This window comes from Channa argus, chromosome 4, assembly GCF_033026475.1.
Source record: "Channa argus isolate prfri chromosome 4, Channa argus male v1.0, whole genome shotgun sequence".
NCBI classification, from domain to species: domain Eukaryota; kingdom Metazoa; phylum Chordata; class Actinopteri; order Anabantiformes; family Channidae; genus Channa; species Channa argus.
Genome location: NC_090200.1, coordinates 2,479,544 through 2,618,714, shown reverse-complemented (window position 1 = coordinate 2,618,714; position 139,171 = coordinate 2,479,544). Strand labels below are relative to the sequence as shown.

The following is a 139,171-nucleotide window of genomic DNA, read 5'->3' as shown; positions in this document are numbered from 1 at the left end:
CAGCACGTCGCCCAGCTTCTTGTAAAAACAAAAGGTAGAAGTGTGAGTCGACTACCTTCCAGATACAAAGGAAGTCAGGTAACAACAACTTCTCCGAACATTTAGTAAACAACAGTAACCTTCAGTGTATGCGAGCAAATTTGACTGGTTTAGATTAAAACTGTCAAACTTTTGTCGACTGTTGTTCCATGAATGTTTTCAAACCGTATGAATAGTGTGAAACTGGATTCTTTTACTTTTCGGAGCAGAATTACTGATCTATTCGATACATGAGCAGCAGTTTGTAGTTTCTGTAGTTATCTGTAAAAAAAAAAAAAAAAAAAAAAGTAATTCCACCATTTAAATCACTACAGTGTGTGAATGTAAAACTGTTAAACTACTAGTGAAGTGATCTGAAGTTCAATGCTTCTCAACACTGGCTACACATCAGGCAGTTTGTGCGTTGGGTTAGTGGGAGAAGTTGAGACTTTTAGTGTGAGCACACGACTATTTCCTTGATGTTTGGTTCATGTTGGAAAGACACTTGTTGATGATGAGCCTGAGCTTCAGCATGAGGAAACGTAGACAGTGGGCTTCAGCTCACACTCGTTTTCCTCCCGCTGCATTGCAAACAGCCTGTCACTGGTATCACAGACCAAAATCAATCAGTCAATCAATCAGTCAAACAGCCCAAACAAGCAGCAACCACAGCCCAGAGTGGAGGGAGGTGTGCAGGGGGTCTCAGTCGGTGTAGCAGCTCTGATGAGGAGGAATATGTAACAAGATGCCTCTGAGTCGCCGTGTCCCTGGTAGATCAGGAGGAGCCTCAGTCTGTGGATGAGGCTGAGGGCGGTGTCATCCCTGCTCTACTCCCACAAACTCCCCAGGCCTCAGAATAATGAGCAGAACAGGACGGGGACGACCCACAGGCTGCTCATGTGTAACCCCAGTCGCCGTGAATGTAGAAAACAAATATTAACGAAGGCTGTGCAGCTACAGCAGCAGTTGGGCTTTAGGGACGGCAACAACGGCGCGGACTGAAATGTGTCAAGACGATGGATGAAGGGTCACAACTTGGTGGAATAATTATTTTTTTAAAGCAAATATGTAGTAAAACACATCACAGAATAGCAGCAGTAGAATTAAAAGTGAACAGAGAACATTGAGTGAACATTAGCTGAGTGTCCCTGTCACTAAGGGGAACGTGTCACCTCCCAACGTCTGCATCTTCACTTCACTGTTTAGCTCAGTGCTGCTGCTGGTTCGGCCTTTAACTTGAAACGCTGCAGATGTTTCTAAACTACCGCGAAAGCCACTTATTAGGTGGTTTCTCCTTTTGAGGACTTTCATCTGTATCTTTGTAGTGTAGCATCGGTACTTTGACCTGTGTACGGCGTCAGAATCGTTTCTGTGATATCGTTGGCTTTACTGATCAGAGTGTGATGGTTGGTTTTATGATGAAGAAATGAAGAAAAGAGTTTCCTGTCGTCTGACCTCAGTACTGAAAAAAAAAATACAAAGTGATTTAAAATTAGGTCTTTGAGCAAAACTCTGTGCTGCCGAGATGCTGTGTGTGTTCTGCAGACAGATTTTCCTTCGGGGATCAGTGAAGTTTTACATGACTGTGACACAGATAAATAATATACAGGAGCTGAGAGGCTGGGAGCTGATGAGCTGCTGCAGTGTGTTTGTGTGTGCGTCCACTAATTAGCATGTCATTTGGGGGTGTGTGTGTGTGTGTGTGTTGTGTCCTCGGCCCCTCTGGGACCACAACTGGAGCAAATGCAGCGCGGCGTCTTCGTGCTCGGGGGCTTCTTTTCTTGTGCGAGGAAGGCGGCGGTCCGGACACTTGGTGAATAATTAAATTAGCAGCGAGGAGCAGAAAAGGTGCTGGTTTATTCCGCTCTGTGAGCCCACCTGGACTAAAACGACTGAGCTCCAGCTCTAATGCTGCCACATCAGTGTGGACAAAATCAGCCTCGTATCACGAGGTTCAAGTTTCTAGTAACACAAACCATCTTTAGGTGCAGTTAACTTCCAATGAGGGCAACCGTTGTCTAACCTCAGCTATGTGATCACTAGTCAACTAGCAGAAAATATCCACATTGTCTGGATGGAGCTTTTCCAAGGTTCAGCTTTGTTAGTTTTCTCACAGTAAACTGAATCTCTTCAGGTTTTCACTTATGTGTCTGTTGGCCAAGACATTTGAAGGTTTTGGCCTCAGGAACAAGTGGTTTTGATGTTTTAGAACCTGAATGATTTATTAATGTGGTCACCAGTAGCTGAACAGTGACCTGTGCTGCGTTGTGTTAGTGGGTTTAAGGTGAGACAGTGAAAAATGATGTGTTCAAAGAATCTGGGAAGTTTCACCGTGTATTTATGTTTTAATAGCAGTGCTGGGAGAATAATGTTGCCTTCGCTTCCCCTGTGTTTGTAGCAAAGGTGATGCGTTCACTGACTGCTTTGTGCTGTTTGAAGTGGTGCATTTACCTATTGAATTCAGACTGAGCAGTGATGTGTTCACTTGCAGCAGGATTCCCACGTTTAGTTTCTTGCTGCAACATTTACACTGAAGGGGTAAAAAAATGACCTTGTTGTTTTGTCACCTGGAGGAAAAGCTTCAGGTCAGGTGAAAATCAGAGCGTGGTCGAGTTGCTGTGGTCTCACATGGACCATGACAAATGTGCTCTTCCTTAGTGTGTGTTGGGGGGAGGGCTGTGGAGTCCTTGGGGACGTCCACTGGGAAGTGGGTCAACCGATTGGCAGGCCAGCTTGTTGGCATGGAGTGTAAACACACACCTTGGTGCCTCTGGCTGTAATTGCAACAATGAAAATCACACACAAGCTAATAATCAGCAGCTCATTGGCTCAGACAGAAAACTGTTTCCTTATCACTGACAGTGATTATTGGTCAATAAACTAGACCTGATCTCAGACTAGTACTTTACACGAGTGCAGTTCTTGTTGTTTGAGCTGCTGCACAGGTACCAAAGAGGGGCACTGGGTGGTTCACGTCTTAATGCAGATACCAGCGGCCCGATAGCTCAATGGGTAGCGCAGCAGGATGGGATGCAGAAGTCCGCAGGATCAAATCCCATCCAAATCAAATTAAATAGTTACATGTGCTCAGTGACTAAATGTGGTTCTAGGAGCATCAGAACAGCCTGGGCTTCTTACACTAGTCCTCTGTTTTACCTGTAATGTTATTTTTTTGCTTATGTCACAGTGAATTTTCAAACTATCACTATCACTGTATTAAGAATTTGTCATGATATGGTTTCATGCTGCTTGTGTTAAAATATGTGACATTGACAAAGAGGGTTGTGTGCTCACACACGACTCACAGAAAGTTTCGGATCTTTGACTTTTGGGTGAAAGGTAAAAAGTTCGTGTTACAGTGATATTATATCATAAAAGCATTTAAGCAGTTAAGAAGCAGCGTGCGACGGTTATTTCTACAAGTCAAACAATGTGTCGAGACAAACGCTAACAACAGTGGTGAGTGAACCACAACAAACAATGTCCCGAGATGTCAAAATGTGAACAGCATGTTATGCAAAGGTCGAGTATCCCACACCGTTGGTGAGTAGTGTAACCCTTCATCCTGCAGTTTGACTTGATTACGTCCCACAGAGAAGGGGACAGTGCTCATCTATTTGCAGAGGCAGAGCGCCCTCTTGTGGCCCGAGACAAACACAACACTAGGATCCCGGCCTGGAGAGAGTTCCCACCTTCTCAGGTGGGTGAAGTCAAGCTGCTTCATTTAAAATGATCTACTGCTGATTTGTGTGACAGTGTAGAACTTGTATATTTAAATGGATTAATAAAGGTGATACTCTGAGCTCCAGTGAACCTGTCTTATCGTGTAGGTGTCGTAGGAGCAGATGACAGTGAAACAACCACATCAAGGTGTAGACAGTGTTCAGCCATAAAATTCGGACAACCTGTGCATGTAATAAAGCAGCTGTGCCACGACTTTTACTCGGTTTATTATTGAGGTCAAAGTGCTTAGTGGAGTGTGTTGTATGAAGAGGTGGTTCTCCAGTACGACTCCAATACCCACTTTGACCTGAAAAAATGGGAGTAGAATCATAAGCTTGTAAAAGTAGAGCTCATGGCAGAGAGAGCTGCTGTGTGGGACTGACAGGTGTCCTAATGTTATGCCTGATTGGTGTCAAGTCTCTACAGGATCTAATGGTCTTTAAGGGAAATAAAGCTCAATAAATTGCTTTTCATGTTGTGTGGGGTTTTTTGGCATCTTTGTTCAAAACGTGCAGTGTTATTTTCTTGTTACTAAGCTCTTCTGTCAAAACTCCAATGAAAATGGTTTTGCCATCCCTTTGTAAATCTATTCTGCCAGGTGAGTGATCTCAGTGACCTGTATCTGGACACGGACACAAACTAAGTAGAAGGTGTTTTCAAGCCTGTCTGTCCACAACACAGTCCTACTGACAGTTCTACGTAACAGGGAAGCTTGATTCGGTCGTGCTGCTATTGGATGCAAACGTTTGGCTGTTTTTCAGGCTAATCTGACATTTGTCTAACGTGTGGAAAGCGAGTGCAGTGTGACTAACCTTTCCTGTGGGTCAGGAACGCATCCGCTTCCAGCTGACCTCACTGTGACCCCCTGTGAAACGACATTATGAGCAAAGACAGTAACTTAATGCAGGCTTTCATGATTCTGGATTTTTGTAACAGCAATTAGCTTATTTGGCTCTGATACGGTGCAGCAGTGAAATGCTGACATTGGGCTTTGAGAAATAACCCACTCCCACCTTTTAACCTGTAACCTCCGTATCTACAAATCAAGAGCAGATGGTTATAAAGCCCAGAGTAGAATCTGATATTAGGATTGATTATTTGTCTGGAAACTGCATCTTATGAAACAGCTTCTTTCTATTATTTCGTCCCCCACAGTAAGTATATCAGTGAGGACAACATCTCCTGTCTGCACGAACTGAACATTATCACCTTCATGACGGAGGATTTACTGCAGGACTGTTGGATTAGACTTGACACATCATAGCTACAACAGCAACGTCCCCACATAGACTCAGTGATGTCTCCATAATCAAATGGAAACTGGGTGAGGTTTAAGAAGAATGGACATGACATCAATCCCTGATCCCTGTCCTCCTGTGTCTGCTGCTGGACTCTCCGCTCACCCTGAAACCGCTGTCCCTGTCAGCAGAGAGTATCAGCAGCAGCAGACAGAGGACAGGGATCAGCGGTGGGGACTGGTTTCATTTTGTTAATCGCACAGTTTCAATTTGATTAAGGAGATATCGACTATGTGGTGACGTTGCTGTAGATACGGATGAATGAATTATTGGGCTAAAAGTAAGTCGGTTCTAAACCAACAGTCCTGCAGTGAATCCTGCCGTTGAACTGGTTTGCAGATTTATTTGTCCAGTGCGAAATCATAGAAAAAGGCAGTATCGTGACATGGCCCTGGCTAATTAATCAACCCTAATATCAGAGCTGATAGAGCTGGTGATGCTCTTTAACCTTAAGTTACTGATTGTTCGAGCTAGTGAAAGCATAACTTGGACTATCTGTGCTGTAAAATGTAAAAAATAAGGTGCTTGGTTGCAGTTTATTTGTCCGCTGGCCACAGACAAACCACCGGTAACACAACACACACAGGAGAAACTGACCACAGAGTGAAAACAGAATTAAAACGTGAAGGCAGGACGATTCTTCTGAGTTAAAAAACCACAACACATGAAGACATTGTCTCAAAGTGTTGATGACAGTTTAGAAGCAGAGTGTCACATTTTCAGGTGTGGTGCTCAGCCGGTGCGTCTCCAGAAAAGACTTGTCCATCCCGACAGTTCAGTGATGACATGGACGACTTTTCAGGTTTAAGGTTCGGGCTTGATCCTTAGGACATTTTAATTCCTTAGTCTTGTTTTAAAGTCCTAGAATTAAATACTCATTTCACTACATTTAAGTAAACGTCATTTTTAAACCTTTGTAATTCATCCTCCTCTTGCTCTGGCTCTGATTTGGGAAAACGGGGGGTCGGAGTCTTTCTGACCTTTAGCTTGAATAATGAGGTTTGTCACCTGACTCATGAGGCCATTCATGATGGTGCAGCCCTTCCTCACAAAGTAATTGAGAATAATAATTCAAGCTACCCAATGTGCCATTAATAATTCATTTTCGTCTAGTAATTTACAATAATAGACGTTATAATAAACGTTTTAGTTTTATTTCAGCTGCTTTTGGTTAAAAAAAAATAAACATATAAAATCTGTGTCTGTGGAAACTCTGGGAATTTTGAAGTCCAGCAAAGATTTAAGCATCAGTATGTGACCTCACAGTGTCTCAGGTCAATTTTATGCCAAAATGAGCAACTTCCACCTAATATCAGCTACTTCTGACAGTGTATCTTCCTTACCTGCAACCAAGTTCCTGCTACTCTTGATTTCTAAGAAAGTGTCGAGAAAATGTGTTAGAGACCAGTCCAACAGCTCCAGCTGCTGGAGAACTTCTGAAGGTTTGGGCTTGATTCTACTGGAAGTCCAATGACCACAAGACAGACACCTAAACACTAAAGCTCCCAGAATCTCCCTCCTCGTGGGTCTTACATAGTAGCTTATGCAGTAAGTCAACTGTCTTTCAGTTTTGTGGTCTCAGGTTTGATCCCTGTGAGCTTCAGTCAATTTTTTACCACCCAACGTAAACAGTCAAAGGCTCAAAGAAATCAAAGGTTCTACTGTCCAAACATTCAGCTCTGGCTGTTAAAGAGACTGTTAGCGGAGGCTTAGTGACGTCAGGATCCATGCTTATGAGACTTTTGACGTCCAGTGTCCAAAGTCAAGAGAAACAGGTTCAGAGAAACAAAAACAGAGGTTCTAACTAAGTAGCTCAGACTGTTAGGGAACTACCTGGTCACGCAGAGAACGTGGGTTCAATCCTTGAGACTTTTGAAGTCTGATGTCCAAAGTCAAGAGTGAAAACCTGAAAAAGATATAGGACATGACAAACTAAGTACCTCAGACTGTTAGAGCACTACATGGTCACACAGAGGACATGGGTTAAATCCTTATGAGACTTTTGAAGTCTGGTGTCCAAAGTCAAAAGAAACAGGTTCAGAGAAACAAAAACAGAGGTTCTAACTAAGTAGCTCAGACTGTTAGAGGACTACATGGTCACATAGAGGACATGGGTTCAATCCTTATGAGGTTTAGTGAATTTTAAAGTCCAACAGCCCAAGTGAAGATTCAAAGTCCCTCTGAGAGCATGTCTCAGTGCGAAAGGGATCTGGTGGTGTGGTCAGGTTGTCCGTGAGCGTAAGGCGCCAGCCGGCGCAGGTCAGGTTCGACGCCTGCCCGTCACCAGTCCCTGGAGCAGCAGAAGGGCCCCACAGTGATAATAGCTGTGGGGGTCGTGGGGGGGCTGTGTCCTCCCACGACCCCCAACAGAGTTGCAAGCAGTGGGTTATAAAGCAGAAAACTAGAATCAGCTGAAATTTTACTGCAGTACAAACCATGATGAAGTTTAAATTAGTTTAGGAACTAAAATAAAGTTACTTACAATAGAACATAGACACTCATTACTACATACACTACTATAATTAATACACATGAAGATACTGTAGTAGTAGAGGTTGGATTCTCACAGTCAACTTATCTTTAACTGGTGTGTTATCTCACAGGCTTCAAAACTCATGAAAAAGGGCGAATTCACCAATTTTCAACTTATTAAACCTCCCTCTTACTTCTTTATATTAGCTCCTCCTGTTAACATCACCTGGAGGAGATTTCCATCATTAGGAGTTCAAATGATGTCATCTGGAGGAGCTCTGGAAAATCAGGTTGACCTTAATTACAAACTCCATAGATGAAGGTTCCTCCAAGTGATGTCATCTGGATTCATTTTTCAGTGGAAGTAAAGTGTCCTTTACGATCAATTCATTATTTTATAGTTCATTAATGCCTGTGTTCTTGGTGGGTTGTTGTTTTTTAGCAAAAGAAAATTTTTAAAATGCTGTAAACTGCAGTAAGTTTTGAAAACCTGTCATTTAGTTTAACTGGTGGTTTCAAACTCGGTTGTTCCATCAAGGCTGAATATTAAGACGTGCTAAGAGAATAAAAGAGCTTCACTTAGAAAAACTTTCTAAGATTAGTTAGCATAGCCTATGCTAACTAGCTAGGCTTAGTTAATACACATGAAGACACTGTGGTGGTGGTAAAAGTAGTAACTGTGACTGGACGACTGAACTTTTATGGATAATAACATCCAAGTATGATTTGTTCCTGTGCACGGAAAGATGAAGAACACAGAATGAGAAACGGCTCATAGGCGAAGCTAATGCTAAGAAAACAAAAGAGGCTAATGCTAATAGTTACCTTTACCTTCCATTCACAGGTGTGTTCAGTGTTCTCCCCACGTCTCCCCTCCACTAAACAGAGCTTGTTCTACTATCTAATAAATGCTATTTTCGATGAACGAACTGAGGGGACGTCGTTTAATCCTATTTTCCAGTCATTTGGTAAACTTGCTCTCGTCGTCTCTGAGGGTCACGGAGATCGGAGCGGATTGGTCGAGTGCATAACAATGAACAGGAAATAGCTGTAATTACGTTGATCAGCTATCAAAAACATAAACAAAAACTGTTCCTAAGACACAAAAATAACCAAAGAGCAAAACAAATGAAAAACTGACAGAAAACAAGAGAAAAGAGCGAAGAACGACCAGAAAGGCAAAAATGAGCATACAGAAATGCATAATATATAAAAAAAAACTGGTACAGTAGAAAAAGAATGACCCCATTGACAAGAAACTAAACTTTATTTAATTCCTTCTATTTCTGTTGCTTCTTCAGCAGCTTTGTACTTCAAACCATAAAACATGATCATATGCATCACTCATAGTTTTTGACATTTAGCAATAAAACATGGCAGGCTGATCTCCAAATAATCTCGCTTATCTCCGCTGATATAAAAAGTGAGTGGACATCACAGTAGCTGTGATAAAACCTGCATGTTTGGTTAGAAGCAGACAAAGACTGCAGCAGGTGAATGAAGTGCTTCCACTTCTGATAATGTTGTTAAAATGTCTTTGCTTTGAGTCCAGCTTGTCTGACTTCATTGTGCCATTAGCTCCTTCTTCCTGAATATATGAGTGTGTGTGTGTTCGTGTGAGTAATGGACTGAATGGAGGTTCAAGGCAGTGAAAGCAGACTAATGGGTTTATATTTATCTTCTGCCTCCAGATGCTCCTCAATTTGTTCCATTAGAAAAACACTAAAACAGTCCTAGACAGAAATGACTTTACTATGACTAAAAGACTTGAAGTACTGATGCTTCAGTCCAGCTGCAGAAATATATACTTTACATAATCTACACAAATAATACCTCATTTAACATAAAAACATTATTTCCATGCACTTTCTGTTTTTTTCAACTTCAACTATTATGTATAGAAAAATATTGCATCCACTCAATTTTTTTTCTAACAGTCCTTAAGCAAACCTTTTCATTCGATGCAGGGTCCTAAAAAGAGTCTTAAAAGACACTAACCTAAACACAAGGCTTCTGTAGATGTAGAGCTTTAAAGAAAAGCACCTGAAGCCTCAAGCTTGAAGAGGAACTGACGAAGAACTGAAATAAACGAGGTCTAAACATTCCTCTGTAGTGGACACAACCCTTAAAGCTTTCTTTAGGGCGCAGAGTCTTGAAAGCAAGGCATTTTAAAGAACTTTAAAGAGTTTCTTGTTGATGAAGAGCTCTGAAGAACCCTTCCTAAAGGACAGGAAGGGGCAGTAGAGCTTTTCATAAAGGCTCCAAATGCCGGCTGAGCTTCTAGAAGTAGAGCTTCAAATGTAAGCAGAACTTTAAACAGAGGCTCTGAATAGGAGTAAAGCTTTAAATTAATGCTCAAACTGGAATTAAGAGCTTTAACCGCAGGCCCCAAATAAAAGTAAAGCTTTAAATAGAGGCTCCAAATGAAAGTAGAGCCTTAAAGTTCGGAATCAAATGGAGTACAATGAAGTACAGCACAGCTTCGAACAGAGGCTTGAATTGGGAGTCGAGCTGTATAAAAAGGCTCCAAGTTGTAGCAGAGTAGTTATGAAACAGCTTCTTTGTCCACTTTTTAGACACAGATTAGACAGGGACAGAAAAAGCACATACCAAATTCACCTTGACGAGACACAGAAAGTGAATAGGGAGCTTAGCTCGGTACATGTAGAAAACGGAACTGGCACTTACAGCTGTGTGGTTCCTTCTTAATCAACATGGAGCCTAAAACAGGGAAAGACGGATTAAATAAAGGTTTATTTGGCTCGTTTTTAGAGCTGGGTAAACTTTGATACTCAGACTAGAAGACGTGCTAGATGAGAAACGAACCTGGGATTCTTCAGGTTCGATTCCGCTGTGGCTTGATAAATCGCATAAACCCTCCACAGATTCAGATTCAGCATTAGTGAGAGTAAGACTTCAGACAAACACGAGATGCGGCAGCAGGTGTGTATTTGTGTAATTGTACACCGTGACCTGCAGGTTTGAATCCCGTCTTTCCTCTGGTGACGACATGCCACTTCAGTGCTAATCTGCCAAATCTGCCGGCTGACATTTAACACGTAGCAGAAGCAAAGTGGCGGCGAATGGAGATTTTATGTGGTGTTTTTTTGGGGAGTGTGTGTTTTACATGTCACTTTCATCCAAGGGGAAAAACGAGCCTCTTTAAAGTTAGTGTTCTTTTATCGTTTTGTTTATTTTAATAGCCAACAGAGGCTAAATAGGGTTTTGACCTGTCTCAGAAACAGGATATGGAATGAAAGTGTCACTTCACATGCCATTGAACTTCAGGCATTATAAGGTAGTTAATGCATATGTCAAACATCTTGACTCTGCACAGTAATTGTAATTATTAAATACATGTGAATGTGCAGTATATCGTGAGAAATAAAACCCATCAGAAAGGGTGTGTGTCTATGTGTGTGTGTGGGGGAGGAGGAAGGGGATGATCTTTCATTGATTGTCCATTTCCACGCACTGTGTGTTTACGAAGCATGAATGAATTTTGATGATGACGTCTTTTACCTGGGTGTGTGTCTGTGTGTCCTTGGCTGAGAGAATATAAAAGTCGGCTGAATGCCTGGAGGGACAGGAAAGAAACGAGAAAAATCTCCATCCGACAGCTGAACGACGAGAAAACACCAGCAATAAGAGAAAGAAGAAGAAAGACAAGGAGACAGGACAGCGTGGTGAGAATATTCATCATTATTATTACATATTATCCAAAACACGATGTTTCTCCAAACCAAAAAAGATCTGTTGGAAAATAGTATTTGTAGTACTGTAGTATTTTAAAGTTATTAACTCTAAACAGAAATATAATGCAGTTATGAAATGCCAAAAGTCTCCATAAAGTGATTAGAAATAGAAAAAGATTTAAACTTTCTCAGAACTTTATCATTTCAGTAACTAAATCTAAATAAAAATTGGTACTTGGAGGTAAAATGCTAAGATATGTGAGAACAGAATTAGTTCAATTACATGTGTGTAAATGTATGATGCTTTAGACCTAAATAACATTTTTGCAAAATATTTTCAATTCGAATATTTATCAATGTGTAAAAAACAAAATTAATTAATTAAAAAATGTATATATATATATATATAAAATAATTTTTGTTTTACAATAAAACTATATTTAGATGAAGTCCAAATAAAAACAAAACATAATAATTGTACTTGTAAAGCCCAGTTCCCAAACGACAAACCAGTGGTCTTTACAGTGTGAACAATGACAACACACATACATAGATATACTGCAAAAATGTGGTAAATATGTCGCATTTCATTTTTTTAAATGAGAAAAGTCTTATTAATGTGTTGAGAAAATAACTGTAGATACCATTATAACAGCAATTAGACTATTTAAAAAATACATCGCTGCACTGCTGAGATGGCGATTTTTCTATTTTCATGACAAATTGTTTTCTGTGACTGCAACAAAACTCAACATGCATTATTACATATATTTATTGTTAAAACTTAAATATAATAAGAAATAAAACGTACAAATAAAAGGTGACAAAGACATAGAAAAGAGTTTGGAAAAGAGAGGTTGGTTATCTATGATGCATGTATTCTTGTCTCTGATTGGCCAGCAGGAGAATGTGTCCTGTGTGGCTATTGGTGACTGTGGTGGTTGTGGGTGTGACCAGAGGTGCTGTCAGTCAGTGCTGGAAGCATCCGAGCTGCCTGGAGCTCAACACCGAGACCAGCGTGATGGTAACATAACTATACACCACACTTATGATTCGTACTGTTAACGTTATACAGCTGTTGGACTTTTTGAGAAAAGGTCGTAGTGAGGTCGCTGCGTTACAGTATGTAAGCCAGGATGCACCGCGAGCACGGACAGGTTTAAGCTTTTAGTGGGCTCGGGTGAAAGTCTGAAGCGGGCCCCTTATCCCCCCCTTTGAGTTTTGGTGGGGGGTTGGGTCTATGGACTGACGCTTGCTTTACGCAAGAATCTTTCATTGTCATGAGTCTATGTCACAATGAGTTTTCTGTTAGTTCTGAGTCAGTTTTTAAGGGAATTTATTCCTAAGAATAAAAGATGCTTCTTACCTTCACTAAGTCTCCCTTCCTTCTCCTGCAGGACTGTATCCAGCTCTGTCGCTCCGACCTCACCGCTGAAACCCCACTCATCCCAGGCACCGGGCACCTCCAACCTCCTCCTCCATCAGACCCCTCCTCCTTCATTCTCCCTTCCTCCTCCTCATCTTCTACACCTGCAAAGCGCTCCTACTCCATGGAGCACTTTCGCTGGGGGAAGCCTGTCGGCAGAAAACGCCGCCCTGTCAAAGTCTACACCTCCAACGGCGTAGAGGAGGAGTCCGCTGAAGTGTTTCCTGGAGAGATGAGGAGGCGAGAGCTGCCCAATGAGTTGCTGGCATTGGCGGAAGAGGAGGAGAAGGCACAGGAAATGATGCAGGACGCAGCCGAGCAGCAGCAGCAGCAGCTCCTGGGTGGTGTCCAGGAGAAGAAAGACGGTCCGTACAAAATGAAGCACTTCCGCTGGAGCGGTCCACCAGCCAGCAAACGCTACGGGGGCTTCATGAAGAGCTGGGACGAACGCAGCCAGAGACCACTGCTCACGCTCTTCAGAAACGTCATTAACAAAGATGGACAGCAGCAGAAATGAAAGGAGGGAATGAGTGAGAGGAGGAAAACCCAGTTCTTTGCCCAGGAAGCTTAGCAGACAATTTGATGACCAATAAAAAGCTATAAACTACCGTCTGTAACTTGGTCCTGAATGAAAGAGTGAGAAAGGTGTTTTGATATTTAATGATTCCTGTAAATAACTGTACATTTTATGAAAACATAAAGATATTTGCAAGCAAAACAGACACTCTTTTATCTGATATCCAACAGTTACACAAGCAGCCCAAAATCTAAATCTTAAAAAACACACACTCATTCACTCAGCAGTTTGAGTCAAAGTTCATGTCTTACCGGATGCAGGACGTTAGCAATACATTGTGTGAAACGTGGAGCTCAGCTTCTGCTTAAAGGTGAACAGAAAGCGATGATAGCAGATACACTGTCACAGACATTTATTAAACACCAAGTGTTTGATTTCAGACAGAAAAACATAAAAGCGTATTGATCTTTCCGACAGGCGGCAATCGACTCGACTAGTTTATATGATTTTTTCTAGCTGCTTCTTTACAAATGAGAATCCTGCAGAAGAGTAAAACTTGTTTTCAAAACTTAAGAAAGGTTAAACTGTATTTTATACCAGGTTCAGATTATGCGATACGAGCCTGAGAACCAACCGACCTAAAAGGAACTTAATTTATCTCATACCATGAATATTAATGGAGGACAAAGGCCCATCACAACAAGAAAGCAGCATCATTACATTCTGATTCAAATGTTGGTATGTTGAAATGTGAAAACATGACATTTCGTTACAGAGTGTCGAGGACAAAATATGCTGCATCTTGAACCTAATTGATACATACCTGTACATAAAAAGTTAATATCTTCCCCTGTCAATAATAATGATTCTAACAGTAGTTCCAAACCTCAGAGCCAACTGAATAAGATGCTAAAATCACAAATTCACAGCCACAGTGGAAGCTCTGATCAATTCTAACTTAAACACGAGAGAAGTAGAGATGTTGTAATCAAACAATAAATTACAGATACAGTTAATAACTTCACGAGGAGATTTTATCACATTGAACAGTTCTGCAACTAGTTATTGCACCTACTTATTCAATAGATGTTGATCAAACAGACGGACAACAGCGGCAAATCACACAAACACAAAAATGAACAGAAGGTTCATTTGGTATTTGGTTAAAATGTATTCTGACTTTTAGCGACAACAGCAGTGACAAACATTCTCTAATTAAACTGGCAGAAAACAGAATTCACGTGACATATTTGTAATTATCTAAACATTAAAACCAGATTCTGTCCTTCCCTACCTCCCGATGCCGTACTGGGTACATTATTGCAGAGTGCGCGTTGCTGTCTAATAGACACAGAGGTCGGGAAACTTCATCTCGTGGAGTGGTGTCGAGCGAGGCAGAGAGTGGCCGGACGGTGTCGGAGGGGAACGAATGATGGAGTTGAAGACCTGATCCAGTTTGGACTGAAGCAAAGTCGCCTGGAGACAGAAAACATTATTTTCCCCATCAGAAAACTATAGAATGTCACAGTAGTGCAACACGGACAACATAACCCGGACAGACTCACCCGTGCTCCACAGTGAGCAGCAATTTCCTCGAATGGAGCCGTTTGAAACCGCTCCACCACCTCCATCCTCCTCCTCTCCTCCTCCTCCACGCTCCCTCTGTCCTCTGAAAGAGACACAGCATTTTTTTCCAAACACACATTTGGGAAAGGGAACAGTAAATCCTAGAAGGTATCAGTCTGACATCAGTCTCTTACCAATGGCGTTCTTCAGCGTCTCGAAGGTGATCTGCTCTGTCTGAGGCTTCTACAGGTAACAAAAGGGTCATCGCCGTCAGACAGACAGAGAGACAGAGAGACAGAGAGACAGAGTGACAGAGTGACAGAGTGACAGGGGGTGATATGCAGACACAGTTCTTACCTGTTGGGTTTCAGGGCAGTGCTGAGGGTCCATGTCTATCTGCAAAGACACAACATCTCCGATGCTCTTCCTCTTAGACAGGCGATCCTCCTCTGAAGCGCACACAGAAAGAAAACTGCAAACTGCTGTTTCTTTAAGGATTCATCGCGTGTGTGCGGGTATTTACCTGTGAGCTGAGGTGTGTACGGCGTCTTGAAGCGGTCAATGTGTGTGCTGTAGCTACTTCCTGTCAGAGCCTCGCAGATTTTTGAGTGGACAAACAAAAGGGCTTCGTCCACCTTCAGTTCACCTTCCGGAAGTCTGATACACACACACACACAGTTGAAGTATAAATAATGTATTTTTACAGGTAAAACGCATCAGAAGAGGAATTTATAGCTAATTCATAACATTTAACATGAAATCCATCCCTGAAGACAGGTGTGAAAGGTCTTAAAACTCTGCCTCTCTACCTGGGTTGGTCACAGAAGATGTGGACAGGCAGAAGGTGTGGAGCATCCTTCTGACGACACTCTATGACCTGTGGCACACACACAATGAATAAAGTATATAAGAAGAAGAGCACACAATATCATCCCTATTCCCAAACTAAATTGTTCTTTGCTCGACCCGGAAGACAGTCCGGTCTTAAAGCTTTTATTTCTGCTGTGAGGAACAAGGATACAAAACACGCCCCGTTGTTGGAGATCAGCGTGTGATGCTATTAAAGGGAACAGAGAAGTTCCTTCACCTGTGTGACGTGCTGGTGGAGCGGTGGAGGTGTGCCGAGCTGGGACAGCAGGTTGAGGAAAGCGGCACAGACGGCGTGAACGCCACAGCGGTTAAACACCGACAGACACTCCTGAGTGGACAACGCCAGCTCCTGACCAGCCAATCGCAGAGCAGAAGGAGGACAATCAATAACAAGGCTCGTGAATGTGTCCTCACTCTCGTACTTTAACTCACGGTATAATAAACTGTTTCGCATAGACACGAATGTGAAGCCATTATTGGCCCGTCTGCACTTAAAAAAGGATTCTAACTCCGTCTGCTCACCTGCAGAGCGAGGACCAATCGAATCAGGTCCACCACCATCTCCTCGTTGGCCAGTTCCACGCTCAGCACAGCCAAGAGGGCGAAGAGAGCCCGGTAGTGGCTCTGCCCACTGCTCTCCTCCTTGCAGGCCAGGAAGACGTGTCTGTAGAGACGCTGAGCATGCTGCACGCACCCACAAACAAAGAACAGGTGCATTTCTACTTCAACCTCGCACGACTCACAGTTCACAACCTGTCACACAGAGTTGATGAGGTACGTTCTGACTTTGCTCTCACCTTCCTCATGAACAGGTTGTCCTGTCGAGAGGATCTGTCCTCCTTTAGCTCCAACAGTGAGACATCGAAGGACAAGCTGCAGGCCCACAGAGAGACAGCTGCTGACAACAAGTCGGTAACTATACAACTAAATCTGTATTATTTCTAATGAGGTGTAACCTGTCGGCGGTAAGCTTGTTGACGTTGTGGCGTCTGTCGATGAGTGAGGTGAGGATGGAGAGAACCAGCAAACGGATCTCTGGATCTTCCATCAGAGTGTAGGACAGCAGGGGCTCCAAGAAAGACGAGGGCAAAGCCGTCAACAAATTAGTGCTTTCATACCGCTCCGATACCTGAGGCAGAGTAAAGATTGGATCTGTTCAGTCGCCTCCACAGATGTGAGAAAACTTTGGACGACACCACTTGAACTGTGTTAAAACTCTTAAACTCACCTGGAGGAGACACTTCAGCAACATCACCTGGATCATCCTGCTGCCTTCAAACCTGAGACGGCACAGACATCACACATGACCTTTAAACACATTTATTTTAGGATTTTGAACCTTCGACTGTTAATTGAAATGGTGCGGGTGGTACCCTGCGTTGGGTGACCCCAGAGCGGGGTAGATACCAGGGACGGGGATCTTTCCCATGATGAACATCATGACCTCTGACCTCTGGTAGACAGGAAGCGTGTTGGCAAAGGATCCTGGACACATAACACCAGGTTAAATGAAGAGACCATCTTAAAAACCATGTAACGGTAACGACGACCAAAAGTGCTTAATGCCGACCGATGGTTTTGATGACGGCGTCCTGCAGCGTTTTCTCTTCTGTCGAGGTGGTTCTGAGTTTTCCCGCATTGTCATAGTAACCAGTCAGCTCGTAGTCGACACTCTGCCTGAGCTGTCGCAGCAAAGTGTTAAACACTTCCAGTACGGTCGGACCTATCCATGCGGACAAAGAGGATTATTAAAATACTGCAAAAGGTGCAGTATTAGCAGCAGTACTAGACTTGAAACACGGCGTATGTACACAGAGGATGTGAGTAGATAATCTGTAGGCCTCCGCCTGACCTATAGATCCCGTAGCTTCTATCACCGCGGCCTCGGACAGAACTTCTACGATCCCGGCTCTGACCGAAGCTGGACTCCTGCTGTTTGCATCCAGGTGTCCCAACAACTGCTGGGTCACCAGGTGGGAATGCTGAGACTGAGAAATTCAGTTACTCTTAATCACAGTCAGAGGAAGTTAGTACAGGTGCATTTAAGTAAAAATGAACCAACTATATTGAAATTAAATATACAGGTTTAGCTAAAATATCTATATTTTTGTTTATTATTTTAAAACTCAGCAGTGAATTAGTACGTAAAAGAATAGAGTAGTGTAGTAACAGAGTAATTACTGACTTGGATGGAGTACATAATGATCTGAAAACACTGGACAGCAAAGCTTCGTCCTTCCCAAAGACTGTGACTGTCCAGGTGCCTGCAACCATGAAGACGACAACCATCACCTGACAACTCCAAAAGCTTTTACCTTTCCTCCTACGATTACTACTGTCTACTACTGCACCGCGATGTGTGTGTACTTACATGAGAACAGGTCTGACAGCATTGTTAATGTGTCCGTAAGCAGCTCGGCCCAGCAGCTCCCTGAAACACACCTCTGTCTGCTCTGCTGGAGACTCACTTCACACACACACACACACACACAAAAAAGCTATACATCATTTACTGTGTATTTTAATACATATTGTCATTTTTTTATTTGTCCAAATACATATACATACAGTTTGACTAAACCGTTAAATTAGCAGCATTCACCACATTTCACACCCAGCTTCATCTATTTAAACATAGCCTGGTGAGGAACACTACTGCTTTCTTAGTATAAAAAACAGAGCCAGGCCTTTAAAAATTGAACATATAAATTGGAAATTGTCTTTGTGTCAGTATAATCCCCAAATTTCCACAAATATTAGAAGGATGAGATGATGAGTTTTGTTGCTACAACAAAAATGGTGTAATGCTGTTTAAAACTGTCTAAAAACTGCAGAACTGAACTTACCCTCAACATGAATGAAATAAATGCAGGAAAATAATGCAAACCTTTCTTTAATCCCACATTATAAACCCAATAAAAAGCCACTAAACTGAAAACATTAGAAAAGACAGGATCTCAGGGCAAGCGTGTGTTCACCTGTTGGTGTGAGTGTGTTTCTCCAGGTTGACCAGCAGAGCGGGAACAATCTGCTCCATGTGACGCGGCTCCCAAATGTTCACCAGCAGCTCGTTGTCCACCGTCTTCCTCACCACACCCTGCAGGCCGCGGATCCCCGACACACGGATCCTAAACGCACAGACCAGGGAGGGAAGCTATGCCACTTCACAGCAGGTACAACAGATCCCAGAGTCACCTTAGATATACCCACAGGCTACTTCACAGACAGGAACCAGAGTTATGACATCATAGCTGTGCATCAGATCCCTCAGTGGACTTCATTACAATTCATTACAACACATTTTTATATGTTGCAATTGTTGTAAAGATGCTAAAGTATCACAACAAGTGTAAAATCTACAATAACAGCTGGACAGAGAATATCTGACTGACTTGTTTTGGATGTCGGGGTCCCCATGCTCTGAGTGGCACATCTCACTGAAGCGGGACACGAAGAAGTCATAGCTGCGATGATACGACGGCGTGTCCTCCTCAATGTTCGCAAACTTCACAAACTACATAACGAATGTACCAGACAGGGAATTCACCCGTTACTCATATAGTGTTATACTGTCACCTAGTAACTCTGTAACTGCAGCCTTAAATAAAATTTTGAAAAACTGATAAGCACACAATAAAAAATATCTAAACAAATCAAGTTGGAAATGTTTAAGTGTGGTTTTTGTGCTTATAGTACATAAAACATGGACAGATATAAGTTTAATTATAGAGAGCACTGCTTTTAACAAAGTTGCCTCTAATATTTCTGGTAGCTTGTCTTTCCTTATTGATGCAGGACACTCAGCTTTAGGTGGACATGTCTCCTGAGGACACCAGTGGCTGTATTTCACAGAACCAGGACAAAGCTCTCAAAAAATACAACAGAATCTGGAGAGGAACTGGAATTTTAGGATTAGGACAACACGAATCATCTGCAGGGCAACAAGATCAGGGGATGTGAATCCAGCAGAGATTAAACTGCTTTCACACACTGATAATAATGTATTTCATTAAACAGGAAATCTTAAAACAAGATTAAATATTACATAATTTACTGTTCAACACAACCATAATCTCTTTGTCCAAGATCTGTTCTGCACTATAATTTATGATCAACATACACTAAGAGAGTACACTATGTATGTATTAGTAATAGTAGTACTATTATACATACAAAAAAAATGAATATGTCTCGCTAATAACACAATATGACATTATGAGGAAATTGTGTGTGGTTTCTATAAAAGTTGTAGTGGAGTTAAATGATATAGATAATATAAAAAGTGATGTTGCCAATGCACTGCCCCAAACTAAAATTACACTGGCAGACATGTGATACTGCTATTAGATCAGTCATTATTAGTCATGAAGGAAAGTTAATACTGCAAAAATAAACTGCGTGCTCACTAGAAAGATGATGCATGATCGTGGATTCAAAAAGCTCTGCTGGATTCTTTTTTCTTTTTTTCTATTTTTTTAAATAGCCAAGTTAGCAGGTCCTACCTGTATATGATATGCAATATTGAATGTACTGCCAAGTACCAAAGATACTGAACATTTTTTCAAAATGTTTTGATAGAGGCAAATTCTGAATCCATAGGTAATGTCTTCTTTCTACGCTTTCTATGGACATTTATCTCAGATAGGACACATTGCTAATATTAACGATGACCTAAAATTTATAAGTAACACTGAAATTAGCATGTGTATCGTGTCTGTGTGATTGGCCTGAATAATAACTGAATCCGACACAAACTCTAACCTAACATTATCATAATTGCCTCCATTAAATGCATAAATGAGATTCTTCTAACTCTGTAACCTTGTGTTACGTACAGAGTTGGTGGCGAGAATGTGGAGGTGGGGTTTGTCGGCCTCCAGCAGCAGACGCAGCGTGCTGAGGAAACTCTCCACCAGCAGGTTGATGCTCTGACAGTGACAGGCCAGCAGCAGCTGCTCCATCGCCTCCATTGCTATACAAACGTACCTGAAAGGGAAGGAAGGTGAGAAAGTAATGTACTTCAGCACTAAAGTACCTGCATTTAACATGAGTCTTATACTTCACTACATAACAAAGGCAAATCCTGCACTTTTTGCTAAGACATAATGTTGATAAGACATAATAACAAAACATAATTGGAATAAATACAAAACCATCATCTCAATCTAAAACAGCATAAAACATGTAAAGAGTGAGATGATCTAAATACCTTAAGCCAGCGTGTAACAGTATAAATGCTCTGAATACTTTAACACTTTAAAGTACATCTTACTTGAATTAAGATTTTCAGTTTAGTGTGATATTCCCACTTTTATTCCACCACTCATATTTAACTGGATGCTGTGCCTAATATTTTCTGGCGTAGTTGTGTGTACTGACCCGTAGCGGTGGCGGTTCAGCTCTCTGGTCAGACGCTCCGACAGGTACGCAGCGATGCGGTCGAGTTTCTCCGGAGCCGACAGAGCGAAGAACGTCAGCTTCTCCATGTTGGCTTTCACCAGTCCATCCTGATCGCACACAGACGTGTGTTAGTTGTACTACATTGCTTTAAAGAGTATCACACTTTTACTTGGCTTCAAAGAAATAATTTGATTCCATTGTGTTTGTCGTTTTCTTCCCTTTACAATGCTCCACTTTCCATTCATTTGTACCATGTTTGATGTTTGATTTGATGTAGTCTGTATTTACCTCAGGGTCCTCGGGGAAAATATTGTCAACCAATCGCTTGTAGCGAGGACGCAATGCCCAGCAACAACCACACAGACCTGACAGGAAAGACAGAGAGATGACATTTGTATCTATGGCGACTCTGAGGAACCTTGACCTTTGTAAATCTGTCTTTATGTAGAAGTACCACTCTCATCCTGTAGGTCTTATGTCTGTTGTTTACCATTAATACTGCATTCATTTGTATTTTGATGCAGCCTTTAGGTTTTTTTTTTTCCCTTTTGACTTTCATATCTCCAGATATTGTAGATAAGTCGTATGGTATATTACAGCATCACAGAGCAGTGACGTGTCTGCAGACCTTTAGCTTTGTTTTCTCCTCAAATTCCAGATGTGACTTCAGTTTTTCATCTCTCTCTGTGTTTGGTGTAAAAGGTTTTGGGAGATTAAAGGAGACAAGAGATCCACCGCTGGTCAGCAGCCAAGTCACAACACACACAGACACACACACACACACACACACACACACACACACTACAATGCAGCTGCAGCAGTAATACTATGTCTTAATCCTGCAGTGGCTTGTTGCATAATATGTGTATGTTGTTTTTCAGAGACCTCACTGTCAGCAGAGGGAGGGGGTCAGTCCCAAACCATGTGAGATTTTACTCCTTAAATAGAATGTTGTAATTGAAGAGGACAGTACACTGACAAGTGAACAAAGCACATCTGTTTGTCTTATGTTAGAATGTTAAGTGAAAGTGATTTCTCTAAATTACTGTTAACAAAGTATAATAAACACTAATTTGTTGCTGTTAATAAGGTGAATGTTCACGTCTGGTCTAGATGTGTTTCCACAAGGCTTCTGCAGAAATCTAAAAACATACAGCACGAATTATGACTTAACTTACTTCATCATTATTATTATTATTGTTTAGAACATAGAAGTTAAAACTTTTACTTTACTGTGAGTTTTTTTTGTAAGTACAGCAAATATAAGAAATACTTTGCATTCATCACAAGTACATTTTGTGTGCAACTCACTTAATGTATTTCATTTAATGCATCATACGAGTTATTTACCATTGTCATAAAAACTCATAACAATTTATGCACCTTTATCATTACGTTTTGTTTTTTCCTTATTATGACTAATGCTAACTCAGCATCACAATATTCGAGCAAAAGAAAAACTGTTAAAGAATGTTAAAATCCGTCTTACCGTACATGAAGACAAACCCTTTAACGCACGTCCACAATCACCACAATCACAGGCAGTAACACACATTTGATCCTTCACACACACACAGTCTCTCACACACACACATGCACGATAAGCCTGCCTCCTTTCATTCATCGTCATATAAAAACCTCCTATCTCAGAGTTTAGTGATATCATGTATGTACATCACAAGTGTTTGTCTTAGCTGGAGTTAAAAAAGTCCATCGTGCAGATTTAAGATTTTCTAATGAGTTGGTAAAACACAAGAAAAACACAGCTACATTCATATTCTTTCTGAAAGATTTCCTCTTCATACTGTGTGTGTTTGTGTGATCTGGGCCATGTGCAGCAGCTCAACGCTCGATAATCTTCTCCGGATTTATTTTATCAAAAACAGAAAAAATATATGAAAACCCTGCCGAACTGCAGCTGTAATGACATGGCTTTATGGGTGGAATAATTAAAGTAAATAAATCAGGTCCTTCGTAGCAGAGTATCTTTATGTTTCATTTGCAATTAGGAAGTAAGATCATTAATGGATGCTCTCAAATACTGGTTATTCTAACCTCACTTCTAATATTAGGCATTAAATACATGCAAACAAATATAAACACAAAAGCCATTAGTAGTACTACTACTATTACTGCAACGACAATTAGTGACAGTTTAGTGAAATATTAATAGATTAAATTAAGTTCAACATCAGTGTTTTATCAACTAATGTTAGTTTAAGAGCTACTGTTAAATAATTCAACTAACAGTACTTCATTATTGAATATTTGAAGTTCCATAATGAACCCATTGTAACTTTATATATACACAGTACATTTACCCTAAATATCTGTTACCTCCAGCTGTCTGATGGTCCAGCACAGAGCCGCAGTCACGCAGCAGCCGCAGAGGACCGTGGAGTACAGTTGGCGTGGCGACGGACCGGGGAAGGGACATCCCCCTGGGGAGACTGGGCATTGTAATGCCTCTGGGTAAACTAGGAGGGTTGATGCCTCTAGGCAAAGAGTTGAGCATGGCAGACATGGTCCCCCCCTGTGGCATGCTGGGAAACCTTGGAAGAATCCCTGGCATGTCCATGTAGGTATCAAAGTCGAGGGGATGCCCTGAGGAAGAAGAGGATGAAAGGCAGGTGAACAAGAAGAAGTGATGGTGGAGACAAAGTGAGAGAAGGTGAAATGTGAAAATGAAAATCTGGGTTGAAGTGAAAATCCCTCCTTTCTCCACATTCCTCTGAGTGTTAACCCCTTCAGTCCAACTCCTGCTCCACTGAAAAGTCACAGCCTGAGTAACAGCAGCTGCATTCATGGGTGGATTATTGAATGGGCCTAAAGGCAGGGGAGGGGGGCAAAGTGACACAAAACCAAAATAAGACACTACAACACTAAAAGCATAGAATCACTTTCACCTGATTAACCCTCAGATGTGTCCACACTCACTCCTTCACTATGTTTTGTCCAAACTCCAAAAGTGTCACCCAAGTATTGAAATGTTTCAAAGGAAAAGCAGCAAATTTTCATATCTGAGAAGATGGAATCAGGAAATTGGGATGTTTTTGCTTAAAATATTTAAAACATACACTACTTGTATTTACTGTTGCATAGCGTTTCATAAAGAATCATATTTCATAAACCCTTCCAAAGATTTATATGAAAAACTCTTAATAGTCAGATAAATTTCGTGCAGCATTTTCCTCCAGAGAGTGATGGGCATGAAGTCTCTTAATTTAGAACATAAGTACAATATTTGAATGAACTTAAATTCCACCGTTGATTTCCCTCTAAAGTGGTGTAATATTTACCTTAAGTAACACAAGCAAAGTAAAGTACAAGTACCTCAAAGTTCCTACCTACTGCTCTCCAGCGTTGCTCTCTTACAGCTGTTTCCCTCCGTCGGACGGAACAACAGCTGCTTATGTAACATCTGTTGAGCCTGAACTGGCGGACAGCTCAGGTCAGCGATCAATGTCTGTGATCGATGACGCTGCTCTGCACGCTGGACAGTCTCTGACATCACAGACCAAGTTGGAGACATGTTCCCAAAAACCTCTCTCCACATCTAGGGATGTTGATTTAAGGGTCATTCCACTGTTTTTAATGTGGAAGTGAATGAGAAAATGTCACGTGGAACAGAAATATAACAATTTTAAAGTGTTTAATGAGCAAAAACATATTTAATGGGTGAAAACCATCAGGTTACAAGGTGCAGTGAGGGTGTTATTCATTATACACATCAGTACCTCTTACAAATTAAGTGTTTCCATAATGGCTGCAAACAGGTATAAAACAAGTGCACCCCTTCCCCCTTCCCCCCTCCTGCTATGCACAGAACAGGCTGTAGTGAAGAAGGCTCCACCTGGTGTTTGATGCTAGTTATTGCAATAATGACTGTCCATTAATTTCACCCACTATCCTGCTGGGACCACTTACTCCTGATCCAGTCCAAATTTATTTCAAATTCAAAGCCCATAAACCCTCAGTGGAACATGACTCAACACCATCTCAAAACATTTTTGACTCGAGAGCAGCAAGAGTTACCAGAAAAGCCTTCACTTTACAATTCAAATGTGATGTAGTTAGCAACTCTTGTGCTGTATTGTTATTGGCTACTTTTATTATTATTCCAAATGTGAACAAAGCCAACACAGCTCCCTCTGTGTGCTTGGACTGGCCACTGAATCCCATGTTAATTGATGCGGCATCAGACTTCAACTTAAAGGTTTATTCCATGCACCTCAAGTGTGGCTGTTGACCCCCCCTACATACAGTCCTCCCAACTCCGCCTCCAGCTCCTGCAGGTGGGCGGGGGTAAACGTATCGACCGTCTTCCCCAGCGTCCGCCACCACGGCAGCCAACTTGCCTGCAACATTGCATTGTGGGCATCACGGGCACGAGCAGCGATGGGACCTGAAGGGCTCAGGAAGGACTCTGCATCTGTTGTTGTGATGACAGAGAGGGGTGGGGCCTCTGTGGGGAGAAGAGGAAGATTAAGCAAGTGATTAAAGGCTGATTGGGGGCATTCTGGTGAGACAGATGTGTTCTCAATGATCCACATCTCAGTTTAATGTAACCGATGTTCCAGTTATTGCAGCAACATGGCCTCACAAACTTATTACTATTATTATTATATAATAATATTATTATATTGTTAAACTATTATTAGATTATTATATGAAGTTCTCTTAACTTTGCGTCTAAGAAATGTACAGTGGAGGACATTTTACACATGGCTGACGTAAGAATTACATTTGCATTACGACTACACTCTGCTTTTCTTTTAAAACAAAATGCTCAGTATACAGAAAAAGATAAAGTGTAAGAAAAGTAAAAACCAAATTATTGCAAATGTCCCACACACATGCAGACTGAAATACATGCAGGTCTGGATTCAGTAATTGCAGTCAAGTGGACGTTTACAGCTTGAGGCAGGAAGAATAAAAAGAAAGGAAAGGAGAAGAGCGGAAGCGTGTAATTGAGACCTCTGAGCAGCTCCAGCTGTGTGTGCGTGTGAGCCAGCAGAGCCTCCATCCTCTGCTCCTCCCTCTTCTGCTGCTCTCCTTTCTGCAGCTCCAAAAGCAGGAGCAGCTGCACCTCCTCGTGGAGACGCTCACACTCCTCGGGAGACACACGGGACGACTGCAGACAGACAAGAGGACAGGTGTGCAATCCTTCTGTAGGGCCCGGAGCATCATGTTAGGCAGTGAGTGTTAAGTGAAGCTCTTACAGGATGCACAGCGACGTATTCCTCCACCCGTTTCTGCAGCTCAATCCTGCGGCTGTCTGTTAAGCCGTTCTGACCGATCCAGAAAGTAGTAACGGACGGGGACTTTGCTGCTCTTCGTTTCTGCAGAAAATTACGCACCTGACAAAGAGAAGAGCTTGGAACATCAGTCTGGTGTTTGTGTGTATACACACACGCTGTATATGTGTGTATGTGTGTGTTTGTGTGTGTGCTACTGTTGGGAAGATTTCCCTGAGAGTATGTATCCATTCAGGAGGAAGTCCTTATGTCTGAAGCACAAGTGAACGATGAAAGACCACAATAATAAGAACCACAGTTGTGCCTCTTTTCTGACTCTCTCTTTCCTGTCATAATCATTTGTGCTCCTGTAATTCTTGGCTGTTTGTCATCTTTGCTTTCCGTAGAGTTGTCAGGAGGCAGATGTGATGGCAGCGGAACATGCTACGTGATGCTTTAGGGAAAACTGGACCAACGAAACACTGAGGGTGCTGACCAAGTCTGAAAGTCTCAATGTAAACCGAGTGAAAAGGCCACTAGCAGTCACTTCTCTTTAGAGGCCTGCGTTCCACTGATACTCTCTCTTTTCAAAAAGAACATCTGATGTGTTTAATTGATATCACATATTATTTCCAGAAAAAAATATCTTAAATTTGGGCCCTGAACCTGTGATAAGGTTAAGGGTAAAGGCTGGGGAATGGATTATGTAAATAAGGGTGCGTACCGCTCTCTGCAGTATCCTGGCCGCTTGCTGCTGCATGCGAGTCTGCCTCAGTGTGTGTCTGTGTGTGTGATCGTAGCGTTGTCTCTCTCTAAAGCCTCTCCAGTAGCTCTGGATCACGATGGCTGCACGACGTTCGCACTCCTGCAGATACGACTGCACCTGGTCTGCACGCGCACATACACAAAAGCTTTTAACATTACATCAGCCCGTTTCTCTAAAATAGTCTCAGTCCTTTTGTTATATTTAGCAATAGGATTTGTTCTGCAATATTTGCCAGAATCAGAATTGTGTGGAGGAAATTGTTAACCCCATCCCTCCACACCTTTCAAAAAAAAAAATCTGAATTAAGAATACTACTACACTGTCAGGTACAAAGGCAGGAAAGCAGTGTTTGTGTATTTACCAGGAGGCAAGAGTTGCAGCAGTTGTCTTTGTTTTTGGTGGAACTCCCTTCGCGCCCGCTGACGTCTCACGCACACCTGAAACACAAAGGCAGCAGCAGATCAATCACCTAACCTGAATCCAGCTCAGCTCACTTGCTGAAAGCAAAACTCCCCGAAAACCAAGCAGGAAGTGAAGACAGCTGCAGTGACGACTTGGCAGAGCATCACCAGGGAAAAAAACGCAGCCAGTGGTGACGTCTGAGTTCAGACTTCAGACAGTCACTGGCCACAAAGGAGGCTTCAAACTTACCTGATACTTCAACTCCTCCTCCCATTGCTGAGCCTCCTTCTGTTGCTGCTGCTGCCTCCTCCGAGCCCTGATCCACACACACAGACAAAGGCACAATTAATCAGTGTCCTACTGTAGGTAAGAAAGCGTAGGAGTAAACAAAACTAAATATAAGATAACATTTAAAATATTAAGATTTTCGTCGGAACAACTTTTTAAAGTATCCCAAAATGTAGGCTGACACCCCGGGGTAGCACAGAAAACGCTGAAGAGACCATTTGTTTCTTATGTGGTCTTGGAAACCCTCAGGATCCCCCAGAAAGACCTGGAACAGGCTGCTGGGGAGACGAACTGGCCATGTCAGTTCCCAGATTTTATGCTAAGCCAAGTGAAACACATTGTAACTGGAGCTCAGTAAAACTGCAGAGACCGAGACGTCGTAGTGTCGAACTACTCATTTAAAAGCAGGTGTAGCGCAGCGGACTGTGGCACGGTAACAGATACCTGTATCTCCTCTGCAGGGTGCTGACGGCTCTGTTAAGACTCTTCACTCTGCGTCTGGTCTGATACGACCTCCAGGCTGCCTGGATCACACAGGCTGCCTGCACACATTCAGTGCTCACCTACACCAAGAGAGAAGAGCCGTCCGAGGTCATTAGTGTAGTAGACAGAGGATCCATCCAAAATCCCTAAGCTGCATCAGTGTTTCTCTTCCTTGTTTCTTAGTTTCTAACACTGAAAACACGAGTACAGAAAACATAAAACCGTCATCTGATGCTATATGAATTTTGGATGACACAGCTGGATCGCAGCTGAAGTAACTTTTGTGCATCTGTCTGTTAATAAATTCTTCTCATATGTCCACAGGAATAGCAGCTTTGGGACATTCGTCCTCAAGGATGAACAGAACCATCTCTGGATTAAGCGAGGGACATGCCCAGAGAGAGACAGGTTCACTAACCTGAGAGTCACTTGTCATGCCTCTGTCAGACTGAATCAGTGCAATTAGCTGATCCACATCCTTGTCAAATCCCCGTCCCCTCCAGTCTTTGTCCAGCAGGCTGTCCAGACCTGCAGAGGCAAACATTTGACTGCACAGTCCTACGAGCTGCAGCGAATGATCGTATAATAACTACACAAACATAGGTGACCACTGACCTCTGAAGTTGAGGAGGAGGGGCTGGATTCTGAGGTCCAGCTGACAAGCCATCAAGAGGATCAGTCTGATGGAGGCCCCACCCACCCCCGAATCAGAGCTGACGGCCAATTGGCCGACAGCCTCGTTAAGCAGCAACAAGATGGAGTCATCACTGAGCCCAGAGAGGAAGTCCCTGCAGACAGAGAGCTTCGTTTTCAGGACATGTGATGGACAAACATCATTTAATTAGTCAGAACTAGGAAAACACTGTTACTGAAACACAAACTAATTATATATATATACAATATTCTCATTGAACATCACACCTGCTGGTTGTGCAGGTGTGAATCCACAGCTGAATGCAAAGCAGAGAGACAGTGACATCATCCCACATCTGGATCTGCTCATAGTGAACTGAGCTAAGAACTGCAGAGATGAACACAGGTAATGAACGAACGTTACAGTATGTACAGTAGTACTGATAATAGAACCAGGGGATCGAGGAACAAAATAACTGTTGATGTGACCGACCCTGTGAGGTGAGCTGCGTGTGAGCTCTGAGCAGCCAGCCCACTGAATCCATCACCCTCCTGAAGAGACACATGCACTGACAGACAGACAGACAAACAGGGAAAATTATACCTTAAGTTTTGAGGAATTGTGTTCAGCTTTTACTAACGGGGTCTTTCACTCAGAGCCTTACCTCCACCCGCTTCATCAGCTGAGTGGCCAGCGACAGAAGAACATCCATGACCGATGGCAGGAACAGCCTATGAAAGGCCCTAGAATTTTCACCAGTGTCCAGCCCAACACAGCAGGAACTGAACGGACAGACAGGTGTGAAAACAACAGTTAAAATCCTCCATGTGAAGCAAACTAAAGTCTGAATTTAACAAATAACTTTCAATGTTGACCGCAAATCCAATGTGCTGGTTACATTAACCTGGTGCAGAGGGCTACAAAATGCTAAACAATACTCATTCAATCCCAGTTATGGACAGTAGCTCTGTCTCGTCTCTGAGGTACCTGGTGAGCTGGGCGAGCGTGGCGGCAGCATTCCAGTTGCCTTGCAGCCTTTTGGGATCCAGAGAGACGACGCAGTGACTCAGAACACCGCTGTGATACAACCGGGACTTTAAACAACTTAAGAAACTGCTGTGTATCTGCACCGCCGCCGTGTTCAGAGCCTCTGATGGAGACAGACACTAAATTTAACACACTGCTAATAGAATAGCTACATGGTTAATAATATTGTTTAACTGGTTGATGCCTCTAATCATGACACTCAGCTCTGAACATTTTAGAATTTTCCCATAAAACCTTATACAGGCCCCTTTGAAATAGACGCAGACTTGACTTGACTTAGACAATTATTTTCCTCAACATCAAGTTCAACAGTGTTTACAATACTTTGGTTTTCAGTCGGACTGATGTCTAGAGGACATGTTTTCGTAGTGGAGTACATTTTCCAGCATGTACTTCACATTAAGAAAAGAATTTGAAGTGGTGATCCTACCTGTAGCCTACTATTCAGGAAATTACTGACTCACTGTTTAGGCCGCTGTTCAGCAGGTTGATCTTCTGCTCTGGGTTCAGGTCTCCATCCTCCAGCTGTTCTTTCAGCTCTGACACCAGAGCTTCCACCTCCTCCTCTGCCCTCTGCATGCTGCTCGGAACAGTCTGGTGACCCAAGAAAACACCATTTACAAGATTTAGCTATCATTTTCCTAATCTGCATATCAAACTGTGATATTAAGCATTTACAAAAAAGTGTTATTGTGTGGCTGTGGAGTAATAAAACGAGTGTTTAAGTAGTTTTTCTATAGTTCCAGAATCTGACTTGTTAGCACTGTGGCACAGCTCGTTATGTTTGTTGTATGGTTTTAGCTAAAAATCACATCACAGTACCTGAATTACAAACGCCGTCACGCTGTTAAAAGCCCTTATGTCGACCCCTTTATTTCTAAGTGTCTATTTACACGCGCTAAGAAGCTACATCATATAGTGAGTCCAGCTCAGGGCACGGACGCACTGTTTGAACGGCTAACAGCTAACTAGCCGTTAGCAGGCGAGCAAGTCGACGCTCTCCTGTTTCTGCGGCAACGTGACGTCACGACGCTGCGACGGCGCCTCTGCACCAAAACAGACAAAAGAAATTTACGCTGAATCCTCTTTTACTGGGTTTGTTGGGCTGATATAAAACAAGATTTGTTGTCAAAGTAAAAATCACACACAAAGGACAAATGTCATTACATGTGCTGCATTTTACACGTGACGATGTGACTTGTGAGAACTGTAAGCAGGCAGTTATTAAGCAGCTCAAACAAGTATAACATGACAGCTAAATTAATTATAAGAACTCATAAGCTGTAATTCTGGGCTTTATTATATCAAGGCATTTTACTGAGTATGTATACTAGATCAGTTAAATATCATTAATAAAATATTGCCACATTTGCCTGAGATCGTAACTACAGCTGTTGTCAGACTGAAAATGTTTATACTGTTCCTGTAAAGTGAAAATTGATCTGTAGAATATGATGCACTGCTGAAAGTAATCAACAGCTCATAAAGTATTGAACAATACATTAGTGCAATTTCACACAACTGCAGCATCAGCTGTACAACAGTGACGGGAAAAGGTTGTGTGATGTTTTACATACTTTACTACAGTTAAAGACCATCTTTCCCCAATACTACGGTTTGATACACGTGTAAACAGCCTCATGTGGAAGTAAAAACTGTTTCCACCGCTTCCTGCAGGTTCATGTTGCGCATCCTGGCTGCTGAAAGTTCACCTGGCCTCAGGATGGTGCTGTGGCTTCGGCTTCAGCAGCTTCAGTCACTCAGCGCTGTGTGTCTTTCCGCTGCTTTCACTCCTCATTTCTTATTCTGTTCATGTTTAGAACTTTCAGGAGCCTGATGTAAGTGACTGCTGGAGAAAAATGTTTATTAGTTTTTAGCTTCTCATTCCTATTCTTGAAAATATTTTTTTCTGACCAATCCATAGCAAATATGTGCTTTGTTGACTTGGATTAGTTTCTCTAACACGAGTTTTGTATGTGCACGTTCGCACAGTTCACATCGCTTTATTAATTACTGTAATTTGGGCATTTTTTAGCATCTGTTTGCACGAAACGACTTAGGCTTGTGTTTAAACAAATGCTATTACTAATTTGATGACTTTGGCATTAATTAAACTCATAATTGTATTTATTTGGATAAGTGTGATTATCTACAATAAAATGTTAATAAAATAACAAAAACCATAGAATAGAACAGCATTTTTAAAATGCTGCTCTCAGCTGATCACGCAGAATCAATCTTATTATTGTAACAACTGCGTTACTAGTAACTGTACCGACAGTAGTTGTAACGTTATAGTAACGGAATGAGGCGGGGGTTGTGTGTGTGTTTGTGTGTGTTAATCGGTGCAGCAGCAGCTGCAGCCCTCGTGCACAGCGCCCCCCTCTCTCCACGCTGCGCCTGCGTGCTGAAACACACCGAGCGACCGAGCGTCCGCTGCCTGGACCGGCAGGAGGACCGAGGGACAGGAGGGGAGCAGAGGGGTACGGTAGCTGTTATCTGCAGGCAGTAACGGTGACGGTACCAGTAACGGTGACGTGATGTGATGCGATGCCGCGCGGGATCACGGTAACGTAAGAGGAGCAGCCAGCAGCAGCGGCGGAGGAGGAGGAGGAGGAAGAGGACCGTCGAGGCTGAGCCGAGGAGGATGCAGCAGTGATCGGTACCGGGAGGAAGGGAACACATCCGTCCGTCCAACGGTGCGACCTGCACGGGAGCCTGGACCGACCCGATCTGATGTAAACCCGCAGGGATGGACGGGTAGGCAGGGAGGAGGCGCGAGGAGCGGAGCAACCGAAGGCACATAACGGAGGAGAGAGCGCGGCGAGGAGGAGGAGGAGGAGGAGGAGGAGGGAGGCGCAGGAGCAGGGGAGGGAGGGAGGATGAATCCGGTGGATGAAGCGGGCCCGGACGGCCTGGCGACGGCAGGTAGGGTGTGTGTGTGTGTGTGTGTGTGTGTGTGTGTGTGTGTGTAGTGGGAGCTGCTGTCGCCATGATGCCTCCACATCCGCCCATTGACTCAGAAAATGTGTGTGTGTGTGTCAGCATCCCTCTGTCCAATGGCTCAGAGGTGTGTGTAAGTGAGAGTCCTATCAAAGAGGATTGTGGGAAGGCCTGCTTGATTATTAAACGTGCGCGTGCGTGTGCGTGTTTTAATGTAAAATAATGTCATAGCGTTTTCTGTTTATTATACTGCTTTGATGTTTCATTCATTTTAATTACGGTATAGTAGTATTTGTACTTATACCACAGAAAATACTCTGATATTTCACTAAAGTAAAATGCTCTAGTTACAAGTCTTGCTTTTATTTAAAGTACCAAAAGTTAAAGTACACATTACTAGCTCATGTCCATATTACACCAGTATTGTTAAAATACATAAATTCTGAACCGATTACAGCCTTCAGGGGTCAGAGGTCAGGGGTCAGAGGGTCCAAGAAGGAAGGGAGCGTTAATATTTCTTATGTAAATGTCAGAGCTCATTTAAAATACACAAAATCACAGAGACAAAAGGACTAGAAACTGTTAATTGCCTCGTTTGTACTCTTTTTGTGTCTCTTTCAGTCTCAGGGAGTTATGGTAGTGGGGGTGGGGGGTGTTTTACCTGCCTGTACCCGGAGGAACCATTTTCTCAGACTTCTGTTTATAAACCAGTCAGTATTATCAGGTGAAGGAGCTTTGTTCTCTGCAAAGTCCTGATTAAATTCATCAATTTTATTTTTAAGTAGCAGCAACTTATCTAGTAATTTCTTACACCAAAAGTACTTTCTTAGAGAATTCACTTATTTGAGAGCACACAGCCTCACATCATCAGAGCATATCATAAAAATACACTTTAGTTCTTAGCATTTCACTTTTTGTTTCATGCCTTGATGTTAGTGTTACATTAGCCTATGTCAATGCATCAAAATGCTTTTGTTGATCATATTTTGTGATTATAGCTGAAATCTGCAAAGTAACAGAATTTCAATGGTGTAAAAAGTACAGCTAAATGATAAAAAGTACTCTGCAAGTACAAATACTTAAAAGCTGTGCTTAAGTGCTTGAGTAAGGTCCCATCACTGCTACTGATTGGCTGACAGATAATTATTAAAATCATTTCAACTGTTGCCATTTAGGGTTCTAGGTAGTAAAGTAACCTGCAGGTAACCATAGCTTCAGTTTCGTGTATTTTATTTGATTTTTCACCAGAGAGCAGATTACACAAAACTAAATCAAGAGTTCCTTTACAATTAAGGGATGAATCGATCAGTATTTAAGTCGTTAATCAGGGAAAAATACAAAGCATTAGTTTGGGTCCAACTTCTCAAAAGGGAGGATTTTAAGCTGTTCTTGAGTTTTAAGTGAGCGTAAGTTTGAAAATATTTGGTATACTGTAAACTAGTATATCCATTTATTTAAGAAACTGTAGGTTTCAGTTTTGAGTGATAGTAGTGAAAATAATCATTTTTTTGCAGCCATAGAAAAGACTTGCAGCAAAAAAATGCAAGATTCTTGATGGCGTCTTAGGCTTTTTCATTATAATGATTTTTAGCTTTAGCTTTAACTTTTTAAGACCTAATTAACTAACCAAACCCTTAAGGGCCTACTAATTCGATGGTAAATGAGAGGGCTGACCTCCACATTTAGGAATGATCCAAATTTATTTTAACCGCTCGGTTCTGACAGGACTGTAGCCAACACTGCCATTTTGTGTGTGATTGGTTGGAAAAATAGCTTCAGGCTCGATTAAAGCTGGGCAAACACTGCACACGACTTCTGCTCCAAACAGCTTTAGAATCAAACTGAATGTCGGGGTGATTCACCGAGTTGACTTGACAAGGACTTGAACTTGACAACCTGACAAAGATTTTGCTTGTGGCAGCAGAACGTTGATCTTGAAGGACCAGTGTCTTGGTGTTAGTGTTACTGAACCTTTTCAAGTTACAGGAAACGTTTTTGACAGAAACTAATGACGATTTTCAAGCCACAAACTTTCATTGTAATCATGCCATAGTGTGGACACTGAGGATTGTTTGACCTTATCTTATTTTTAATTTGGAGAAATAAGAATCACAACTGACTAAAAAAAAAAAAAAACTAGTTTATTTTTAGGAAACATTTCAAACGTGTTAACCACTATGTTGTGTTTAATCACAAATGATCCCAAACTGGCATAAAGAGCAACCGGAGTCTGGTTTGCTGTGAAGCAGCATCTCCACAATGAAATCCAAGTAGCTGCTGTACAGTAAAATCGTAGCTTAGCCATCTCACAGTAGGACCCAACTTTCGATTTTACGGGGAAGCAGCTGTAGGTGATTGTAGAATGAAGCGGCAGGTTGAGTCGCTGTTTGTTTAAGTGTGGCGCCGGGAGAGGACTTGTACTACGAGTGACCTGGCAAACGGGGAAGCAGCGTCTAATTGTGAAGCAGTGTGAGACTGTAATACTCGACAAAAGTGGATTATAATGTGAACTTACATATAACACTGTCGCTTTATTTAATTTGACTTTTTTTTTCGTTTGTTTTTGTTTTGTTCGTGTTCATTGCATAAATTACCATTAATTCCTTTAATATCGATGGTGGTATCGGCCTAACAAAATCCAGTATCACACTCTAATGCCTTCGTTTCTTCGAGGCTGACATTTGGGAGATTCAGAGGACATTGTGGTGAAATGTATTCATTATTTTCTGTTGTATAATCAGTGTGATGAGTCCTGACAGACTGACAGCGAGTTTCTCTGAAGGCTTTTCATCTGCTCTGTACAGCAGCTATTTTAAGCTTTACACTGACTCAGTGGCTCTGTGTGTTTTTTTTTTTTTTTTTTGGTGGGAGACAGCTTCATCAGAATGGAAATCCCTTCCCCAAATCTCTGCACTGGTGTGGAGTCGCGTTGATTGACAGCTGGTCTAGGATTGGTCGGCCCTGACAGGCAGAGCATCAGGGATCAATCAGGTTCTTAATTGGGTGTTCTGATAAAAGTCAGCGTGCAGCGCTATGGTAGAACATGCTGCATCTAGACATAGTGTCATGTTTACAGACCACAAACACCCACCACTAACTCATTAGTGTCTGCAGGCTGTTAGCTCTTAGACCTGTTAAACAACATATTAACATGAGGTCTGTGGGATTCACACACTCTGATTGCACAGAGAACAAGTATATTATCATTGTTTTCTCGTCCGGTTCAGTGCTAATTTACAGGGGAAAGACGGTGGAGGGACAAGTCCGTTATTAACAGCGTGTTCCGTCCTTATTGAGGATTTATTGTAGCACACAAAGCGATTATCCCTGCAGGTTGTCTGTAAGAGGGCTGGTGTGAGCTCAGCTGTACGGTTTGTTAAAACCCACATTTGACCAGTCACTAACCAGGCTCCAACATTTATGGGGTATTTTAACGCTTTCTGCAGCTTACGCGTTTTAAGTTTCTTCCTCTGCACTGCAGAGCTACAGAGCACTACATCTAATTTAATTTAGTTTGTTTTCTATGCATAAAGACAGTCAAAGATTAAGATACTGGCTGCGCGATTTATGTGATGTACAAAAAATGTACAATTTTTACTTCTTTCCAGAAACAGCCTGGAAAAAATTACAAATGTCTGCAGTCAGGGAACATTTCATGTGCTGCAAAAAGACACAACCCATTAAAACGTCTTTAAACTTAAAGTGTTTAACGTGCTCCACCTAAATTCCAGACTCGTGACAAATCAGAATCATAACTGTGCTTAGAAAAAAAAAAAAATGGGTCAACCAGACTCACCCTGACTCGAATCAGCCCTCTGATGTGTGTGCAGTCTGTAGATTGTGTGGTTTCGGACACACCCAGGGTCTGTGTGCGTTTTCTGGATGAGAAATACAGACTTAAGGCCAAACGGGAGAAGTTCAAACCATTAAAATGCAATATTAACACTGGATGAAACTTCTCTTAGTTATAAATGCTGTATGAACAGTGCAGCACTGCAGCAAAAGCACAAACATTAAATGAAACATCCCACAAACATCTTTCATTGCAAACAGTGCAGTTCTAAGTGTTCTGGGTTGGGGGCAGAGTAGCATGCGTAGCTCCACCCCGGCTTCCAGCTCCGTTTTAGTTCTTAATGCATTTCTGAATCTGGTGCTTTTGTTTCAGCATCACTTTTGCCACTACTCTTCCAACAACACACACATCTGTAATAACCGCAGAGGGCAACCGTCGCTTATAGCAGTTTTAGGAGCCGTTCTGATGCCTGTTTAATGGATGAGCTATGCTTCGATCTCACAGAGAAGACGGACGCTTTTGTTTTATGTCCCTCGGTGAAGTGTGATCTCCACCGGGAGCTGTTAAAATCAAACAACTGTCCTGCTGATGTGGACGTACCACCAGTTTGTGGGAGGGCGAGCGGACATCCATAAATTAATATATGTATAATATAATAATTCATATACTATTTTCTACACGTGTTGTCCACAGGAAGCAGGGAGAGACGAGCATTACGTCCACCTGTGCTGAAACATAGCCGAAACGGGTTTGCTACTTAACCTGAAGGCCACCGGGAACCTTAACGGTTCACCCTTCATTTCCGTCGGTCCAAGTCACCAAACGCCTTCACCTTTGGCACAGAGATGCTCACATGCTGGTTGTTCTTTCTTCTTGGGCGCTGAGCAGCATGTAATTACCATTTTGTGCACGTGGAGCTCGTAAGTGTTTAGGCTGATATGGTGCAGGGAATATTGCATGCAAATATTGAACTACTTTCACAAGAGTCCCCACTGGACAGGAGTCGCCTTATTAGTATGGCTTGACATGGCCAGAGTGTTTGTGTTTTCAGCGCAGTGACACTGTTGACAAGGTACCATGCGGATTAAAAACGGGAGTACAGGCTGATAATCCATCAGGGGTCCCAAACCACATAACTAGTCCAGATTAAACAGACAGTGAATCTGGCACTAAGCTGCCGGTCTGAGGTTCGAGGAGAAAGATCAGTCCAGTAAGCAAAAAAGGAGTCAAGGACACTAATGAAGGAGAAAGAGGACACTGGAAGGAGGTTGGATAAACGTTCCCTTTCCCTCCTTCCTGTTTTAGGCTCCCTCTCTCTCTCTGAGGGTTATCGCTGCTCGTGGAGCTGTTAATGCGAGACGTTTAATGCCCTCAGTCGTGTGTGTGTGTGTTAGCTTAGCTTCCTCCCGCTGTGCAGGATGATCTGACGCACATGGGAGGCCTGAATATCTGTCTGCAGCATACACACGCTTGTCTTTCTGTGCTTGCGAGGACACTCGTTGACATAGTGCGTTAAATCCAGGCCCTAATCTGAACCCGTTTCTAACCTCAACCCCAAAACCAAGCCTGAACCCTCAAAGGGGTTGGAAGACGAAGGGTCTGCTCCTCTCTGAACCTGACTGGCCCATTTTGGTGAAAGTGTGTTTCTTGTAATTAATAGTAGCCGTGTAAAATAAAATGAACTCTGAGATGAGTAAAAGATGTCTTCACAAAGAAATGATGACACACAAGCTTTTTTTCCTGGCTTGTTCTTTCTTGCTTCTCGTTGAGACTTGGAAATGTCAAACAATGTTTTTCATTTTTCCCAAAACCTGAAGTGACATTTTCAAAATCCTTTATTTTATCCACCGACCAGAGCAAAGCGATTACTCAATTCATCGATTAGTCAACTGACAGAAAAAAAGTCTATCTGCAAATACTTTCAGATTTGACAAAAGTGTCCCCGTCTGTCTCTCAGGTTCAGGTAAAGCAGAATGTGTTCGAGCGGTCGACGTCCTGACGGTGCTCAGAGAGAAAGTGGCCTTCGTGTCAGGTACCTCACGCACACTCTGCCGCAGCTTTTAGCCCAGTTCAGTCCTGATGTGACCCAGTTTAACTCAGCTGTGTTCTGCAGGTGGACGCGACAAACGAGGCGGACCAATCCTGACCTTCCCTGCCAGGACCAATCACGATCGAATAAAACAGGAAGACCTCAGCCGACTGGTCACTTACCTGGCGACCATACCCAGGTAAAGTCCTCTCTGTGTACCTGTCTCTGCCTCAGTCAGGTGTGGAAGTAAATGGGACATAAACATACTGCCCCCCTCCATCTCTACCTGTCTCCACCCGTCTGTGTGTCAGTGAGGACGTGCGGGCTCGTGGCTTCACCGTGGTGGTGGACATGCGTGGCAGTAAGTGGGACAGTGTGAAGCCAGTGCTGCGGACGCTGCAGGAGTCGTTTTCCTCCAACATCCACACGGCGCTGCTCATCAAACCCGACACCTTCTGGCAGAAACACAAGACCAACCTGGGCAGCGCCAAGCTCAGCTTCGAGGTACTACTGCAGTACTACTACTGCTACCCAAAGTACTACCCGACTCCTTCAGACTGAAACAACAGAAAAAGCAGTGTCAGGTTCAGAGATCTGTTACTGCAGTACTCTTTCAGATTACTACACAAGTATTAAAACTAATGGGTGCATAACTACTTCTTTGCTAAGTTCTCCTGCTGTCAATAAAGATCTACCACCGGTAACTGCAGTAATACCAATATAGGGAGTCAAACCTAAGCTTTAAGAGACTACTGCAAGAATATTACTGAAAATATTACCAAAAACTACTACCAGTATTGATAACTTATACAATAATAATAATAATAATACAATAATACTACTACCATTACCGCTAACTGAAAGAATACCGCAGAACAACTGCTGAAATACAAAGAATTACTATTCATACAAAAAATGTAAGTAATGCTACTGATACTGAGGTACTATTACTTCTTACAGCTGTGCCACTGATACTTACTGAAACACTAATGCTGCAAAGTTAATACAAGTGATAACCAATATACTACTAAGGTACTATGTGACGTGCTACTGCTGTTAACTGAAGTATTCCTCCTGTTTGTACTCAAGTAAAGTACTATTACTGTGGTGACATCTATACTAAACTTACTGCTGGCCAAGTTTTAAATCTCATTCTGGTACTTTAAATGTTTTTTGTGGCAGCAGTAAAGTAGTAGAAAAAATAAATAGTATTGTCTACTAGTGTCTACTTCTAAGATGAAGTATAGTTTTTGTATTTGCAGTAATCTTTTGAGTGTTAGTAAACCATTGCTGTGCTCCTCCAGACGAGCTTGGTGTCGGTGGAGGGTCTCTCCCGGCTCATTGACCCCTCCCAGTTGACCTCCGACCTCGGTGGCTCGTTGGAGTACGACCATGTGGAGTGGACCGAGCTGCGTCTGGGTCTGGAGGAGTTCTCGGGGGCCGCCATGCAGCTGCTGGCCCAGCTGGAGACGCTCGAGGCCGGACTGAACCGCATACCAGAGCCACAGGATGTTGAAGAGGCCAGAAAGTGAGGATGAACCAGTCACTGACTGTGAATTATTGGAATGTGTTTAGGTTTTAGAACTTGTTATATTTTAAGGCCACCTGAAAATGTTATTGTCGTTCTCCAGGCTTCTTGAGGAACACGGTCGTCTCCGTAACACCATCGCCACAGCGCCCGTCGACGCCCTTGACCGAGAAGGTCGTAGCTTGCTCCAGCGCATGCGCCTGGGCCCCTCGCACGGCGACTCCTCCAATGAAATTGCCGGTGGTAGTGGTAGCCATGGCAGCTGGCTGTCAGGTGGGGCTGACTTCCAGAGTGTGGCGCCAAAGGTGTCTTCTCTTCTGGACCGGCTGCAGGCGGCACGCAGCCACCTGCTGCAGAGCTGGAGTGACAAGAAGCTCCACCTGGACCAGGCACTGCAGCTACACCTGTTTGAACAGGATGCCACCAAGGTGAGGGGGGGTCTGTGAGTACACCTGCATAAGGTGGTCAGGGAGGATGAGCCTACCTAGGTTAGTGTTAAGGAATAATACACCTCCTAACACATGTTAGGAGGCGACGTAAATGTTTTTGTGTAAAGTCCATCCGTTTCCTGCTACTTATATGAAGTCAGGTGGTGGCAGTGGCTTCAGCAAAATAGGATATTTGTTTTCCTAGCAACATTTTTCAGCTCCTCCTGGGTCTCTCCCAAAGTTTCTTACCAACTGTCCAGAAAGCCTGCAATGGAGGACACCCACGAGGCATGTTACACCGAACAGCTGCTCTCTTGCCTGTCTCACTCATTGTTTCTGTCTGTCTCTGTCTTAGATGTCTGAGTGGATTGTTCACAGTAAGGAGCTGTTCGTGCAGAGCCTAGCCGAGGTTGGCCAGAACCACCAGCACGCCCTCGACCTCCAGACGCAACACCAGCACTTTACCGCCAACTGCATGGTCAGTCTAAGTTTCGGTGTCGTTTGGTGTCAATGACTTTATCGAACCCTTAACATTTGTCTGTGTCTTTGTGCAGAACGGCAGCGTGAACGTGGATAGCGTGGTTACCGTGGCAGCGAGGCTCGCAGAGGCCGGTCATTACGGAGCAGAGAGGATCGCCTCGGTGTCGTCGCGATTGCAAGACGATTGGAAGTCCCTGACGATGGCGCTGGAGGAGCGTAGCAACACACTTGCCATGGCAACAGGCTTCCACCAGGGAGCAGAGCAGGTATCTACCTGTCTTTGTAACTGTCAAGCTATGTATCCGTCATTGCCGGTTTACATATTGTCTCTCTGTCCACTGACTGTGTACCCATATCTGACATTTTTCCTCACCCGCCTACCTGTCCATTGTCCTGTCTCCTGCCTCTCGGTCTACCTGTCTGCCTATTTCACCAGGACTAAATACTGTCCACCTGTTTTTTTCTTGACCTGTCTGTCTGTCTGTCTGTCCAGTTCCTGCTCAGAGTGGAGGGCTGGGTTCAGGCATGCTCTGAAGGGTTGTTGCCCTCGGCAACAGCAGAACTGGAGGCTGCAATAAAGAAACACCAGGAGCTGAATGAGGAGATCTCTGCTAACTATACGCAGGTACGTGGCCGACTGTCTGTACACCCACATGTCTACCTGAACATCTGTCTGTCTATACAAACATCTGTCTACCTGAACATCTGTCTGTCTATACAAACATCTTTCTATCTGCACCTGTTTGAAAACCGGTCTGTCTGAGTAATCACCTGTCTGTCTCCCCACTTGTCTGGCTGCAGGTCAGTGAGAGTGGTAAAGCCTTATTAGACGTCCTGCAACGTTGCTCGATCACCGACTCCGACAACTCTCCGCCCAAACCTGACTTCACCCCCGCAACACACGGCATCATGGGAGTTCTGCACCAAGTCATGCAGGTGCGGTTCACTGCGGCCGGTCTCACATCCATGGTTTGAGCAGCATACGTCACAGACCGGCAGACAGGTGGACTGACGTGAAGTTTTCCGTCTTGTTTTGCAGGGTCACCATGAGGTGGAGGGGGCGTGGCAGCGCCGCAAACTCCGCCTCCACCAACGTCTGCAGCTGTGTGTGTTTCAACAAGATGTTAGACAGGTACAATCCAACCTCAATGATATTTTTTGCGTATTTCTCATGCAGACTTATTATTACGTTTAATCATTTTTGACCAATATCTTTCAATATTCTGACTTATTTACTCGTAATTTTGATTTGTCACATTTTCTCAATTTTAGCTACAAAATCCGATAATTTTATCATTTGAACATTTTTAATTTATTTTTAAGTTTTACTGAAATAGTAATTTGAGTATCTGTATTTTGAATTCATGACTCATATTTTGAATCTTCTAAAACATTTTTGTTATTTTTGCCTTAGTATCCTTGTAATTTTCAGAAAGTTGACATTTTTAAACTTTGACTTAGAAAATCCCATTTTTGATATGTCACATTTTCTCAATTTTAGCTACATCCCAATAAATCCCAATAATTTTATAATTTGGACATTTTTAATTCACATTTTTAAACTTTGACTTAGAAAATCACAATTTTGATATGTCACATAATAAATTTGAAGAGTTAGATTTGAGATTCGGCCTAAACTCACATTTCTTTTTATATTCTCTCTCAGGTGTTGGACTGGGTGGAGCAGCACGGTGAGGTTTTCTTGAACAAACACAGCGGCGTGGGAAAGTCTCTGCATCGAGCACGAGCGCTTCAAAAACGCCACGATGACTTCCAGCAGGTTGCACAGGTAACAATTTGGATCTGGATTGACTCCACTGACAAATACATGTTTATTAAATGTTAGAAACGGTCAGAAACCGACAAATATATCCAGTTTACTAGTATCAGGTATGACACATAAAAGCATCTCAACAAGAGGATTAAACCAGCAAATGGAGCACTGCTCTTCTGACAGAAAGCACTGATAACAACACCTACTCCTTATCTTACCTCTTTCTGTGTGTGTCAGAACACTTACACTAATGCAGAGAAGCTTCTGGAAGCAGCAGACCAGCTCGCTCAGTCTGGGGAGTGTGAAGAGGAGGAAATCTACCAGGCAGCAAGAGACCTGGAGCTACGCATGCAGGTGACAGACAGAGCAAACAAAGGAATGAATTAACAAATATTCCTCATTTGAGAAGTGTGTGTGTGTGTGTGTGTGTGTGTGTGTGTGTGGTGGGGGGTCCTTTTGCAAGACTTTTAATCTGAAAAACTGCTACAGGAAGTGTTCGGATTGCACTAATCCTAGCTGCTTCTTTACAAAACAAAAGCTTTTGGACTACATGAAACAATTAAATTTGGCATGAGTTCACCTTCCTGCTGCAAACCTGCCATTTTATCCTGCCTCTGGACCGGCACCAGGGTGGCCGTGGTGGTGGGTGGGGCCACACCTCGGGGGGTGGGATTCGAGCTCTCGTGCTTCTGCATCCCAACCCAGTGCTCTACCCCTAAAAACACCTTGTTAAATTGCTGTGTTGTAAACCTGTGCATGTGTTTGCAGGCGTTTATCCAGCGGGTGGAACAGAGGAAACTGCTGCTGGACCTTGCTGTGTCTTTCTACACACACACAAAGGAGGTAACACACACACACAGATTGGCAGGATACAGCGGAGTACAACACCCCTGCTCACAGTAACGCGAGGTTCAAATCCTGCCCTGTTGGTTTTATACCACTGTGTTAGATGTTATTTATTAAAAACTGCTTTGGCCACAGCCAAACAAGAATCCAGCCAAGTATCAATTCCACTGTAATCTTCCTCTTATACTCCTCTTCCTCTCTCTTTTCTACTTTTCCTCCTGTTCTCTTTCTCTCCTCCTCTTTCTCATCTCTTCCTCTCGTTTTTCTCTTTTTCCGGCTCTCCTCACCTTCTCCTTCTTTCCTCATCCCTCTCAACTTCTTTCATCCCTTCTCTGTTCCTCTACTCCACCATTTCCCCTCCTATCACACACCCCTCATGGAATTGTTCTCCTCGCCTTGCTCTGTAGCTCTCAGCGTGGATGGAGGGCCTCCAAAAGCAGCTTTCCTCAGACCTCTGTGTCTGTCCGGACACCGTGGAGGCTCTGCAGGCTCTCATCGGCCAGCAGCAGCAGCAGCAGGCCAACACACAGGTACCGTCCCGCCGTTGGCCATGACCCTCCGACCTGATAGTGCCATAACAACCTAACACCCCGACCTGTGACCCCTCACCCCTAACCCCCACACTAACCCTAACTCTAACCCTGACCCCACAGGAAGCTGCGATGAGTGTCATCCGTGAAGGAGAAGACCTCATCCTGCAACTCAGGTACACACTGACAGTGTGGGAGCGTTTGATTCATGCTTCACCACTGCACGATTAGCCTGGGTGTCACTGTCCTTTGGGACCCATGTGACATTGGTGCATGTCTTGTGTGTGGGTGTGTTTGTTTTCTAGCTTAGGTGAAGTATAAGGGTGTGTTTGATATAAGTTTGTGGAGATTGTGTGGGTACATTTGTTTTCTAGTTTATGCAGAATGTGCAGGTCTATTTGATTTCTAATTCTCTAAAATGTGTGGGTGTATTTGTTTTTTAGTTTATGTGGAATTTGTGGGGGTGTTTGATTTCTAGTTTCGTAGAATGTGTGGGTGCGTATGATGTCTATTTTTGCGGGATCTGTTGGTGTATTTGTTTTTTTAATAGACTGTACAGTGTAGGCACATTAGTTTTTAGTAGAATGGGTGGATGACTTTGTTTCGTAGTTTATGCACAATGTGTGTGGACACTTGAGTTTATGTAGAACGTGTGGGAAAGCTTGTTTTCTAGTTTATGTAAAGTCCGTGGGTGCGCTCGTTTTATGGTTAGAGTACAAAATGTGGGTACAGTTGTTTTATAGGTTTTGTGCTGTGTGTTCCCACACACACTTTTGTTTGCTTTGCATTGTCTATCTGTTGATTTCGTTTTATAGTTTGCAAATCCGGTAAGTAAAGGAGAATGTTTGGGTATGTTTCCCTTGAGCCTGTTTTCAAGTGCACAAAGCTTGTGTTCAAATTTGTATAATATGACGTGGGTGTATATTTTGTAATTCATATAATCTCTGTGGATGCATTTGTGTTGTAGTCTGTAAACACTGTTTTCAGAAAGCACAGTCAGCGTGAGTGGATTTGATCACTGGTTTGTATACAGGTCTGCTTAACCTGTGCTGTAGACTTTCTACCGTGTTTGGGTTTGTTTACAGTTTGTATAACCTGAAAGTGGGTTTGTTTCAGGCCCCAAGGCAGTTCGGTGGCCCATGTAGAGACTGTCCTGCAGCAGCTGGAGGAGTCTCACGTTCAGCTGGAGGAGCTTTTCCACCAGAGGAAAATCCGGCTGGATGTTTTCCTGCAGCTCCGCATACTGCAGCAGTGCACGTTAGAGGTGCACAGTTTCACATTTACTTTGTTTAATGCAGTTTACATTTCATCCAGAATTATAACTATAAAGCTCCTTCTACTCATTTTGATCAACGTCAGACTCACTGTGCATGTGTCTCAGGTAACTGGGGAGATGGACGCCTGGAAGCAGGACCTCCAGAAACAGTCCCAGGACTTTTCTGCTGAGAAGCTCGCATCACCGCGGCTACCCGATGCAAATCAGGACAAGCTAGCCCAGGACAAGCTAGCATTAGGCCAGTCACGGCTAGTGGAGGCCACACCCGAGGTGCTAACATTAGCACAGCAGCGTATCCACAGGTAACCAGGGCAGAATGACGACATCACCCATCTAACTGCAGCAATAATGAGAAAATGTCAGGCTTTGATTGGTCAACCGATTGATCTGCAGGCACATGGAGCGAAGGCTGGCAATGAACAACATGATCTACGAGGTGATCCAGCAAGGTCATGATCTCCAGCAGTACATCACAGAGGTGCAGGCATCAGGTAGGAGACACATTGCTGACTTGAATGTTTTTATTACCCTTTAAGATTTTTCCAGATTTTAAGTGGGCTCCAGTAACCTGTAAGGGGTTCAGTGGTTACTGAGGGAATTCTATATGTCCCGAATTGTGTTTTATCATGGGACATCCTTCGTAGTTCCTCGTCCAAAAGGAAAGGACTCGAAAATTATCCACGAGTCCTTTTGTGTATTTGAGGCATGCTAAAGAATTTTGTCTCTAGCCTCTAGCTTGCTTCTAGCATTCTTTTGTGCATTTAAGGCGTTTGTAATTCACTAGTGACCCATTAAGGGAATTAAGTCATCTTAAGGGAATCCTAAGGGTTATTTGTAGTCTTTTAGTGGTCCATAAGGATCCAGGATGGATGATTTTAAGGGGCTTCCATAGATTCTTGACAGTTCTCCTGAGGTCCTTCCAGGGGTCCTAGAAGTCCCAAATGCAGGTCAATTGGTCCTTGAACAGATTCCATTACATTAGACTATTTGCAGAGGTAAATGATGGGTTAGCAATTATTTAAAGGATTATTAGAAGTGGTCCTTGACGTGCACCCAGTAGTGTAAATGAATGGTGTTTTTATTTTGGGGCCTGCAGAAGTAATCGCAGGGTTTTTCTTGAAAGGGTCCAAGGCCTTATACAGGCAGAACAGTTTAGGACTGTTGTCCTGTTAATCCCATTTTCATCTACTGGGAAAATAAAAGAAATTAGAAGCAGGTTTCTGAGTAGCTTCCATCTGACCAGATCGGTAACACACTGGTGATATTAGGGCCGAAAGGGGGGCAGAGAGGATAATGGGGGCAGGGGGAAAAGAGGGATGAGGTTGCCATGGAAACTGCTCTCTGAAGCACACAGCTGGTGCCCATGGAAACCAGCATATTGAATTTGCCATGGAGACACACACACACGCACGCACACATGAATGGGCAACACTAACACCACAGTCACATTGCTATACTTGTGAAGACCGTATTGCCCTTATTTTGAAGGACTAAAAATGCATGTGTGCGTGTGTCAGGTATCGAACTGTCGGAGGTGGAGGGAGGTCTTGCATCTCAGGTGGAGGAACTGCAGCACCTCCTGCAGGACAAACAGAAGGAGCTGCAGCAGATTGCCGATCACACACACACACACCTGGAGCAGAACCTGCAGCTGAGGCACCTGCAGAGCCAGGTCAAACAGGTGACAACACGCTCGTTCACACACCTGCAAATCCAGGCGACACCCGGCCCTGCTGGTGATGATCTCCGCCTGTCTGTCTACCTGTGTCTCAGGTGCTGGCTTGGATCTCAGAGGGCGAGGTCATGCTGTCATCCTGCATGTTGAACTCCAGCTGTTTATCTGAAGCTGAGCAGCTGCAGCGGGAACACGAGCGCCTCCAGCAGGCGATAGAGGTTACTGCACACTCAACATGCAAATATACTATACTATTTATTTATTTATTTTTGTCTTTTCAGTTTATCCCGTGAGTTCAGGGTCACCACAGCGGATCATTGTCCGCATGTTGATTTGGCACAGTTTTTACGCCGGATGTCCTTCCTGACACAACCCTCCCCAATTTCCCCCGGGCTTGGACCAGCACTGCACAGCTGGGGATGGGAATGCTATACTATACATATATAAGTTTTACACATAAGCATATAAAAGGAGGTTTTAGGGTGTTTTGTAGAGGAGTCTAACTTTGTATAAGGTCTGAAAGTCCCACATTCATCTTTGGTTGGGAACTTACAGTATGCAGCATCTTTCTCTCAGTCATTTCCTTTAATTTGTCTGCAATCATCCATTTCATGAATGGCCAAAAAACAAATACACAAAGAGCAGTTTGTTTAAAACATGAGCCAGATAAGAGCAGAGGCTCTATTTCACATATACAATTACACTAATACTTGAATCAAAACCTTATTTTACTGTACTGTAAATAAAAAAGACTCTACTTCTTATAGTGCAACAGGGAGGGATTACAGAAATCACATGGAGTTAGTTTTTAAATATGACCATGGAAGGATTACTCAGCCCACAGGGGCCCAAAGGGTCAAGGCTACCGTGAGTTGGAATATTTGATTGAAATGACTTAAATAACTGACATATCTGCTCCTATGACACATAGCAGTCACTCTACATCTGGATGGTTCTGCTTTGTCAGTCATGGGTTTGGATTTTTTTTAAACACACAAGTGTCTTGTTTGTTTGGTGTGTTTTTCGTGGTTCTGTCATTGTCAGACTGTAGATGAAAATGAGCTTTAAAACTAAATGAATATTCGTATGTTCCATCACGGCAGACAGATGTAAAGGTTTACACACGACGAGTAAATTACGCAGAAAAATTCTCCAGTTGCATTAATGAAACGCAAAGAAACCCACCTTCATTTCCACTGTGTGTCTCTCCAGGCTCTGCTTCACGCTGACTCTCTGCAGAGGACTCATCAGGTGGCTCTGGCTCTGCAGCAGAGAGCTGAGCTGCTGGTCAGGTTAGTGTCTGTTGGATTAATACTGCTAGTTAAGTGTAAATGTCAAAGTTATGAATCACTGACCTTAGTTAAGGTATGTAGATGTTAGTAAGAGTCACTTCATCTCAGATGAAGTAAACGGTCTGGTTTGCTTAATAACCTTCTAATAAATAGTGAAGGCAGGTGAGTCAGGCAAGTCATTGTAAGGTTAGAAATGCTTCATTTATCAAGAACTCTCCCTAAAACAGGTTTAAAAGCTAACAATCTGATAGCATTATTAGTTTTGATCATTTGACCCATGACTTTTTACCCCTCAGGTCAGGTCACTATGATCCGGATGCAGTGAGGGCTTGTGCTCAGACAGTGGCGCTGCACTGGCAGACGCTGATGTTGAGGATTGAGGACCGACTAAAACTGGTCAACGCCTCCGCCGCCTTCTACAGGACATCACAGCAGGTAACGCTGCTGGCTATCGGTTCTATGTTCTATGCCTGTTCTGTTTGTTTGTCTCCTTACCCGTCCGTCCACCTGTCTTTGCAGGTGTGTGGGGTGCTAGAGACTCTGGAGCAGGAGTACCGCAGGGAGGATGACTGGTGTGGAGGAGGAGAGAGACAGCCAGAGCAACTCCTGCCGCTCATCAACAAACACATGGAGCAGAAGGAGGCGTTTCTCAAGGTGAGGGGAGCTGGAAAATCTCCAGAAAGCCTTAGAAACCGTGAATAATTGGACGTGATTAACATTGGCTTCTGTCAGTGAAGCTGATCTCTAACTGTCTTGTCCTCGTGGCGACAGGCCTGTACTCTGGCCAGACGAAACGCTGAGGTTTTCCTAAAGTACATCCACCGCAACAGTGTCACCATGGCCAACATCTCGGGCCACAGTGTCACAGTCTCCGGGGGAACAGGGGTCACCGAGATCACCGGGCACTCCAGAGTACCAGAGCAACAGGTCAAAGGTGAACTAAATCACAAGTGTTAGAGATTAGATTTAGAACCAATAAAGAAATTCAGTGGAGCCAGTGTAGAGCCCAGAGGAACTCCACACTTAATTAGCTCATATGTATGTGAGCAGCATGTTGGCAATTTTGCGGAGTCAGGTGTGTTTGTTTGAGCAGGTATCCTCAGTGAGTTGCTCCAGAGAGAAAACAGAGTCCTTCATTTCTGGACTTTGAAGAAACGTCGGTTGGATCAATGCCAGCAATACCTGATGTTCCAGAGTCACACGCAGCAGGTATACGAACCGACGCGTATTGTTTATCAAATCATTCTTACTGGCGCATTAAATCTATATTTAAACAGGATAAAAGGGAGAACTCTTTCTGATTGGCTGACTAGGTGACTTGTGTCTTTGACAGTTGTGTAGAAAAGACTTGTACACAATAGTTGTGTATAAGAACAAACCTTTGCAGCCAAACCTACTTAAAAGTATCAAACGTACTTGGTGGGAGGAGCCTTTGAATCACTTTTTACGTGTATCATATGATGTCATTTTACTGACTAGAAGGATCATGTTTCAGGCTCTGGATTGGCTGCAGCAGTCAGGTGACCACTACCTGGCTACGCACACATCACCAGGTGCAACAATGGCTGAGACGCAAGAACTGCTGAACCAACACAGAGAGTTCTGCATTTCCGCCAAGGTGAGAAAACCTACACGGGGCCATGTTTTGTGGGTGTTTCAGAATCGGTTTGCATCTGAGGCATTTTGCCACACAGTTACATTGCTGTTGCTGCTAAAACCTAAATATCCAAACAAATCCAAGATTAAATGTTCCTAGCACACCCAGGAAAAGGTTCACCTGCTGATCCAGCTGGCTGAGAGCATGCTGGCTAAAGGCCATGCCCACCGCACGGAGCTCCGTCGCTGTGTTTCCACGGTGGATAAACGTTACCGTGATTTCACCGTCAGGATGGGGCAGTACCGCCACCTGCTGGAGATGGCACTGGGAGGGTGCTCACAGGTAAGTGTGTCCAGGTGCTGAAAAACATGCTTCAAACGTATCTTTTATATACATTTGCACTTTTTATGTGTGTGCTGTGCGACGTCCCTGTCAGGACAATAAGGACTTGGAGCTGGAGCTGATCCCCAACAGTCTGTCTGACTCTGACCCTGAGGTCAACCTGTCAGACCCCAGTCATCAGGTCAGCGATGAGAAGAGACGCTCTGCCCGCAAGAAAGAGTGAGTAGCATTAGTATCGTTAGTGGCAATATTGATACATTGTACATAATGTGGTAACACTTGAGTTTGTGTCTTTGTGTTGTCAGATACATCATGGCCGAGCTCCTTCAAACAGAGAGAGTCTACGTCAGAGATCTGCAGGAGTGTATTGAGGTACTGAGCTCATACGGAAACAAAGGAAGACCTGAATATTTATTTGTAAAATATAGTCAGTACTGTAAGTAAAACTTAATGTATCACTACATTTACAGTTTAAAGGATTTTACTTTGAGAACTTTCAGTTTATATGATGTCACTTCCCTCCCTGGAAATTTCTATGGGTAATATCAGGTTTTTTTAAGCTATAATTTTAAGTTATGCAAAACAAAATCAAGTAAAGCGATAGAAAAGATGGTAAAAGTACATTTCCGTTGCGTTAGGTGATAAAAAGCTACATTTATTAGGCAGGTTTTTACTTCCATACATACAGCAGCACACAGCACATCACCATAAATTAGTGCAATGTAATACAATAGAGTCAAAACACAGAAATATACTTTATCAGATTATAAAATACCACATACAATACACATCAATGTACTGCTACAGTACTACAGTACTACAGTACTACCCAACCCAACTGCTGACAAAGCTGCAGACAAATGGTTTAAATCCGTTGTACTGATGACAAGCAAACTATCAAATGAATTCTCACGACACCATTTGGCATCACTCCCTACTGGATACTGTTTCCTCACAGTATTACTGTACCCTGATGTAGACATACCTGTGGGAGATGACGAGCGGCTCAGAGGACGTTCCCACTGGTCTTGCCAACAGAGACGACATCGTGTTCGGAAACATCCAGGACATCTACGAGTTCCATAACAGGTTCTGCAAAATATAGGGCAACATGCACGATATATAACAATGACATGAGCATGTACAGTACAATGTACAGTACTTTATACAACAAGTACACAAGCAAAAAAGAATTTTGAACAGTATTCTGTGTGAAGTAATGCAGTACTCTGTGTTTTGCAGTATTTTCCTGAAGGAGCTGGAAAACTATGAACAGCTTCCAGAAGATGTTGGACACTGCTTTGTTACCTGGGTAAAGCAGCGTCTTTCAACACGAATCTGTTAAAAACCGAAACAATCGGAATTTTACGTGGAAATAAATACATGTTTCTGTCTCCGTCTCAGGCTGATAAGTTCCACATGTACGTGACGTACTGCAGGAACAAACCAGACTCCAGTTTACTGATCCAACAACACGGTGTGACGTTCTTTGAGGTCAGGGATTTTGAAATTATGTCTTTAAAATGTGAACAGAGGACAAGTAGAAACTAAGTTCTGACACTGTTTATTTGCTTTGTTTAATACTGATTCAAACATACATTTCCATTGCTTGATTTAAACCCCAGTGTGTTATTCGTTCATTTGCTGGAAACTTTTGCATGTGTTGCTCACCTGCTGTCCTCTTTAAAGTTTATCAGAAAGTGATGTTGTACATTGAAAACGAAATCTCAATACTCACGGATCTAGTGTTAGTCACCGTGTTTATTCTGTCAGTCGAGGGCTGATATCAGCCTCCTGCACTAGATCTGCAGTTTGGTTTGCGAGTGCTTCCTCATTTTTCCTCTCCTGCCCTGTGTGTGTGTGTGTGTGTGTGTGTGTGTGTTCAGGAGGTCCAGAGGCGACATGGTCTTGCTAACTCCATCTCCTCAGCTCTCATCAAACCAGTTCAGAGGATCACAAAATACCAGCTGCTGCTCAAGGTAATCAGCCCACTTAGGTCCTGTTCTACCACATTTTTTTACATATTGTAGTTGAGAGCTGTAAGACACATGCACTGCAGCATGAGCTGTGTTTGTGGGTGACACATGCTAAATCATTTCCATTACTGAGAGAAGCTTTCACTGTAAATACGAGTTTACAGCAGCTTTTCACCATATAGCGGATGTGTGCCTGCAGGAGCTGTTAGCGTGCTGTGAGGAGGGGAAAGGCGAGATAAAAGAAGGCCTGGACGTGATGCTGAGCGTCCCAAAAAGAGCCAATGATGCTATGCATGTCAGCATGTTGGAAGGTAACGTGTTTTTACTGCAGCCACAGCTGCAGCTGGTTTCTGTTGAATGGGAAGAGTTTGTACTCTGACGCTGCTTTTGGTTTTCTACAGTGAAGTACTTTTACTGTTATTGTGAAGAAGCTCCCAGTCTTTTACTGGGAAGTAACTAGAGATATTTTACTCTGACTGTAGCAGTTTTGTCTTTTACTCTGAGACTGAAACAGGTGCAGGTGTTTTACTCAGTGACCTGGAGCTTAGATAAAGCCTGAGGTCGTTTACTGTGAAGCTGTGTTTGTGTTCAGAGCAAATTGTTCTGCAGAAGCGTTCAGCTCACACTTATTCTGGTCCCGTCAGGTCTGGAGGAAGGCCTGGAGGTTCAGGGGGAGCTCCTCCTTCAGGACTCCTTCCTGGTTTGGGAGCCGAAGTCTCTGATCAGGAAGGGGCGCGACCGGCACCTCTTCCTCTTTGAGCTGTCACTCATCTTCAGCAAGGAGATCAAGGACTCGTCCGGACGAACCAAATACCTCTATAAGAGCAGACTGAGGGTGAGAGAGACACACAGACGAGTTTATGTTCATTAAAAATCAAAGTGGATCATTTTTAAATAAGTTTTAGGTAAAACATCGCGCAGCAATTATAGCCCAGATTTTCTACGGACACAAAGAAATGTAATATCCTCAACCATTCAAACTGACTCTTTCTCTTACTGCCTCTCCCAGACCTCAGAGCTTGGTGTAACAGAGCACATCGAGGGGGATCCCTGCAAGTTCGCACTTTGGGTCGGACGAACTCCTACATCAGACAACAAGACAGTATTAAAGGTCTGTGCTCTCAAATGCAGTCGCTCCTGTTCTCTTCCATCGGATGAAACTTTTATGAGTCTGCAGTGGTGTGATGGTCTTTAAAGGTTGGTGATCCGTCTCTCCGCAGGCATCTTCGCTGGAACTGAAGCAAGAGTGGGTACGCAGCATTCGCCAAGTGATCCAGGAGAGACGGGGTCATCTGCGGGGAGCACTGAGGGAACCCATCCCCCTCCCCAAGACACCCAACCCCACGCTCGGGCGACAGCGCAGCATCACTCGCAGGTCAGCACACACACGGTTAACATCCATGTCCCACCGTGACATCAATCATCCCTTCTTACGACAGTTACCCTCTGACCTTTGGCCATCAATGCCTGCACTCATATTTTCAGACCCTCCGCAGATTTAATTTATCACAGCCCTGCTCATCATCGAAAGGTGACACCTCAGCTAAATAACTGTCTAGAATCTGTTTTATTATTCTTAGTTGTTGTTATGATATAAAACTGTTTTTGATACCATTTCAAAGTACTAAAATACTTCGTGTGTGAACAGCTGGATGTATCAGTGGTATGTGACTGAGAATGTGTGCGAGTGAATGTTTTAAATAAAGCTAATTTTATTCAAATGTTATTCAAAAAATGTATTTGAATTTGTTACAGAAATTATAAAAATATTGTTTTCCATCTAAATAACCATCTTGTGCTTCTTCACATTGCTTTCCTAAGCAATTGTGGTGGAAACCAATGATCTAAACACCACTGTGCTCTGCAGAGCCACAACCACCAGTCAACTGTTCAGTTACTCAACTGATAGAAAATTGTTCAGAACTGTTTTCTGAGGCTTCTCGAATATGAATTTCTTGGGTAAAACATCACATGCAGAAATGAGACCAATCAATTAATGAATTTATTATTATTATTTTAATAATATTTACTATTTTCTCAGTTAATTCATTGTTTCCAGCTTAAGAGTACTAGAGCCTGAATATTTAACCTCACTGTCACCAAGAGGTCTGGAGGAAACAAGTAAAAATCAGACCTGGAGTAAAAGTACATTGTGTGTCCACATACTTTTGGCCATAAAGTTTATTGTGGAACATTTCTTTACAGGAATGAAAAACATTAAATGTCTCTGTGTCTTTTTTGACGTGTCAGGGAGACCAGCGAGGACGCAGACAGTCTGGGAGATGCCAGCAGTCAACCCGACACCGTCTCCATCGCTTCCCGAACATCGCAAAACACAGCAGACAGCGACAAGGTAACACACACACACACACACACACACACACAGAGGATCCAGAGGGGTGTGTCGAGCATGACCTCACCCCTGCTGCAGCTGGCTGGGTGTGTGTCGGTATGTTGGTGTGTGTTAGAGGGAGTTTCCTCAGTTCATCGTCTACAAACCTTCACTTCTCTCTCTGCTCCCTGAACGAGGTATGTTTGATTGATTTTATCTGCTTATTAGTTAATGAGGGTGTTGCTAGTGGTTTGTCGATGTGACCTCTGACCCCTGGCACTCGGAATCGTTGAGTTGAGGACTGCTAGTGGTATTAGTCACGTAGAAACTTCATGTTTTTGCAGCATCTGGTAAATGACAGTGATAAAGCCAAAAAACGTTTGTTATGGAGCCAATATATTCACCAGGAACTGCACCGCACCATTTGACTTCCCTAAAGAAAGTGCGTTCGTCTTGGTTCTTAGAGGGACTTTGCTGTGTTTGTGTGGAACTGTAGATTCAAGATTCAAGATTCAAAGTGTTTATTGTCATATGCGCAGACAGAAAGCATGTTTCCCTGTACAATGAAATTCTTACTTTGCCGTCCGCTCTGAACGTCGCACAGTAAGTAACATGAGAATAACTGATACAACTCATCATAATCTGCTTCTCATTTTCCAGTAAAAACTGTAAAATGGTTTCAGCGTCTTTAAACCTGCTACTTTTGTATTTTTAGTGTTATTACTGAGGCAGTAACATGGAAGAATTACTATAATGTTGCAGACATGCATGAAGTGGACCCGTCCAGGACACTTGTCCGTTAGCGAACATACATGTTGGTATTATCTCCATGTTTGAGCGATGGTGTGTGCGTTTGCCGTTAGCTGGGCTGTATGACCGATCACAGCTGTGTTCGATTTGGACGGGGAACACCCCACTATTCCCTGCAGACGCTTTGAAGGAGTGTGTGTGTTTCCTCCACCAGCTGGAGCCCATGTGCTCCAGTTAACTATCAGTCAACACACACACAATGTCCTGATCATGTGACAGTTTCCACTTTCTGTTTGGCCAATCGGAGCTCAGCGTGTCCTGCTGCGATTGGACAGGCACAGAGTATATTAGGATGATGTATGTTGGCTTCACGGTTTACATTTCTGTCATTTGTCTTGTTGTGTTAGAAGAAATTACTGAAGGACTATTCATTTTATGTTTGCCGCTACTTGAATTCTCCTGCGGAAGCTCAGGAGAATATAAATAATTGCTGCAGAAAGTAGAATTTATATGGTCGTAGTTATATTTCTGTTGGTAAATTTCTCTGTAACTTTTACAATTCTGTGATGTTTTTAAACAAGTGTAAAACGTGGTTTGAATCATCATTATGTCCTAATGATAAATCCTGTGGCTCCACTGCTTTTGCTGCTTTAAGTTTTACATTTAAAAGTTTGCGAGTTTTTGCCCACTTTTCGGGAGAAAGTCGTTTTATCTGTGGGATTTAATAGCAGCATTTTCATGACGTGAAAATGCTATTAATTCGTTTTTTTTAATGCACCACAGTCCTTCGTATTCCATAATGTCAAATACCAATAAATGATTTAATCAGCTGCAGCTGCAGATGGTGAAGTCATGGAGCTGTACATCATGTACTGTAAGACATAATAATGGTATGTTTGTGTGACAGTAACGACAGTGGCAGGTCAACAAGCTGTCTTACCCGTCTGTCCCATGTCTCTTTGTTTCTGCAGCTGTCGGGAGGCTGCGAGTTAGTGGTGGTGTTGTTGGATTTCTCCTCCGGGGGACCAGGAGAGCTCAGCGTTCGCTGTGGTCAGACTGTGGAGCTGGTGGAGCGTTCGGCCGACAGACCCGGGTGGTGTCTGGTCAGAACCACAGATCAAACGCCCCAGCAGGTAATCAGTCGCGCGTCCCAACGGGTGATGAACATCAACGCCTCCTGGTGGTTACAGCGTTGTAATGAACAGGGAACAGCATTGGAAAACTTTAATTCTGGCGTATGTGTCCGTGTAGCTACAGCATGTCCCTGATAATAATATGAGTGTTGTGACTGATTAGTGAACGTAACATTAACCAGCACCAGCCCCAAATGTCCCCACAAGTAGCAAAAATAGGAGCCTGTAAGTAAATAAAGATAAATGAAATGTCCTCACAAGCAACAAAGGAGACAAACTGTAGTGCACAGCTATGTCGCCAGAAATGAAATATTTCACAAAAACAAAGTAAAGTCAGAAGAACAGGTCAAACACGCTAGAAGGTAATAAGTCAAATGTCTTTTCTGGTAATGAACCAAGTGTCCCCACAGGGAACGAAGACATTAGACCCTCGTCTAATACGAGAGGTGTGTTTCTCTGCAGGAGGGTCTGCTGCCCTTGAGCGCCCTCTGTCTGTCGCACTCGCACAGTGCAGCAGACATGGAGGGGCTTCTCACAGCCCCCACCACGGCCTCCAGCTCCTCCTCTACCTGCACCACCACTTCGTCCTCCTGCAACTCCTCAAACACCACCACGTCTTCATCCAACACCTCCAACTCCTCATCCGCTGCGAGCGCTGGCAGGGGTGAGTATTATTGACACGAAGACACATCTGCTGAAAAGGCAGCTCGTCCGAGAAGAGCAACAAAAGGCAAAGCAGTATAACTTCTAAATTTTCAATTAAGCATAATCATCCAGTCACATTCATTTAAGGTAATTTATGCAAAGTTGGTGTTTTTGTTAAGACATTTGGAATTTGGGATCTGGTGAATGAAAAAAAAGGGCTTTGTAGAAAAATATGTTTTAGGGAGAAGAAAAGTTTACTTTTAGACAGTATTTGGACAGTGAAGCTGTTTTCATCCTTTAGGGTCTGAATGTCATCTCAGTGGATTTGATATTTTAATTTTTATAATAGTTCAATTGTCAGTTTTAACACGTGGTAGCGAATCCTTTTACGCCAAAGACCCCCTCAAGTCTGGGACCCAAACACATCACCAGATCTTGTTTGGTTTTGTTCTGAGGGTTGTTTTCCGTCAGGAAATGAAAAGCAGCTCAGGTGGATTCAGGTCGTATCGTTTTGAAAAACACGCTCCACCTGCCATTTACGGGGAAATGATGTAAAATTAACAAAGATTTCTAAGCACTAGTGTAGATTCAGTGCTGTGTTTTTCACCTGTAGCTGTGAACTAGATCTGAACCAACAACCAGACCCACCTTGTTTGGGAGTCGTTGGCTAATCCGAACTTTTTATTTTAGATTCTGTGGTTTTCAAGTTGCCCAGCAGACTCCAGCAGAGCTGAACCAAGCACAATATGGCAGGTTTTCAATTGAGTGGCATTTGCAGCACCACCTGCTGATGTCACTTCCTGTTTAAATGGAGACAACCTAAAACATCCTCAGCCCACTCTGCCAGTTGGACCGCTGTGACGTCCCACATCCCGTCCCCCTCTCTCACCGTCTGTCTGCACCTAAATATTTCAACCCTTGTTTGTTAAATCGTAAACAAGCACAAGCCTTAGTGAGTTTGTTCTGCAGCCGAGCATGAAAAATTAATGCACTCTGGGCGTCTTGGGTCAGAACTGGTGGGTTTATGTTAACATCAGACGGTGTCAGACAGACGGCTGCTTTGTAACACGCGTATTATTTTCTGTGGGTGTTTCCACGCACACTGATGCGACAAATCGTGAAAGTGCTTTCAAATTCTTACTCAAGCCCCAAAATATTAACATCAAAATATTCTTAAAGATGGGTAGTTGGTAGTTGGGTGGTTGTGGTGTTGGATTATAAGTACTGGTGCATGAATTTATTGTCCGGTGGTCCGATAATAATACATTAATAATATTTTTTGTAAAGAATCCTGATTTGTAAAGTAACTGAAGCTGTCAGATAAAAGTAGTGGATTACAAATCCCTCTGAACTGTAATAAAGTAGAACACATATGCAGCTCAACCTGAAAGTGGAAATGGAGCAGAAATAATCAGCTGTAGTTACAAAAATCTTTTTTTACTGCTGTCTGCAAGTAACATTCATCAAACCAAGGTAACACAGTCAGTCATCTTTAAGTTTGACTTGGTTTTTATAGGTTTTCTCTTAGATTGGGAAAAAACCTCCAGCCACCATTTTGTTGTGTTTGTGGGCTTTCGTTGTTTCAGTGGTGACATCGTTCTATCTACACGTAAGCAGGGTTTACATTTACCACACAACATGAAAGTGAATGTGGCCTTGGTCTGATAACTTTGTCCCAGCCTTAATCTGCAGTGTGTGTCTTCCTCTCACACACACTCAGAGTCCAGAGGTGAAACACTTTCAGGGTTAAACATTGACCTGAAGGAGTTTCAGACTCAACAGGAATCTGCAGTTTCACATCCTGATTCAGTGTGTGTGTGTGTGTGTGTGTGTATCCGTGTGTGTGTGTGTGTGTGTGTGTGTATCCGTGTGTGTGTGTGTGTGTGTGTGTGTGTGTTGCATGTGTGACTGTGTGTGTGTGTGTGTGTGACTGTGTGTGTGTCTTTGTGACTGTGTGTGTGTGTGTGTGTGTGACTGTGTGTGTGTGTGACTGTGTGTGTGTCTGTGTATCCGTGTGTGTGTGTGTTGCATGTGTGACTGTGTGTTCTTGTACTGTGTGTGTGTGTGTGTGTGTGTGTGTGTGTGTGTGACTGTGTGTGTGTGTGTGTGTGTGTGTGTGTATCCGTGTGTGTGTGTGTGTGTGTGTGTGTGTGTTGCATGTGTGACTGTGTGTGTGTGTGTGTTGCATGTGTGACTGTGTGTGTGTGTGTGTGTGACTGTGTGTGTGTCTTTGTGACTGTGTGTGTGTGTGTGTGTGACTGTGTGTGTGTGTGTGTGTGTGACTGTGTGTGTGTCTGTGTATCCGTGTGTGTGTGTGTGTTGCATGTGTGACTGTGTGTGTGTGTATGTGTGACTGTGTGTTCTTGTACTGTGTGTGTGTGTGTGTGTGTGTGTGTGTGTGACTGTGTGTGTGTGTGTGTGTGTGTGTGTGTGTGTGTGTGTGTGTGTGTTGCATGTGTGACTGTGTGTGTGTGTGTATGTGTGACTGTGTGTTCTTGTACTGTGTGTGTGTGTGTGTGTGTGTGTGTGTGTGTGTGTGTGTGTGTGTGTGTGTGTGAGTGTGACTGTGTGTGTGTGTGTGTGTGTGTGTGTGTGTGTGTGTGTGTGTGTGTGTGTCGCGCTACCTGCTGTGATAGAAAACAATGGGAGTTTCAGTCTAAAAATAAAAGTAGTTATTTTCAGGTCAGCTGTCCCGGTTTTATTTATTAAATAGTACTGTACATTTTTTATATATTTTAGAATTTAAAACATTAGTTTTTTGTGTTTTCATATGTTGTATCTAAGTCTATTGAAGCTGGATACGTTGCTAAATTAATTTCATTTTGTTTTGTCAGATTACATTTGCTCACATGTAACATGTCCTATTTTACTTGTTTTGGATTTTTTAAGTTAAGTTTTTTAAAATGATATTTTTTGTTTACTTTATTTATTTTATTTTTATTTGAGTCACTTGTAACTATTGCTTTAGTCTTTAGTTTGACTTTATTTACATGTTTAAAGACTTTTATTTTAAAAATCTAGTTTCCTTCATTGTGTATTTTATATTTACTTCTTCTATTTTCATTTTATTAATGCACAGTAATTTACAGCAGCACATAAATTAGGTTTTTTTGAGACACTTTAACTTTAATAATTCCCATTTTATTTAAATTTATCAGCGACTAATTACTTATTACTGCCCTTCTCTGGTGTAGAGCCACAGTAAGAGGTTCTCAGTCACACCCACTCTCCTTTTGCCCCCGCCCCTAGCTGTTGCATGCCCCCCAGCAGACTTCTCCCTCCTCTGTAGGTTCATTCAGCACTGTGAATATAACTCTATCCGTCTTCCCGTTTCTTTTGCACACTTGACATTTTTTATCGTTTTTTTTTTTCCTGGATGGACTAATGTTGAAGCATGAGGAGGGGCAGAGGGGCTTGCTGGGGTTACTCTGCCATTTGGGCATGTGTTGGCAGAAGAGAGGGACAGGACGAGCAAGGTGGGTTTGAACAGAAAGCAGAGCGCTGGAGAGGAAACATGAGTGTTGGTTAATGAGTGATAGAACGCGGTGACAGTGTGTGTTGGCTCCTTTATTGTCTGGCTGATGTTACATCACAAGGAAAGTTAGTGTGTCTACATGAGTTGAGCAGGACATGCAGGTTTCACGCTTACCCACCACACCCAACACACTGAAACTGGGTGCTGGGTCCAGTCTGCAGGAGGTCGTCACTGACAGGAAGAGTTGTCTCTGTGTTTTGTGTCCAGTCTCTGCCTGGTTTCCGTCTGTCAGCTTCTCCTTTAATGTTTTACTTGCACTTTAGTAACAGCTCAAAAAATAGAAACAGGAAATTGATGATTCGCAGCAGGAGAAAGTGGATTTCTTGGTCATGTATTCACCATGTTTCAAGTAGCGTGTGCATGACAAACCTTAGTACCTAGTTGACAGTGCAGCACCTTTGCCTTTGGAGTGTTGTCTGTGAAAATGCCGTGAAACAATGATACCAACAATGTTGTGATGTCCGGGGGAAATTTATACTAACAGTTTAAAAGTACAACTCCAATTCCAAAAAAGTTGGGACGATGTGTTAAACGTAAATAAAAACTGAATGCAATGATCTGTGAATCTCATCAACCCATATTTTATTCACAATAGAACATAAACAACATATCAAATGTTGAAACTGAGACATTTTAACATTTCATGGAAAATATTGGCTCATTTTGAATTTGATGGCAGCAGCACATCTCAAAGCTGGAACAGGGTGATGTTGACCATTGTGCAGCATCTCATCTTCTTTTAACAACTGGAAGTGAGGAGACCAGTCGCTGCAGTTTAGCAGAGGAATGTTGTCCCATTCTTGTCTGATGCAGGATTGTAGCTGCTCAACAGTTGTGGGCCTTTGTTGCTGGATTTTTGGTTTTATGATGCACCAAATGTTTTCTATTTTTTGAAATGTGTTGCTGCTCGAAATTCAAAAGCTCATATTTATTATGAAATGGTAAAAATGTCTCAGTCAACATCTGATATGTTGTTTTTGTTGTGTTGTGAATAAAATATGGGCTGATGAGACTTAGAAATCATTACATTCTGTTTTTGTTTAGGTTTTCACATCTTCACCTTTTTGAAATTGGGGTTGTAAATCGTCTCTAACGTTACTATCTTACACTCTGGTAATTCTTCTGTCACTGTGTGTATAAAACACACACGCTCTGTCTTTACCTTGTTGCTGCTTAACCTCTCTGGTACTGTGTCTGCAGACCCCAGCCTGTACGGCTCTGAGGGTTTAGGGCTCCAGACTCAGACGACCAATCAAAGTAAGAGGACGATCAGCACTAATTTTACTTACCACGCTCATGTTGCTCTTACGCACCTGTGATGCACCTTCTTGTTTTCCCCACTCAGGTGCCACCTCCCCCACAGTGTTTGGAGTGAGTGGGGCTCCAGGGGGCGCCGTTGGCTCGCCGGGGACAAAACGGAGCAGCTCCGGAACCGGAAATACCCTGAAGGTACAGGGGAGTAATTCTGTCAACATCGGGCAGAAACAATTTATACTGCTATCACATCATGTCAGCTGATTATAATGTTGTCACGTTGTTGCTGCCACTAAAGGAGCAAAACTCACCTGCTGCTTCTTCTGGTTGTTTGTGTACAAAGGACACTTCAAATTGAACTGCCAGCGATGGTGGTTTTGTTTATTTCATACATCTACAGCTCCTTCTGGGAAGTTTCATAGTGCGTGAGATCTCCAAGAATTGGTTTGAACAATGTCCAATGAGCTCAGAATTAAGGCCGATTCGTGTTTTCTGCATCCTCGTTCAAACTTCAATATCTGTGGCTTTCATTTTGTCACACCCCCAAAAGCCTGTGAGGGTCCAGACAAACTCTCGACGGCTCCACACGTTCTTCATTTCTTTAGAGCCGGGAGCCAAACTGACAAGAGAACGTGATTTCTAAGGCATAGAGGTGAAATTGAATCTCACCTCATGGTCCATGTAGCGGCTTTAGAGGTTTTTGAACACATCACATGATCCTTACTTGTCATAAAATGATGCTCAAATTATATTAAACGAATGCACTGAAAAAGGGTTGATATGGTTCTATTTACTTTCTTTTTCTGGATCTCCACATTTTATCAGCCAGTCAGCAGAATTTGTGAAAGTGAATCTGCAATAAACGTTCATACTGAGTCACCATAACTGAATAAGACCATGTCAAAACATGCACCTGTAGTTGTACTAAGAAGTTTTATTACTAGTAAACCACAGTACTAGTATCATTAGTATCAGTGATGTGTACTAGAAGAGCAGTAGAAGTAATATCAATGCTAATTGTAATAATATAGTGTTTTTTGTAGCGCTGGTTGACGAGTCCTGTCCGGAGGCTGAGTCAAGGTAAAGCCGATGGACAAAAGAAACCACCGATCAGAACCAGGCGGCGGGACAACAGGCCGGAGCAGACCACCCCCCTCACTGGCAACGCACAGACGGTAAATAAACACAAACCCTCCACAAAAGCGTGTTTGTTCATCATCAAGACACAAAAGCTGCAGGACTAAAGAGTTGTGTTTCTGCAGAAGGCACGAAAAGAGGAGGGGGTGCAGAGTGGAGGAGAGGAGGAGCCGGAAGAAGAAAGTCACAATCCTCTACCACCTCCTATGCAGATCATCAAAGACCCCAGCAACCCTGAGGTAACCGGGGGAGCGAGGATGAGATGGAGATTTACTGCATTATTTTACTTCTAAAGCCTTTTATTGATTATACATTTAAAATTGTTTGTTTTTCTTCAGGCTCTTGATTCAGATCAGGGCTCCAACGAATCAGACACCGAGCAGAGGAACAAAGCTCTGCGAGGACGCATGTACGACACACCTAACTTAGAAAATGTGAATACTCGGGGAAAAATCCATATATGAATTACTTTTCTGTGTGTCTTTGCAGGTTTGTCGTTAACGAGATGATCCAGTCGGAGAAGGACTATGTGAAGGACCTGGGTGTGATTGTGGAGGTGAGACGTGAAGCACATTCAGTGAAACCCACCTCATGGAAAACTGCAATTTCATAGTGATGTGAAAAAAGAAAAAGGACTGAGCAACACAAAATGTGCTATTTTGCAGAATAAACTATTTTGTTAGAATAAATTGCTTCTGTCCTGATTCATAAATCCTTTTTATTGTCTTCTAAGTTCATTTATCAAACTCGGTTGGCTCAACTGTGTCTGTCTGAGGTCAAATATGTGTAAAAAAGAAATCTGTGTGTGTGTTTCTCTCAGGGCTTCATGTCCAGGTTGGAGGTCAGAGGGATTCCAGAGGACATGAGAGGAAAAGACAAAATCGTCTTTGGCAACATTCAGCAAATCTACGACTGGCACAGAGAGTCCGTGCACAAACACACACACACTTACATTTTCCCTTATTTCCTTCCTAGTTTGTACGTATGACTCACTGTTTTCTTGCTTCAGTTTCTTCCTGGTGGAGCTCGAGCGCTGTGTTCAGAACCACGATCTGCTCTCCGACCTCTTTATCAAACATGTGAGTTTTACTGAAGCTGCAGCCGAACTCGGAATCAGAGAAAAGCCGGGTTTACATGATGAATGACATATGATAATACGTCACCTCTGTACAGTTTAAATGTTATATATGCAGCTACTGTATGATGTGAAGCCAGCACTTAAAGGGACACGTGTGTACGAGTATTCAGAAACACTGTAGCACGGAAACAATGACTGATTAGTAATAAGGGGCCTAAGTGCATCATGGAATCATTCCCCACACACCAGACCAGTATCAGCAGCTTGGACTGTCTCAGCAGAAACTGATTCCTCAGACGAGTCATCAGCTGACAGCTTGGAGACACTGCAGACAAGTTTTTGGGTTTTTTTTGCTTTTTTTTTTTTTTGCTGTTGTGGCAAATCTGCCTGAAGAGTCACCACACAAGAGCCTGTCAGCTCCCAGCAGCCTGGACATTTTCCTCTGACCTCTCTGAAAGTGTTACTGTTGATAAAAGTGATGCTCGCAGGATGTTTTGTTGTTGTTGTCTTTGGCATCATTCTGAAGAATCTCTGGAGGCGTGAAAACAGTTGAGAGGTTTTAGAAATACTCAAACTTGAGCCACTGAGATCACATTTTGCCTCATGTTGCTTGTAGATGTGATCATTTACTGAAACTGCTAATGTTGCACTTGTTGCTGGTCTGTCGTTGACTCAGCTGCTCCGGCCGATTAGCGGAGTAACAGAAACCTTCATGTGTTGCAGGAGCGTCGTCTGCACATGTACGTGGTTTACTGTCAGAACAAGCCCAAGTCCGAGTTCATCGTCATCGAGTACGAGACCTTCTTTGAGGTAAAACGTCACATCTTCTTTACGTCACATGTAAAGTCTGGTGATATTTTCTATGTGCAAACACAAACCAAGATGAACTGAACTGATTCGTTTTTTTCATTTTTAAGTTTTCGAACCTAATGAACAGATTTTTAAATGGAACTTGTTGTGGAAAAACAGCAAAGGCTTTTCACAGTTCAGCAGCTTAACAGAAACAAACCAACAAGATACCTGAAGATGTTCTGCAACCAGTACAATAACAGATTGTCAGAAACCGTTTCTCTTGTCGTCTGCCTGCCTTTCTGCAGGAGATCCAGCATGAAATCAGCTGCCGGATGTCAATCAGTGATTATCTGATCAAACCCATCCAGAGAATCACCAAATATCAGCTGTTACTAAAGGTCTGTGGGGATGTTTTCAATGAGTTTAAGCTTTTGATTTGATGTTTTCGTCCATTTCTATCCAATTCATTGTTGAGCGAGCAGTTTTACTCAATTCCCTACAAAACACTTTTTGTCTTGCTCGTTTTCATATTTCATTACTTAGACATAAAGTGCTTAGAAACCTATGAATGCTCTTGTGAATACTGGCATTTTCAAATATTTTCCAGAACACAATTATTTCTAAAACATATTTCAGTGATCTACATTTAAAGGTCGGGTCTCTGTCTTAATGTCCGTCTTTCAGGATTTCCTCAAGTACACGTCGAAAGCAGGACTGGACTGTGAAGAGATTGAGGTGAGTCCCTGCAGTGTTACCCCACGTTCACACGTAACAGCATTTAGAAACTATTTCCAGCACTACACAGTCTGCAAGTTTGTTCTGAGATCACAAGATAGAGATTAGGGCGATTAGCCAAAAGAACACACACACACACACACACACATGCACATTTGGTCCTGACTTTTTCAAACTTCCAGCTTGCAGATTGAAGAACCCTCTGACCACACAGATGGGTGGTGTTATTCACTCAGCTTAGACACTGACATACACATATTACAGGGCTTCATTAAATCTATGATTTGTGCTCCATCTCAAATCATGTTCCATCAATTTACTGCCACAATAATGTGACTGCTAATGCACAGTACACTAGATCTCTGTAAGTACCAGGCCTGCATATACATGCACACTGCACTTTTCACTAAGTACCACAAGCAATTCTATGTTGTGATGCGCTGCAGATTCTTGTCCTGTTTCCGTCGGCCTTGCAGACTGTGATGGATTTTTAAAGTTTGGGTCAGGATTTTTCTGTTTTTGCAGAGCTGCTTCTCCTGCTGTTGTGGTGGCGATAGTGTTAAATAATTCATGCTGATGGTGAATCATCACCCAGCAGACCACCGTAAACACACAAACCTTTGCAATATTTAACAAGTGTGTGTGTGTGTGTGTGTACAGAAAGCAGTAGAGCTGATGTCTCTGGTCCCAAAGCGCTGCAATGACATGATGAACCTGGGACGCTTGCAAGGATATGAGGTACACTTGTCTATCTAGTAGTGTAACAGTAACAGTTTACTCAAGTATTGTACAAATGTGAGGTACTTTTCCTTTACTTGGGTATTTTTTTACATCATTTATTGCATATTGTGCTTTTTACTTTACTGTATTTATGTGAAAGCTTTAACTAGCATATGAATTATGCAGCTTACTTGCACTGATGTACAGTGTATTAAAGTATATAGTAACATTCATTCCACCTAAATTGTTTTGAATTCTATGAGCTTAAGTAGACAGAGAATAAACTGTGTATGTTCTATTTAGTGTTATATCTAGTTTAGATTGTCATGTTCTGATCTGCCTCAATTCTTTGGTGATTTAGTTGCTTGACTGCACATCAATGACTTTGTTGTTCTGCTCGATGCAGAAATACAGAGATGCAACTGTATTACAGTGAAAGCTGATCATGTGCCAGAGTCTGTGATAAGAAATTACTTACACGCATTTTTTCATTTAAATGATACAGAGACAATAAATTAGACAGATGCTAAAATCGTAAAAATAGAATTAATTTATCATTGTTGGAGGTTTCACCTGATTGAGGATTTCTGCCACCTTCGTGTAGTGACGGCCTCGTGTAATTGTGCCTTCTGTACTCATCTGTCTGACTGACAGGGGAAGCTGACGTCTCAGGGGAAGCTGCTGCAGCAGGAGACCTTTTGTGTTTGGGAGCAGGATGGAGGTGTTCTGTCTCGGAGTAAAGAGCGCAGAGTTTTCCTGTTCGAGCAGATTGTCATCTTCAGTGAACTGCTGCGCAAAGGCTCCAACAACCCAGGATACCAGTACAAGAACAGCATCAAGGTTAGAAATGTCATGAACTAAGTTGAGGTTGATTTAAACTGGTACGTGATGGTTGCAATGGTCTTACTGTTGCGTGTCATTAGGTGAGTTACCTGGCAATGCAGGACAGCGTGGACAGCGAACCCTGCAAGTTTGTGTTGTGGTCTCGTGGCTCTGCGGAGCGGTTCACGCTGCAGGCATCCTCTGCCAGCATCAAGATGACGTGGGTGGAGACCATCGCAGCCCTGTTGGATGCCCAGAACAATTTCCTGTCTGGTGAGTACATCCTGAAATCTGTAACACATCGTTGAATCCTATACATTTCTTTTGATCTCTGTAAAATCATGACAGATACCGAACACTCACAACCTGCAAGTTGCTCTTTAACTCAGACCTAAATCTCTGCTTTGGGTCACATTAATCTATCTGCTTGTCTTACTGTAAACGTGATGTGGATTTGATCTGGTTACGATGAATTTTGGGTGGAAAATCTCAGGCAGACGACCAGCAGGCAGATAGAAAACAGTTGTGGAAAAACAAAACTTAAAGTAGCACATTAACTAGAAGATCCAGTAGACAAATACCAGGCCTGGAAACAATAGAGGTAAAGTCCAGGTAGAGACTGAGGGCAGCTACAGGTGGACAAGCAGAAATGAAATGAAAAACAAAGTGCAGAAACTGGTCAAACTAAAAGTGGTTAAAACAGAACAAAATCAAACTGCGAGAGTAAAAGCTAAACAAAACGAGGGAAAGTGAAAGCAGGTGTGCAGACGAACAGGAAACAGAGTCCAGGGGAAGGAATCTGATGGCATCTGGAGGCAGGGAGGAAAAAGAAAATCGGAACTAAACCCCAACACAACTGATCCACAGCTCTGCAGTCTCCCATTGAGTACCAGAAGAAGGAGGGGGGGATCTCCGTGACCCGGCCGCTCTCATCAGGGCGACCGCCGTCAGCTCCACCAACGCCCAACGGCCACGCCACTGAGCCCCCGCCTGACAACGAGCAGGATAACCAGGTTGGATTCCCACATCCCGCATCTGAACAACCTCTTGTTGTTAAAGTTCAGATGATTGTTTCTGAGCAACACTGTGTGTCCCTTGACCCCTCAGGAGCTGGTTCTGGTGCTGCAGGACTTTGTGGCCGTGCGGGAGGACGAGATCTCGGTGTTTCGCGGGGAGAAGGTTCAGATTCTGGCGTCCAACCAGCAGGGTCAGAGTCTGGTTTACAGGCCGGCCAACAGTGACTCGCCGGCCGCCGAGGGCTGGGTGCCTCGCAGCGTGCTCAAGACACACTGACACATCCAAATCCACAATAACACACACGCTGACTGCAGGGTCAGAGTCTGGTTTACTACTACTACACATACACTACCATACATCTAAAATACTGCAAGGCAATGGGGCCAAAAGCTTGCGTGGAAGGTCTCTACGATGGAAGAGACGGAGGCTAAGGATAGTGATGTTAGCTGGTCCTGACAGCGTGGTGATTTCCTCCAGGGCCCCTGACATGCAGAATCCTAATCGTTCCAAAATCCTTCGCTTCTTGGTGAAAATGCATTTTACTTCTCACTGCTCCGTCCAAGAAAACCACCAATTTGTCCTTTCTAACTGTATCACGACCTGGAGAGAGGTGGCTGTTTAGGAGGCAGGTATGTGCTTGTGAAAGTTGCCGTGCAGTCGCATGATAGGAAATAGCTGAACTAAATTACTATGGTTTCTCTCGAATTGCATCACTTTTCCAGTGTCATTAGGAAAAAAGTTGTAGATTTTATAATATTGATGATGTGACAATAACAAACGGACTAGGACTGTTTATCGTGGTTAACATTATCATCCATACTGGCTAAGAGTTGCACCATCACCATCTTTACAGGACAATCTGGACACGCGTTGGATACCTGCTTAGTTTTGCAGCCTTGTGTCTACGAAATGGTTTTAACAAGCTCAGTCTTTCAGGTTGTCACTGCTGCTTTTTCCAGGACGGAAAAAGCAGCAGTGACAACCAGGAGTTTGGTAAGATGTCCACCTGTAGCCCTGTGAGTGGGATCATCAACATATGATTTTTGCATTAAGCATGCTATGAATCAGATTTTGTTATTTGATAGATGTAAGAACCATCCGGTATTTTATAAGAAAAAAAGGGTAAAAATTCCAATCGCATCTGAAAAAATTGCACTTTTCTGTAGTGGAAGATGTTTGTTCTTTTTTTAAATAATTTTCTAGCGAGTTATTCATCTCACATTTATCTTGTGACGCACTGAAGGAGTCCCGACCGTTACATTTGTACCTGAGGACCCACATCAACTTTAGTCTCCACTTGGTAACTCAGACTGTAATAAATCCCATTTTCAGACTCGCATTTAGCCCCAATTACCTGCCAGTATCCGATTACACACAGACACACACACACACACACACACGCGCATGCGCACGCACCCAGCAGCAGGTGCTCTTAGTCTCCTCCCTCCTGGTGCTTCACTATTCAGCCAAAACACACCTGTTACCGCCTCTGCCCAATCAGGCGCCGCCGTCAGGTCAGGCCTCCAGTTTACTGCCCCGAGCAACCAATCACACTCTGACCACAGCACAAACTGTTTCCTGTGGGTCAGTAGGGGGGAGATCACGTGACCACAGCTATTACCATCATCACCAACATCAACAGACTGGGACTCCAGAAGGCTGCTGTTGCCAAGCAACAAAGGACAATTTTAAAAAATAAAAGCCTCCTGGAAGAGAAGAGGTAAAAACCCCCGTCAGCCTATCATGAACTGAGCTGTCTCTCTGTGTCATCCTGTGAATAGTGTGTATAAACAGAACACACACACACACACACACACACACACACACACACACACACACAAACATGCTATTCACACACAACTGCTACGATGAAGGTGAAGATTACTATGATGATTATGATAACTAAGAATAATAGAATTTGTTTTTCCACCTCAATAGAGGAAAAAAAATGAGATAAAATGTTTGTCATATTAATGTCTGTGTGTGTGTGTGTGTGTGTGGAAGAGAGACAGAGTGTGTGTGTTTGTGTGTATAAGAGAGACAGAGTGTGTGTGTGTGTGTGTGTGTGTGTGTGTGATTTTCCACGGACAGTTAGCTGGTGTCCCGGTGTAGCTTTGCCATTATGAATCGTTGTGTTTGCGGTGACACCATTTTTTTATTTGGTTTTAGGGACCCAGAGCTGTCGCCAACCTTCCCCCTTACTCTCCCTTCTGCAACCACCCCCTACTGCCCTCCACTGTTACCATAGCAACCTGCGATGGCTGCCCCAACATGGCAGGGCGTGCAGCTCTGGTTAGTTTGGATATACTGATTATGCATTTCTCGTTTCTGTATATAGACCAGACCTCCCGAAACCGCAGCCCCCACTAACTCTGGACACCTGTCTGTCTCTCTGTCCGCCCTGTCTCTGTCTGTTTAGACAGCAGCAATTCAACCTACTGTGACTGTCTGTCTCTACTAAACCTGAAGATGTAACCTTCAAAACACTCTCTACCTGTCTCTCTACCTCTCTGTCTCTCTCTCTGTCTCTGGTGCCATTCTCAGACAACACCCCGGTCCTTAAGGAGCTACGCAGCCTGTCACGTGCACTGCAAAAGGGTCAAAGTGAGAAATAGTGCACTATCAAGAGAGTAGGGAGAGACTAAGCTAACTACAAAGGGTTTAAGGTGGAATGTTGCCTTCAAATGCAGCCTGGGTTTAAGACAACTCACACTGATACAATAATATGATTTCTCCAGAAGAAGCTGTTCACAAGTCAGAGACTTGCAGGATCATCTGGTTGAAGAAAGCAGGCAACCAGGCAATAAGGTGGAGTGGTTGTGGTGAGGGAAGCCAATGGTGAAGATGCCAAGTTGCAGAAACATTGCAAAAAGTCGACCATGTTGTCGGCAGTTTGTGATCTTCGTCTGCAGCCTGGTGCCACTAGAGATACACTGATATCTCCAATTTGGTGAAACAGATTGGACAGAAATGTAAAAAAAAAAAAAATCCAGTGTTAGAATCCATCTACTTCATTGTACAGGAACTATAGTTAGTTTGTATCTGGCTTCCACTTGCCAACAAACTGCTATGGACCCAAACAAAGGATGATCATTTAGCAGATTAACTATTAGGTTAGCACTCGGGCTAACACCTTGGAATAATGAGTCGGAGGTTTTGCCGGTTCAGCCAACTTTGCGTGAATGCTGCAAATATCTGGGAAAGTGAAATTTCCCTAAACGCTCCAACTTATCCAACTACAGAATTGCAGTTATTAAAGATAATTAGCGCTTTACTGGGATTTTCACTCAACATCCATTTGAAATTTCGATGACGGACTTTTGGTTTCACGTTACCAAGCTAACAAAATATTCCCGGATTAAAGTCACGCAGCAATAGACACAATTTTACATGAATAAAAATGAATTAGAATCAAAATACAGCTTCACAGGCTGAAAATGAGATGCAAAAGCTCCGGATGTAAACGTAACACAAGAGGATCTCAACAATGTGATGAATCCCAATTCAAATACTACACAAGTACCTGTACGAGGAAACAAACGTGGGCTGTGAAACTCACTTTTCAAAGTATTTAAATTCACACTTAAACTGGACGTAGTGCTTAATAATTCACGCAATCACTTCTGCCGTCACACCAATCTTCAACCGTCTGGCAATGTGAGAAAGTCCTGAGACTCACGTGAACACAACGCAAGTGAAGCAATGGAGAATGATTTTGTTTGTGTTTTCTACATGTCAATGTTGTGACTGCGAATGCGAAAAAAAGTATCATCGGTGGTTTTTTTTTAAGATATTTAAACCATGAACTAAGTTGCAACGTGTGAACTCTGAGTGCACCAGAAGGATTTAAGATGGACTGAGTGCATTACCAAGGGTTTAAGGTGGAATGTAGTGCACTCGAGGAGTCTGGATGGCAGGCGCTGCATGATGAAGAGTGTATTGTGAAATAAAGTGCACTGAGAAAGGTGTGAGGTTGACAGTGGCACATTATTACGAGTTAAAAATGTAAAGCTGTGCACTATTTTGGGTTTCAACTCAAACGTAGTGGACGGCGAAGACTTTAGGACACGAGGTAGTGCACTAAGCAGGGTTTAGGGTGGAAAATAGCACACAATGGAGCACTTCCAGCTGGATGTATTATAGAGAGCGGTGCACTACAAAAGGTTTACCGTAAAGTATTAAACCACGGCAAGTCTCTGGAGGAGAATAGTGCACTACAAAGGGCGTAGGGTGCTGTTTGAGACCTAGCCTTGTTGCCGACCGGCAAACTCAATTAATCAATCAAACAGTGTTATTTGTACAGAACTAACAGCTGCTAACTGACTGCTAACAGCTCTCTGTCGTTGTTTGTAATAAACTTCATTTTTCATCCAAAACTATCTGTAGGTGTGTAATTACTCTCTTTTTCTTGGTGTGTGTGTGTGTGTGTGGATGGATGACGGACGTGAAATAACTTGCTTTGTCTGACTCAGCCCAAAGTTCAAAAACATTAGGTTCACAGAAAACTGCAAACCGTCACACTGTTGAAGCCTGAGGCTGAAAGTGTCAAAAGTGTATATTCTCTAATTTTCTAAACCTAAAAAAACATATAACGACCCTCATTTTAATGTCATTTAATAAAGTACTTGTTTATTTGCAGCATTGATCTCACTGCACCTCATAATGTCTTAACAGAACAGGAGAGAACCTTTCGTTTGGTATCACAGTCATTGCACCGGAACAAACCGGAACCACTACACGTCAAATAAACTGCTTTAGATTTATTTGTTTTTTAAGTTCTTTGTATTGGAGGGATTCAGAATATTTGAGGTACGCGGTGTGGCCAGGGGTCGTTGCAGTATTTCAACACATATAAATCCTGATGGGGCTGTAAAATGATTTAGCCAATTATGCAGCCAGAGATAAGATCGGCCGTGTCTGAAGTTTTATTTTTATGCCTCTCACACAAACAAGTGCATATAGAAATAAAACCAAGGTCAGAAAACATAAAATGTAAAGGAACAATGTGCAGCATAAGCAAGTATTGAAATCAATCCACTCTGCTTAGTCCACATCTTCTAGGATTTATGGACTTGGACTGAAATTATTGTAAAAGTTTTGGGAAGAAGAAAAATGTAATTGTATTTGATGTAGGTGACTGTTGTGTGGGGGGTTGGATACGCTGACCAGACCAAAAGACAAGTAAATAAAGAAAAATTCACTGTTCTCACAGAGATTTTATTGACAAAACTTTGGGAAAATGATCAGCTGTTAAATCAATAATAAAATAAATCACGGTTTGCTTAATAAGAAAGTTTTGATTAAATCTACAGGGTGCAGTAAATTCTGGTCGCAGAAGCATATTGTAGCTTTGATGTAATTTAAAGCTATATAATAAAATGTATATAAAATACATAATAACAATTTTAAATCTAACGTTTGTGCAAATACACTAAAATGTAATGTTTTGGATGATTAATTGCTGAACGTGTTCTGCTTTGAATATATCCGTTTACTGTATGTGTGTGAAACACACAACATGAATTCAATTATGTAATTGAACTGTTTATGACGACTCGCATTTAGATAAGCGATAATGGACGTCATAACACGCTGCCTGTAATCGACAGCTCACAGATAATCTCCCCTCTTTATGATCACATCAGGGTTCAAAGATTCATCCTGCAACATTTTTGATTGACCCTTCAAGTTAAAGGGACCAAATCCTAAAATTCACAGTTGACGTCTGATTAACTGTGTGTGAACTGATACTAAACAAGGTGATTTCTTATAAATGTTTTTATCAGTTAGAAAAACTCGAACTACATTTATATGTGATCATTGCATATTGAATAGTAAGTGTATCAATTTATTGTTTTATACTTAATTTCTAATAGTATCTGCCCTAGAGGTTCAGCAAGACTGTAAATAATTTGGATGCACTTGCACCTTTAGTATTATTCTAACATGTCTTTAGTTGCTCTGCAGAGGCAGGTTCTGAAAAATAAAGTGAACGGCTACTCTTTTTATTAATTACTAAAAAAAAATAATTTGATGCAATTCTCACCATTTTCAACAGTTTGTTTGCAGTTTACAGCAAAAAACTAATTAATGAGTATTTTCTCACAACCACAACATTTGCTTTTTATTGCTACACTAAGAGTTGATTAGGAATAATTTCAGTGACTGCTGTTGATTTTCCCAAATAAATTTAAGCAAAAAAAAAATCAGAAATCAGGTTTTTGAAGTAGCTCTCTGCTTGAATCTACATGTATTACACTTAACAAGACCTGAACACTTCAGATTTCTGCAGAAACCTTATTGATGGGGCCCATGTGGAGCAGCTTTGTGCTGGCACATTCATGTTATCAACAGTATCAAGTCACATCGTTTTTAAAACGCATTTTAAATCAGTCGGATGCAGAAAACGCTTTCGTACTGCAGTACTGCAAATTTTGCACCAAGCACTTGGTACTTTATCTTTAGTAAAGAATTTGAAGTGGTAATTTTCAGCTACCTCTGCTAATAAGTGCAAATAAAACTGTTCCGACGAGCTCGACCTCGAGGTGCCACAACACTAAAATGCTTGCACATTGTTGCATCTGTATCAGTAGTTGCATGGATGATACTTGTGTAGTTTTACTAGGATTTTGAATGCGGTGCTTGTTCTAAAGTAGTTTTAAACCACGGTGTTGTCATTTGTACTTATGTAAAGGATCCCGAGTGTTTCCACACTGCTGAGTTTACACTCTGCAATAATGCAAAAACTGCAATAATGTAATAGTGAATCTTTAATTAGGTCACAGGCAGCACACAGCCTTTTATTATGAAAAGCCAAGTGCAGCACTGTTGCGTAACCCTCAAAGTTCATGCTGCACATTTTTCCCCTAATCCCAACCATGGTCACGTAGACAGACAGGCTACATAAAGTCAGCTGTTGAGTGTTTGTGTGTTTAGTCATTGGTGGAAGGGCAGCGTGAGCGGGAAACAAATGAGGTTCGGGGTCAGAGAGAAACATGCAGTCAATATTTGCAGAAAATGGATCAGAGACTCCAGAGCCAGTGAAGGCACAGGTGAAAGGTATGTTTGACTGGGTTTGAGTCATGTGTTCTGCCTGCTGGTTTAGGCTTCAGTGAGATGTTCATGATAGTTTCTGTCCCTCTGCTTCCCCCCAAAAAGGGCAAAAAGAGGAAAAAGCATAATTGGGGAAGTTCAACAGTTGTTAGTAACATGTGAACTTTTGTCTTATGACAAAGCTGCGCTGTAGTTTGTACAGTGCCTGATATTGAACTTTGTAATTCTGTTTTATTATGTTGCTAATACTATTTTTTTTAAGTCAAATTATAATTTAATCATTTACGTAATTTTAATATTCGATGAGCCCAGATTCTCAAATGTCTTATGTCACAATAAACTAAATATTTTTGAGGTTCAGACTGTTGAAGAGAAACATGTTTTGAAATATATACATTTGGAAAATGTAGAAAATCAGTACAATAATTCAACAGGGGTCATTATGGTCGGGATTATTGCTCTGTGTTGATTTTTGCAGTAGATGTCAGTTTAATATTTTCTCGTGCAGGACAAATACATTTGACAGCATGTCTGTGGGATTTATTTCTTATTTATGGTTTTAAAGGTTTAATTTTCTTGTTTTTTCACGTTGACATTTATGAAATAAACATTGCGTATTATTTGCATCACAAAGACCACATACAGTAAATCGTTTATGACCTTTGACCTGTGCGTTCTTCAGGCTCCATCCCGTGCTGGCTGCAGGGCACTCTGGTTAGAAATGGACCCGGTCTTTTCTCTGTGGGCGACTCCAAGTACAACCACTGGTTTGATGGCATGTCGCTCATCCACAGCTTCACTTTTAGTGATGGTGAATGACACAATTATAATTAACAAAAATGTAACACTCTAATCTCATCATCAATAATAGCGCAACATTTACGCAATATTCAAAAATCCTGAAAAAAAACAAACTCACTGCTGCATAATTTGATCTGAAGCAAATCACTGAGGAGTTGAGACATAAACTCCACATAAACACAGTATGACGTGGTGGCTGTATTGTGTAGTTTGGTTTTGTCTTCACAGGTGAGGTGACTTACAGAAGTAAGTTTCTAAAGAGCGACACCTACAAGAGAAACATCAAGGCCAACAGGATTGTCGTCTCTGAGTTCGGAACCATGATCTACCCAGATCCTTGCAAGAACATTTTCTCCAGGTACGACCCGTCTAGGACAGCTGATCAGATTTTCTTTAATACTGAATTACTCAAAGTTGTTGTCAGTGGCAACAGTATCCAGATCATATGGTTATGGAGAGTCTCTACTTCTGACCAGGGTATCTACACACCTTGGCAATGTCATTCCCGACTTCACTGACAACAACTTGATCAACATTGTTCGCTACGGTCAGGACTACTATGCTTCTTCCGAGATCAACTACATGAACCAGATCGACCCTGATACACTGGAAACTGTTGGCAGGGTAAGTTAGTGTCCACCTGCCTCTTCAAAGCTCTACACGGTCAGTGATCTGGTAAAGTACTTTCTTTTTTTCTACACAATTACAGATAAACTACAGGAACCACATTGCTCTGAACCTGGCAACGGCTCACCCCCACTATGACAGTGAGGGGAATACCTACAATATGGGCACAGCACTCCTGGGCCTTGGTCCACCTAAATTCGTCATCTTCAAAGTCCCAGCGGATGCCTCTGGTACGGTGCCTGCAGTAATCTTGTTAGTTTTCAAAAAGCTCCAAAATGTAGGTTCTGCACTTTCGCAGTTGGCAACAATAAAAAGTTACTTAGATACACCCAGGAAGGACTGTGACAGGGCGTCGATCACTTAAACTCACTTTACTAACAAGACATTTGGTCCACGGTGCTTCAGACAAGTCAAGTGTGGCCTGATTCTTTGGCTTAAGAAATAAATGGCATCCGGTAGTTGTCTTAACATTATGACGATACTAAATTACTATGACCCAGAACTAAAATATCTGTTTATTATCGTACACTAGTATCAAATCTAAAAACAGACTAAATAGTACCCTGGTGTTATGCACTGTTCAAATGACCCACTTATTAGAAGGTTCACTGCAGGGAGACACACTAAGCCCAACAAACACCAACCACACATGCTAAAAACCCAAAGATGCTACAAACCTGGTTAAAGACTTCAGGACTTCAGGTACTGTTTATGTCTACTACTCAGATTGTTACCAACATGCAATGAAGACGGGCTAAGGACCAAGCTGCTCCCCGCAGTTCCTTCCCTGGTTCTACAAAAAGATAGAAATATCATAATTCATACTGCAAACACACAAAAATATAACCTATGCAATGTAGAGAAAGTCAAATAACACATTCATTAAAAGAATTGTGTAAATCAATTACTGAATTGTGTAGAAACTCAGATTTGCATTTCTCTCTGTAGCCCTGCTTCTGACCTGTCAATCATTTACTACAATCACAGTTGCAAATTGACTGAAATTGCAGCAAAATGTCAAACTGACCTCACTGTGTTGTTTTCAGATAAAGAGAATAACAGGCCCGTGCTGAGGAAGTTGCAGCAAATCTGTTCAATTCCATTTCGCTCCACGTTGTTTCCAAGCTACTTCCACAGCTTCGGCATGACCGAGAACTACATTGTGTTTGTGGAGCAGCCCTTCAAACTGGACATTGTCCGACTTGCCACAGCCTATTTCAGAGGGGTGACCTGGGGGAAATGTCTCAAATTTGACGAGGATGACATCGTAAGTCTGCCCACGTATGTTAAGGGGTATTAGGCCCAAATGCAGCTGTTTTCCCTTTCACAGAGCTTATGTGTGGTGTTCCTCTGGGATCTATTCTCGGCCCTTCGCATTTACGTTTGAACCTACAATTATTGTCTTTTTGGACACATTTAGGCAGCAGAACTATAATCATCTGATATATTATCACCTTTTTCAGGTGCCATCATCATGCTTTGTATAAGCAAATATAAAGTATTATACACTTGGATGATAAATAGACTACTTTCATAAGCGAGTATAATTTGTTTATAGACATTACAATATTACATTTATTATTTAACACCAGACGATATCACTTGTTTGATGACGGCTTTGTATAAATTCATCATTCTGTTTGTCTAATAATATAATACTTGCGGTAGCTGATCGGTGGCTGACTGCTAAAACATATTTAAAAAAGGGCTGTTGGGTTCAAGAGACATTAACAAAAAATGTATCGTTTTACCTTCCCAGACTTTGTTTCACGTCATCAATAAAAAGACAGGAAAGGCCATCTCCACCCGTTTCTATGGTGACAGCCTGGTGGTTTTCCACCACATAAACGCCTACGAGGCCAATGACCACGTGGTGTTTGACCTCATCAGCTACAAAGACAGCAACCTGTACAACCTGTTCTACATCAGCAACATGAAACAAGAAACCAGTGACTTCATCGAACGGAACAAGCCCTTCTCCCCACCCGTCTGCCAGAGATTCGCCCTCCCCCTCAACGTACACAAGGTACAGTTTGACAGAAAAATACAGCTGAGAAAGTGGATGCTAAATGTTAATGGTCTTCTAAACTGCAGGACTCGCCCAGAGGAACCAACCTGGTCACTCTGATGGACACAACAGCCCAGGCAGTGATGCAGGATGATGGTTCTGTGTACTGCCAGCCTGACACTCTGTTTGAAGGTTCGTCAATCATCCACTCAGTCTCTTTGATGTAAACACAGCTCAACCTTCGTAACCCAACAAGCATTTCTACTCCTCAGGACTGGAGCTGCCAGGAATCAACTACAACTTCAATGCTAAGAAGTACCGCTACTTCTACGGCTCGAGGCTGGAGTGGTCTCCTCATCCCAACAAGGTATGGCGACACCTGAGGCCAACAGGAACAAGAACATTATTTTAGTGACATTGATCTGCTGACTGCAGAATCAACAGGCCTTAGATATTTTAGGTTTTGAGTTACATATCTGAATCAATTATTAATAAACTGCTATAGAATTTGATACAAACTTAAAAGCTACCAAATGAGTCCTGATGACACTAGAGGTCCTGTAACTGTTTACCACACTAGATTGGTTCCAGATTAATGAAAAGGATTTGCTCTTAATTTTTCCCCAGCTGGCAAAAAAGAGTTAATCAGAGCTATACAAGCAAAATTACCTGTTTAAATGTCATCCATAAGAATTTTAGAAAATGGCAACAATTGTGAAAGCAGCCCAGCATTTGTCTTAATTCGTCTTGTAGAACAGCAACTCTTAAAGCAACATTTATGAGAAAGCTCCCATGACCAGAGGTTCACTGCTCCCAAACCTTCTAAATTCAGTGAAAAATGGTGCATTTACTACAACTAGACTTTTGGAAAGACTCAACAAAAGAACCTCCTCTTTGAAAAATAAATGGACTGACATGAATGTGAAGCAGATTACTGACATTCTTTCTCTTCCGTCCAACAGCTTGCAAAATTCGACATCGTCACCAGGAAACATATCGAGTGGCATCAAGAAAACTGCTACCCTTCAGAACCGGTGTTTGTTGCATCTCCGGGAGCCGTCGACGAAGATGACGGTGAGGGATTTTTCTTCATCTTATCTCTGCAAACAACTCTATTGTTACCATAAATCCTAAGTAAATACAGCTGCTTTCTTTTCTGGATCACTCTGTTGCTTTTCCTCCTTCCAGGTGTGATCCTGTCATCTGTTGTTTCTCCGGATTCAAACGTTGCTCCCTTCATGCTTGTCCTCGATGCCAAAACAATGGAGGAGATGGCGCGAGCCTCCATTCCCGCTAGTGTTCACATAGACCTCCACGGACTCTTCATCCCTGCCGTTTGACAGCAAACACACCTGCTCCTGCTACTATTTATTAGTTTGGTTAAATTATGTAAAGTCCAGCTACTGTAACATCCCACTTTTAATATTTGGAGATTAAAAACTGTGCAGTTTTAGAATGTTTGCAGTAACTAAGGTTGGTGTGCTGCTGTGTGTAGCTTGAGATTGTATTTTAGGTCTTTTCTAATGCACTTTACATACTGATTTGTGCAGCCACATCACTCCTTTCCCAGACTAGGACTCATCAAGAAAGTCTAAACACAACCAACAACAATGATGCAGCATAATGTCGTTTACAATGACTCAATTCCATCAATTTTGAATTAGAACTGTAACACAACGAAGTGCAAAACTTGAAGGGATCTGAATATTTTATGAAGGCATCTGACACTGGGAATAAGCTTTTATATCATTTGTATTAATACCATCTTTTCTTCCTCAACCAGGCATAAAAGCTACTGATAAATAGTTTGTTGTTGTTCAGTTTTCCCTGTTATGGTTATTGTTATAATCAGCTATTTTTGTTTTGACTGAAATCTGACTGCCTGTAAATTCAATATTTTTAACGTAATGATTTTAACTTATATTCTGCTTATTAAAAAGAAAATCCATCAGAATTTTTCCTCAGAAACGTCTGAGACACGCTGCTATTACCTTTGACTTTATTAAAACATATGTTTCTTACTAAAACCAAAATGTCTGCAGTTGTTTCATTATATTGTTCAGATTTATTATATTTCAGTTTTTGATTTCATATTTTTTGTCATGGCATGTTCAGGTTGCTCACAGACTCGATATTTTGGCTCAGTACTCGTGAAATGAGTTTTGAGTTAAGGCCAAACTAACAGGTCAAAGTCTGACCTCTAGCTTCCAACTCGTTTGATAACATCAATCGCATCCATGAAAATTACAAACCAATGCAGTGATAATATTTGCAGATTTATTTAGCTGCATATTTCTGAATGAGATGCGTCTACAACTGTTTTCAGTAAGATCTGCTTCATACTGGTTTTATCTCTGGTCTTTTAGTTTGGAGCTTGGTGTTTCAGATCAGACTGAACTGGACATAACATCTGGATTTAATTTGTAAAACGGGGATCGTGACAGAAAATCTGCTACTCAGATTTCTCTTAATGGCACCAACAGGGTGTTTTAAAACCATTTCCAAACAAATGAGAACAGCATTAAAATAAAATGATGACCGGGATAAACATCTAGAGCAAGTAAGTTGCTGCAGGGTGATTTGTGATAAAACTGAACTAAAATTCATGGCTCACAAAAGGAGAACAAACCAAAACCCGATTTTTTCCTTGTAAGCTAATTTGCAGGGAGCAGACGATCAACCACGATCAATCACGAATGTCAACTGCAGTCACGTTTGCTGCTCTGTTAATGCTGCATTGGGTCTTGACATAAGTGGACATTTTCACCAACAGTGGTGATGATGTGCAGATAACAAACTCAGCAGCAATGTTTAGGTTTAACGTTGTCAGAAATTGACAGCGAAAAGTAGCAGGAAAAAAAAAAAGTGTTTTCTTTTGTAAAATCTTTCATAGGGTTTTTTTTTAAGTAAAGGTTTCAAGTTTGTAAAAGTATAATATAGTTGCTCCCGATTTATAAAGATACAGAATACATTTGTCTTTTGGTCCTAAACACATAACCCAGTCATAAATCATAGAAAAGTGAGTGAAAAATTAATGAACAATAAACAAAAACTACCTGCGAATTGGGCTTCCATCATTTTAATACTTGCTGTGGATGTGAACCAGTCTGAATTAAAACTCTGAACCTGCAGTGGGAACCAGAATCATGGGAATTTATTATTTTAGCAGCTGCAGCAAAAACAGTTTAAAATCTTCCAGAGGCAACATCCTCTGTCACTCAACCCCGTTGGCCGACAAACCGTCAGTCAGCTCCTTAAAGTCTTTAAAAGGCTCCGCTGCCGCTTTGATGTTTCGTTGTGAAAAGAAAAACCTCCAGCCCTGCTGCTCAAAGCAAAGCCTAAATTCACCCGCTGAGCTGAACACTGGCTCTGCTGACTCGTCGGCCTCGGTAACAGTCAGTCAACCCAGGGAGGAGGGTGGTGGGGGGACAGGGACACAAAGCAGCAGCCACAAATCAGAGAGGAAAAAAATAACGATGACGATGAACAGGCACGTTGGAATACTGTGTGTCTGTGTGTGTGTGTGTGTGTGTGTGTGTAAAATGCTGTCTAAACTATCACTGTTTACAACAGTGGAAAAACTGTTCGTTTCTCACAGAAAAACACTTTCACGTCTTTTTTTTCCTTTATTGTTCTGTCCCTCCGCCGTCATCTTGTGGTCAGAGGGAGGAGTGTGCGTGCCTGTGTTTGCGTGTGTGTTTCAGGTCCCTCAGATGATCTCGAAGGTCTTCTTCAGCTCCATGATCAGCTGCCAATCGGATTTCTGCATCTCGTCTCTGAACCAGTTCTTCAGAGCGTCGATGGACGCTCGTGTGATCTGAAACACAAACGCACAAAACGTGTCAGTGTGAACTGCTCGGTTTGATGTTCTGATCACATTTGATTACTTCAGGAACATTTATTGAAATTGGGAGATATTCTTACCAAAAACAACATTTCTAAACATTTCTAAGTGACAGAGTCTTTTCTTCTTTCCGTTTGTTTTCCGACACCTGTCACACTTTCGGTCGCAGAGATTTCAGATAACGTTTTTCAACCACAACAGAGGATTTGTACTGCGTTTGCTCTTTGCTGTAGGGTGAATAAAGCTGTTTTTAAGCTGAGCTGAAGCTTCATTAAACAACTTTTAAACTTTCTATGGATCTTTCATATTTAGTCAAAGACACTTAACAGTGATTTCAAAACTCTGAGACAACTTTAAATGCTACACAACTGAACTTCTACCTTTTCCTTCTTACCTCGTTTCTTCAGCTCGCCTTTCTGTCCTTCCTTTCTTTCATTTCTGTCTCATAAAACTCACTTTCCTCTTGTCCGGGAGCTGCTACCTCGACAGTTTAACTGACTCTGAAATGTGTTTCTTCCAGAAAGTACAATTCTTTTCTAGTTAGTGTGGCAAAAAAATCCACCAGGCGAACTCGAAAACAAGTGTAAGAAATGACAAAGTGTTGTCATTCTTTCCAGTAATGATGTTAACACAAATCACTACTACTACTACTATCTTAGGGACTTCACTTTTTGAAGTAATTATTTACAATAAGTTGAGAACTTACTTACACCTGTTAAAATAAGTAACAGGTAGTAATAATACAAATGAAATGATTATTACTGCAGCAAAAGATTTCCGTCTCATGTTTTTATATTTATGGTTCAGTAAAATGCTGGAAAGTTCAGCCTTGTTGTTGGTCCAATACAAACGAGCTTAACTTGCTTTAAAATTATTTTTACAATGTGTGACGTGGACTGATGTCCGTGAGCGCGCTCTGACCTTGCTGACGATGACGTCGGTGGCTTCAAAATGTCGGCCGTACATCTTGGGCGACTCTCCGGGAATGGGCTCAATCTTGATACAGATCTCTTGGCCTTTCTTGGCGCTTTCGACGGACTTATGGTTCACCTCTATGCTCGTCACCACACCGATGTCCACAAACTGAAACACACACACAGATTAGAAATTTGGGACAGAAAAACTCATTGGATTCATGAAGAATTAACCACAGCAGGTCAGTTCTAACATTTTCACCTGCTCGACCTTAGTTTTTTTTTCCTTTTTACTAACTAAACACACAGACACTGGCTTTCAGTGTATCTCACCCCTTTGCCAGGGACACAGAGAGGGGTCCCCTGTCTCAGAACTCCGGCCTCCACTGATACTCCCATCACGATGGGATCTCTGGAGTTAAATATGAACTGGGGAAGAACTCGCAGCTTCGCTGGAAACACTGCTATGTTCCTGACAGCATAAAAGCACATTAAACCAAATGTCAGCGAGAGAGACGCGAGCGAATTTTACAAAGAAAGCCTGACAAACAGAAGTAAAAACCGATCTATTGAGTCTGTCTGTGTGTTTTCCTACTTGAACTCGTCCTGTTTGGCCTTCTTGTAGTCCTCCCTGTACTTGGTGAATGCGTCAAACAGATGGTAGATGATTTCAGCGGAGAAGATGCGAACCCCCAGACTATCGGCCATCTCCTGACTCTCCCTCTCCACCTTAACGTCAAAAGCCAGAATAACTGCGTACCTGCAGACACATGACACAAAAACAGCAACAAATATACGGAAGTTAGATAAAAATACTTCCTATTATCTTAATGCCTCGAAGAGAAGCCAAAACTATGATGTTTTACCGAAGCAGCATCAGCACTGGCTAAACATGACAAGATGCTACTAAACGTTTTCTATGTTGAACTGACACTGGATCATAACGAACAGTCAGTTCAATGAATCCCTTAACTTATCCAGCCCCAGTGTCTGAACTCAGGATAGAAAGAGTCCAAACACAGGAAAAACTGAGAAGAGTTTGAGAAAAGAACATACTGTAGGTCGTGTTCCAGCATGGTCGACGCCTTCATCACATCCCTCTTATGAACTGGACCAATGTTAATACCAGCGTACTGCAGAAAAACACGAGCACACAGAGTCAGAAGTCAGCTGATGTTTGTCTTTCAGCTTTGACTTCCTGTTGCTTTTCAGACTAATGGTTCTTACAGAAAACATTGTCTAATTAAACCCTTTCTAACGTCGGCGTTTATTTTAAAATAGACATGTACTCACGGGGACTTTAGACGTCCGGAGGAACTCGAGCAGAGCCTCCAGTGATCCCAGGGTGGACGCCTGGACGTAAACTCCTTTCTCCTCCAGTTTGATGGAGCTCAGAGTTTGTTTGAGCTCCCTCACCAATTCATCCTGTAAACACGCGAGTTTAACTGATTACATTGATTGTCCATCAAATGTAAACGGTTTTCAGTGGTTGTTGGGTTGAGGTTAGAATAAACTAAAACCATATGGTACCTTCAGGACAGGGATCTCATCCTCCTTGTGAGCCACTAGCAGCGGGAGCCCAGCCAGCGCTTTCTCCAGGTCTTTACCGAGAATCTTCACGCCCTGAGACGTTGACACCTCCTTGTGCTTCTCATACTGGCTCTACACATCACAAATACGTCGGTGAGTCCAGTAATCACACAAACAGAAGTTAACGCTGAAAGATTGTGCACTAGTTTACCTTGACTCTGAGCTCCTTCAAAGGGGGAGGCAGCAGTAAACCTCGGATCTGTGTTACAATCGGTCCTTCCACCCCGGGGACGATGATGGTCTCTCCCTCCCGCAGACGACCATTAATTAGGATGACGTCTATCGTGGTTCCCATACCAGGCAGCGCTTTCACCTGAATTACAGACATTTTCAGTAATACTTATTCAGACTGTGGAGAAGAAATGAAAGCGTTTCTTTAAGAAAAACTAACTCTCTTACCTCCATGACCTGAGCTCGCAGCTCATCACAGTGTGCCAGACGACGAGCTAACAAAGTCTGAGTGAGCTCGACCAACAGCGCGATGAGGTTTCCCATCCCGTCACCACTGTGGGCCGACGTGGGAACTAACGACACGAATGTGCGAGGGTCTTTGTTCTCGTAGAACAAGGCGGCGTTAAGACCCTGAGGAACAACAGCACACACAGATGATGAGGACGGAAAACTGAAATGACTGATAGTCAGCTTCCCGGGGCTCTGTACTAGGCCCATTCAGTTTTTTGCATTGATCGCATTTGTACGGTTTCTAAAATGTTGAAATGCTATTTTATTTACAGATAACAGACCTGCTGAGCAAACTCCACGATGACTGCCTTGGCCCTCTCATCAAACTCGTCCTTAGTGTTTTTCTTCTGCTTCTTTAGCGTGGTCACAACATCAGTGTCTGGGCTTTTCTTCCAGTCATAGAGACGGTCAATCTGCCAACAAGGAACAACGCTGTGAGAAAACGACGAGAAGAAGTGACGAGTGACACGTGACGACAGACGGGCGACAGACCTTATTTAGAGCGACAATGAAGGGACACTTCTTCTCCTTCAGCAGGTTGATGGACTCAAGTGTTTGAGGCTCAATGCCGTGCATGATGTCCACCACCAGAATGGCGATGTCACACAGAGAGCTGCCTCTGTTTCTCAGGTTACTGAAGACACAAACAGAGAGACACGTTGTGTTATACTCCAAAGATGCACCGGTAATTTAGACAACGGTTTAATGCAAATAAAAAGTTTCTCTGTTTTGCCTAAAAACGCTGCACAGTTTACCTGAATGACTCGTGTCCCGGTGTGTCGATGATCAACATGCCGGGGATCTTGAGGTTTTCTTTTTCAAACTAAACACACAGACACACACATTAATACTGACTTAAAGCACGGAGTTAACACCTGTGTGTGTTTGTGAATGTGCCGTCGTACGTTTTTAACCATCCTGGTCTGCTCCTCAATCGTCTCTTTGGGGACGTTTGTGGCTCCAATCTGCTGAGTGATACCCCCGGCCTCACCGTCCTGAACGTGAGTGTGTCGCAGCTACACAAATACACACACACGCATCGCAGGGTTTAATACGTTTATCCATGTAGGACTGGCATGATTAGAGGCTAGTAACAACACGTCAGTAAACGTAGGAGTTAATAGATCGGATCCTGTAAACCAATCAGAAACCAGCAAAAGACTAATCGTCAGTAAAATGTTACCTTGTCCAGAATCTTTGTTTTTCCTGTGTCGACGTGTCCAAGCACACAAACCACTGGGGCTCTCAGACGGTCTAAGTCGATGTTTTTCAGGTTTTCAGCTCTTCGTTTCTACGGACACATACACAGCCGGTCAGACAAGAGATGGGGTGAAAGGAGACGTGCTCTCACTTCCTCTGTTCTCTCAGTGACCCTCACCTCTATTCTCCTCTTAGCTCGGTCGTACAGTCGCTCCTCCTTCGTCCTCCCGTCATCGTCATCGCTGTCGCTGCTTTCCTCCTCACTCTCCCTCGTTGCCCGCCTCCTACCCTGACGTGCCACGGTTGATGCTTTCTCCTTCACCTCCTCCTCGCTTTCCTCTTCCTCATCCTCCTCCTCATCCTCTTCCTCCTCATCCTCCTCGTCCTCTTCTTCCTCATCCTCCTCGTCTTCCTCGCTGCCTGTAGGCTGAGGAAGAGCAGCCCTCTCCTCCTTCACCTCGATGTGGACTTTTTTCAACTCTGACAAAAAGAGAAAAAATAAAAATAATTGTAATACTACCAGTGTTACTGATCTGAGTTTTGGTACTTTTACAGGGTTTACTAGACCCCAAGTTATTCTCTTAAGAGCAGGGGCGATGGGTTGTTGACCCCTGCTAAAGATGCTGCACTGCTCATTATGCACAGGCACCTGCAGCCCGGTATCAGGAATATGACGTTTAGAATTATGTGCAACATGCCGGTTGGATCACTTTCAAAACTATAATTGGGGTTAAACCAAGATTTTGTTGGTTTCGTAGTTTTACAACTTGCTTCGGGCTCAAAGTTGTTGTGTGTCCAGTACAACGTGGCCATAAATGTTTACGTGTTAGATTCAGTTTCCTGCAGCAACGTGTGTGTAATGAGAAGTTGAAGGGGAAACAGGAGACTCTGTGGGTCCACTGTGACGTACAGCTTGGAAAAGTGCAGAGTTACTGTCCGGTTTTAAGGACTTGGGTCTGGTTAAGCATAATAACACAAGCAGTTCACTCACTGGCTAAATACAATGTGTGTTTTCAGTATGAGGCTGACTGTTTCATTTAATAATAAGTTTCACGTCCATAGTAATGGTACAGACAATATTTAATGTGAGAATCTAAACTGAAAACTCCCAATACTACCACATAAAAACACTATGTAAATCTTTGTGCAAACGTTGTTCTTAAAGTGGAAGCATACGCTGAATGAAGCATTAGAGCATCAGCTCCAGAAACAGTACCAGCACCACGAGAAACATTTGTTTCCCCTTCATTCCTCACCTTTCTCCTCGTCGCTGGCAATGGCCTCCCAGTCGTCGACAGCAGCATCTGGCTTCACCTCTGCACACAGAAAGAAAGAGAATCCGGAAACGGACAAACACGCAGGAAGGTTGATTGAAAAGCAAAGTGTAGTTTATTATTAATACAATTTGCAATATGTCCGCAGCCTCGTGAGAGGACTCCTATCTTATACATGACTCTCACCTGGCTCTGCGGATGGAGCCTTCACCTCCATCTCTATCTCCATGGCAACAGGCTCTGGAGTCTCTGATGTCGGTGAAGTGACCTCTGACGTTTCTAGCAGCGGGTGAGGGGAGAAAAGAGGAGATTTTAGGAGGGAAAGTGTTTTTTTATGTGGCAGCAGAAATGCAGCCTGTCCCCTGGTTCATTATCAGAGCCGACAGGCAGCTGTGCGATACCTTCAGGAGTTTGGGTGGTGGGTTTCTTCTTCCTCTTGTCTCCGTAAACTGGCTTCTTCTTTGGCACAGAGTCTTTGGATGGCACTTCAACACCTACACACACACACACACACACACACACACACACACACACACACACAGATGAAATCCTCTTGTAGCCCGTGGAGCCTGCAACCATGGCTGACGGCTTAGCAATCCACCAATTAATAATCCACAACTGTCTCACCCTGGGCCTGCAGCATCTTGAGCGTGGCCTCAGCCCGAGCTCGAGCTTCTCTCTGGGATTTCGTCAGCAGCTTCCCCTCCTTTTTCAGGCGCTCTTTTCTCTCCTTCTCCTTCTGCTTCTTTTTCTCCTTACGCTCCAGCTCCAGACGCTCCTAAGGAGGAGGGGCAAAGGTCAGGGAGGATGCCGACAGGTCAAACAGAAATAATATTGCATGAAGTGTTTTGGGTTTTACCTGCTCCTCCCTCTGTTTCTCCAGCTCCTCCAGCCGCCTCAGTCGCTCCTCCTCCTCTCGTTTGGCTCGTTCTTCCTCCTACAACAACAAAGTATTAAAGCCGATGCTGAACTACCCCCACAACTCCACTTCCCAGAAAGCTGCCCCACCTCTTTCATTTTGGCCAAAGCCTCCTGCATGGCCTTCACTGTGGCCTTGCTGGGTCCTTTCTTCTTCTCCTTCTCCTCCTTCTCCCCCTTCTTCTTTTTCTTGTCTTTCTTCTTCTTGTCTCCCTCGGCTTCATCTGCAGGAAGACACAGAAGCGGCAGAAAAAGAAAGTGGTTAAAACTGCAACTTTAAGGACCACACCTTTGAAAGCCTGACAGCTGGAGCCATCTCACCTTCAGCCGCTGCCTCCGCCGCCTCCTGTTCCTCCGTCTGTGCTGCAGGTGGCGCCGTCTCTGGGGCTTCTTCTGTCTTCTTCTCTGGCTCTTTTTTACTTTCCATGCTGGCCTCCTTCTCCTTTTGCTTCTTCTGCTTCTTCTGCCACCTCTCCTCCTCCTTCTTCTTCTTCTCCCTCTCCTTCTTCTCTGCCTTTTTCTGTGCCGCCGTCTTCATCTTGAAGCCTCCTCCTTCCTCATCCTGCTCCTCGTCATCGTCGCTCTCTGCCTTTGCTACCTTGCCTTTGTTCTTCTTCTTCTTGTCTCCCTTAAAGGAGAACTCCTCATCATCCGCTGAGTCACCCTCCACCCCACCACCACCACCACCACCTCCTTTCTTCACGCCTTCGTCCTGGTCTTTATCCTCTGCTTCATCTGACGCTGAAGTTTTTTTGTGTCCTTTCTTTCCTCCTTTGGTCATAGGGCGAGAGCATGAGCTGCTGTCATCATCAGAGTCAGAGGCAGGAGGAACAGGAGCCACCTGGAGGAGCAAGTTCCAACGCACTGCATCAGTACTGTTTCAGTTAAATATAGCTGAATTACTTGTGGGTCATTCCAGTTTGGTGTGTAAACGTAAGTGTGCAGATAATTAAAAGTGGATGATACTGAAGAAAACTTGATACCTGACAATTGTCAGTCACGTTCTGCAGACAAGCCTTAGTATTTTTGTGACTTAACCAAATTATGTGTTTCATGTCTGAGCTTTGCAGATTGCAGAAGTCTTACAGAGAATTAAACTGTTGTCATTGGTGCGAATAATGTTCACCAGTCCAACTAGGGCAAACAATATCTTTGTGTTTCTCACCTTATTCTTCTCTTTCTGCTCTCCATTCCTCTCGCCACTTACGTGACCTTCTCCATTTTCACACTCCTCATCCTCTGGGCTGGCACCACCCTTCTTCCCCTTCCTGGTCTTCTTCTTCTCTGGTTTGGGAGGCTCAATAGTCTCCTCCTCCTCTGTGGCATCTCCCTTCTGCAGAAGGAGAAAAGAAGCGATGTGAAATCTAACGAGGGATTTCTGACGTCTTGGTTCGTGAACAATGCGGAGTCTGACTCATTCAGATGTTGTTACCTTTGCTTTTCCTCCCTGAGTCTCCAGAGACAGCTCCTCAAGCTCCTTCAGGATCTCGTCTTCACTGTGAGAGCAAAAACTCAAAAGTTAAAGAAACGTCCAACACAAATCTGACAAAAATTAACAGGAGAGGAGAAGGAGAGTCCTACTCAAAGTCGTCCTTCTTGGCTCCTTTCTTCTTTTTTTTCCCTTTTGGTTCCTTGGATGCTCCAGCTCCTTCAATCTCTGCTGCCAGAGCGTCTATGTCGACGCCGTCATCTTTGGCACTGAGTACACATTGTTAACATTTGTTTTGTTTTTGGTCAATATGACACAATGAGGTTTAGATATTCAGCTTAGATAAGACAAAGATACGATGGCTTCAGACAGCAGTCAGCCACTTCGCTTTCTGCACTGTGTTGTCAATGTATTGATGTGTTTCTCCATTAATCTACACCCAATATGGATTATAATGAAAAGTGGAAAAATTGTATTAAATCTGTTGATGACAAAGATCTCACTTTTACAAAAACGGAATGAGTTTGAATACTTTTCCACAACAACTATAAACCCAACCTCCAGGCTTTAAAATGTGACCGGACAAGCACAAGAACAATACGAACAAGCTGCTGATTCTACATGTTCTTATGCACCTTTTATTTTCCATCCACCCTCTGACACACAGCAATGTGACCTGAGAACAGCAACAGAATACACACTGAACACGCACCAAAATCTAGACAAAATTTGTTGATTGAATAGAAAAACTTTGCATTATTTCATTCTCTCACTCTGACAGATCTGCTAATTATTTACAGCCTCAGCTTCTGTTATTATTGGCTGCATCCTTAGCTCAGTTACAGCTGACGATGAATGCGTCACTAAACCAACTACGACGAACAAATGTTTTGACTGCAGCAGATGTGATGAACAAAGCTTCAAGTGTGAAGATTCGCTTTTTCCTTCACTCCATATATCCGGACCTTTAGTAAAAATGGAGATGCAGGTTGTTCAAACAAAACCGAATTAATTAATAACCACTGTATTACTATAGATGAAGCAGCTGTCAGTAATCTTCGTACTAATCATGCAAACGCTCTCTGTCATAACGTCCACCTTTGGTTTTTTTCTTTGAGCTGGAACTTGTCCTTACATCAGCCTTTTCTGATAAAAGTCAACGTTCGTTTGGAGATAAACGGGCTAGCAGTTAGCTTAGCTTCTCCACTCCACGGGCTGGCAGTGTTCAACAACTAGCTCTCACCTAACGGAGCCAACCCTGTTACTCAATAGTCCAAGGACAAATGTAGAGACTGCCAGAGGCTACAAATCCAGCCTTAAAGCCCGTTTCTAGAAGTCAGGACGCAGAAGAGCTCAGTGAAGCAGCCGGCTCAATGGAAGCTAACGCTAAGTTGGAAAGCAAACCTGGGTGATTTCTACTGCGAACACCGCCAAACCCAACACCTCCGGGCTCAGATGTATACATAGGCTGCTACAGACTGGGTTTGGCCAGAGTGTGCCCGTGTCGACCCGCCGGCTTGTTGTGTAATTCATCGTAAGCAATTTTCAGGTTCTTTTAGTTATCACCTGCGCTCACGCACTGACGCGTGGTTAGCATCTGCTTAGCGCACCTAGCCGTTAAGCTAACACAGCAAGCCATGGAAAAACAGGCCGGTTTGGAGCTTCCAGCGGTGGGGGAAACTTGGCTGTTATTCGGTGTCAGTTCATATACTCGAAGTGTGGCGCCAGCTGATGTTTTTCCTACCTGTCCTCTCCGGATTTCTTCTGTTTCTTCCCCATTCTGCAGCTGCGATTCTCCGGTTCTCTGTGCTGGTACACGACGGTTCACATTAGACAGAGATCGTCTACTGATTGACACACACTAGTGAGCACTCACTCCCTTGCTCTTCTCGTCTCTCCTCTTTCGAACTGTGAACGCGCTGACGTTGCCATAGAAACAGAGTTGCTACAAAAAGTAAAACAAATAATAATAACGATAAAATATTAAAGTGACAAAATGTAACAATAAATAACAATATAAGGGGACCAATTTCCTCTGGCAATGATACAATAAAATTGGTCATAATGATGAAATATGATGAAATAATACAAATCAAAATTGTGAGATAAAAAAGTAGGTTTGACATAAACTGAGTCGAGTTGAATTACTGAGATAAAAACAGTAAAGAAAATGTAAAATTGAAAGAAAATGTTTTTCTGAGACAAAAAGTAAAAATTGTGGCATTACAATTAAAATTCTGACTTAGTCAAAACTTATTAATTGTGAAATTAAAAGTAAATTACGTATCTGAAGATGTAGACTTGTAACATAAAGCTTGTTTCTCTGCTGCGTGCCTGAGTCATATTCATAACTGATTATACTATATATCTAGGTATTTCTGTTATACAGTGGGGTTGACAAAATGTAATATACATATACACCAATGTATAGTTGCTAATGATAATTGTAATACTTGTTTGTCATTCTATGACAAATTTGATCATGAAAAAAGTATCAAAATACAATGTGTAGTATTAAAATGTCTTTGTATGTTTAGGAGATATCTGCTACTAGGATAACTCTAATGCTACTAATATCAATACCTCTAATAGCTGACAGACCCCACAACAGACGTACGCAAATAAAATATATTTATAAAAATAGATTTGTAGAACAGAATAACTAACATATAATAAAATGAATTTAGTTCTAAGAAATAACAACAGAGTTACACCTCTTGTTTCCCTCCTCTTCAGCAGCATTGCGCATGCGCTCCGCCAATTATACAAAATGATACCGTTTTTTTCTATTCAAGCTTCAGTGCGACAGTTGTGTTTTTATTTTGAAAGGTCAATACTGGAGATTTTAATTTAAATAATGAAAGTACAATTTACGTTTTGGTATTAATGTTTTTATTATGACAGTTTCAGTCAACAAACAAAACAAACATTTGGATCAATCAAAGTTGTTTTTACATGCAAAACAGTTGTAAATAGCAATGCAAATTAACATCTCATAAATCATAAAAATGTCACGTTATTTAGAGACACGGTACAGTACAGTTAACCCCTGAGAGCAGCTTCTGACTCTAAAGTTCTCAGAGCAGCCTGTGATTAGACTTGTCAGTGGTGGACATCTGTAGAGTTTAAAATCAGAGGATGCACCAAATGTAGATTTGATCGTCACAGGATGGACGCTTTGGCTTCACCATCAGACGTTTCAACTACATTTATTTTTATACATTGTAGTGATAATGACCACTACAGCCTGTGAATGGATCAGTTTCCTCAGTGCAAACTGGACTCTCGACAGTTTCTGTTGTGTCAGTTCATCAGTTTCATTTCAGCCCATCACAGACAACACAGCATCGCATAGGTTGTGCAATCTGCCCTGATGTTCTCTGGTCTCAGACCGAAGTAGTGCAGTGAGAGCTGCAGCCGCTCGATGTGGACAGAATCTCTCACCGACCAGCACAGCGCTCAGCTCACTGCTGAACTGCTGAGGAACCCAGTCTGTGGGAACGTCCAGTTTAGAGCTCTCAATCAACCCGTTCTTCACTTCCATGTGGAGCTGAGCAGAGGTATGAGCAGAGTATTGATCGTCTGTCAGCTCCAGGAGGGTCTGGACACTGAATTTAGGTGTCTTGCCAAACCTCCACTCCCAGCTTTGCAGCTCGGTTACTGTCTTGCTGAGTCCGGGAAACATGGACTTGTCTGCAGGATTAATGAGGCTTGGTGCAGAGCTAAAACCGAACTCTGAGGGTCAGAATAAAAAAAGAAATAAATTAAATGGGCGAAAGTTACAGAAAAAAAGCTAAGATGAGCAGGAATTACTGTGAAATGTCAGGACGAGCAAACCAACAAAGTAAATGAATTTAACTGTTTTGTTAAGCCTGAAAAACAGTCTGACCAGGAGTTTTTTATTTTACTGAAACCAGAGAAAATTTATCCTGATTACTAATTACATCCATCCCCTACATCTATTACAGTACCTGCGTTGTACTGGTGCACCAGTGCATCCAGCACCTCCCCCAGCTGCAGCGTGGGGGCGTGGTCCAGCAGGTTGGTGACAGGTGAAGGGATGCTGGGTGTTGCGTTGCTATGGATACCAGAGCAGGAGGGGCGGAGCAAGGTGGCTAGGGCAGAGCGGTCGGCAGAGTGAAGCAAGGTGCAGTGATGATAGGATGATCTTCTGCTCAGTCTGGACGCAGTTCCTTTAAACAAGAGAAAAATAACAGTAACACAAAATCCTTTAACAAACCAGCTTGACTGATTGGACAGTACCTGAGATCTTGTAGCATCCATTGAGTATAATGTCGAATCTGTCCGTAGCCTGGACGTTCAGTCCAGGCCTAACCCGTCTCAGAGCCTCTGTGATGACCTTCAGGTTCCTCTTTCGGTCGTAAGCCTTCTTAGAGGTGAAGAAGGTCAGGTTGAGGTTCCCAAGATCGTGGAAGACTGTTCCACCGCCGCTCCGCCTGCGAGCCAGTGGGATCCCCGCCATCCTCATGGCTGGCAGGTTGCACTCTGTCCAGGGGTTCTGGTGGCGCCCTATGACCACGGCTGGCTGGTTCCTCCAGAGCAACATGATACTGAGCTTCTGCAGGTCCACATTAGTATCAATCCAGTCCTCCAGAGCCAGGTTCTGGTACACATCAGTGGAGTCAGACTGGAGGACCAGCCCAGCACTGCTGCTGTCAGAACCCGGGAACAGGCTACTGGAGCTAGAGCTGGTCCTGAATTGATGGTTTCTATGTTGACACCTGCACACAGCGGACCAACCTCTTAAAAGAGACGTTCTCGTGTTCGAAATCATGGTTCTTACATATGTGGTACAGCTTCTTCACCTCCACATGTGAATTATCTAAAATGTAAAAATAAAAAAATAGTCAAGTCTCTGCTCTGGTTGTCAACGTGACACGAAGATCATCCATATCTGATAACAAAAAGACTGACAATAAGTAAAGTTTCAAAAAAATGCTTAATTACTAAACACTACTCACAGAAAGTTAGGGATATTTGACTTTCTTAAAATGCACTATAACCTTTACATGTGAACCTAATTTGACCTAATTCGAAGATTTTTGAATGCACTTGTTAACTGTTTCAGGACTTCTTGCTGCAAAACCACATCCGGGATTATGTCCATGAATCGACCAGTAAATGTTCCGGTTCAATGACAATTTGTATGTAAACAGTCCTTTTCATCATGCTGTTCACATTTTGACATGTTATTGACACATTGACAGTTTATGTTGTGGTTCATCCACCACTGTTGCTAGATTTTGTTTCAATAAATTGTTTGAGACGAAGAAATTACCATTGCAAACCTTCTTCTTAAAAGCTCTACTTTAATGATATAATATCACTGTAGCATGAACTTTTTCCATTTTCCATTAAGTCAAATATCTCTAACCTTTGTGATTAGTGTATGTGAAAAGTGCACGTAGTTCAACTTTGCTTCTACTGTCCTTCAAAACCCTTCACAATATTATACGTGAATCAATCTAAAAATAAAAAAACTATAACTAGAAGACAGTAAACTTAACGGACAGGAAACAATAGGTTGGAGGTGAGAAGAAACTGCGAGGGAGTTTCCCGGAATAATTACTGAACAACCGAATACAGTTTATTCAGGTCCCTGTGGTTTTCAGAAACTACAGATGTTTCTGTAACCTGTGCGTAAACTACCAAATGACAGCGTGTGACGTCACCGGCTCGTCCTTCCTCCGTCGTTAGCCTTACGGCGGGGATGGCGCCCGTTCGTCAGCTTTAGCCTCGCCGCTGAAAACCACACTAACGCCATTTCACTTCATCTAGACAAAGTGTCGAAATGAAGTCGGTAAAGTTGGCTGATAAGAAAATAAAGCTGAAAACGGTTAGTCACACGCTGACCTGGACCGAAGCTCGGCACCGGCGGAAAAACAGAAACAAAATTACAAAACTTCCGCTCCCAGCTTTCAAAATAAAAGGAAGGACGTGTAACAAACGACACTAAAACTCGAAATAAGTGTGGTTTTTACAACAGGTTTTGTAGTTGTGCTTAACCGTTGACGTATTACATTTTCTTTTGTATTTCCTGAATTTGTAGTTCAGAACAAAGCAATCAGGCTGTGTCATTTGCAGTATTTTTTTTTTGCGATTTGTGATGTTTAGTTTTCACCGGGGTCATGATGTGTTGTCTTACTTTTTTACCAGAACTAGTCCGCATATTATTCTGCACACAGTATCACAACACATACGTACTTAGAGGGAGACTAGGCCAACGCATTTCCGCGCTTTTATACCGAAGATAAACCTTTTTCCGGTGTGTATCGTAATTCGACCACCGGTCCCACAGTTAAAAGGTGCCCCGTGGTCTGCTGCCTCAGAGAGGTTCCGACCGCAACATATTTTCTCTTTTGATAAAGGAAAAACAACTTTATTTAGACATTAGACAACATTTTGAATAACCGTCTAAAGACGAGGCGACTCTTGGTCATATGTCTGAGTAGAAACATAAGACAAAATATATATAAGTAATTAAGAATATGAGAAACATCAGGACCACAGCCTTTTTACATTATATATGTATATACATTTGATACTACACGTAATTAATTTGTAAAATCTTACAGAACTTTGAAATTTCTTTTTATACATGTAATAAACTTAATATACTATATAATATACTTGTTATTATAAGATCTTCTACAACAAACATTTGTTTATCTTATTAATGTGCTTAATTTTTGGTTTATTACATTAAATTTTCCTTTTGCTACGTTGCATTTTAATTTGTTGGTTTGTTACGCTTGTTTCTTCTGCATCTAAACTCGTCATCATGAGGAAGAAACTCAGAGTTCGAAGAGATGATCAGAGAGGAAGAAAGTTGACCACATCCTGACAACACAAACACACACAAACACACACACACACACACACACACACACACACACACACAGTCAAAGACAGTCAGTCGGAGTCGATGATGATTCAGGTAAGAGGTTATTTTATTTATTTCATTTCTTACTAAATGTTTATTCTCCTCCATTTCATTTACTTTGTCTTTGTTTACTTGTCTACACTTCTACTTTTTATATTTAACATGATGAAGCTATTATATATAGTTTATATTAAAATGTTACTAAAAGTTTTATGGTTTAAATGATGGCTATGTGACAGACAGGCTCAAGAGGAAATGACAAAAATTTGGTCTTTTTTTTTTTGCAGATTTTCAAAGCTACATTTCGTTCCTCTAAAAACCTAAAAATGCCAGTTGAGTTTTTTATTTTGGTTGTTGTAACTGACATATAAAGATAAAACAAACGGAATATATAACTTTTACTGGCTTTCATAATAAATGTAGTTTTAACACTGGTACGTGTCGCTTTAAGAGAAGTAGAGTTTTAATCGTCTCTAGGTGTGAATTCTTAGAAGTGTCCCGTTATCACACATTCACACTTAGTCATACAGATACATGCAGCTGTTGTGAGGTCTGTATGTTATCTGCAATAAAACACTGACTCTAGTATGTTCAGTTAAACCTTTCACTCAACGTTGCAACCCAGTAAAACCAGTTACAGTAACATCCAGAGACTTTTTCTGGAAACTTTCCGACTGTGGGAAACAAGGAAAGGTTTTCTTTGATGCACTTTCTTGTTCGTTAAGTTGGCCTCAAATTCTCAAATTTGTCAGTTTGGTAGGACTGGAAATAATGGCAGGCTTAACCGACAGGATTGGCGGAAGCCACGTCCGAGACAAGCTCAGGTTAAATGAACAGAATGCACATTGGATCCTGCCACGAGTTTATCGAAGTTTATTAATATACTACCTTTCTCAAATGTTACATTATTTTTGTTGCTTTGCAGTAAAAGATTCAAGACAGACAAAGGTCCTGAGCAGATTTTTGTCTGTACACTTTGAGTTTTTAGTTTTGAGTCTGGAGCAAAGAAGAGGCGACAAACCCCGATCAGAGGAACTTAGAGACTTGTTGGCCACATAATGTTGCAGTAGATCTGTAATGTAGATCGGTGCCCAACGCTGCAGGACTATGAAAGTAATCACAAAAATCTTTATTCTGAATTTAATGGAGAGCATTTGAAAACAAACAAACATCTGGGAGTTTAAATAACCTAGGTGAGATGAAATTAAATCATGAATAATAATCTTCATCTCAGACACTATAGCTTTGTGTTTAATGATATTTCTCAGTCAGAAAAAACACCCGTGTGCTGTGACACACAACACAGCACAGACCCCCTCAGCTCATCAGTGCTTTCAGACCTGTGGCTTAAAACGTTAGTGGTCACAAAAAGGTTTAAAAAGTTTATTAAAAGAGAATGAATGGAACTGGCAGTGAAATCACTAAATCGCTTTGGGGTTTGCAAACAGAAAAAGCTTGTGTTGGATTTCTCATTAGCTCTCAACAGAATTTTCGTTGAAAGGTTGTCAAATTTTAGAACCAAAAGGGGCCCTGACGGCTGAGTCTTGGATCTCTGTGATCCAGAGTCAACTATCAAATGTCAAATCTGCCGTATTTCTCCACTTGCCATGGTTAAGTGTTACAGAAACAGAAGCAAAATAATCTCACTGATTGCAAAAAGCAGTGTGTAGACTTAAATTGTCCACACAAAGACGATACAAGACTCTGTCTCTACCTCATTAAGTTTTTCTATGTCAGAATTCTAAATCGGAACTTCACAAAGTTGACTGTCAAAGTTTGTCCACAGACTATTTTTGTTTCATCCTTCAGATTTTCAGATTCGCATAACGACTCGGTGCAAACAACAACCAACCTGCTGTACTCGCATAATCATGCACATAAACGCACACTTGAACCAGTGTGTGTGTGCATGACAACATGTCTGACTCGTGGATATTTCCCTTATCCTCTCATCCTTCCATCATGCATCACTCGTCTCTGTCCAACTCAACCGCCGTCGTCTCTCCCCCTGCTCCCCTGACCTGCCCCTCGTCATTTCAGGGCCATGGAAACCATCCTCTTACTAAGGTTCCTGTTTGTTTCTTCACTTCTTTACGCAATTATTTTATGTAGTATTTTATCGACACACTTATCTTATCTAGTTAAGACATTACATATCTATTTCATTTGATTTGTTTACACACTACTCTAGTTAAAAACTTACATATTAATTTACTAAAAATATATTTATGCACTTATCAAATAATGATGTAGTTAATGTATGTATGCATTGATTTAATTACATACTTTTATTTGCATTATTTTATTTAATAAAATACTTAATATTTTATTACATCCCTTTTATGCTTATGTGACTATTGACCTATGTATTTATTTAATTACATGAATTTGTACATCTACATATTTATTTATTTATATTAATTTATTTATGTATTTTTCTGGTTATTACAGCTACATATTACGCAGTAGATTTTATGCATGAGCACGTACATGGATACTAGTATTTTCTTAATCATGCAACAATTTCATTCTCCTCGTGCCGCTGCTTTACTTATATGTTTACTTATTCCAGACTTAGTTACATAATCAAATGCTTCCAATGTTTCACTTTTGCACTTTACTCACTTTTTCTTTAGCTACTAATTTACTCACTTAATTACATATTTGCCTGTGCACTTTGTCCTCACCAGGTAGCCTCCAATCACCTCACTGACCCCCAGGAAGGCTCCCCTCATCTCCCCCACCTTCAGGTCACCTCCCCTCACTTACATCCTCCCCAGGTAACCTCTCCTCTCCTTGTATCCCAGCCCCAGGTATCCTCCCCTAACTTTCATCATGGACAGGTAACTCCCTCTCACCTGGCTCATTGTCAGGTAACCTCCCCTCACATCCCTCATTCACAGGTGACCTCCCCTCTCCTTTCTTCTCACCAGTTCACCAACCCTCACCTCTTTCAACAGCCTCAAGTAACTTCCCATCATTATGTACCCCAGTCTCAGATAAGTCCCTCTTACCACCTCACCCATTCCCAGACAACGTCCCCTTTGTCTTATCCCCATGTTACCTCCCCACATTTTGTGCAGCAACCCCAGGTGACCTCTCCTCATATTGTAACCCAGCCTCAGATGACCTCCCCTCACCAAAATCATTTCTCCAGCCCAAATCACAATCCTGGTTTAGATAATTCAAATTGGAGCCAATCTGAAACATCTTCCGAGCTTTCCTGCCTTCTCAACAGCTATACTTACTCCTACCAGGTATGAGTTTAACCTTTTTTATTCCAATACAAATCTGAACTTCCACAGATTGTGATGACGGCATTGTAATCGGTTTTACTAATCGGTTTAAAACAGATCGAGAGTACAGCCAACTTGGACGTCAATCTTCAGAACCAGAGCCAAATCAATACCAGTGTGACTCATCAGCTGGAGAACACACACAGACTGGCCTATAACACCAACACGTTCACTGATGGGGGACTGTACGGACAGGGTGGCACACCTGGTCCAGTTGAGAACACTTGGGAGGCTCTGGAGCCAGCTCTGTCGGAGTTGCAGTGCTCTCCACTAAACTCCATGTCTGAAGGAGCCACTCTGGGGAAATGGAGCTCCATAGATTTTAGCTCATCATCTACTGAAGATTTCTCCAACAGCCAGTTTTTCCCTGAAAGTTACCATGACAATAATGCTTCACAGTCCTTTTGTAGTCCGACAACACCTGGTCCAAGTCCTCATTACCCACAAACACCTACCATCTCCAGCCCTGGACCTCAAATGCATCCCAGGAAAGAGAGAATGAGTTTTTCCACACAAGCATCCACACAGCTGAACATCAATAAACCCCCAATTTGCTGCCTGCATGAGTCCAACAGCTACCCTGTGACCCCTGATCCTGGTCAGCAGTACCCAAATGAAACAAGCACATGCCTGCTCCCAAGCCAAAGTGAACCGATGCAGGAGCAGAGGTGTTTCTCTCCACAGGGAAAAGGCCAGGATGTCAGCAGCGCTGCGCAGCCTTCAAGTGTCCCTGCTGGGCTAAACTGGAAGGAGGAGAGTGGAAGCCGAGGAAGAAGAAGAGGAGGAGGAAGAGGAGGGGGAGATCCTAAACCAGACTGGACCAGGGTGTGTTTGATATTCAAAAATAGTCCAATCTAATTGCTAGCTTGTTTTTTTCATTTTAATTAGATAAACTAATACAAATACGAGCATGAAAAAGATGGGCATGTAATAACAATAAGTACATAAGTATGTAGCTAATCATTTCTCTAATAATAACTAATTTATATTTATACAAAGGAGGTATGTAATTATTAAGTGCAAAAAATGCATAAACGAGGTAATAAAGCAGCACATAAATAAGTTCAAAATGAAACTGAGTAAATAGATAATTACATAAACACACGCATGAATAAGTCAATGGGTTAAGAAAGGAATAAGTAATTAAGTATGTAAAAAACATGTTAAGTTTCACTTTTCAAAATGCTTTAAATCTTTTCTTATTTTCAGATGAAACCACCACCACAAGAAAACGCGAGTGGGGCTTTAAGCTCGAGGTAATAAAATAACAAATTAATAAAACAGTCGTATCCTTTTACAGGGTTACAAATAAAATCTTCAGCTTTGGCATTAAACGGGTTTGTGAACCGTTTTTTACTCTGTATGTTCACAGTCACATAACATTTGATTGTAATGGAATCGATGCTTTCGTGTGTGTTTTGTAGGCTGCAGTGCATGGTGTGTAAACGGGACTTCAGGAGTCTCCCAGCATTAAATGGTCATATGCGTTCTCACAGTGGCGTCAGAGCATCAGCATGTATAAAAAAGGTCCACACAAAGATTGTTTTTGTCACTCAGAAGGATTTTATATTGAAGTGCTTTGTTTCTAAAGACATAGTAATGGCTAAACCCATCTTGCCCCTCACCCTAACCCAGTACTAGGAGTAGAATCACCAAACTCAAATGTCTAGCTTACGTTGAGGGGACCACAAGTCAGAGACGTGTATTATCCTTTATACAAACATACACATTTATACACAGGATTGACTTTTTTCTTCAGGGTGAGGACGCCTCCTCGCACATCCTACCCTCTGCCTCCTTGGTGATGCCGGTCTCTGTGCCTGTCCAATCCCGAGGTGCGTCCAAGTCGTGTCGGACCGGACGAGGGAGATGCAGCCGCCTTCCTCCAGCCACTGGAGGCGCTGTGCTCTATCGCAGCCTGATGCACCTAAAAGAAGAGGAAGCGGTTACTAGTGGCAATAAGGTCGCAGGTCCTAATGATGGGGAAGCATGTGGTGACGATGGTGCCAGATGTCACTACACCCCTCCTCCCATGCTGTGCCCCCTCAGGCCAGGGACGGGGCTGTACTGCTCCCTCATCTCCCTCAAAGGTCAGCAGAGAGTACAGCTTCACAACACTCACAGTAAGTCAATACATCATCAAGTATTAAGTCAAACAGATACTTTAGAGAGAAGAGGGTCTGTTTTTTATTTGTGCATAAAAAACATTCTTCCCAGATTTGTTAAGGCTTTCAGCTGTGCTGACAATAATGAACTTTGTGTCTCTGGCAGATGGACTCAACGAACCTGTTGCCATAGAGACACTAACAACAGGAATCAATAAACCGTATGTGAAATTTACTTCCTAAATTATGATACACAGATAATGTCACTGCCTGATGTCACTACCTGATCGCCTGTTCATGCTGAGCTGTCACTCATAGGTGCATCAATATAGGGCGGGGATTCCAGGCTCAAATCCCACCCTTACGGGACCACAAGCGCGTATATTCTGACTCCCACAATGCACTGCTACTGTGGACGCCATGGGACGAGCTGGAGCACGCTGTCAATCAAAAGAGAGGTGGAAACACTCGCCGCATAAAATCGAATGTTACAAACGTGTTTTTTATTGGATTATTTTTATGACTGACACCTTGATTGTCCAGTCGAAGCGGTGCTGAGGATGACGGGATCCAGTGTGATGCCAGGAGGTGGGGCCAGCCCAGAGTACGCCCTCCATGTCCTATCAGAGAGCAGAGGAGATTTTCTGGTAAAATCTTATTGGTTGCTCATCTTGTCCAGACTAGGACACAAGTCATAAAGCTACTGAGTTGGTTCATGGTATCAGTTTTATCACTCATTAACGTAGCGCACGAACTACAAATAGTTAATGTCCAGACGTGGTTAGCTAAGTGTAGAGTGAAGCCTGGAAACAGGGGGAAACATTTAGCCTGGAACTGTCAAAAGTTCAAATACATCCCCAATAACATCCCCAATAAAATGGATAGTTCTGGTTATGCTAAACTATAGTAACCCTAACCACATCCTGAGTATTTGTCAAAATGCAGAACTGTTCATTTAGGTGTAAAAAGAATCTGTATTAAGTCCAGGGGGAGCTGCAAACATGCTTGTGTCTGCTGTAGTTTGGCTGCATGGCTTTATCTCTGCGAAAGTCAAGTGTTTTTGTTTTCCAGCGGACAGTTGAAAAGCTGCTGTCAACCCCAGAAACCTCCATCAGCCATGCAGGTCAACAGTAACTTTATTTAAGTGGATATCTATTATCACCAGCCACAAGAGGCGCACACAGGAAATACAAACTGACTGTGTGTTGTTTGGAATTTACGTTTTAGGTTGGAGTCCAGCAGAGAGGAGGCTGCTGGTTAAATCCCTGCAGCTCCATCATAAAGACTTCAGCAGGATCCAGAAAGCGGTGAGTCTGGATTTCCGCTTAACTATCAGCTCAGTCTGTCAGACTTCAGCGTGACCTATAATTTAATCTTTTCTGTGTTCAGGTTCAGACCAAGTCTCTCTCCCAGTGTGTGGAGTTTTATTATCTGTGGAAGAAGAAGCTGAGTCTGAGTGCGAAGACCCCGACGGGGCTGACCATCACTCTGCCCAACACAAACGTAAGAAACATTTCTGAGGGGCTTAGACACCAAAAGCCCAGACAGCTTTAGACAGAAATTAAGATTTAGAAGCAATCAGTGAGGTCACACCACATTATATCAAACAATTTCCAAAAAATCTTTTAAAGTTTTTAATTTATGAGGCACATGTGGAACAAATCTGCACTAGACATGTTATCATCAGTATCAAGTTCACAATAGTCTTTAAAATACTTTGTTTTGAACTGTAACACGGCAGGATTGGTGCCCAGAGAAGTTTCCAACAGAGAACTTCTCCTTTTGTGATTAAAGTAAATTTAAGATCATGTACTTTGTACTTTAACTTAGGTAACACGTTTACAGTGGTAGTTCTATCTGTAGTGGAGTAATTCTACAGGCAAGTACTCAGACATTTACGTACTGAGTACTAAGCTTGTGTACTTCCTCCAACTCTGCATTAAGGACTCAACCACAGAGACAGTTAGTTAAAAGAGCTGTAGCTGTTTGACAACTGTCAAACATTAAGTGAACAAACTGCCAGTGTAGACACAATTTGAGTTCCAATAGAGTAGGTTGGTTGAGCGTTTCAGGTCAGTAACTTCTGTCTGAACACAAATGAAACTAAGGGCTGAATGAATAAAAACCACTGAAACCAAATTCCTGTTATCACTCCACACACACACTGTACTACAAGATACACACAAAAACACACACTTCCTGTCAGAGCCGTCACGTTTCTGAACAAACTGTGACTTGACATTTCAAATAGCCGACGTGTTGGTTCCTGTGGTCAGACCTTAGTGAGTCAACTTTAATTTTCCATCAGTGTCATTTAGATTAAGATAGTCAGCTTCAGAGTTTTTCAGCAGCTTTAGCTTGTAAGTCATTTAGATTTTGATCGGTTTGATCCACTTTAGCTTCCTGTTAGTTAGCACTGGTTTCAGTTTAGGCTTTGATTCTGTCCGGTTACAGACAGTCTAACTAAATAAAACCCATGTGGAGAGTTTTATGAAAGTCATATTTCTTGTTTTCACGTATTTCTTAGAAGAGGTAGAAGTATTAGGGCTAAGTAGGTGACGATCCGGAAGTACCGAGTCATGTTCTAAGTCAAGGCTAAAGAAAGAGTTTACAAGTTCAAGTTACAAGTCAAGGCTTGTGTCAAGAACATCAAGGTCCAAGTAAGATGGCAAGTCAAGGTTAACAAGTCTCGAATCAGAGTGGAAATGAAGGCTGAGGAGCCACAAGGGGGCTCCCAATTTAAGGCTGGGAAAGGCCGAGTCCAAAGTCAATCAAGACCCAGGTGCAGAGCATCAATTGCGTGTCTGACCCTAAGTTAAGCTTTAAAGTCAAGACTCTACTACAGAACATCGAGAACCAAGTGACAAGTTAACAAGTAACAAGTTCCAACTGAAGACCATCAAATGGAAAACAAATCACAAACAGATATTCAACGAGCCTGAAGTAAAGTCAAGCAAGGGACAAAGAATAAAACAGGTTGATTGATTGCGTGTTTGTGATAAAGAGTCGATTTACTCATTTTCCTTATCCGTTTTCACTTCTTTGTGTTTCCCCAGGGTCAGAGTTCATCACAATCTCACGGTGCATCATAAACCAACGGTCTGAACTGGAGCTACACACTACTTTCTCACAAAAACATACACATAAACGTACTCATGTATATATACATATAGAGATTTAGCAGTCGCCAGGGTTTAAAATACACTGCATGTTCCGGGCCAGTCCCCTTACAAATAACCAGTAAAAGCTTTGATCCCCGACTTTTTTACCTACTGAAGGACTGAAGTAAAACGTCTGAATACTGTTAATAGGACTTATAGAAAACTGTCATATTTTAATGTTAGGTTTAGTGCTTCAAACCTCCCAGCATTTCACTCAAACAATATTTAATGTTTGATCTCACCACATTTTATCTATATCATGTAATATAACAAGTTACCACTTAAAAATAGTTGGAATTTATATCATTTTATCATTTATGTCAAGTTTTAACCCCCAAACTTTCCACCTTGTTGCCTTGTACCTCTGTATCGGTGTGTAATGTACGCGAACAACGTCATATGTAAATTCTGTTTAACTATGGTGTAAATTGCAGGCTGTAATCTAAAGAGTTACCATATTTTGTATTGCTCTGAGCAGAGGACCAGTTATTCTAAATGTATCAAGAGAAACAACGTGGAAAGTGTCAGAAAACAGAATGACATTTGAATAAAGACTGAGAGAGCAACTCCGGATTTTTGTCTGGTTTGTTTTCAGCCACACATATGTCACAATATAGTTTTTCATCTCCTCCTCTCCTGCCTCCGGGTACCAGTGTCGAGCAGAGCTCCACTTATTACTGGCGGGATACAGAACAAGTGAAAATATGAGACGGTTCCGACTTTTAGTCTGACTCCAGCCCTTTAGCTTCATGTTGAGTAACTAACTTTGGGCCGATTGCTTTTGTTTTTCTGTATGATTTGCACTTTAGAGGCATAAGTGTGTAAACACCCGACCACCCAACAATACAGGACACTGTTTAAAATGTCGTTTTATGCTGTAGCATAACTGATTTGACCTGAAGTTACAAGAGGGCTGGTGAGTGTTATTTCTTCTTTCAAAGTCAAGTAAAAGATGCTAAATCACCACAAATGGACATTAGACATTAAACTCGAAATGCCTTTAGTTTTTGACAGTTTTGGAAAATGGCCTCCACACTTTTCGCACGTTTTTCCAGTTTTTACTGTTGACTCAGTGTGTCGAAGTGCAGTTTCAGTGTTTGCTCTGTAAAACAAACAGCAGAGACTCAAACCAGAGGAAACCTGCTGCACGAACTTCTGCTGCTCATGTAAGTAAAACTATAAAGTAAAAACTGCAGTTTGCTTCACACAAAAGAAAAATATCTTCACATTCTTCCTCTAATCCTGACTTTAGAGTGTTTTAGGTCCAAGCTTACAGTTTCCTGTGTCTGCTATGAGCTTCAGGCTACTAATAAAATTTGACTCCTCCTTGCTCCAAAGGTCCATGAAAACAAGGAGGTCAGGGAGAAGAGACCCACAAAGACAGAACCGAAGGGACAAGGGATGGGAGCAGAGGAAGACACAGATGCAGCCCTTCCAGCTGGAAAGAAGCAACAGAAAACATCCAAGGAAGTTTTTTTCTCTGTCTTGCCGGACAAATATGAACCTCTGATCGAAGAGGTGGAGGAGAAAGAGGAGACTCCCGACGAAGGGAGGAAGAGGAAGGAGGAGAAGAAGAAGAGGAAGAAAAAGAGGTTAAAAAAATACAAAAAGGTAGGAAATGAATTTCTATAATTACATTTCCTTTAAGAACATGTTTAGATTTCCAAAGACTGATAACGTTACTGCAATGTTATGTTAATCAACATTTATGAATTATCAGTACATTTCAGTATATTAGTTTCAGAAAAAAAACAATAGTGAAATTAATAAATCTGTAACATTGTTTGAAGCAAACAAAAATAAGTGAACATATAAAAAAACAAATGTTGGTAAAATAATATGAATAATTAAATTATAAAAGTAACTGCAGAGCTTGTCTAATTATTATAAAGTACAAAATAAATGAATGAAATTATACAATGCACACAAACTAAATAACTCAGCTGAAATAGAACAAATCACAATATGAAAAATGCAAATAAACAAATGTCAACTATTTTACTTTGTCCTTAAAATTAAATAATGGAATCTTCAGGACCAGATTATAAAGGAAATTGTGTTTGGCTAAATAAAGTGCATATTGTCCACTTTTGTGGAACATGAAACTTTTCTGAAAAGATAAGAATATGTTGTGCATAAATGTATTTATATTTTCAAAGTAGGTGAAAATATAACGAAAGCTATTCAAATAAAGTTTGATATTCCAGTCCTGTTTTCCTATGCTGTTAAAGACTGACTGAGCAATGTGAGTCTGACCTTTGACCCCAAGGCATAGCAGGAGATTTCGCATTATCAGCCAAAACAGATAAAGAGAGAAGGCGACTAGTTTCTTGATAGAACAAAGCTGTTTGGTTTGGTAACACTGGTGTTGTATAGTATTTGAAATGGGTGCTACTACAGCAGAACTTTAGAAAACTTTGAACGATCCCTGCACAAACATTAAAGCCAACAATGATTTGCTTCTACTCACTGGGAAACTCCGTCAGTCTCCAACACGGCTCGGCTTGTGTGCTCTGTGTTGCTGTCTAAAAACAGTGGTTAAAAAGAGATCAGTCAGATTTTCTTTGTGTTTCCCCTGTGTCTTCGTTTGGCAGAACATTTGGATGGCTCTGCGTTTCAGCTGGCGCTGTCTGATGGCCGGGTTACAAAGCATGGCCTCCACTTACACCACGCCGCTCTCAGCTATGGCCACGGTGACGACGGACGTTCACCGAGCAGCGGGAAGCAGCACGCGATAGACACGGACAAATTCTAAAACGATGCCGCTACCTGGGAATAAACATGTTAAACATTAGCTTATGAAGCATGTTGATGACAAACACAGTCTGACATGTAGAGTTTGGCTTTTACTCAAAGTAACAGGTGGCACTTTTGGTCGGTCTGTGTGTTCACCTGGACTTTTATTATGTATTCATTATATCTATGATGACATGTTTTGATGAGTCTGACCACATATATGTCCAGGTTAAAACATGTGCTCTCAAAGTTTGACTTTACTGCTGCTTTGGGGCATAATTTGGCTCTTTTTGAATTTTGTAACTCGTCACTGTTTATTTTACATCATTTATCATTTATTTATCAAATAAAACCTTGAAAATGAAAGCTGATTATTATTTCACATTAAAATGTTGGAAAATGTGCATATTTTTTTCAAAATCACGAGGTGCATCCAATTGAATAGGTGCATTTATCCTTATATTTCTCCTGCTTTTTATTTCCACATTTAGTTGCCAGCATTCTCCTTCTTCTCCTTCTTCTCCTTCTTCGATCAGATTAGGAAACACTGCTCCTCCCACAGCAGGATCCCCAGCAGCAGCCATTTCTAAAAAGCGCTGGAGTCAGACTTTACCCTCGGTGGCCACGGGGTGTCAGGCTGCCCCTGTCCTGAAAATACCCCACTCCTTCCAGGCCTTATAAGAAGAAGAAGGCGGGGTGCAAAGTTGACTTTAAATATGAACCCTGCGAGGCAAGTGACCAACAATCCTGGTGACAGCTGCAGCTGTTCGGACACACGGCCCAACACACAGGCCGTTCTCTGCTCAGAGAAAGACCAACAAGATGGGCAGGATCTGAAGAGCTTCGGTCGGATCCCAGGAAGTTGAAGAAGTAAGTTTGCACGGACCCTGGAGGAGCTGATGTCTCCGCTGCAGCTCTCCGTGTACTGGCGCCTCTCTCTCGTCTTCATCTTCAACTCGTTCCTCTTCTTCCTCGACATTTTCGCGGCCGCTGCCGCCGCCGCCACGTGTCCCCATGGCAACGCTTCGGACGGGATGTTGCCGTCGAACGTGGGGACCAACCAATCGCGGCCCGCGGACTGGTGGACGCAGGGCGGGAAACTACATGTGAGTGATGGCCACTTTAAAGAGTTACGTTTATTGGCGGAATATGGCTGATTCTAAACCAAAACTCCCACCAAAACATGTTACACAGCAGCCACATTTTAAGATCCCAGTTTATGCACATTCCTGGGCTGTCGGGGGTTAAAGGAAGACGTATGGAACAATCTTGTGAAATCCCTGGCAGCCATCTTAGTGCAGTATCATTATAGCTATGCACAAACAACTTTTACCTGCCAACAACTGGAACTTGCAGTGAGTAGGATCAGCTAACAAACCACAGTGGCTCAGAGCTAAGAACAAGTGAATTTATTCAAAGGGTTCCAAACATCCGAGGGTCCCAATGCAGCTATGTGCTACTTTGGGGGGTTTTCGGGGCAAATTGAAAATCTTTGGACTCGGTTTTGGTGAAAAATTGCAGTTACTCCTGTTTTTGACCATCTACAAAAAAATCAATTAAATGTTAACTGGCTTAATTGCAACGGTTTTAATGTTGCACTTCTATATGATACAACATTCAAATTTCAAATGTTTCTATCTTGTCCTTTATCTGCACGTCGTACAAATGTTAGCGACATTCACTGTGAAAGTTCATTTTCCCTGCACTGCACTATTACCTGATCTTGCAGGGAGAATTTAGCTTTGAAGCCTTCATTGTTTACCTTATATCATTTTCCAGCAGTGCACATATCCCATGTAAAGTTTTGTTTACATATCATAAGCGTGTTCAAACAGGAAAGTCCTGGTCCAGGGAACCAGGTGCGCACAGTGTCAGTATCAGTCACAGCCAACCAGGGTTATTATAAGAGTAACATGTTGTCTTTAATCATTCATGTCTGTCTGTGTGTGTGTGTGTGTGTGTGTCAGTCAGTGTGTGGTTGGACAGAGTGGTTGTCCTATGGCCAGACTATGTTCATGGCTGGTCTGCTGCTGGGATCTCTGTTTGGAGGAGCAGTATCTGACCGGTATGATGCACAAAACATTTGCATAACACATTATACTCTGTAACTCGCTCATCATCCTTCTCCACATATGTAATGACTGGGAAATATGTTTATGGGTCGCGTAAAGCATTTTCCTGGTGTGTTTGTGCAGGTATGGAAAGCGCCCGGTGCTGCTGGTGTGCGTGTGCGTGCACGCTCTTTGTGGCCTTGTGCCCGCTGTCCTTCCCCAGCCGTTCGTCTTCCTCGCTGTGCGCTGCCTGACGGGCGTCTGCTGCTGCTGCATCAATATCTGCTCCTTCAGCCTGGGTAACAACAACACATTCATTAAATAGGAAAGATGCACCTAAGGGACATTGTACCGGAGCTTGTTGATTTATTAACTTTTCCCTCCTAAACTTTCACCTATTTTACGGTTCTTATTCTTCCTTGAGGGGAGAGGAGAAAGAAAAAGTGAGTCGTTTTCTTTAAGAAGCAGTTGAACCGTGATGAGGTTTTTTGGACCATGTGACACAAATAATGCTGACCAGTGCAGAGCTAATGAAGCAAGACGACTCCCAGCAGCTTCCTGACCTCTGATCCCTGCTGATGTCTGCTTAGAGGACACATTTCTGCTCCTAGAGGCAGCCAGCTCATTATAGCCCACAAAACCTGCTGGTCTGAGGACATAGTAGTTTCAGGCTAAACACCAGATGGTAAAGATACCTGCAGGATTTAACTTGTGCTTGTGACTGTGGTAATCAATGAAAGGTCATTGTCATTGCCAAAGCACTTTCCCAGTTAAAAGTCTACATGTAAAGAGTAATACTGCTAATGTGTTGTGTTTTTGCTGATTTGTGTGTGAGCTCAGCACGTCTCTTGGTCCTAATCTGACTGAAATGAAGGGTGTAAAATTATTGTGTTAAGTTTCAGTGTAATTGTTGTTTTAGGAGTAACTGGTCCTTTACACTCCAGCCGTCTCTTTAACAAAGAAACCACACATTAAAAAGTGTCTGTGTTTGCATTGCAGCTGTGGAGTGGACCCCCCCGGCTGCTCGGCTCTGGCCGCCGGCCTTCCTGCCGTTCTGCTTCAGTCTGGGGACTATGGCCGGAGCTCCTCTGGCCTGGCTCAGCCCCACCTGGACACAGCTGCACCTGTCGCTGTCTTTGCCACAGCTCATCTGTTTGCCTCTCTACTTGTGAGTGAACACGTCCGTCCGTCCGTCCGTCCGGCTTTGTGGCTTTCTGTCTGCTTGGATTGTAGAAACTGTATTTTTGTCTTCCAAGTTCAATTCCAGAGTCCCCTCGCTGGCTTTCGTTAAAGAGGAGGAATGATGTGCTGGACCGGTATCGTAGCAACAGTCCTGCAGATAAACAGCGTCTGGACTTGGTAAACATCCATGTGTGCGCATGCACGCACGCACACACACACACACACACACACACACAAAGACACACACTCAATTCTAGTTGAAAGACACTTGTTACTTTTGTCAAATCTTATGAAAGTTACAAACCAGCAATTATTCATCTAATCAATTCATCTCATATGCTGAGTACTGTGTGTGTGTGTGTCTGCTTCCCTGCATGTGTAGCTGTTGGACACGGTCTGGTCGGACTTGCAGAAGGCCACTGAGGTTCAGAAGGAGGAAGCTCCTCGTCACAGCATCCACCATCTGAGACACCCGACCATCCTGCTGCGTCTGTTTATCATGAGCTATCTGAGGTGACGCACTCACTCTGAGCTTAGATACCACGAACAAATAGAAACAGACATTAGAGTTAAGTCTTCTTTCTGTATGAACATGTGTTTATGGTGATTGTGTGATTCTGCAGTGCGACGTCAGCACTGACTTACTTTGGCATCTGTATGAACATCGGCTCGTTTGGCGTCGGCGTTTACGCCGCTCAGTTCTTCTCGGGCCTGTCAGAAGCTCCCTGCCTGCTGGTCCCGCTGATCCGGCTGGGACGGCGTTCGCTCAGCATGCTCGCTCTGTTCCTGAGTGGAGTGGCCTGCTTAGTGTCCTTGCTGCTGTCCAGTCACTACTGTGAGGAGAGAAATGAATAAGTGCTGTTCTGAATCATAGGCTGCGTACTATTACTGTATTTTACATAGTATTTATACTGCATGAGCCAGTTTAGTAGTAGCCGTGAGTTGACTGACATTAATCATTTACTACAGACTAATAGTTATTATTACAACAATTATTAGACGTTATTACAATATTATTCAAAAATGTTGACCACAGCTAATGTCAGTATAGTTGTTATGTTAGGATACTAGCAGATGAATGACATGCTAAGGGTCTAAAATATGATATGTATGTATTATATTACCATGGAAAGACACTTAAGCATGTTTAAAATATAAGATACAGTCTAACAACATTATGCTGAAAACTGTTACATCCAGTTTTTGAACGCAACTTTTTTCGCACACACATCGTAAACACGAACGCAGGCTCATGCTTTATTTTTATGTTATAAAAAAGACTTAACTTTAACGTCCTAAAAGCATTAATCTCAACTTAATCTAAGTTATGCAGTAATATGACATTAACTTGCTAAGATTAAATACATATTCCTTATGGTGTTGAAATGATTAGCATGCTAACTAAAATGACTAGCTAAATATTGTAGCTTTAGCATGTTGCCTTTAATTTTAAAAACTAGAGACACTTTTCCAACATGATCAAACCTTAAACGTGCTAAAAAAAAATTTTTTTAACACCAGAAAGTTAATGGTTTTATACACTTTTAAACTAGCTATACTGTTTAAACCCTATTCATCTTTCAGAAACATCGCATTGAGCTGGACTTTGCCGTAATATCTGTTTGTATGTGCAGGTGAGCCGGTGATTGTGATGAGTCTCGCTCTGCTGGGGAAACTCTGCATCCTGACAGCCATCTTCATCTCCACACTGTACAGCATCGAGCTGTTCCCCACTGTGGTCAGGTACACAACACACACACACACATCAGCGGTTCACAACACTAGATACGATGGTAATCAAGTCATTCTCATTCAGGCAGCGGTGTATGTCCCTGGTCAACCTGTGTTTCCGACTCGGCTGTCTGACCAACGCCCTCGTCCCTACCGGCCCCAGCGGCGCGATCACAGTGACGGCCATGATTGTGTACAGCAGCGGACCAATCGTGGGCTGCGGCCTGTGCCTGCTGCTGCCCGAGACCAGCGGGGTCACGCTCCCCGATTCAGTGGAGGACTGTGACAGGCAGCCGCGACCCCCGGCGCTCACTTTGAAGGGCCTACGGAGGACATGGTGAGAAAAACACAAACATTATTATGCACGTGCCGTACGGAGGCATTTATGTTGGAAGAAACCAAAATCTAATGAAACATTGTTCGCCGATTCCTGGTCTAAACTACAAGTTTGAGTAATTTTAAATGAATTTCCTGGTTTATCTTCACAGGACACAGTGTGAAAAGCAGTGAAATTTACAGCCTTGAGGCTTTGTCTTATCTTTCCAGAGCTTTTCAGTCTTTTCTTTGTCCTCCACACACTTTCTGTGACCACCTTGAGGCACTGGGACACAGGCTGAGACGTGTCTTTATTGTCTTTATTCTGCGGTACATTTTACCGTACTGCCAGGCTGCAGCTTGTAAGCTCTGCACACAGATGTTACGGGAAACACTGCGGAGATCTGTAAAAAATACTGGCTGTTAAAATCCAAATCTACATCCATACACACGGAAACATGCTCAGCAGATGAATCTATGGTTCTTTTTATAGCAGGATCCACTGCTGCGGGACTCAAACTCCACTTTCCCTGCGTAAAATGGAAGGTATATGTGCTGCGTTGTGCCAGACATGTCTCAGCCTGGGTGTCCCAGGGCCTCGGGGTGATGGACTGTCTTATTTTTTTTGAACGTCGGCTCATTCAGACCATGAAAACCTGGAGTCAGTCAACATATTTCAGCGCCACCCATAGCAAAAGTGGAACGTTCTGGTGAAACCAGATCAACCTGTCCTCCAGGAGCTTAAGCAGGTCAAAAACTTGATAGTTGTGCGATTAAGCCTTAAGGACATTGTGGTTATTTTGAATGTTGACATACAGACGAAAGTCAGAGCTTCACCTGTGACTTTGCGTCTGCGACCAAATGAGAGGTTTTATTCCCCCAAACATCAGTGTCCTTCATGAACAAAACCCATAATGCATTTCACAACTGACACTTCCTCCCTCTGTGCAGTTTAGGAGCATGATTTGTTTGACGTCATGAATCCTGATGAGCTGCTTCTGACCAATTACCAAAAGAAAAGATGAGCTCAGCTGAACTGAAGTAAATTATTAATATTAACATCACTCAATAACAAACAGGGTCAAGGTTTGGGGATGAACTAAGGGACATGTGACAGGCCTTCACACTCCTCAGTAGTTTAGGTTGTGTGTCTGAAGGAACACAACATTTTGAGACAACCAATAATGAATAAAGCTTCTGCAAGTTTAGTGTGTCAGCATTCATAAGTCACCGATTTACTTCCACACTTCTTACATGTTTACGACATTGAGCCCGTTTCGAAATGTTCGTCTTTTTTCCCTCACGCATTAACGTTCACATTTACATGAAATATTCCAACTTTTACCGCTGAAATTGTTCAGCCACGACAAACATTTTTCAAATCAATTTTTGCCCCAAATGTCATTGTTCACTTTTGCAAATTTCTTTCAGTCTTGAAACTCAGAATCAGCCGCTGTCACCAAAAACATTCAGCCACAATACTGTGCTACTGTTTTGTGATTTTCAGCTTCAGAAACCCTTCACAGACTTTAGGCTGAGCTCACATATTCAAAACGTACCCAGCGGGAAGCACGTGAAGCTGAAGTGGAGATGTTACTGTGTCTGCCAGAGATTCTGAACCACATCACATCCAAACACCACATCAGCAGCTGCTAAGTGAGTCGTGTGGATTGATGCCAATTTGCTTGTGTTTTCAGGAAGCTGAGGAGAGGCCGAACCCGAAAACCAGAGACGGCTTCTGCAGAGAAAGATGATGCAGCAAACACACACACAGGACTGATATAAAACACACACACTGAGGTGTAGTTTGTTTTCCCGGTAGTTAATTTCTCCTTTTAGTTCTGGTTTTATGTAAAGACCAAAAAAGCAGGTGGGAGCAAATCAAAAAGAAAGAAGTTGAAATCACATTTAAACATTTAGGCTAAATCAGAAAGTCGAGAATGTCGCCCCCTCAGATGATAGTGGGAACTACACCCATGTTTAATGATAGTGTGTTTGAAAAACTGAACTGAAACGTTGTTTTTCCTCCTTGGTGAAGTACTGATATACAAAACAGGGCAAGTTATCTTCTGGTTGTGGCCCCGCAAAGCCGGCTGTAGTGCTAAACGCCAGGTTAACAAATGTACTTGACATGGAAGAAAACAGTGAACAAGATGTTAATTTGGGAAAAACTGCTCATTGTTTAACTATGTACCGGACGTGATGCCTTTTTAAAATAAATAATGAAACCATCAGCTTTGCTCAGAGCAATAGTCTGATGGTCCATCAACTAAACCTAACCTGTGAACATTTAGGATCATGAAAAGTGAGAAGAAAATTGTGTACAATTCAAAGGAAACGTGATCTGGTATTTAATCTACGAGTAGAAAGGCAGGTTTGTTTAATGATTTGTATGAATCAAACAGAAAATTATTCATTTTGATTGCAAAAGCAGCGGAGACACAAAATGACTGAGAATGACATGCTGGGACCTCAGAAGGAGGCAAAGACACACAAGATGATTAAAGAGACATAGGACATTTGTCTCTTTCAGTCTGGGGGTCAGGGGCAGCTGATAGTGAGCAAAAGTAAAACCAGCAACTGTGTCACCTCATTAAAGTACTGAGGTGAAGCAGAAACACGGATTCAAACCTTTGGCCCAAACTTTTTCCAGTATTCTTCAGTTCAGCGATGCAGGAAAAGCAATCGGGTCACATTTTATTCCTGCAGCTGCAGCGTTTTCTGCAAGACAATAAAGGAACTGCACACAACTGAAGATGTCAAGTATTTTTCTTCTTTTTTTTTCTATTTGAGCTGTTAAATCAGGCAACATCTTTAATCTACACCTTTAAAAGAAACTAGACTAAAAATGTGTGAACATCGTAACCAGATTTAAAGTTGCAGATTTAATGATGGACATTTTAAACAGTAGAAACGTGTAGGAAAACATTCCAGCATGGAATAATGCAACTTTTGAATTGAATTTGATCATGTTCTCATTTTCTTAATTTGTAATATAAAAAAACTCTCCATGTTTTAAAGCCTTGAGAACAATTTAAAACAGTCCACGTCTGAGAATTAAGTTCACAGTTTACACTTTCTAAAATATTTTATATAATGTTTAAAAAAAATATTTCATTTAATTTGATTGTCACACAGTCTTAAATTTAACAACAATCCCAGAAGCCGTACACCGATCAGCCACAACATTAATACCATGGGTCTAAATAAAGTGATGAAGTACCAGGGTCAGCAGGGTCACTCTGAGGGGTCTACAGCTACACAGCAACACGTGATGCACTGTGTGCAGAGGATGTACAAGTATTGTAACTAATGTTTTACTCAAGTAAAAGTACTGAGCACACTATGTACATTTTGCTTAAGGAACAAAAGTAAACGTACTTCATTAAGAAACTAAGTATTTTAAACAATACTGATTATGGTAATTTTGCCGAAACATATACAGTATTTAACAAAATGAAAGAGTCAAAGGTGGAACAGACTATGTGCTGACATGTGTTTAACCCATAAATGATCCATCAGCATTTATTAGTTAATCAGGATTTTTTTATGAAAACCAGCAGTTGGCATTAATTTTGTGGCTGATCAGTGCAAAATCAATATTACACATTAACTATAGACCAATGATTCACACCACCCATGGCCGACGTTTCAAAGGTGGAGACGGCGTCAGATTCTCAGGTGAAGTTATAGGAACGGAAAGTGTAGCTGAGAGTTTAATAATACGGTTCAGTCCCCTCAAGTGTAAAACGGCCTTCATGTGTTTTGAAAAGTGCTGAAAAGATTTTTGTGAAAGCAACACAACGGGCTCAACCTACGTTTGAATACAATTACAAATGTTACATCTAGAAGAAAAAACTAATAAACAAAAAAGCCAGCGGTGTCAGCTAGCGTCAGGATTGTGATGCTCGGATGGTCCCCGAACTCCACAATACACAACACTGGTAACATTTAATTTTCTTAGAGAAACAGAAAACTTCTGCAGTTCGCATTGTTTGGTTGGTCACAGTTAGTGAAGTAAAGTGTGTAATATTATTTACACTTGTGTTTTCTACAGACATTTTGGATTTTATTTACAATTTTTATAAACATAGATTTGTTTCAGGCACATTCACATTTAATCCTTCAAATTAGTAAAAAAAAAAAAAAAAAAAATACAACCCACCCTTTTTATTGTGTTTATCTACAGAAGACCAGCACTGCCAGTGTTACGATTGTTTCAAATTCACAACTAAACTGTCTCGTTATCAGCTATAAAATGTTGTTAAATCCTTGTTACTGTGTATTTATAGGGTTTGAATTGCCACATACTTTAATCGGTTTCCTCGAAATAATGTCACTTTTTCCTGGAACATTTTCAATTAATTATTTCTAACTAAAAGGGACAAAAGCATCATAACTGAACATGGTAAACTTTTTTAACTTTTCATTATAGGCTAGTTAGGCTAATCATTTGACTACAAGTCACCCGAAAAATGCAAAAGAAAAATAAATAAATCTTAAGTAATTCTTATTTCATTCTATAAATAACTGAGTATTTGCAGCCAAAGTATTTGGTCTTTTATCCTAAAAGTCCTCCACCACACCGAGAGCGGCAGCTTTCATTTCTGGGAAGAAAAGTAAGCTAAATGTTTTATCAATACTCAGAATAGTTAGATAGTTTTTCGTTTTTTTTGACTCGTCAGAACTTAAATTTAAAACAACAAAGTCACCAAAACTTTAAAAGTACTTTCTAGAGCAGTTCCTTTCTCGGACCACCGTGTGGCAGCAGCTAATACGTGACAAAGTTGGCGGGGAAGATTCCAACCTGGCCGTTGCCCAGTTGACCTTCCCACCAGTCGTACTGGGAGTCTGTCTTTGTGATGACGGTGATTCGGTCGCCGGGGACGAAGCTCAGGTCGCCGAGCTGCTGCCCCGTGAACGCGTGGGTTGCTGTGACAACCAACGGCCCGCTGGCACCGCCCATTGATGAACCCCCACCTATAAGAACAAAGAAAAATGTCCTTAAATCACAAATATCTGCACAGTGCAGGCGACTGGAGGCTGAGAGACTTGTTAAGTCATATGTACCAGGGATTAATTACACAAAATACATAATGATTAGACTGTGGCTCTGGAGGTAGAGGGGTTGTCCACTAATCCCAGGGTTGTCTGTTCGATCCCCAGCTTCTCCAATTCCATGTCAAAGTGTCCTTGAGCAAGACGCTGAACCCCAACTTAGTTGCTCCCGCTGAGTGTTGAAGCACAGCAGCTCCCCCATCGCTGTGTGAGTGTGTGTGTGAATGAAAGCAATATTGTCCAGATCCAATGCTATTTAGCATTTGCTAAAACAACATAATAAAACACTTGTTACTTTTGTAGACGTACCATAGTTCTGAGAGTTTCTGGTGGCAAACTGAAACTGATCTGAAATACACACACACAAAAATAACGTAAGCTTTTCTCCATTGAAAGTGTTTGATGAGACAAAACAAGACAACGAGACTTTTCTACTTTCTGTCCCTCCTACATTAACTCAGTGAACTCTGAATGTCATGATGTAACGTGGACAGAAAACACACTGTGAGGTGCAGTTTTGGTGCAGCTGCACTTCATGATGCGAACACTAGAGGAAGCTGCAGCATCAAAACAAGCTGCAGAGAATTCAACTGATTAAAGCTTCTCTGTGTGTGTGTGTGTGTGTGTGTGTGTGTGTGTGTGTGTAAGAGTTCCATCCTGTTAATGTACAGCTCACATACACAGAGCAAACAGCTGCAAGATTATTAATGGGTCAGTGCGCATGTTGATACTGGCATCAAGGCTGTGACTTAATAACAGACCTGAACACACACACACACACACACACCTTAACCTTTAAACTTTTACTGTGTGTGGTGAGAAAACACTGATCTCAGAGTCTGACCTCAATCAAAAAAGGAATGAGAGAAGGTGGTAATGACACAAAGGAGGTGGTAAAACAGCAAATAAAGGAACCAGGAAAGGACGAGGTAAACGAGGACAGATGAGGGGAGACAAAAAAATAAAATAAAAAATGAAGTGGACATAAGGAGGGAAAAGACAAAGAAAAGAGGATGTAACCAAGGAATGAAAAACATGAAAATAGAAGATGTCTGGGACGACTGTGGTGCAGGAGGTAGAGCGGTCATCTAACCACTCCAAGGGTTGTTGGTTCGATCCCCAGCTAGGTAGAAAGCACTGTATGAGTGCAGACCATTTATCATTTCAGTCGAAAAAGAAGAAAAACAAGAAAAGGGGAGAAAAGGAAAGGAGGAAAAAAGAGACAATGAAATAGAAAGTGACGAAAGAAAAGAGGGTGATGAAGAAAGAGGTAATAAGGGACAAGACGATGTAATGAAAGACAAAATTAGTTGAGGTGGCAAAAATGAGACAATGAGGAAAGGAGGAGGTAAAGAAAGGCACTAGGAGGTGGTGAAGAACCACTGACTCAGTAAAAGAATGTGTTTCATCTCTGATGTAGCTGTTTGGGTGTTTAAATGAGTAAAAGTCACCTGAGGTTTCAGATTTATAGACGGAGACACTCGGGTACAGAGTGTTTTTACTTCCTCCACCTGATCTTGCACCTGTGCAGACAAATCCATACAAACTGTTTACGTCACCCTACATGTACAATACAAAGTAGTAAAAAAAAAAAAAAAAGCTATGGTCAGTAAAGGTTTCACCAGGGTCCAGTGGAGGTCTCTGGTAACTGGGGGCTGCTCTCTGCTGGGGTGGAGCTGGAGGTCTGGACGGAGGAAGAGACGACTGCAGAGAGACAGAAAAGGACAACAAAAGCTTATTCAAGCTATTTGATTAATTTCCTCCTGATATTTCTTGATATCACCATTTAAAGTTGCAAGTCTCTGTATATTACAGAAGTTTTTTTACTTTGCACTTTCGCATTTGCACTGAAAACTAATTATATAAAGAGAAATTAGAAGTGGGCAGAGGACGGAACCCTGAGGTGTCCATTAGAAACAGGAAGCCAGTTTGAAGGTTCCCCCCTGAAGATGCCTACATGGGAGGTGGTTTGAGAACCAGCTGACTGCTTTGCCTGACAAGCATAACCCACTTTATACAAATCAATCACTGCAGCCTTTTCCACAGAATTTAATGAATCACTCTGGTGCCGCCCAGTGGCAGAAATACTTAGATTCATTATTTGGTGTTTCCCACCTTGGGGCTGAAGTTCTTGCTGGTCCAGTCTGTGGTGTAGGCCTCAGAGTAGACGTCCAGGATGTGGTAAAGTTCACAGCACTCGGACGGTGGCTCCACATCGCCGTTCAAAATGGCCGAAGCGCGAATGTCTTGGTAGTAGAACCTGCAACAACCCAAACAGGAAGAAAACAAAAATAAAAATGGTCAAAGGTCAGAAGTTGAGGCGGGAAGAGGTGGAGGCCTGTTTGAGGGGAAAGTACAGGAGGAATAAAGCAATACAGAAAAGAGGCAGTGAAGCAAAGAAAAATGTAGAAGAGTGAACAAAAGTCAAGGTAAAGGAGAAGAAAGCAGTAAAGAAGGAAAGAAGGAAAGGAGATAGTAAAGGAAAGGAGTCAAAGAAGCAAAGAAAGGTAGAAAAGTGTAGTGTGGCAGAGCGGTGAACGAAGAAGGTGGCAGTGAAGGAAGTGGAGAAGGTAAAATGGAAGTCGTCAAGGAAAGAAGGTGCCTTACTTGCGGTTGGTGTCCTTGCGTTCGATCAGGTAGGATCCTTCCAGAGAAATCCCAGCAAACAAACCTCTGGACCTGCAGTAGGTGAAGATGGCGGTGGTGCTGCGCAGAGCGACGTCAGCCTCCACGTTCCTGCAGAGACCAAGATATTCACACCCTCAGACAATGAACAGAGTGGGGCCTCAGTAATATGAATTAAAAGTAGTTTATGATGGTTACACACACACACACACAAACCTGTGGAACGGCCCTGCAGCAACACCACCCTCCTTTTTCTAAAATTACCATCAAACGCATCAATCAGCTGTGTGCTAAAGTAAACCACGTCTGCCGCTGCTGAAAGATTTGTGCCCCGGGCTCGCAGACACAAAGCCTGTCATCAAACGTCTAAGCGCTGATCTACGTCAGCAGAAAGAATCACAGGCAATTAAAGAGTCAGACAGACAGGTGCTCACCTGCCCACAGGTCCCACGGCCACCGTGCAGTTCCCGCCCAGAGTCAGGTTCCCGCCCTTGGTGAACGCTTCGATGGCCCGCCGCTGGTTCAGGATGATGACCAGGTCTGACACCTGAGGGTCGATCAGCACAGTAACTTTAATTTACTGATTTCATGTCGTCTGGTGTTTTTTTTCTTGCTGGTGCATTCAGGGACAATCAGACATTTTAACCGGCACATTTTAAAACATTTAAGTGGTTTAATTATTAAAAGTCTGCTAAAGTAAATAATGAGATTTCGACCATCCCCAAAACCTTCCGACCTAACTGCACCAATTGTTTAGAAGTGTGAACATGAACCTAAGGGTGTCAAACCTGGAGGGATCATAAAGGGCAGGTTAAGATCCGAAGTGTTTCTCTTTGCATTTGCAGATTTGCAGGACCCCAAGGAAGCGTATCTGCATTTGTGTTCTTCTCTGTTCCTGTTCATCTCTTTGCAATAAAACCAAAATCTTTTGAAATGTTTGAAGCATTTGTGTTTGTGTTCACCCACCTCCACCCCGATCTCAAAGCCTCCTCCCAGACCAGCAATGCCGATGGCAGAAGGTGCAGACCAACCTGAACCCACAGAGTAAAAACAGAAGTGTTGTTAGGAGTCTGATCTTTTTTTTTTTTTTTAACCCCCATTCATTTTTCCTGTCAGGCATGAAGCCTGCATTCAATGCCTTTTATGGCTTTTTCTGTTTTTTCCCTTTTTTGCAAAAACTCTTCTTGATCTGTAACAAAACCACCATGTTGATGTGACTCACTACTGCCTTTATCCAAACTTGGCATAAAAAAAAATTCTTGGCGTTTCCATCATCAGTGGAACTGCTCTTTTAATCGCAGACTTTGATCTCAGAAACTAAGCTGACATCTTCAAATCGTGTTTTGTCCCGAAAATACTCAGATTATGTTGATGGAAAAACATAAATTAAAGAAGCTGGAAGCTGTGGCTCTTTGTTTGCTTCACAGAATCACTTGTACATGCAATCGAGGCTTCAACTCAAATTTAATTCAATTAACCATTAAGCTATTCATTTTTAAAAAACAGACAAAAGCAGCTTTTAATCAATTAAACCAAAGCCCACAAAAAGCCTGCAGACAAGTGGAGGCAGCTCAGCTCGCTCCATGTGATCCTTGGTGGGTTTTGGCTCCACAACACAAACACACCACTGCTACTGAAGTCTTTCATCTGACACTGCCAGGAGATAATCAACATCTGTAACCAAAAACATCAGATGACTGCACTGCGCTGCTGCAGGGAGATCTGAGGAAATGTCTGCTCACATCCACAGCAAAACAAAAATGTCCCCAGCTTAAGGTCACTGGAGGAAAAACCACCCTCAGGAATGTGTGCTAGATACTGAGGGTCAGCATGGAGCGGCGCTATTCTGACGTTTCATCGATGGTCTTCACACACAAAAGGCAACATCAGGTCGTGAAGCGTCCTCACACACGGCGTTCCTGCACGAGAAAGCATGAAAGAGCAGGTGAGCGCGGCCTTACGTCTGTCGGCCAGTCGAGCGATGACGACGCCGCTGCCTCCTCTGGCGGTGATCATGAAGCCGGCCTTGATGACGGAGATGATGGCCAGACCCTCGGCTTTTGCTATCACATGAGCTGGAACACACACACACACACACACACACACACACACACACACACAGTATTTCTGAATCTTATGACATAATTTCATTCTTGTCTTTAACCATCACTTGCTTCCTTTCACCATTTTACTTCTCATTCTTTGTTTTTCTACCTACTTCCCTTAAATCCTCAGATTTTCTAAAGGGAGACTTATTATTTGTCACATCCACACTGCTGTTGTACTTTGGTGTGTGTGTGTGTGTGTGTGTGTGTGTGTGTGTGTGTATCAGCCAAGTCCACACACTACAAGCAGTTGGTCCATTTTGTTGGTGACTGAAAGACACCGACAGAGACAGACATAATAATGGACAGGACTGGTTGGTCTCATCTTACGGGGGATGAGTTTGTCCGGTCCGTTCCTGTTGGAGATCTCTGTGAACTCCCTCAGGATCTTGGCCGCCTTCTTGGCCTCGGACTTCAGATTGGACGGGATGGGGTTACTCACTGCAAACACACAAATTATCCACTTGATTAAAAACGTTTGTAGACCTGAACAATAATGTGCCTCCAGCAACTTCAGCGTTTTTTTTTTCCTTCTATAAAATGTTAATAACATTTCAGCTTCGCGTGGCTTGTTTTGTTCTGACAAATTTTCATTTTAAATCCCATTTGACCACAATGGCCAAATCCCTGTAGTTTGACCCGGGTGTTTTGCTCATTTAACCGCTGACATTTTTGCTTTTTCATGCGTTTCGGTTCCACCAGTGCGGCTTCCTGTTTGCTCAATTGGATCCTTTGAAACCAAAATAAACACATTTAATTCAGCTGATCGATTGGTGGATTTTTCCGGACACGAATGGTCCTGTGCGATGCAGCCGGAGGGGGATGGGGGGGGTTTGTGCTGCGGCAGCGCGCTGTGGCTCTGGGACGTTCAGGTCGGTGCGTGTTGCTGTGTCATGTGTTAGGAATGTGCTGACTGCAGCAGGAGGCATGCTGGCAGACTGGTCCTGTCCCCGTTTCAGATACAGGAATTAGAGCATTGACTGAGTGTGGCTCTGCCCCCAGACCTAAAAGAGCATCTGTTCTCGGTCACACACTCGGCTGGTTTCTCTGTCAGTGTGAGCTCCATCTTATTCACAACCCATTTCATGTTCTTACTCATTAACCCAAATTTCTCAGCATCTGCGTGGAGGCTCTAGTTCCTTTGGTTCTGCGAGGTTAAGGAGTTGCTCATCTGTTAAGGTGAGCTACTCCTTTATTTGACAAAACTGATGAGGTGTGTAAGAGGCTTTCAGATGGAAACAACAAATAAAAACACACTAAACATTTTAAAAACATTAACATATTTCTGTGTGTGTCCAATCCACACAACCAAGTCCTCACTCTCAGCTTTGATGAGCCAACACATATTTACCCAAAGTGCAGTACAAGTACACACAGTACACGAGCATAAACTTGACCAGTGTGAATCCAGCAAACCAACTAACGTGGTCCCTAACTGCGACTGAGCCTAAGAGGTGCTGCACCTTCAGACTCTACAGTTCCCGACCTCTGGTCCTCACAGCTTCACCACTTCACCAGCTGACAGACAACATCCAGGGCAATTCTACGTGAATATTATGTTTATGAATGAAGATATCAAATGTAAAACTATGATGTTGAAAAATTAAACAATGACACCATTTCATTGGTTTCTGATCAATTACCTTTAAAGTTTCACCCAGTAAGACATCTGCTTTGACATCTGCTTTGGTTTAATTATTTGTTCTAATTTGATGAGGTTCTAGTGACTTTCAGGCTGTGGCAGAAAATATTCTGTTGATTTATGATCAAATTCTAGTGCTATGTTCTATTTTCCAAGTTGTGCTGGTCTGTACCTGTTCCAGGTTCCAGTAGCCTTAGAGGATGTTCTAATGATCTTTTAGGTTTTGTCATCTTTGAGGATGTTCCATTTAGGTTTGGTCCACTTCTAATAGCCAGGGACTTCTGTTAGGCTTTTAGGTTCTAGTGAGATTTCTTTTTTTTTTTTTTGGAGGTGTAGTGATCTACAGAGATTTTCTATGAACATTAATGGGGTTCTCCAGTCAACTTCTGAGAGGTTTCGTAAAGTTCTACAGATATTTTAGATTATCTTTCATACATTTATCATGTGTTTCCAGAGATGTTGGTCTTCAATGAAAATGGTCTTTTTGGTCCTCTGTGAGGAGGTTCCAGTCATTTTGAATCTACTAAGTGTATTAGGAGATTCTGGTGTTTTTTAAAGAGGTTCTAGTGTTTTGTAGGTTTCTGATGTTGGGTGTGAAGGTTTGGCAGTAACTGAGCAGTTTGACTTCACCTCTAGTAGCTGGTGGGACTGCAGTCTTTTAGAGTGTAGGAGAAGTTAAAGAGGTTCCACTGGTCTTTCTAATTCTAATTGTTTTGCGATGCAGTGTTGTGACTCATTAGGCCATAGGTCATTAGGCAGCTGATGAGCTCATGGAACAGTGACACACACCTGAGGATGTAAAGACAAAAGTTGGCCGACTGGTTCCTGGACACATTAAAATCCTTTTAAAATCACTTTTCCTTTGTGTAAATGACCCGGGCAGCAGCCGACTCCCTCACACCGAACGTCCACACCGGGTCCATCCCAGTGAAGGACGTCATCTGTTGCCATGACGATGACAAGCCCCTGTTAAATGACTATTTATCCAATCACAGGCCAAACTCCAGAACCCTGAGACAGCTAATAGAAGCTCGGTAACACTAACGAGTGATCAGACGTTCAGCACAGAGTGTTGCCATGGAAACAGCAGTGCGAAGTCCATCACAGATTACTTCAGTGTTTGGTTTCCATTGAGAAAGATTGACAAAATTCAGTGAACACCATTAATGATGATGATGATGATTCCAACTTCCTCAAAGAAGTTCAGCAAAGCCTCCTCCTTAATGTCTAGAACCATTAGAACCTTCTCAAATTAAAAACTAAAAAAAAACCTCTTCACAAACTACTACAAACAAACTTAACTTCTGAAGTTTTTTAGTTAAATAATCCAGCGAGTTAAACCTCACTGAGCCTCAGAGTGAAAAACAGAACTAGAACTGGTAAATCCTGTGAAACTGGAAAACTGAGAGCACGAGGAACCAAGAGAAATGAGCCAAAACTGACAAAAAACTAAACTCAGAACCAGCAACAGAACTCATCGGTTCTTCAGCAGAACAATAAGTCACTTTTAAAAACTTACTCTTGTTTCGCGTCGTCCTTTTCTTCCTTTTCTCTGGCAGGTTACCTGTGCACAGGTGAGAAGCCGGACCCTTTTTTTTTTCTTCGTCACTTAACTTCCGACTCACCTTAATTTCCCGGCAGCCTGCGCGCTGCCGGATACATATAACTCAAGCGCACAAACGCCGGGTAAAAGGAAATAAAATAAAAAAACGGATGGATGGATGGATGGAGCGCATCTGAACGGGTGAAGGACAGGATGAGCTAAGTGACCATCAGCCGCAGACAGGTGCGATGAACAAACGAGTTTAAGGTGTTTTCAGGCGCTGCACGGGCACCTCTGATCAGCTGGGCACGTTCCCGAGTGGCACCGGGCGCGTTCTCGTACCCGTTCTCTTTTGGTTCCTGAGTTCAGTCTCTCAGGCTGATACACGCTCTTCCTTTATGGTCCTATTTCATTTTTTAAATTAGGTTTTGGTTACAAATTGCCACGTCAATGTGTGAAAGTATGTTTTTCATAAATGTTACAGGAAGTATGGACTTAAAACGTGCTCTTCCTGGAGGAATGTGATACTCAGAGAGCCTCAAACCCACAACACCAACAAAACACGTCTCACCTCATGGCAAAAACTGTGGACACGATTGTCAGATTGTTTCAACTCGACGTACATCTACGTTAATTCCATCCATCCATTATGTGCATCCACGTATCCTGTTCAGCGCTGCTAATATACATCAACATTTGTGTTCAATAGCGAACATGATGACTTACAAATACAAGCTGAGATAAATTAAATGTTGTAGTTTGTTAGTTTATGACCATCATTAACGTTTTGGTACTTTGCTGTTGTGCATTTTTGTTTGTATTGTAATTGTGTATATTGACAACCAAGGCCCAGACAATTACACAATAAGACATCTGCAACAAATCAGAGCCTGCATGAACTTTGACTGTCTTGTTATATGAAAACTATTTAAATTTGTCTTAATGGTCTTTGATATTTTCCTGAGTTTGGACTCCAAGGTGACCCCTGACATTCTTTCACTTCCTTTTTGGTTAATACTGATTCATACACCTTGTCTTGTCCTGTTGCTGTCTTATATTGTCATTATTATTTGATTAAGTAGTAACAGAATTAAAAGAAAATTACAAACTTGTTGGACCTTTAGCTTATAGCCTGTCAGTCCACACTCAGGGTTCCTCGGTGTGATAACGTTAACTTTTTATTATGAAGCCCAGAGATGGAATGAGCTGCTCTCATCGGGGAGGTCAGAGGTCACGGGAGCAATTTTCTCTCATAACTGTGGAGCAGCAGTGTTCTTCATGTGACTCCTTCAAAATAAAACTCTGTGTGTCCAATTACAGTAATGAGAGCAATAATGATAATAGCTGTGAGAACCAAATCCTGATTAATGTAGAGCGGGAAAAATTACGCTCAGCCGTGACTGGGATTACGTGAACATTTTGACTAATGTGGTGCAGAGCTTGTTAGAATACGACTAAATTGAACTGAAAGAGTTTCCACCGCATCAGGCAGGGACACAGATTATTGCCACCCATGGGGCCTCTGAGTTCCCAGAATGTGGATTTTCTTCGCTCATCTTGAAACTGTATGACATGATCATTTCCCAGCCGGGAGCAAGACTTTGTTATTGTCACCACAGTGACAACGTCCTTATTTCCGACGGGTTCAGTGTTTAAAAGCTAAAGTTCGGACATTGTGCTTCTCTCCTCGTGTATTTTGTCTTTGTCTGTACATTTTAAACTGCTTTGATTTATTTCATCTACTAAATACGTCCTGGGGAAGTGAAAACACCAGGGGACGAGTTAAATCTTTGTGGTCAAACACTTTTTCTACATAAAGCTTTTATTTAGTTCTCACTACAAAGTCCTTATTATAAACTCACTGAGTGTGTGATTTTATGATTACTAAATGTTATTGAAGCAATTTTCTTTAGTCCGCAGCTAAATCTGCCTCTTCCCATAAAGGCTGGAGAGTTTGAAACAATCAGTGAGCTCCCACAGAGACCCTACACCAAAATGTGGACCATAAATCCATAAGCATGGACATTTTACTACGGACCAAATGTTTTCAGTTTGATTTAAGTTGTTTAAGTACACGTGTACTTCAAGTGGACGCAGGACTGAAGCTGTGGTGCTGGGAGCAGTTTTGACCTTAAACAGCACTGAGCTCCATTTGAAAATATCTACTCACTTGCTTTTTTTAATGTTTCACGCGCTAAAAGTTCAAAATATCAGTCAGTAAAAGTGTATTTGTGTGTGTGTGTGTGTGTGTGTGTGTGTGTGTGAGGCCGATCGGTGGTGACGCTGAGCAGGCCGGTGGAGGCTCCTCCTGCCGTCAGGCTGCTATTTATGAGCCTCCGCTCAGCACCAGGAGCTCGCTGGCTTTTATTAGCTTGAACCTCCAAATCTCATGTGACTGTGGTGCAGCTGGAACAGACTGAAAACACCAACCGGTCATCATCACCCATTTATTTGGATTTTACTTGCGACGCTGTTGTGTTACACATAAAAGTATAAGTACAAAAGCGTTAATAGAAAAAACTATTTATGATGTTCACTATTAGTTACTTTTGGATATTAGTCATTTTGTTCTGTTCTCTCAGGAAAATGTAAAAAATATAAACAGTCAAGTACAAGCACTGAAGTCACATTTTCAAGTTTGATGCGCTGGTTGAATTAAGCTTTGGAAAAGAAAACAACAGGTGGAGAAAAAAAAAACGTGAACTAAATGAGAAAAAGGGAGGAATTCAGGAGTAGGACAGTAGCTTCTTCGTTTACTCGTCTGTCTTTCCATCTGTCCCTCGACGTCCTCTAGTCCTGCTCTTCTTTCTCATGTCTTTATCTTGTCCTTCTATCGCTGCGAGCATCAATCCCTCCGCTCTCTCTCTAAATAGTCTGCTGGATAAACATCAGTCTCCCTGCACTCATTTGTCTTCTTAATGTGTTTCCACTGCCTCTGTGTGTGTGTGTGTGTGTGTGTGTGTGTGTGTGTGTGTGTGTGTGTGTGTGTGTGTGTGTGTGTGGGTCAGGCCACCCAGTCTCCCATAAACCAGCTCAGAATCCTGCTGGTGCTCTGATGCACTTTAAGTCCTTCAGGTTCTTACAGTCCTCCCCAGGCTGCGTCCCACGTGTCCTGCAGGAACTCGAACCGCCAACCTCCGACTTTAAAACGTCTGAGAGACGTGGTCCCATCCAAGTTACCCGGTGGCCTCTTGGTGGCTTGTTAGTCGCAGGCAGGACCTGGCAGAGATTCTGGTGTAATTCATCAGAGATTAGTCATTACCTGTCACAGGTGTTAGTCACCTCCCTGCACTGCCGCTGTGGTTTCTGCTGTGACTGTAGCCTGATAAGTTAATGCGAAACCAGTATCCGCACTTTATGTTCCAGTGCTGTCAAACGCATTTTAGCCAACTGCTACTTCAGCTCAGAAAAGGACAGAAATGGACTGAACACCTATTGGTTAAGTTCATACAGTTAATGTTAATCGTTGAAAAACGTTCCACATCCCACTGATCCGGCTGGAACGTTGGAGTCACTGGGGAATTTCCCGCCACACGATGAAACAAACGCACAATTTAACAAACACACTTTTTGCTGGACGCAAGGGGCGGAGCTAAAATCTGATTGGCCAACTCTCAGGCATGATAAATAAATGTTATCATTATGTACATTTGTACAAAGATGATTTCATATACTTTGTCACAATAGAGTTATGCTACCTGTGACTACGCAGATTATCACTCCAACTCTTTAAAATTAGTCGTTAATGAATATGAAAATGATGGATAAATCACGTATTCGACAATTCTGACACTGAACACTTTGTGAACACACTGTTGGCTTATCGATACACAGTTTTTAAAACTGACCTTAAAACCTGTGTTTAATCCAGACCTGGTTCTGGCTGGATTATGAGGTTAGCACTAAAGCTAAACAACATATCAGACAGATTTGTTTATTAACAGCTCTACATTAAAAAAAAAACTTAAATAAGCTAAATCATTCAGGACTAATATTGGACAAACTACTCAGGTTTTCTACTGGAGTAAAAGTCTTACTACAAAGTAGAAATACTTATTAGAAGTGCAGGTTACACATTGGAAACTTCACTTAAAGTACTAAATTTAAGTATCAATTTAAACTTAAATAAAATCATTTGATTATAATAAACTACTCATGGATTCATTAATGTGTTATTTTTTTTTTTTACTAACAATCTGTAAAGGAGCAACTCGGTGAAGTAAAAAGTTAAAGTAACATGAAATGGAGAAAGTCGAGCACTTGAGGAAAGTGTTCACACTGCTCACAATGAGCAGCTTTGCCAGTTTCTCCTCTGTGATCTGGTCCCACAAAGGTTCAAATAAGTCATCAAAGGGCTCAGTGTCCTGAGTTTGTTTCTGCGAGTTTAGGCTGAAAGAAAAGTCAATTCTGCTTCTACATAAAACTGATGAGGAGATAAAGATGCTGAGATGACAACACGTTAACTGTCCTCTGTGCAGTCATGTGGACTGTGGGAATAACCATTCTGTTCTCTGACATCATGTGAACGCAGCCGAGTCTTCATTCCCAAAACCTCCGCTGTCACGCAGACACACGGATGCGAGCGCACACACACACACACACACACACGCACACACACACACACACACACACACACACACTTTTGGCCTAATGATAAATCAGATGACAGCGGGTTAGTTATATGTGGACGTGGCCGCGTGCTGTTTATTTTCTGCCACACGTCTCTGTGAGTTTAAATAAAGGTTGGGAGGTTGAGTGAGTCCATGAGACCTGTCTGTCTGTGCGGCGGCAGCCAAAGTCAACAGCGCAGCTCTGTGGTTCACAGCGGCCGAAGGTTCAGCCGAGACGCACAGGCCCTGCTTTACGTCGGGGGCTGTCGACTGCAGATTCCCACCCAGTGTCCAGGACATATGTGAGATTCATAGAGGGAGTCACACCAGTCCCATCACTGTCCAACGGATCACGATGCTCTGACTCAAACTAAGGTCCACAATCAGCCACACGCCAGTTTGTGGTCATTTACACATCTTAAGTCGAATCTTAGCTGATGTTTGTTCACATTCGTTATTAGATTAGTCAGTGAAGTCACCTGCAGGAAATCAGACACGTTACTGTGTGTGTGGGGTTAGTGTGTCAGCAAAATAAGAGTCTGAATTTGGGGAAAATATTGGAAAAACACGTGTATTTATTCCTTTCTCAGTATGTACATATTGCACACAGGGCGGCAGCTTCAATGGTATAAATACACTGACTATTATCATGGTCACGGTTATTTATCATGCACCTTGAAACAATCAGCATCAGGACGTTTATCTGCTGTGTCCACTCAAAGGATTTGTCCATGTTCTTCCTCCTTTAAGGCTTCAAACTGAAACTAAATCATTGTTCAGGTGTCCATCGTCCAAAGTGACACACAAGTCAAATCTGTGTTGTCCCACACGTTCGATACCAGGTGAAAAAGGGTTTTTCAGTCCAAAATAAAGAGTAGACAAAAAAATCCACTGTGTTTGACCCTCTGAACGTGGCTCCAGCAAGTCCAGCAGAAAGCGGCAGAGACCGGAGACTAGTAGAGACCAGGTGAGGTGAGTCCGGTTGTGTAGAGAGCGAGTCGAGTGCAGAAGAAGGACTTCCAGGATCGGATGATGTCAAAGTAAAGTGAGTGAATCACTGAGAAACACCAAACAATAAATTATAAAAAAACTTCGACGTCACATTATCAGAGTTCGAAGGAGTAAACCAACTCACTACTCAAGTAAAAGTGCATGAAGTTATACAAAAAGTACACCACTACAAGTAAAAGTACCACTTCAAAGTATTTACTAAAGTAGAAGTAGCAAGCAAATGCTCTAAAATGTGTTTTAAGGCTAAAGGTACTGCAGTAAGAAGGTCGCTAGGAGTTACTAATACAAAACAAAGTATTTAAACACTGTAAAACTTGATGCTGTTGATCACAGGAAGTAACTGTGAAAACTCATCAACATTCACGTCAGCAGCTGACTCTTTAATTTGCAGCAATAAAGTTGTTGTTTTTTTAGTTTATTTGATATTTTTATAAAGTAACTAAAGCTCTCAGATACATGTAACAGAGTAAAATGTTAAAGTAAAGAGATAATACTTCTTACTAGGCACAGTACTTGAGTGAATATACTTAGTTATGTACGACCCCTCAGTTGCATCAGTCAGCATCAGATGCTGGAACGTGCCTGAAGGCAGGAAACTAGAGAAAAGAGAAGCAGTGCATTCTGGTCCGGTCTCTGGCTGTGGAGCTCCTTTAGTCAGCAACTCGACCCCGTTAGGACTGCCCCGCCCTCCTCGTTGTCCCGGCAACAGCTCCTGTTAACGAGAGATTGAGAGAGCGGAGACAGGAGAGTCGCCTCGTCAGACAAACGCACAGCAAACGTAGCTCGCGTGGCCTCCTTTAAATCAGGGGAGGTCAAAGGTCAGAGTCTGGCAAGGATCTGTTTAAAAAGTTCAGATTTCACTTGTACTCATGAGTTATTTACTGTATACTCTCTGGCTCTTTTCAAGGAAGTTTAGCCACATAACACGACTCATAATAAATGGCCCAGTTAAACTTGATTTAAACAGAAAAGATCAGCACTCGTGATCGAGGAGGACGTGGTCCCGACCCAGTGTTACTCGGGGTTTCGGTGGGCGATGGCGGCTTTGTTCTCTTCGTCCCGTTTGAGTTTCTGGACGTTTGTTTGCATCAAAATAAAAGCAGCAGATGCAGAGACGTTTTCAGCTGAAAAAACTCTGCACTACATCTCCCATAATGCATCACTCCACAGTTACACATATGCAGCTGTTACAGTCCACAGGTTCCAGGTTTATCTCTACATGTAAATCTACAACTTTCCACAGAATTTTACACTAATCACTGTTGTTCACTCTGTGTCTGTGCAGCTGGACGCTACTTTGTCCAACCTGAGGATTTGTCCCTTCAGTTCCTCGTCAAGCCTGAAGTAAACTTTCGCTCAGGTGTCCACAGTAAGACACAGACCCAGACGTTCAGATCTGAGATCGGCTTGTTTGAGCTCAGTGTGTTGGTCTGGTGATTCGGGGTCGTTCTCACGGTTTCTTACAGAGCTACAGGAAAACAGAAACGCTCTTTTTATTCCGCAGATAATTGAACAGTTGTCATGTTGTGTCCTGTGGCCTCTGGTAACTCATTTAGTCTCTGTGAGGTTAAAACTCACTTCTCTGACGTGTCTCTTTGGTGATTTTATCACCAGACGTTTGGGCCCGAAGCTGCTGCTTTATACATCATTATAAGTGCAGTAATATTTGCTCTACTGGGGGAATAAATCCCAGCAGTGTCCCCCTGCATTCGGTGTGTATACACAAACGTCTGGACTCTTACCATCTCTGTGTGTGTGTTTATCTCTCTGCACAGCGGGGGCTGCTGGCCAGTCGAGTCAGCAGACGAGCACATCTCTTATAATCTGCAGAGGACAAAAACAACACGGCGTGTTTACATGTGCTTAAAATATGCTGCAATGGGCTAAAAACAGACAGGATCCGCAGCCGCAGGCCTCAACCAGAGACGCGATCTGTTGGACGGATGCTGGAAAAGGCCGGTCATGAGTTTACTGCATTAGATTAGTGATTAGTGTTTGTCTCACCGGACTTTAAGAGCAGGACACAGCACAGGAGCAGGGAAGTGTGAAATACTGTAAAGTGAAGACACAGTGGGACAGACAGTGGGGGGTAAATACAGAGGGAGGCTGGTGTCATTACTTCTGCAGCCTGGTGGGGGCGGTAGATCCTCGTCCTGAGAGCAACATCACTGTCTGAAGGACATTAAATACGGATTACTGACCAGGCAGCTGCTGTGCCAGAGCTTCCGTCTGAAGTATGCTACTGTGAGACAATGTCCTAAAGAGACAAAGAGGGACAAAAACTGCACGAAAACGGACGACAACGAGATGCAAAACACAGCACGAGAAGAGATTAAAAAAGGCCCACGGAGACACAGAAAGACACAAAAAGACACAAAAATAGACACAAAAGAAACACAAATTGTTCACCAAACACAACGAATGACCAGCAAGAGACAAGACGTAAGAGTGACTAATAAAATACCTGCAAAATGAGCAACAAAAAGGTACTGCAGTAAAAGTACACATTCTCTTCACACGCGCAGTACACGGGGGGAAGTACGTGTGCTACAAACACACAGAACAAGTTTGAGCCTCCGCAGCTCCTGTAGCTTTCACCTTCAAGTGTGGTAACTGAAAACAACCTGCAGGAACAGGTCACAACACACACACAAACACACAAACACACACGCACGCGCATGCACACAAACACACACATGTGAAATGAGGTCAGTGTCATTTCACCAGTTGTCGGTTCAATTCCCCTCATTGTTACTGTGTCATGTTGCTGCACGACATTGTTTGAGCTCAACAACAGGAGAAGACTTGTTGACACACACACACACATTTTTGTTCACACACTCTCTCCAAGATAAACACTTAAGTTCATGCATGATTTAAGATTAAAAGAGCTGCTGCTGTTCTGACACGATTTAACTGATAGAGTACTGTGTGTGTGTGTGTGTGTGTGTGTGTGTGTGTGTACTCACAGGCAGGTATGGTGCAGTCCCGTGTGTTGTGGTACAGTCTGTAGAAAAGTTTCCTGCAATTCGGGTGGAAGTAAAGAGGACCTGCGGACACAATCCAACACTTTCATGTCAGAATACATCAAGTACACACTTAAGGTACTGTAGTGTACTTTAGTACTGCTCCATTTGGTCTGTGGTGTGGTTTCATACCTGTCAGGTGTTTGATGAAGTTCTCCTTGTTTTGTGGATCTTTGTGATTCCCCTCTGAAACAAACAGTCACAGATCACAAAGGAATCAGCACAACTTTCTTATTGTTCGTGTATCTTCACTCTGCTTCTTCGTTCTGTGTTTATCCTCGTTCAGTTTTCAGCAACTCGTGGTCAGTTTGCGTCTTTTAGCTCAGTGACTCTGTGTGGTGAAGCCTGTTCAGTGAACTAACCGTGTAACTAACAGAAGCTGATAACGTCCAAAAAGACGTTAGACACATTTTCTGTGTTAAAAATCAAAGACAGAAAAGGTGTGTGACTCCGGGTTGTGTGTATTGTTTCCATTTGCAGGGATCAGGCAGCTGTGATCTTATCTGTACTAACTAAAGGCCGATGTGTCTGCAGCGTGGACTGCTGCGTGACTGTGTCTCTTAAAGGACGAAATGACCCCAAACCAAACAACGAAAACCCACCAACTGAGCACAAGGAGACAAACAAAAGGCAGAAACAGGACGATGTCAAAGAGACAGAAATGGACACAAAGACAAACAGAATGATGCCACAGACAGAAACCTACTGCTGCTGTGATTAACGAGGATCAGCACCACGGACAGAGACCACCACACGTCAGCTACATGGTGGAGAGAGAGAGAGAGAGAGAGAGAGAGAGAGAGAGTACTCAGGTAGTAACAGTACTACTACCACAGTGAGTCCTGCAGCTCACATGTGTAACGTTATGAACTTAAATTGGACTGAGATGAAAGAGCTGATCCTGTTTGGGGCCACTCATCATATTTCTGTTGGTACTATCCAACATGAAGGTCCCACTTTGTATGATGTCACACAGGACCTTGATTTATTCATTTATTTTACTGTCGGTTTATATTTCTATTACAACTTTTACTTAAACACTTGGTCTGAGGTCCAGAATCAGTTAGGGGACACAGTAAAAAGTTGTCCAAGTCCATTGTCCTTTAAAACTGACAAGACAAAGAGGCACGCTGACCATGATCAGTTGGAAAATAACCACAAACGACACAAAATGACCACAAAGTGACAAAAACAACTTCCCGGTTTTGTTGGTCCTCTGGGGGGACGACCCTCCACCCTACAGGATCACTTTGTCCCGAACGCCATCTAAGCGTGGACCTCCACCCGCTGAGATCTGAGGACGAGCCGCTCGGCCTGCTTGGCATCAGCTGGCTGCACTAATGGACCCGACTGTAAATGAGTTAAAGTGGACTCATCCCACTGATCCAAACAACAAAAGGTCCTGAAGATTCTCAAGAGTGTCTTCAAAGTCCCAAATCACCGCGTCACTTCGGAGACATTTCCACACTTTATCTGCTCTCTGGCTTCCATTAATCGACTGAAGTCAAAGTAAATAAATAAAAAAAAAAAAAACAGGTTTTTGAAGTGGTTTCTGAGTCCTGAACCTTTACATGACCCACACACACACACACACACACACACACACACACACACACACACCGTGGTTTTCTGCCCACAGTTCAGCTCTAATGAAATCAGTTGTGAAAATAATCGGTCGGCTGATTGATTCCTCACTTTGACTCCTTCAGCTGCTCGTCATGAATCATTTCCTCAGTTCACACACAAACCACAAACCACACTGTGATAAAGATGTTATCGCACTGTTTACAAGACTCGATCCACAGCAGCAGCGGTAGTAGTAGTAGTAACAGTAGTAGTAGTAGTAGAAGTATTTAGTATTACTGCGCGTGGATTACTGCATTGAACAAGACACAAAGTGACTGAAAATGTGTTTAGAAAATAAAACTTGATTGGTTTTGACTTTGGCTTATTTCAGCCTCGCACCCTGTGCAGTATTTGTACTCTTACCCATCCCGTGGTGCGACCTGCTCAGTTTCTCCGGGGCCTTCGCTCCGTGCTCGGTGACCGCCGGCGGATCCGTGCTCGTCCCCGGCGCGTCCACGTGTCCCTCGGACCTGGAGCCGGAGCCTCTGAGCAGAGCGGCCGCGGCGCAGCGTCCCGTGGGCAGCAGCACGAGGAGCGCCGACAGGAGCGGAAGCCGCGGGGACAGCATCACTGAGGGGCGGAAAGTTCAACAGTTTTCCATCACGTCCCTGGACTTGACTTGACTTTACTGCAGCTTCCTCTAGTTTCTCTCTCTCCCCTGAAAGTCTGTCACTTTTCCCTGATAACTGTCAAAACCTCTGAGTCTCAGTTTCTTCACTTACCACGTGTGTAAAGTTTGCATGTGGTTTGGAAGCTGCACTGGACTCATGGTTTCTCTCTCTTTACGAACTGGGTCAAAGTTCGGACGTGAACCCACCGTGACAGCGAGACTTACCTCCTCTTACCACCTCTCCGCGGCTCTTTGCGCGTCTCCGTGCGCCGCCGTTCAGCCGGAACGCGTCCACCAGCCTGTTCTGGCTTTGATTGGAGTCTCTGCGTGTTGTATTATCCCGGGTTAGTCTCTGTCCGAGCCGCGTGCCGAGCACCGGGGCCCGGTGGCATCTTAGACCGGCGCGGGTCTCTATTGAAGCGCTCAGAGCTGAGGAGACACCTTCATCATCATCATCATTATCATTATCATCATCAGCCGCTCCTTCCAGCTGCGCCTGTCACAGTGCGGCACCGACTCATGGCTCAGATCTGCGGACCGAAGAGAAGACTTCCAGTGGAGTCGTGATCGGATCTGGTCTATTGATCAGGTCTGTCTGCACCGCGCGCTCCTCTCTCTCCTCCGTCTGGTCTCTCCACGCGCTCCAACCCCGCCAGATCACGGAAATAAAGGAGGAGGAGGAGGGAGGTGTTTGCGCGTGTGGACAGCTTCGTGCACGCGCACACTCACATGCAGCCTGTTGCTTCCAGGGCCACTCCCTCTTAACGGACAGACAGAAAAATGCTTTTACTTCTGTTTGGGTTCGTTCCAGATTACACAAACCTTTCAATAACCAGTTTTTAACCATGCAACGCTCTCCTGCCAGCAGGCTGCCAGCAGGGTAAGACACGGCCACGGGGGGGAGGGAGGGAGGGGGGGGGGGGGGGGGAGGGGGGGGGTGCACGTGGTGAGGGCCCCTCCACAACAAGTGAAGTGAACACACATTTCTCAAATCTTAGGATGCGGCACAAACAGAGGGATGTGAGAGGACACAGAGAGACATTGTGGTCTGGTTGGACACATAAAGGTCTGTGGGCTAATCATTAAAGGAACCACGGTGGATTCTGATGAGGCCACAGTGGCATCAGGACAAGAGCAGATTTTACATGGTTTCCTCCCAGATATTCTGGCGTTTAGAAGCCGTGGAAACAAGGGAGAATCACCTGCTGGAAATGAACTCGCTCACAGTTTGTGCCCCCAGCTGTTGGTCTTCAGGAGGAGGAGGAGGCTCGGGGACGAGTCTGGGTTCAGACAGGCGATGAAAATAAGTGTTGAAGGTGCAAACCTGCACTAAACCACATTAACGCACCACAGGAAGTGAGTCATGATCACATTTTAGAAGAAACTCTAGAAATGAGGACCAACACACACACA

At 42.6% G+C, this 139,171-nt stretch overlaps 9 protein-coding genes and 1 long non-coding RNA gene across 22 annotated transcripts; 3 read left to right on the top strand and 7 right to left on the bottom strand.

The window, feature by feature from the left end:
- The first annotated feature begins 11,056 nt into the window (after positions 1-11,056).
- On the top strand, positions 11,057-13,240 carry LOC137126143 (pro-opiomelanocortin-like). 2 transcript variants are annotated; one of them, XM_067502620.1, is made up of 3 exons: positions 11,057-11,197; positions 12,107-12,230; positions 12,604-13,240. In XM_067502620.1, exons 2-3 carry the CDS (start codon positions 12,114-12,116, stop codon positions 13,147-13,149), a joined length of 663 nt encoding a protein of 220 aa, XP_067358721.1. In that variant the 5' UTR covers positions 11,057-11,197; positions 12,107-12,113; the 3' UTR covers positions 13,150-13,240. The 2 variants fall into 2 exon arrangements, with proteins under 2 accessions (XP_067358721.1, XP_067358722.1); XM_067502621.1 differs by having other exon boundaries at positions 11,067-11,197; positions 12,110-12,230.
- Positions 13,241-13,546: 306 nt separating this feature from the next.
- Positions 13,547-24,546, bottom strand: LOC137126140 (protein EFR3 homolog B-like). The gene is made up of 23 exons (XM_067502613.1): positions 24,333-24,546; positions 23,323-23,811; positions 21,274-21,350; positions 20,965-21,092; positions 20,421-20,571; positions 18,978-19,099; positions 18,564-18,713; positions 17,957-18,052; positions 17,771-17,849; positions 17,438-17,573; positions 17,156-17,308; positions 16,959-17,070; positions 16,814-16,865; positions 16,542-16,714; positions 16,383-16,458; positions 16,108-16,269; positions 15,803-15,934; positions 15,525-15,592; positions 15,239-15,372; positions 15,073-15,164; positions 14,910-14,958; positions 14,715-14,818; positions 13,547-14,625 (listed from the first exon to the last, which is right to left on the bottom strand). The coding sequence occupies exons 2-23, from the start codon at positions 23,789-23,791 to the stop codon at positions 14,491-14,493; spliced, it is 2,850 nt and encodes a 949-aa protein (XP_067358714.1). The 5' UTR covers positions 23,792-23,811; positions 24,333-24,546; the 3' UTR covers positions 13,547-14,490.
- A 72-nt stretch (positions 24,547-24,618) lies between these two features.
- LOC137126141 (IQ calmodulin-binding motif-containing protein 1-like) lies at positions 24,619-30,864 on the bottom strand. Its single transcript, XM_067502614.1, has 15 exons — positions 30,665-30,864; positions 30,307-30,436; positions 29,783-29,945; positions 29,460-29,577; positions 29,288-29,363; positions 29,083-29,182; positions 28,777-28,949; positions 28,580-28,689; positions 28,123-28,241; positions 27,640-27,706; positions 27,350-27,425; positions 26,947-27,110; positions 26,208-26,345; positions 25,963-26,119; positions 24,619-25,450 (listed from the first exon to the last, which is right to left on the bottom strand). The coding sequence occupies exons 2-15, from the start codon at positions 30,419-30,421 to the stop codon at positions 25,218-25,220; spliced, it is 1,809 nt and encodes a 602-aa protein (XP_067358715.1). The 5' UTR covers positions 30,422-30,436; positions 30,665-30,864; the 3' UTR covers positions 24,619-25,217.
- Positions 30,865-32,199: 1,335 nt separating this feature from the next.
- On the top strand, positions 32,200-80,817 carry LOC137126137 (beta,beta-carotene 15,15'-dioxygenase-like). Of its 5 annotated transcripts, none has more exons than XM_067502608.1 (64): positions 32,219-32,770; positions 38,536-38,610; positions 38,692-38,806; positions 38,919-39,111; positions 39,912-40,135; positions 40,239-40,563; positions 40,919-41,041; positions 41,118-41,309; positions 41,537-41,668; positions 41,845-41,979; positions 42,083-42,175; positions 42,710-42,832; positions 43,055-43,171; positions 43,586-43,660; positions 44,071-44,193; positions 44,317-44,369; positions 45,310-45,457; positions 45,575-45,771; positions 45,863-45,960; positions 46,987-47,150; positions 47,243-47,362; positions 48,357-48,436; positions 48,733-48,871; positions 48,956-49,090; positions 49,208-49,370; positions 49,530-49,645; positions 49,932-50,054; positions 50,193-50,375; positions 50,470-50,594; positions 50,681-50,747; positions 51,355-51,464; positions 51,618-51,687; positions 51,780-51,869; positions 52,262-52,354; positions 52,551-52,662; positions 52,996-53,186; positions 53,361-53,462; positions 53,572-53,726; positions 54,602-54,704; positions 56,405-56,566; positions 57,029-57,230; positions 61,947-62,003; positions 62,092-62,195; positions 63,044-63,175; positions 63,266-63,376; positions 63,476-63,546; positions 63,627-63,693; positions 63,958-64,061; positions 64,147-64,216; positions 64,939-65,025; positions 65,313-65,405; positions 65,692-65,742; positions 66,403-66,480; positions 67,117-67,302; positions 67,386-67,557; positions 76,384-76,513; positions 76,632-76,779; positions 76,865-77,012; positions 77,829-78,049; positions 78,542-78,808; positions 78,877-78,982; positions 79,063-79,157; positions 79,753-79,864; positions 79,979-80,817. In XM_067502608.1, the coding sequence occupies exons 1-64, from the start codon at positions 32,725-32,727 to the stop codon at positions 80,128-80,130; spliced, it is 8,154 nt and encodes a 2,717-aa protein (XP_067358709.1). In that variant the 5' UTR covers positions 32,219-32,724; the 3' UTR covers positions 80,131-80,817. The 5 variants fall into 5 exon arrangements, with proteins under 5 accessions (XP_067358710.1, XP_067358709.1, XP_067358708.1 ...); XM_067502607.1 differs by having other exon boundaries at positions 32,220-32,770; positions 63,263-63,376; positions 79,979-80,816; XM_067502609.1 differs by lacking the exons at positions 76,384-76,513; positions 76,632-76,779; positions 76,865-77,012; ... (4 more) ...; positions 79,753-79,864; positions 79,979-80,817 and adding exons at positions 68,152-68,297; positions 68,392-72,680 and having other exon boundaries at positions 32,200-32,770; positions 63,263-63,376.
- Positions 80,818-81,917: 1,100 nt separating this feature from the next.
- eif5b (eukaryotic translation initiation factor 5B) lies at positions 81,918-92,318 on the bottom strand. The gene is made up of 26 exons (XM_067502612.1): positions 92,166-92,318; positions 90,574-90,690; positions 90,425-90,488; positions 90,158-90,325; positions 89,314-89,833; positions 89,083-89,216; positions 88,934-89,011; positions 88,702-88,852; positions 88,476-88,568; positions 88,261-88,353; positions 88,057-88,116; positions 86,979-87,280; positions 86,784-86,891; positions 86,506-86,616; positions 86,356-86,423; positions 86,093-86,234; positions 85,882-86,013; positions 85,538-85,720; positions 85,290-85,451; positions 85,079-85,210; positions 84,842-84,973; positions 84,605-84,681; positions 84,144-84,308; positions 83,882-84,020; positions 83,556-83,717; positions 81,918-82,607 (listed from the first exon to the last, which is right to left on the bottom strand). Exons 1-26 carry the CDS (start codon positions 92,198-92,200, stop codon positions 82,500-82,502), a joined length of 3,636 nt encoding a protein of 1,211 aa, XP_067358713.1. The 5' UTR covers positions 92,201-92,318; the 3' UTR covers positions 81,918-82,499.
- A 975-nt stretch (positions 92,319-93,293) lies between these two features.
- Positions 93,294-96,341, bottom strand: lipt1 (lipoyltransferase 1). Of its 4 annotated transcripts, none has more exons than XM_067502616.1 (4): positions 96,092-96,341; positions 94,685-95,264; positions 94,393-94,614; positions 93,294-94,156 (listed from the first exon to the last, which is right to left on the bottom strand). In XM_067502616.1, the coding sequence occupies exons 2-4, from the start codon at positions 95,214-95,216 to the stop codon at positions 93,744-93,746; spliced, it is 1,167 nt and encodes a 388-aa protein (XP_067358717.1). In that variant the 5' UTR covers positions 95,217-95,264; positions 96,092-96,341; the 3' UTR covers positions 93,294-93,743. The 4 variants fall into 4 exon arrangements, with proteins under 4 accessions (XP_067358717.1, XP_067358718.1, XP_067358720.1 ...); XM_067502617.1 differs by having other exon boundaries at positions 96,115-96,341; XM_067502619.1 differs by having other exon boundaries at positions 94,685-95,163; positions 96,092-96,340.
- An 885-nt stretch (positions 96,342-97,226) lies between these two features.
- Positions 97,227-116,652, top strand: si:dkey-190l8.2. 3 transcript variants are annotated; one of them, XR_010914143.1, is made up of 16 exons: positions 97,227-97,379; positions 99,135-99,392; positions 100,016-100,582; positions 100,679-101,446; positions 101,831-101,877; positions 102,046-102,148; positions 102,381-102,711; positions 102,893-102,947; positions 103,045-103,184; positions 103,270-103,373; positions 103,798-103,849; positions 103,954-104,033; positions 104,116-104,229; positions 105,783-107,053; positions 107,226-107,498; positions 108,482-108,989. XR_010914143.1 is itself a non-coding variant. In XM_067500885.1 (12 exons), the coding sequence occupies exons 3-12, from the start codon at positions 109,523-109,525 to the stop codon at positions 115,685-115,687; spliced, it is 1,524 nt and encodes a 507-aa protein (XP_067356986.1). In that variant the 5' UTR covers positions 105,820-107,053; positions 107,226-107,498; positions 108,482-109,522; the 3' UTR covers positions 115,688-116,652. The 3 variants fall into 3 exon arrangements, 1 of the variants encoding a protein (XP_067356986.1); XR_010914142.1 differs by having other exon boundaries at positions 102,381-102,744; XM_067500885.1 differs by lacking the exons at positions 97,227-97,379; positions 99,135-99,392; positions 100,016-100,582; ... (8 more) ...; positions 103,954-104,033; positions 104,116-104,229 and adding exons at positions 110,591-110,688; positions 110,819-110,973; positions 111,674-111,842; ... (4 more) ...; positions 113,673-113,924; positions 115,600-116,652 and having other exon boundaries at positions 105,820-107,053; positions 108,482-109,729.
- Positions 102,409-108,492, bottom strand: LOC137125439 (uncharacterized). The gene is made up of 4 exons (XR_010914144.1): positions 108,358-108,492; positions 103,257-103,346; positions 103,010-103,166; positions 102,409-102,548 (listed from the first exon to the last, which is right to left on the bottom strand). It is a non-coding gene; the product is annotated as an uncharacterized lncRNA (long non-coding RNA).
- Positions 116,642-127,158, bottom strand: sh3yl1 (SH3 and SYLF domain containing 1). The gene is made up of 11 exons (XM_067500886.1): positions 126,852-127,158; positions 124,021-124,131; positions 123,547-123,660; positions 122,552-122,616; positions 122,020-122,132; positions 121,568-121,696; positions 121,076-121,220; positions 120,583-120,664; positions 120,412-120,483; positions 119,270-119,308; positions 116,642-118,882 (listed from the first exon to the last, which is right to left on the bottom strand). Coding segments are annotated over exons 1-11 (1,080 nt in total). The 5' UTR covers positions 126,853-127,158; the 3' UTR covers positions 116,642-118,673.
- Positions 127,159-131,990: 4,832 nt separating this feature from the next.
- On the bottom strand, positions 131,991-138,424 carry alkal2b (ALK and LTK ligand 2b). 3 transcript variants are annotated; one of them, XR_010914292.1, is made up of 7 exons: positions 137,984-138,424; positions 137,512-137,718; positions 135,655-135,708; positions 135,466-135,546; positions 134,239-134,320; positions 133,024-133,208; positions 131,993-132,542 (listed from the first exon to the last, which is right to left on the bottom strand). XR_010914292.1 is itself a non-coding variant. In XM_067502708.1 (6 exons), exons 2-5 carry the CDS (start codon positions 137,714-137,716, stop codon positions 134,256-134,258), a joined length of 405 nt encoding a protein of 134 aa, XP_067358809.1. In that variant the 5' UTR covers positions 137,717-137,718; positions 137,984-138,424; the 3' UTR covers positions 131,991-133,208; positions 134,239-134,255. The 3 variants fall into 3 exon arrangements, 1 of the variants encoding a protein (XP_067358809.1); XR_010914291.1 differs by having other exon boundaries at positions 131,994-132,542; positions 132,998-133,208; XM_067502708.1 differs by having other exon boundaries at positions 131,991-133,208.
- Between the last annotated feature and the right edge of the window lie 747 nt (positions 138,425-139,171).

Excerpts from the sequence above, each read along its gene's own strand:
- LOC137126143 (XM_067502620.1), top strand. The coding sequence starts at position 12,114 with ATGTGTCCTGTGTGGCTATTGGTGACTGTGGTGGTTGTGGGTGTGACC. Across the intron at positions 12,231-12,603 it reads ACACCGAGACCAGCGTGATG|GACTGTATCCAGCTCTGTCG; the intron begins GTAACATAACTA and ends CTTCTCCTGCAG.
- LOC137126140 (XM_067502613.1), bottom strand. The coding sequence starts at position 23,791 with ATGAATGCAGCTGCTGTTACTCAGGCTGTGACTTTTCAGTGGAGCAGG. Across the intron at positions 21,351-23,322 it reads GGACCATCAGACAGCTGGAG|GTCTGTGTGGTTGTTGCTGG; the intron begins GTAACAGATATT and ends CTTTCCTGTCAG. Across the intron at positions 18,714-18,977 it reads GACCCCGACATCCAAAACAA|GATCCGTGTGTCGGGGATCC; the intron begins GTCAGTCAGATA and ends CTGTGCGTTTAG.
- LOC137126141 (XM_067502614.1), bottom strand. The coding sequence starts at position 30,421 with ATGCAGAGGGCAGAGGAGGAGGTGGAAGCTCTGGTGTCAGAGCTGAAA. Across the intron at positions 27,111-27,349 it reads GCTGCAACTCTTGCCTCCTG|ACCAGGTGCAGTCGTATCTG; the intron begins GTAAATACACAA and ends GTGCGCGTGCAG. Across the intron at positions 25,451-25,962 it reads ACAGCTGGAGCTGCTCAGAG|AGGCCCCACCCCTCTCTGTC; the intron begins GTCTCAATTACA and ends TTCTCCCCACAG.
- LOC137126137 (XM_067502607.1), top strand. The coding sequence starts at position 32,725 with ATGAATCCGGTGGATGAAGCGGGCCCGGACGGCCTGGCGACGGCAG. Across the intron at positions 41,310-41,536 it reads TCCACCAGGGAGCAGAGCAG|TTCCTGCTCAGAGTGGAGGG; the intron begins GTATCTACCTGT and ends CTGTCTGTCCAG. Across the intron at positions 77,013-77,828 it reads AGTCCCAGCGGATGCCTCTG|ATAAAGAGAATAACAGGCCC; the intron begins GTACGGTGCCTG and ends TGTTGTTTTCAG.
- eif5b (XM_067502612.1), bottom strand. The coding sequence starts at position 92,200 with ATGGGGAAGAAACAGAAGAAATCCGGAGAGGACAG. Across the intron at positions 86,014-86,092 it reads TCATTGTCGCTCTAAATAAG|ATTGACCGTCTCTATGACTG; the intron begins GTCTGTCGCCCG and ends CCTTGTTGGCAG. Across the intron at positions 82,608-83,555 it reads CCGACGTCATCGTCAGCAAG|ATCACACGAGCGTCCATCGA; the intron begins GTCAGAGCGCGC and ends TTTGTGTTTCAG.
- lipt1 (XM_067502616.1), bottom strand. The coding sequence starts at position 95,216 with ATGATTTCGAACACGAGAACGTCTCTTTTAAGAGGTTGGTCCGCTGTG. Across the intron at positions 94,615-94,684 it reads TGGATGCTACAAGATCTCAG|GAACTGCGTCCAGACTGAGC; the intron begins GTACTGTCCAAT and ends TCTTGTTTAAAG. Across the intron at positions 94,157-94,392 it reads GGTGCACCAGTACAACGCAG|AGTTCGGTTTTAGCTCTGCA; the intron begins GTACTGTAATAG and ends TCTGACCCTCAG.
- si:dkey-190l8.2 (XM_067500885.1), top strand. The coding sequence starts at position 109,523 with ATGTCTCCGCTGCAGCTCTCCGTGTACTGGCGCCTCTCTCTCGTCTTC. Across the intron at positions 112,370-112,479 it reads TTTATCATGAGCTATCTGAG|TGCGACGTCAGCACTGACTT; the intron begins GTGACGCACTCA and ends GTGATTCTGCAG. Across the intron at positions 113,925-115,599 it reads AAGGGCCTACGGAGGACATG|GAAGCTGAGGAGAGGCCGAA; the intron begins GTGAGAAAAACA and ends TTGTGTTTTCAG.
- sh3yl1 (XM_067500886.1), bottom strand. Across the intron at positions 120,484-120,582 it reads GAGACCTCCACTGGACCCTG|GTGCAAGATCAGGTGGAGGA; the intron begins GTGAAACCTTTA and ends TTGTCTGCACAG. Across the intron at positions 118,883-119,269 it reads CAGAAACTCTCAGAACTATG|GTGGGGGTTCATCAATGGGC; the intron begins GTACGTCTACAA and ends TTGTTCTTATAG.
- alkal2b (XM_067502708.1), bottom strand. The coding sequence starts at position 137,716 with ATGCTGTCCCCGCGGCTTCCGCTCCTGTCGGCGCTCCTCGTGCTGCTG. Across the intron at positions 135,547-135,654 it reads CTTCATCAAACACCTGACAG|GTCCTCTTTACTTCCACCCG; the intron begins GTATGAAACCAC and ends TTGTGTCCGCAG. Across the intron at positions 134,321-135,465 it reads GGACTGCACCATACCTGCCT|ATTATAAGAGATGTGCTCGT; the intron begins GTGAGTACACAC and ends TGTCCTCTGCAG.